At 39.2% G+C, this 144179-nt stretch overlaps 1 protein-coding gene across 1 annotated transcript; it reads left to right on the top strand.

Annotated features, from left to right (window-relative positions):
- Nucleotides 1-31577: 31577 nt before the first annotated feature.
- On the top strand, nucleotides 31578-139860 carry KCNK2 (potassium two pore domain channel subfamily K member 2). Its single transcript, XM_058802032.1, has 9 exons — nucleotides 31578-31787; nucleotides 32747-32821; nucleotides 33450-33631; nucleotides 64615-64925; nucleotides 78789-78906; nucleotides 112382-112542; nucleotides 114899-115085; nucleotides 123420-123559; nucleotides 137606-139860. The coding sequence occupies exons 3-9, from the start codon at nucleotides 33598-33600 to the stop codon at nucleotides 137921-137923; spliced, it is 1269 nt and encodes a 422-aa protein (XP_058658015.1). The 5' UTR covers nucleotides 31578-31787; nucleotides 32747-32821; nucleotides 33450-33597; the 3' UTR covers nucleotides 137924-139860.
- Nucleotides 139861-144179: the final 4319 nt, after the last annotated feature.

Raw genomic sequence — 144179 nt, 5'->3', positions numbered from 1 at the left:
AAAGTTTAGAATAGCTCTGAAACAGAAACAGATTTGATCACATCCATTAAGCAATGGCATTTGTGCTTGAAATCAGGATTTTCTATTGATAGAGAAAGGGTAAAAAGGAGTGGACCTTTACCCACAGGGATATACTCTCACCTGAGTCTATACTCTCACCCTGCAGGATAAAGAATGACTCCTATTGGGCTTCTCATGGGCCAGAGCTCATCTGCAAATTGTTATCACTTACACAGCATCCAAATGAAGGAACTTGACAGCAAGGAGCCTATTCATTAATATATAAACTGTATTTGATGAAGCACAAATTACATGATTGCCTGATGCGCTACAGAGCTACAATGTCTAAGATTTGCATTTGGCATTCAGGCCTGACCAATACACATGCATTATTTTTCAGCATCCTAAAACCCACATTAATTTCCTAGTGGACTGGGATTAGTCTGGTTCCATCTAGGCTTCTGCAGGTCTCAATACCTGCAGAAGCCTGGATCCCTTGTCAGGCATCAGCTATGGAAGCAGCATTTACAAACTTTATCCAGACATTAAAACAAACCCAGCTTGACTATTATTTGTGCAGGACTTTAAAGCTGATCCAAAGATTTCCAGAAAAATAGGATTTTTTGTTGCACTGTTTGTTGGTTTGTCAAAACATAAATATTCTTGCAGAGAAAGAAGAGGGTTTCTCTAAAGTCATAACTATGCTCTGCAAGGAATCCTGCCAGCTGCAGGGGATCAGAGGCTCCCAAGACTGTCACACCACATGGTCTCTCCTCTGTTGGGTGCACAGCCAGTCCAACATTTGTTGTTTCCAGGCCCACCAGCTTTGTGGAAGTAGCAGGACCATCCTCTCTTGTGTACCCCAAAACTACATGTGGCCTTCCTGCTGAGCAGCATGAAACCTTTGAGAGATCAGCTTATGCCCAATCTCTGAGTCTTGAAGCCCTGAGAGACCCTCCCCTGGGCTTCTTGGGACTCACTCTGATACAAATTGCTAAAAAATGTGAAAATTTGAAAGCTCTGGAACCTGGAAATCGAGACAGACCCTCCAGATTCAACCAATTAAAAAAGAAAAAAGAATGTAAAGGCACAAGCAGAGGGGTTCTAATATTTATTCTAATAAGGCACCATTTATTTTTCTTAGTTTTGGAACTTCCTGTGGAACAGTCCTGTCACTCATCTGCCTCTACTAAAGCTTATCATACTTGTAGGGGATGAACAGGGTGATATTTGTATATTGTGGTATTTATTTATCTGATATCATAAACCACATGATTAACTGTTAAGAGCTGGAGGCACATTAAGCAACTGTGACAGTTACATAAGTGATACCCTAGCAAGCCCCTTGAAGATGTGCATGAACCCAAACCCAGGCCACCCTCCCACTGATCATGAGATCCAATTTTAGCAGCGTGCCTGTCAGCTGCAAGGCCCCTCAACAGAGCAAAGACACTCCTTTTCAAATGCCTTTGCTGTCACTGGGTGGTATCCACCCAGCTACAGAGAAAACATGGAGAAGCAATGAGAGGCAGATGAAAGCAAGAAAGATCAAGGCAGTCCTTCATCAAATTTCTTTGATGTGTGAGGGAGGTGCTACAGTTTGGGTGTCTATACACCAGAAAAATAAGAGCAGGAGGCAAATAATAAGAAAACCATAAAAGCATGTGGAAAAATTATTACTCTGCTCTTTCTTTTCTATCTCTTGTCATTAGCAAAAGAGAACATGGTGATGCATATTAGGAGGATGTCTTTCTTTTTCTAAGTGCTCAGACATTTTCAACCCTGCATGTCATTTCTGCATACAGATCAATTATTTCTTCTTATCCAGGACAGATACATAATTTCCTAGTAATGCTTTCAAGATTCTGAAATAAATAGAAAGAGCACCTTAATTGTATCAGTCCTTTTATCTCAATTAAACATCTGTGGGCTGCTCAAGTACTGATTAGCCTCTACTCTCACCCTGCAGGATAAAGAATGACTCCTATTGGGCTTCTCTTGGGCCAGAGCTCATCTGCAAATTGTTATCATTTACACAGCATCCAAATGAAGGAACTTGACAGCAAGGAGCCTATTCATTAATATATAAACTGTATTTGATGAAGCACAAATTACATGATTGCCCAAGAAAGTAACTGAGCCACCTCTCAAGTTCACAGCCATGCTGTGGAAGCTCATGGATTTCAGTGTAACACAGTCAAGTACTTATTTTAATAGAGGCAGGAACACTTCTTTGGGTTTCTAAAATAAGCACAATATAAGTGAAACACTTCACATTTATCAACAAGAAAAATGGCCCCTTCCTGGGCAGGTAAAATCAAGATATAAATAAATTTATGCTGTCTCCGCTGAGGGATATGAACTTGCAGCTGGCACTTCGCTTCAGTTATTTTAGACTCCTTTGAAAATTCAAGTCCTGAAATCACATGTACCCCCATCTCCCCCGTTTCTTCCAAAAATCTGTTTTTCTTCTTAGCAGAGAGAATGTTGACTTGAGAACAGTGACTGCAATACAGTCTGTCCCTTCTAGCAATGCCCAAGACTCACCTTGGACATGGTCTAGACCTTGGAGTATCCCTTTCTCTACTGCCTGAGAGGTTTGTGGCAGCATCCAGCCAAGGATGTGCAGCCTACTCCATCAGCATGCTCTGCTCTCCCCCAGAGCAAGCAAATGTTTTCTCTCTATTCCCTGTGAAGAAGGTCGAGTGCTGTGGCAATGGAAATTTCCTTGAGCTTCAAATTGCTATGAAGGGTTTTGCTGTCGTGACTGTGCAGCAATGTACTGTCTGTCAGATTTTAGGAATGTGTTTATAATTAGTGCCTAACTTAAAGAATCAAAGACCATGATGTGTGCCTTTTCCCCTTCCAATCTGTTTTGTCTAGCTAAACCAGAGGTTTAATGTTTCTCAGTGCAATGGCTGTCCTTCACTCTGTGCAGACATGTGCCTCACAAAATGATCTTGATCTGCCACATGTAAGCCCTAGCCCAGCACAGCCAGCAAGTCACGAGAAACAATTTAAGTACAAATAAGCACTGAAACATGAGATGGTGCAGTTGGAAAACCCTGAGGTTTATGTGTACATCACACTGGTCAGCCAAAGATTGAAGGCCATTTCCCCCCAAAAGGCTGAGAAAGGAAAAAGGGAAAGTATTGTGTTCTTGTCGTGTTCTTTGCCTTTCCCAGACATCTACTTATGGCCAGTACTGGAGACGTATCTGACCAAATGAACTTCTGGTCAGGCCACACTGGTAAAGTGTTTTGTCACTTTACAGCCATCCTATAAATGACATTATTTACAGTGTAAGTTATAAATGAGAAAAAGCTATTCAGACTAAGTTTCTTCTGTCATTATAGCTTGGCTGATAACTCGTCTTCATTGTTTTAACCAATATAAAGTCACGAGCTGCATCAGAGCCATTGACCTACAAGCAGAAGAAACCTCACATCTAGTAGTCTTGTATGTTTTATTTACTAGTTGCTCTCCTTCTGCCTATAAAGGCTGAAACTGGAAATAATGCCCAGTAGGAAAAAAAACCTACCACAGAACAGAGCAAATTCATTGTTAATTAACAGGCCTTCATACAACTTATTCCATTAATTTTATCCTAGTGTTTACAGGCCAAGTATGGCAGGACATGTGCGAACTACATTAATTTAGAATTAAGAATGTACCTTAAAAAAGAAATTAAATCAAAAGGTTGAAAGGGAGCACAGAAAGAAATATTTAACTAGAGCAGCTGGTAATTGCTGTCTCTTCTCCCTTGAGTTTTAGATTTTTTTCCATTACTTGACTGGATTTCCTCTGCTCATGCACATGCTTTGACTTTTTCTACATGACATGACATTGGAATGTTACTGCCTGACAAAGCAAGAAATTTTGAAGCCAACTTCTGTTCTATACAGTGACAAATTGCTGAATTTTCCTTCTTTTTGTCAGGTATAAAGCATTGTAAGATAAAACCAGTGTTCAGAACAGTTGCCAAAACTACAATATTGCATGAATGAAATACATCAATAAGTCTATCATTTATTTTGTTAGGATTTCAACAGGAAAATAATTTCATACCTTTAAATTGTCGTGCTGTTTAGTATTATAGTATTATTTCTATTTTCCATTTTTCAACCTCCAGAACTGTAAACCATCCCTGATGTGCCATGTGGTAGGTCAAAGGTGACCATCTTGAACATAAGATCTTCACAAGGAGCTGCAGTTCCCATTTGAAACCTGCTGGCTCACAGCAGTGAGCTACAAGTTTCTGCAGTTCACAGAGGTACTACGGCCTCTTCCTGCAGCAGCTGCACCAGATAGAAATAACAGACTGACGGCTCAAGAGGGGAAAGAAAAAACTGGGAACTCCTTATTTTCTTTATGTCACATCAGGGGCCTGCTGTGCACTTGGCAGGGTGTCCAGGAAGCTCAGTCCAGCGCCTTTGGTGCTGGTGAGGCATAAGCAGTGTCAGGTGTCACAAAGCAAAGTCACCCTCAGCCACAAGTTTGGCCACAGCAGTGACACTAGAGGGTGAGCACTGGCAACTCCAGCAAACTGGAAATTTCTTCAGAATATGCAAAAAGCTCCTGGTGGCCAAAAGCCAATAAAACAGCTCTGCTCCATCGAGTCATAAAGCCTCTAGCACAAGGATAGCAGGAACAGTGATGCTTCTGTTCCTAAATGCCAAGGAAAAAAACCCATATCAGGCTGCATGAAGCACGATTCAGGGGATAACTGCAGAGCCAGTACAAGGCACTAAGGGTACAAGCACTGCCTGTTCAAGAAGCTGAGCTTTCTGTGACATATGTCAATAAAATAATGTTCCTTTGCATCAGAACTGCAGTCCATCTAGTTCAGCACCCTACCACCAGGATACTGCCTTTGAAGTACCTGAAAAAACCCCTTCAGCAAGTGAATACATAACTCAGTCTGTTCTTGTCCTCATACTACATCTTCTAACACCAGAAGTTACCTTCTGAATACAAGAAGAGATTAATTATTCTTCCCAGTAAATCTATCAGAATTTGTTATGGAGTAGTTGATACATCAGTTTGTGTCATCTTTAAACACAATGAAAAGGATGAGAAAAAAGAAGTCCACATTTATCAATACATTTTTTGTACAAGCAAACACTTCTGCAGCTGCCTTGAAAGAGTTTCAATTCCTCTGAACTGGCAAGTAGTATTAACTTAGCAGTTTAAAATTTTCCAAATACTCCTGTGAACTGTATACTGTGACACTTCAACTAATGAGGCCAAATTAACAACTTCAAAGTTTTAAATTAAATAACTAAAGACAGCCACTGGTGTCTAAATGTGCTAAGATAAAATTAAACCCGTGATTTACAGACAAATTATCTAAAGATGCACTGTCACAAATTTAATGTGGAATTGAAAGACAGGGGAAAATATATTATCCGCTATTAATGATAAACTCAGCCAAGGCTGAGACCAGCAAAGTTTTGGGAGAATAATAGGTGGTAAAGTTATCATCATATGTTTGTGAGATTTGGACTTAATCAGCTCTTGCAGGTTGAAAAGGATGGTATTTTTATATGTCTTTACTGAGTGACAAACGTCAAAACTTGCAATAGGAATTCACTTCCCATGCAGAATGGGGCCAGAGTTGTTAATTACTAAAAGAGTTAAGAGTTTCTCATTATCCTAATGGATCAGGCTGCCAGCATCAGCCAGATCTCGAAGTCTCTATTTGCCTAGCTGTACCTGTATATTCCTTGGTGTGTCTTAAAAAAGATCTTTGGACTCTGCATTTTTGGGCAGCTACAGCTCTTCATGTATGAATGAGCATGTCTCTACAACTTCATAACCATTTCATTTACTTAGATTGGAACTTCTTTATATTGTTGCAATTTCTTAATATTTTCATATTATGCTAGTCTGGAAGAATCAGGACATCTTTTTTGCATATTTTTATTTCTTTATAATTAATTTAGAAAAAAACAGTAGGGAGAAAAAACACCTCATAAAACCTGTTTCCCATTTTTATCCTTTACAAGTGGCCCAATAAAGAACTTAAAAAATTTATAATGATTGTAAATGGCCAAGTGCATTTTACTTGTGATTTTGAATCACAATTGTAAATTTGGTTCCTACTCCAGCCCCCACTAAAGTCCACAATGATCGCTGACATTGACTTCAATAAAGTCACAATTTGATCCTCTAGAAGCTGAGTAGTGTTTCCAAGCAGAAGGTATGAAGAAATGTGAAAGCAACAGAGACCACACCTCTATCTTGTATTCCAAAACTGTGTACTCAAGTAGCTTCTTCAAATAACATGAGGGCTTGGCTGTAGCTCTGTTGACTGCTAAAGACTTAACAAAATGAACTCTTCAAAATGTGCAGCTGTACTGGACCTTTGCAACTAAATTAATTTTCTGAAAAAAGGCACTTTCTGCTATCAGATAATTAAAAAAACCCCACAAAACCAACCAAAGTATCTGATTACAATGAATCCCTATGAAGAAGGTCTGAGTATCTTCACATGCATGAACATTTGCAAGGTGGTGCTGACTGACTGCTACAGCAAAATGCTGGCTGGCTTCATCATGGAGATCAGCTCTTTTTCTCAGTAAATGACCTACAGTGGTGTGGGAAAATTTTTCTGATTCTTATGTGCTCTCTTATCTTCTCAAATGGTGCAAGGCACAGGTTAGATCCGAAAGCAAGAGAGCATTCAGTAGGAGAGAACAGCATTGTTTAAAACTGCAGCACTATAAAGCTAACAGGCTTTACTGGCATGGGATTTTTATTTCTTTTTATTATTATTTTCACTGTGCAAGCAAGAGCATTCCTGTTAGAAGGCGAAATTAGTTAACAGAGCAAGATCATACAGCGTAGTAGGGGAGCCCTGCTGTTGCTTGCAGAAAGAACGTCAGCAGTGGAAGGAGGAGGTATTAAATGCAATTCCCTGCTGCTCGCTCTCTCAAGGCACCGGCAGCTCTCCACTGGAGGCCTGCTGGCTGCAATCAAAGCTTGCCCTGAGAGACCTTCACCACAAAGCCAGAAGCACCAGCAAACATGCCAGACTAGAAAGCTCTTATAAAATTGTAGCACGGTCCTGGAAGCCTTACGTGAAGGAGAATCTTCAGTTCTGCTTTTTCTGAGCGAGGCTCTATGGGATTTCACAGAGCACTGGAAGTGGGAAGGGACCTCTGGATGTTTTTTGATCCAGCCTTTGCTCAGGCAGGGCCGCCCAGAGCAGGAGGCCCAGAGCCGTGCCCGGGCGGTTCCAGTGTCTCCTAGGAGGGCGGACAGCTCACCGGGCAGCTGTGCCTGTGCTCTGTCAGCCTCACAGCGGGCAGGCATTCCCGGTGCTCGTTCGGGGAGTGCCCGCTGTGTCCCCGGGCTGCCCATGCTGTCACTGGGCTCCTCTTGGAAGGGCTCCGCTCCCGGCCCGCGCCCCCCGCTGCCCTCCCGCAGGCCGAGAGAGGCAGGGGAGGAGGGAAGGAGGTAGGGAAGGAGGAGGGAGCCCGCCGAGGTACCCCGGCTCCGCACAGCAGCACCCGCGGATCCGCCCGGGGAGGAGCGCCGTGCCCTGCCCCGGTCGTGCCCGCCCCTGCTCCCTGCCCCGCGGTCATCCTCGCCCTCGCATCCATCCATCCATCCATCCATCCATCCATCCATCCATCCATCCATCCATCCATCCATCCTTCCTTCCTTCCTCCCTGGCCTCCCCTTCCCCTCGGGGCCCTTCCCTCGGGCGCTCCCCTCCCGCAGCAGCAGCAGCAGCAGCCGGAGCAGCGTTGGCGGGGGCACTCCGGAGCCTCTCCAGGCGCTGCTATTTATAGCTCAGCCGCGCTATTTTTAGAGGCGAGCGCGGTTCTGGCTCGGCAGCCGGGGCTGGCGAAGCGTGTGCGGCTGGGGCGGCGCGGCCCGCAGCGCTGGAACACGGGCGGCCGGCCGCAGGGACACACGGCAGGGACCGCCTGGCACAGTGAACATGGAACCCCTCCAGCGCGGGGTTCGGCCTCTGGGGAGCCCCAGAGGGCACCTGCACCAAAATTCTGAGGTGCATGCAAAGCCAAAGTGCCCAGAAGAGCAATATTGGAGGCCAGCAGGCCCTGGGAGGGCTGTGCCTCAGTGCCTTTCTGAACCGGGCATCTCTTTGAAGGTGGCACAAAACAACTAGGCCTGAAAGCAGGAATGCTGCCCACACATCTGATGTTCAGAGTGATGTTAATGATGTAAAGAGCTGTTGGTTGAGATGAACACTTGAAGCATAAGTATCAGTCGTAAAAGCGCTTAGTTATCAATATTCGGTCTTTGGAGCTATCTTAGAAGCAGGCATTGTGGGAGTTCCTTTGCTGTTTTGAGAGCGTGCTCTCACCCTGAAGGGTATGTCCTCTCTTTGCTTGGTACGTTAAATTCACATTAAACTTAAAGGGAGCCACGTGTGTGTAATGAACCAGCGTATAGCCCAGGGCACACACTCTCTATCACTGGCCTCCATTATCTGCATTAAGTGACCAGAGGATAAATTAGACCTCATGTCAGCACTACCTTGATATTTCCTGCAGTTTTTAAAAATGTGTTTTTTCAGAACTCTGCGTCCACTCCCTGTCAGATCATGCAGCTCCCCAGGAAGCTGTTGAGAAGCTGTGTGGCAGTGCAGAGCTGGAACCGAAGAAACCTCAGTGGAAGAATACAGGTCATACAATTAGGCAAAAACTTTATACTGAAGGAAAGCATAGGCTCATGTAAATATGAAGCAAATTCTTCATGGGATTGCTAGCAGGGATGAAATCAAGCATTTTCAGAGCCCAGATAGTGTTTTAGCACTTCAACTTAAGGAGTATTTTAATTAACTCTTACTTATTGTGCCTGAGCCACTGCAGAGGAGCAGCTTTGTTTTAGCCAGTGGGTTTCACCCACTATGGAATAAGAGATGAGGAAGGGCACTCTGAGTAGAACATACTGATCATTGATGCCCCTTGTGTATACCTAAAGAAGTTTAAACATCAATACCGTGCTCCAGAAAAGAGTATAAGTTGTAGTACATAAACTGTTGCAGTGCCTTGCCAATTTTTATGTAGAGAGTGACCTACCTGCTGTTCCAGAGTCATCTTAGAAGTCCCCTCTCAGAAAGCCATCTTCAGCCTAAGTGGCATATAGGGCAAGAATGGATCTAGAAGGAAGCAGTAGTTGTACAGCAGAGAGGTTAAACTTCCAGCTTCAAAGAATTGTTCAATCTTTTCAGTCACTTCTAAAAACATGCCCAGGTGGCAAGTGGAAGACATACTCTCTATGTAGAAGTCTCCAGATTAATTAAATTGGGCAACTAAACATTTTTATATGCTAACTTCTTGTCTTCTAGCAGATCACCACAAGTCAGAAATGTTCTGAAGAGCAAGCTATGTTTTAAATTTCACCTAGGCAGTTAATTTGCATAGAAATAACTGAGTAGTCCTTTAATTATCCCATAGTTCTGTTGAAGATAGACAAGAGCTATAGCTCATACTCTCTCAGTTATGTTGGTGTAGCAAGAATGTCAAGTAGCTAGAAAAAAAGCATTTTTGTTATTGAAGTCAGGACACGCATGTCTGGATTCACACAGGGAACAGATGTCACAAGTAAGAAGACACCATCTATCCACACTCGCCGTTTGGGGTTGAACCAGGAGAAAGTTGTGTACATCACATGCCTGCAATGAAGAAAAGTTTCTCTTAATGTGCTGTTTCTTTTACAACCAAGACTAGGCTCAAAACACCTGCTTTTCTCCCACCAGTCACTGTTTTGATTAAAGAGGAGGAAAACCAAAACAAACATCTTATGTAGAAGATACAGAGCTGTTTTGAAGAGCTTCCTTTACAAGCGCTCCCCTTGAGACCCTGTCTCTCTCATAGAGTGGATCTCCAGTCTGAGCTACCTTTCTCTGTGAACAGGTATGTTTGTGTGCTTTTATTGCCTTTTCATGTAGGGCAGGTCTGTGGCTTGTATCTAATTGGCATATCTTATGCTGGCACTCTTGAAAATGAAAAAAAAAGGTTACTTGAAAGAAAACTATTAAAGAAATTCAGAATGCTGCAAGAGAGAAAGATCATCAAACAGCAAATTGCTGTTTATCCTCATAAAGAGAAAATAAGCTGTCTGCAGTTCTTCCTTTTCTTTAATTAGACTTAGCAGCTTCTCTTCGTCCTGACCATGAGAGAGTTTTGCTCACAGCCTTACTTTTGTTAAACTCAGTAACAAGATTTTTTTGAAGACCTGATTTTGCAAGAATAAGGCAGTCTCAGTCTTACTTTAAATAACTTCTGATTTGATATGTTTCTGGACAATGTTTGTCTCATACCTAAAGAAAGAAATATAACTCTTTCAAAGTGATTTGGTCAAGTTATACTCAGTGTTTGGGTTTGCAAACATTTAAGATTAAGCAACTTTTTTATTTTAATTCACAAGTGGGAATAAGAAGCTTTGAACTTTAAACTTGATTATTGTGACATGTCAGTTATGTTGTTATTTTCAGTTTTTCTGATACAATTTGGTCAGGAGACAACATAAAATGAGTAATAATAAATATTGGTCTGGTCCTGTAACCTTTTATTTGAGTGAGTAATAGCACTGAGACTGGAGGGACTGCTACTTCTACAGGTAGAAGAACAGTGATGGGAACATTTTGTTTCTTAAAGATTTAATTTAATAAAGCACAAGAAGGATGTATAAAAATTTGGTGTTGCTGGACTTTTCAAGAGGCACAGCAACTAAACAAACAGCTGAATGATGTAGCAGCAGCAGGAGACCTGCTAATGCAAATACTTAGTGGTGTGACTCATAGAAAACAAGCTGAAAGAAAAACATTAACCAGCTTGCCCTTTCTCCCTCTGTCCTTCCCTCCCTCCTTCCCTCCTATCTTCTTCCCTCATCTTCTATCTTAAAAGCACAAGCAGATCAACACCACAGAATTTTTCCCTACTTGCGGGTTGTATATCCAAAAGAATTGGTAGGGAAGGCAAAAGTGTGATATCATTCCATTTTAAATTGTAAACCAATCTATGCCAGTCTCCCTCTTGCTGAATCCCCAAAAGAGGTCTGAAGAGCTTTTCTATCTGTTTTACTGCATTTGTTAGTGACCATCTCGGTGGATAGGACTAATCCAAACATGGAGAACAGTCCTGGAGTAAAAAAAAGCCATCAAGTCTAAGACTTCAAATGAAGTGGTGCTGCAAAATCTCTAGAACCTAATTTTCAGAACCATAACTATCAGACATAACTGTATAATCCCAACCTTCAGCAGTCTTAATCCATCTGGGGTTTTCATGTGAATTAATATTATCCTTTGTTTCTCTGCTTTCTTTCTCTCTGTGTTTCTTTCGGTGGATACTGTTAAAAGCTGGGTGTACTGTGATATGTTTGGAATTTTCTCTGCAGTTGTCTGTGGCTTTATTATTCTATACTTTCTTTCCAGGAAGCTGTAGTCACATGAGTTTAACCAACATACCTCTCTCACATTGCAAAGTGGTCACATTAGCACAGGGTCACGTTTGAGTCAATGTGAGATTCAAATTATTAGAATTGAAAAGTATTTATTGATTGTAGCTGCCATATTCAATTATCACTCAGGGAGGAGACCATTCTCTTAAGGGGCTCCCTAAAGCACAGGTCTTACTTCTTTAGAGAAATTACCAACTGTCAATACTGTGAACATCAGGAAAGATTGTGCATATTGCAATGCCAAGCACACCATAAAGACTGCAGAATTAAGATGCTGCTGAGATTTTTTCCAGCATCTGTTTTTTTTAATATGGAATGTAAAAAAATCTGCATTCTCACTCACCACCAAGCTCAGCTGATGGGTACTTAGAAATGCACTTACATCTGCTCATTTTTCTCCAGATTACATTTTAATGACACAGTTATAAGTTACTCTTGGTTTTGCTGAAATTTAAAAAGTAAAATCTATCCTTACTGTTTCTCATCTAATATATAAATAGCCTGATTTGTCTCTTGGAAAACTGAATTCTCACAGAAATAAACTGGTAGAGGAACAAGTTTCTAAAATACATATTTCCAACCACTGGGAGGAAGTCTATCTTATTAGTATATTTATCATTAATCTGCAGTAATGATCCAGAAACTCAAACCAGCAGGAAGGATAAAAATATAAAGGCAAGCCTTAAATAACCTGTTGACAGAGAAGATTTAGAAGTAAATTTAACCTCCATCTCAGCTACAGTGACCACTTGCCACTCTGGTTTTGCATAGCATTTTATTCTGTGCTTTTTACTGGTTCATCAAATATCTGTAGAGCAGACACTGTGTCTTGAGCCTTCAAAGAAAGCTCCACAGCTGAATTCAGCACCATGAGAGAAGGCAGGATTTGGGAATGGTGCAAGAAGTCTATTCCCTCAGCCTGTTTGAGAGTACACCATCAGTACCTTCAGATCGTGATATGGATTTTGTAGGTATGGCTGGTTGATTCTACAGGTCCTGAAGTCATGGAGCTAATTAGGCATTACATTGATGAAGTTCCTCAGCCTGGATGAACCCATCCACGAGCCATATGGAGCACTGCAGGAATTCTGTGTCTGGAGTGACACTCAAGATAGAAATGTTCAGTCTGATGAAGGAGAGTGTCTTGAGGCCATGTGTCAAGTTAGGCTTGGAGTGGAGGAGTTAATCTCTTCACCTGAGACTCTGCTGAGTATTGCTTTTCTGTGTTTGCTGCAGAAGATGCATCTGCACAGCGAAAGGAAAGATGAACACAGATTCAGTCTGTTTTAAAAAAATCCAAGATCAAATATAGGTTTGCAGACTGAGCTTCATTTTTCCAAAATAAAACTCATAATCCAGTGATTCCAAGCCCTTCACATTCAAAGGAAAAACAATATAACTGCTGACAGATGTGCATGATATTTAATTTATGGTATTAGTAAGAATTCAATTATTACTGTCGTTGTTAGTAATGCAATTATTTCATTAACAAGTTTAAAAATAATTAGATGAATTTGTTTTATAATATTTTTAACATATCTCAGTCTGGATGTAGATGGATGATCTTTGTCGAAATGCAGGGATATCTGCTGAAATATTTAATATTTGTTAAAAGGGCACATTCCATGGCATTGCCATGTCATGTGTTACCTTGGCTGTAACATTATATTGCCTAAATCACTATGAAAGCACAGTTCAATGCATTGTGCAAGAGACCTGGTGACTGCTTCCCAGCAATGATGAGAATGAGTTATGAGCCTCTCTGCTTCTTCCTAAAATAACAGGGAATGAATTTCATGTGGGCAAACACTTGACTCATTCTTCTTGGAACTGATAGCTTACCACACAGGACTTGGAGGCTGCTCAGTGAACCAGTCCACGGTTCACAGGAAGAAGAAGCCTCCAGAGGAGCTCAGACACCCAAAGAATAGCATTCTTGGCCAAAAATAACTCTGAGCACTGAAAACAAATTGGAAAAAAAGTGTTGGTCTACTTGTAAATCTGTTGCAGCAACATGTACCTCCAGTCATATTTGAGAGATGAATGGTACATCCATCTTTGTCTCTTCGCTCTTCTGTTTCCACCCAAAGCTCCTTCCCAACCTGACCAGCACTACATAGGATACACATAGGCTTGTGACCATGAGTCACAGGATCTGTGTCAGCTGCTGCTGGTGAAGACCCTGGTGCAAGATGTGAAGGTAAGAACGGCTGCCTTGGGGCAATTGCAATGATACAGAGATATCTGCACAGGGGCTGAGGACAGGCTGGAACTGTAGCAATGGCAGTATGAGAGAGGGACAGTCCCACATGGGATGCTGTGCAAGCAGGATGGATAGGCATCATTCTTGGAGTGTCCTGAATGAATGTGCAAAGGATGGAATGCACCACATTGTGTTGGGGGTTTCAGCAACGTTTCGTATGGATGTGTGTGAACGTGGGTGTTGGGGTGAGATGTACCCAGAATAGCAGAATCAATACATCTCTCCTATCTGTTCACACCCGCTGGTGAACTGCAGGTCACCTTTCCTCCTGTATCCTTCACAGATGCTCTCTGGCTTGCTTTGGGGTCTGTAGCAGACTGTGAGGAATGGCATGGCCAAGTTTTTGAGTCTATGTGTTTTGTCTTGACTGACAGACTTCTGCAGACACTTTGGCACAAAGTAGAAAATGGCTCACTGACAGCAGAAGGAATATGTCCTTCTTGGAGATGTGAATTCTTGCTTGGATGGAGGAGCTGCTGTGTACTGCCAGCCAGCATTCTTGCTGAATGTTAAGTTTCCAAATTAAAAAAATGATTTAACTGTACACAAGGCAATATGTGCTATGAAATGCTGCAGTGCCATTAATCTTTAGGGACTATTGTGTAGATAGGGAACCAAGCCCAAACCTACCTACGTACCTTCTTTCCTGCATTTGTGTTCACTTCATTACTCCCTGTGTAACCACTCCTTCGTGGCAGTAATAAAACATTCATTCCTTGATCACGAGTTTAAATAGGGGGATAAAGAGAGTGATCAACCTGACAAGATCAGGGAAAAGGGTCTGGAAATGCTTGGTGATAGTAGGAAGGAGAAAAATGGGTCATTTTACAAAGTGTGGTCACTCCTCATTCCCTTGCCTCTGAAAATATATAATTCCAGTACTGGTATCAGGGAAAATGTAATCTTTGCTATCCCTGGGAAAATTTCAGGTATGTCTGCTCCAAGAAGTATACTTGACATCCTTGTTTCTATGCGGACAAATCAGCCTTCATTCCAGAAATGGCACGCGTCTCCAAGGACAGAATAACTTTTCTCTTCCAGAGTACTCCTGGCCTGAGGCTCATCATTGTAAGCTGTCTACAACTGAGGTTTCTCTGCACTGGGAAATTATATTCATGTTGGAACAGGAATGCAGGAAATTAATGTGGTAACAAACACTGTGCTAAACACAACCATCTATATTTGGACACTCCTTTGTGCTAAATCCTGCCTACCTATACAGGAAGCTATAAAAGGATCTTGAAGTGGACACAATTATAAGAATCACAGCTTTTAAACAATACATGGAATATACTAATTTGAAAGACGAGTTTAAACATAACTTGCTGGTGTAAAGAGAGCATAAAAAAGTAATCTAAAGGAGTCTTATCATTGTCTAAATTGGTCATAGCAGCTTCATGCTGAAGTTGCGTTTGTACTGGATAACAGAGATAAGTAAAATAAAAAACCCTGTGAATATCTTTAGAGACTCAATGAGGATCATGTTTTTATTTTAGTATGCTGGAAGAAATATGATTGACATGGTTGTGTTCTCCTGAAGACACACGTGTCAAAAAAACCTAGGAAGCATCCAACACCATTTGCCCATTCTTGCAGAGGGTTAAGTGGTATCATTTCAAAGTGGCAGGCCCAGATTGACATGAAAATCCTATTTGTTAAATGTCTTTTAGGACCAAACTGCCTCTGTTCTATTCAGTTGCTGGTTTTGTTTGGACCTGTGCATCACTAGGAGTGCTCCCTGTTAAAATTTGTTAGTTTTGAACAAAGATAGGTTTCTCTTGCCATATGTAAGTACATGTAATGGGTTTGAACAAATCATAATAAGACTGGAAACATTAGACAGTAACTACTTAATCCTGCAATGATTTTGTTAATCTTGTCTTTGTTGCAAAGGTAGTAAAAGTAATTGAAATGTTAATCTAGAATATTTACTAGGGCATTATGTCTACTCTGAATTCAATTCATGTTGCAGTGCTGTGGGTTGAAGACAGAATCACTATTAGAAAAAATATTATATTCTTGGATCTCTGCACTTTTGACTTAAGGGATTGAGCTGCATTAATTGTACTTGTTTTCTGCCCACAGGGTGTGAAGTGATGATCAAACAGTTGGCAAGCCTTATATGGCTTTGATATTGTTGTATCCTAACAACAATGAATCTGCAAAAGTGGGAATTTCTCCAGAAGTCAGCCTATAGGGTAACTATTTTTGCAGGCAGTGTAGTGCAGGTGTAAAAAAGCTAGTGAGGGTGTGACCTTGGGGAGTTCTATACTTGGTGTGTTCGGATTCAGATCATGGGTTTTGTTGAGCTTGGATAGTTACACGAAATGTTTTTAAAATTAAGGGATATACATAGTACAAGGTGGCAAATGCTGGTGTTATTTTAAGTCTGTTTTCATGCAACATAGAAAGTGACACAGCGTTTTGGATATTGTCCTGCAAAGAAAAGCCAAGAAATTCTGTTTCTAAATCCTGATACTGACACTTACTCATAGCCAGAAAAAATGAGGTAGCTCCTGAGGCACAGTTACCCTACTTTTTCTGGAGGATTGCAAATTCCCCTGTAGTTACTGTATTTTCAAAATGTAGAAACAATTCTTGTATTATGAAGGTTAAACAGATTGTATATAACAAATTGCATTGAAGACTGAGTATTGAAGAAATTACATACTTTTAAATAGGGCTCAGTATTTAATAACCTATCAGATATCTGGCTCCTGCTCCCTCTCCCTTGCAACAATTTTGCAATTTGTTTTAATGACAGTAGAATGACCTCCAGAGTTTCTACAGTTTTCATCCACATTGTATTTGAAGACTGCAATGTCTGTTCTAAATGATTCTTTGTGTTGTCTTCAATTCCAGCTCCATGTAGCACTTTTAGTCCTGTGATGATTCAGGAGACAAAACAGCTACTTAACCCATAAGATCCCTTACCATTTGAGATATTTTATCGTGTATCCAAATTCCAACATTTTGTCAGATGCAGATTTTCTCTACTTTCATTGCTCATTATCCACTATTCAAAAAGAAAGCCAGTGGTTCCATCAGCTGAGTACTTCAGTGATCAAAGTGAAATCACGACAAATAAACAGAATAAGAAAAGCATAATTGTACAATTGCAGGCAGAAGAATCAAGCCTGCAACCACTTACTCTATTTGGACTGGAGAGAACTATTGTTTTATAAGAATAATTTCCTGGCTATGGGAAAATAAAATTTCTGGCATATCTCTTAATCTGAAAATGTAGGGGATTTTAGAGCTGCATCTGAAATTTTTGGTTAAGACCCAGCTCTGGGGAAAGAAGAAGTGTTGATGAAGTAAGTCATGGTAAAATGATGACAGATAAGTCTGTGAGATAAAAGGTGTGATAAATCTGTGAGGGTCTGCCAAGTGAGATGATTTTTGTTTATGCTGTTCTGGTAATCTGTTCTGTGTGTATATGTGTGTCAATTCTCAGAGAGGTGCTCAGGTGCTGAGCTGCCTGTCTCATTAGTCTGGGTGGAAATGGGGGTTACTGGAAGTTGCACCAGTTCCCCTATGCTTATGGGAGTAGGCAATGCTGTATGCCACTCTTCCACATCCTTGACCTGATGGCTTCACTTCAGGAGAGGGGAACAGCAGGGGTGGCCTCAGGTACTTGTAGCCTGGTCCTGAGCCTCTGGCCTCGTGCCATTGGCATTTTGGGGGATTTGTAGCTCTTGCTCACTCTTGTCTACTCCCCAGCTCATTCCAAACAGCATGGTTGGATTCTGGCTTTACACTCTTGCACAAGAGTTTTTCTCAAACCTCAGCTGTTGGGAGAATGAAGAGAGAACACGGTCCAGGTTTCTTAACATGCCAGAGCCCCACACATGAGGTAGGCAGAACATTATGTCACCATAGCCTTGCTGATGGACACAGTCTATGCAGGGTATATCTCTCCTCCCAGTGCAGACATCCAGATACATTTTAGTGGGAATTACTCACTGTTGCCACAGAAACTTATAGGGCTATGATAGTACTTGAAAATTCAGGGTTGCTCAAACCTCTGGAACAGAATTTGGTCTGTATTAAGTAAATAGTATTGACTTTAGAATCTGTTGTTGACTTCCAGTTAAATCAACAATTATGAATGAGAAACAATTAAATACATTGCTTGCTAACTGCACAGAAGATGCATGTGTTCTATTACATCTCATTCTGTTATTTTTGTCCTTTGGTTAATAAATATAATAAACATGCCCAACCTAAATACATTACTGCAGGATGCTAATATACTGAGGATATTGAACATAATAGTTGTCCTGGAGAAATTGTCCAACAGAACAAATAAGAAAGTACACAAACAATTTTATATGATTTGATGTGATTATTCTGTCTTAAATTTCTAAGGACAAAAATTATCACTTTAATTACTTTCTCAGAAGTCCTAAATAGCAAGATAGAGGAACAAAGGATAACCACCAGAGTCATAGACCAGTAACAGACTTAGACCATCTATACTGAATTTCACTCCAGTTTATTTTAAAGAGTTGATTGTGCAGCATATGCATACCTAAGGGAGTCTTACCTAAGAGAAGTAAAAATAGTAATGAATAACATATTAGTGCTTTATAAAGGTATATATTCATGACCGTAATTTATCTGACCTTGGTCAAGCTTTGTTTATGTCAGCTTTGTTTATGTTATCTCATATTTTATGAAAAATGTATTTTCTGAGAAATAAATTATTTCAGAGCAAGCCAGCTACATTTTTTCAGTGAAACAAACAAAATTCCCAGATTCAGAGCTTTCAAGCACACAAGAATGTTGAACTAATCCATCAGTATTATTTTGTGTTCTTTTGTAAAGGTTTCAACACTGTAATTTAAATCAGCAGGCTACCTGTTCAACATAATTTTCAGAGAGATTCCAGCTGAGCCCTGATCTGTAAAAGTATATACTTTAAAAAGGTTCTCATTTTTGTAGTGCAAGTACTCAAGGATTCAATGAAAGAGTGAAATCAAGGTGTGTGTGAAGACCTATTTTTAGTTTTGCATTTTCCATAGCTGGGTTGGTTACAAATAGGATGTGTGAACTCTGGAGTAAGAATTGAAATGCAGAGCACAACCATGTATTTCTTGAAATAGCACATGGTTAAATGGATATTGATACTTTTACTTCTGCATGAACAATGCTCCATGGATTTCTTCAATAAATAAATACCCCAGAAAATTGATGCTTTGAGCCTTCAGAGTCTTCACACATCCTTGCAAGACCAATGCAAGAAATCCACTTACCCTTTCTGTCATTTTTCTGTTATCAATCATGTAATTCATATCAAAGAAGTTGAATCAGAGCCTCTTATACATATACATGGAGCAGATAGCTCTGAAAACAGCTGCCTTGAAATACAAAGTTGTTCTTTGCAGGGAACAGCTCTAGTCTTGTCTGTGTTGAAGATATTCCCACATAAGTAGTATTTCCTGAGTTTTCCAGTGGTTTTCCTTAAACTTGACAGGCTCGGTTGGTTTGGGGTTTTAGGCTGTCATTGTGTTCCATTTCCAAAATGTGACTGAAAGAGGCCTGTGCTTTAATCTCCATGTGACTACTGGATTTATATGTTCCAAACACCCACCATCCCAACTTCATACATCTAAAATATATTCTATAGCTTCCTGCAAATCTCCATAGATGCTCACAAATATTAGTCATTTTGAGGAACAATGCTCTTTTTAATACCAACAACCATTATGTGCCAAATAACTTTGTGACTCCTTACCTGTGCACTTGTATTGGTAAAAAATTGTATCATGCAGAATTGCAGAGCAGTGTGGATGAGTCCTTGTATGGCCTCATATCACTTTAAGTTTACTGCTTGAAGGCTGTGCATCAAAGCATTTTGTGCATCATTAGCTTGTTCCTTGCCAGATGATGTGGTACCCACAGAAATATTACCATCTGGTAACTTCTGCTTAAAGCAGCTGTTGTCAGAATATTCCAGAATTTTAATCAGTTTCTAGATTTCTACATGCCCAAGTCAAGATACCTTAGATCTCCCTGCAGGAGGAAGAGCTTCTTGGATGACAGAGCTGCACTGTAACTGCTGATCTCCTCCTTGAGCTGTATCCATGCACAAAAGGGCCACGTTCCAGGTGCAAGTCCTTAGATGACAATTGACTTGCTCTAGGATAACTTCCTATGGGAACATCTTCCAGGTCATACTGAAAGAACTAAGGACTACAGAATGCATGAGAACGAGAGTTGTCCACCAAATTGTGATGGTCTAAAAGTTGCTTTGTCTCTTGAGTTTTAAGGTAGGATACAACAGAAAGTATGCTGTTTATTTTTATGTGATGCTTCTTAATGAATGTTCATTGATAAAAACAGCTACTTTTAGGTTTTGGGATATTTGGGTTAGATAAAAATAAAACACTGAAACAGCCTGGGCTAAAAAGGAAAGGAGTCTTCTATACAGCTTTCCAAATGGGAAAATCCTAAAGAGCAAATATTCAATGTGGGTTTTTTTTCACAGGGATCTATGTATAAGTTCAGAAGGACGCAGTAGTGGAAAGATATTGATCAAAAAACTGGCAAAAATAGGTCTTGGATTGCTAACATATAACAGTTGTGAAGTCTTATCCTCCATTTCCTTGAGTCACCAGAATGTTTACATTTTAGGACACAGGAATTACTTGTAGACATTTCTGTGTAATATAGTAGCAAGGATTAGTATTGATTTAGCTACAGACACTGGATGTAATTATTTGTTTACCAACACAAAAGTGGATTTTTGTCTGGTGAATTTTGTTTTCCAGGCAGTGGACTTTGGTCATTAAAGCATCATGTAATTAGTATGACCCATAGTTGTAACTGTAGAAAACAATTATGTGTTGCTGAAAATTATGATTCCTTCTCAGAATTTTTGCAGGAGAGAAAACTGGGTGAATTACCACTATAACAGAGGGTAAAATGAAGTCCTCTATAGAAGAATTTCATTGTGATGGGATTGCTATGAAATAGCAGAATGTAGGTAAAAAGTCAGTGGGTACTTTCTTTAAAAGTTTAGCACAAAAGAGTTCAAATATAAATTCTCCCTCATCTGATTTTACTAGTTACCAAGACAAACAAACAACCAAAACCCTGCTCCCCACCCACCCTCCATAATTCTGTAATATTTTATTTCCCTGAACCTTAAAAATCTGTGTACTGTTGTTTTTCACATCCCCTTCTTATACTGGTCAAAAATTGTGTTCATGTTTGTCATGCAGCCCTTACAAAAACACCAGCTGCAAAGACTGGGCTACTCTTCTAGAAAGTGCAGATGCTAATGTTGTTCCTGGGGAATGCTCTGTGGAAGTGTTTTCCAGTCTAGACACTGGTGTATATAGATATTACAAATAGAGAGGAGAAGTGTTTTACTGTGGTTCTTATGTTCTGCAGATTCTCAAAGCTCTCCTTTCCTGCTGAATTCTTATTAAATTTTTTCCACATTTGTGGCAGCTGGAGTAGTGTGGGATTGATGTCCGTCTGTCCCCTGGAGTCCAGGAAAAGGTGAAGTACTTGCCTCAGCAATGCCACAGAGTTGCAGACAGGTGATTGGTGCCTTCTGCTATTGGCACTGCACGTTTTCTGCTATTTGTGGAGAACTCCCTGCTCAGTTCTGGCAGAGTGGCTGGATACCCTTTCACCTGACACTGCCACTTCTCAGGTGATTAAGGGACTGTATCTCCTAGTTTTTCATAGTTATTGTCACTGGTTTACTTCATGTCAGAGCACAAGTCAAGAGCAAGCCACATTTTTCTGTGTTAAATGGCTGCACAGAAATAGCGCAGGGGATTAATTTGGATGAATATGATGAAACCGAGTATATATGAGGACATATACTTCCTGCATTCCACTCACTCATGTTTAATGCATATTCTTTATTTTGTATGCATATCAGTCCAGGCAAGAGAGTGGGTTTCTGCAGAGCACTTTGTTTTTCCTTTTCCCTGGCTTCTCTGAAGGCAGAGACACGCTTGAGGCACCCACACTCTTTCATGCATATCGACTGCTGTTCATCAATCAGAGAGCCACAGTCAGATCATCAAGGCACTTTGCAGCCTTTGTCATGTGCAGTTGCTGGTGGCTTTTTTCCCCTTCCAGCATATAATTGTTCAGTCCCTACTTTATTATAGATTTAATAAGATGTTTTTCTCAACCATTCAAGTGCTGTAGTTAAAGTACAATTATAGCAATTATATTAAGGAAAGTTTTGAGCTGAAAAAATGTACAAAGACTTATTTTGAAATGAGGTAATATTAGCAACAAAAAATGACATGAAGCTTGGAATTTGACCAAGATACAGCAGATTAAAGAAGACTAGCTTTTGTACCGTGATATTTTTTGAAGATCATAGATGTGTTGAAAGAACTGGGAGTATCACAACAATGCTGATTTGGAAAAAAAAAAAAGGAATTAAATTGTTTTGTTCTCACACTTGACTAGATCAAGAGTGATTCCATTCAAGCAAATATAATTCTGCCAATAGAAAACCAAATGAAATAGGAGGAGAACTGACTTAGAGAATCCTTTGAAAGCATTATGCACAACTCAACTCCGACATTTTCTAATTACTCTCTTGAAAAAATCAAAAAATCAAAACAAAAATGACTTGTCTTTGTTTGCTTTTGTGGCCTAAACAACACAGGAAAGTGTAGATGACAAATGTAATTTCAGTATGAATTACATATATGCATGCACTCTACTGGTACAGAAATCATGGCACTTTGCAGGGCATTCTGTTGCCTCCTACTCCTCCAGTTTGACAGATTAAACTTCAGAATAAATAGTCATCAGGAAAAAGCCTGCAAAGCCATAGCATTTCATCTGTACTTGGCTTCTCTTAACAAAACTCTCCATAGGCAGAACACAAACAACAAGCTGTACATCTTGAGAACCATCTGATATGATGGTTGGTACACCAGCAGTGGTCTGCCTTGTGCATTCAGAACAGACCATGACAGCAGTCTGATTTTATCAAGCCTCCTTGTGCAACACTCATGTCTTTCTATGAGTTTTAGAGGTTGTAGGGACATATGACTTTCTGAATAATTTTTGACTATTGACTGATCAGGTCAGATATTCTGCTTTCTACAATGGCCATGACCTAACACTTTACACTTGCAAATAGGCACTACTCAGACGTTGCCAGTTTAAAGACAGAAAGAAACTTCTGTCTGCTTCTGTCACAGCTTCAAGAATTTAAATGAATTATCCATATTCCTTAATCAATAGCTAACATTCTTTTAAAGCCAGCTCCATGTACTGCCTGATCTTATGTACTTCTGTTATCACAACAAAATAATGTTATAGAAGAGTCTCTTCTTGTAAAGCAAAGAGGCATCTATTGTCTTTGAACTCCAAGTTAGAAAAATGTAAGTCCTTTTCTCCCCCTCTCTTATATAAGCATGATAATAAGATCTTAACTGCATGAATCTCAAAAATGAGAGAAGGAGAAACTGCAGCTTGCTCTGCAACACTACTGATGGAACTATTTCTGGTATGAAATTTTGTTCAGTTGTAAATCTGTGTTGGCTTGAGCCCTCAGCCACCAGCTATGGATTTAATCAATGTTTGGAGCTGGATGAATAATTCAGTATGATCTATTCTCTTTCAGCTTGTGAAATCCATCTTCAGGTTTCATCTCTCATGTATTTTTCCAGCTACTACCTGCATCCTTTGAAAGCTGTTCTTGTCTCCCTTTAGGATAATGGTTCAAATAACATGAACAGTCTCTCAAGTGCTGCAAGGACTTCTGCTTAAACAGCAACGAATAAAAAATGTTGTGCAAGAGCAAACCTGCAAAATGTAGCCCTGATGTTTTAGTCTGTGAGTTAAATGGGAACATAGGTGATCTAACATGGGTGAAGTCAATGGCACAGTTCCCATGGACTTGTAAAAGAGACTGGTTTCAGATTAGGTCCCAGTTCCTGCACATGAGAATGTGAAATTCAGAGCTGTGAACACAGTTTTGAAATGTGTTTTCCATGATCAGCTCTATGGAATGTCTTGTTGGTTTAAAGAAAGAGAATACAAAGATAACTGCAATTGTTGAATTGTAAAAATTTGTATGAATGCTTATTCAAACTCCTTTATATAAGTTTTATGCCAAAAAATTCAGGTTGGCGTGATTGAAATATGACATTCTTACATTAAAGAGGTCAGATTAGGTTTTCTATTTTGAATAACCTGGTGTAAAATAATAACAGATGATTCATTTCCCCTTCCAAAAGCACGGCCGGACTTCGTAAATGCAATATAAACTTGGTGGAAAATGCTGAGATTTAGGGGTGGGGATAGTAATTTGCAAGTTTAGAATGTCTTTTCTGGAGAAGCTGTTCTATAGCAGTCCTATGCCTGGACCAAATGACCATCCTGCATCTGGTTGTCTTTGTATTTCGGGCTTCTGGTTTTGCTAGACCTTCACGGCATTATCTGTGTGAGTTGATGTACCTCATGTCTTTCATCCCCCATTAGTAGAAGCCAAGGTGCAGTACTCAATACAACTTCTTTCTAACAGCTATGTAATGTTTCCTTCTTTTTTTTCCCCTGTTTCTATGTACATTCCACCCAGAACCCACTTTTTTCAGTGAACACTTTTAGCTATGACATCAAGAAAACAAACTTTTACATTTTTAAAACAATCAAGGTGTGACAGTTAATGGTGTTATGCTGAAATAGGCATAATGTGGTGATATCATGGGCAGCAGTTTGATGTTCTTAATTATTCATTTTCATGCTTTTAGATGCTTGGATTTTTAATGTAATGTAATTGGTATCATTTTATCACACTGTTACATTTAGTGCCTTCAGCTGGATTTAGGGATATGTCTGATGATTTGTTTTTATCTTCTGGTAACTGGGAACATTCAGATGAAATGCAGAAACAACATGTAAAATGACAGGTTGGTGAGAAGAAAGGTCACAGATATAATTCCCACATCACAGGGAAGATATAGGCTAAACAAGGTTGTCAAACAGTTTTTCTCTTGCCACTTGTGTTGTGACAGAGCTGCTGCAAAGATTTCCAGCAATGTGGGAAGGAAAATTTATTTCTGTTGCAAAAGTTAATGGTTGAGGCTAAGACTGGAATTGGGTTAACTGCTCCTTGTCATGATTATAAGTGGTGGCAAGGAAATTGAGTTTGGTTACTTACATTGCCCTGTTGACTTATTCCTCAGCTTTCCCTGGGACAGTTGAAACCACCTTAGCTTATAAAGGATTTGGAAGGAACAAAAGGTGTGAAAGCTTCTGCAGTTTCCCTGTTCCTGTCTTTGACTTGCTTTTTCAAGTTGCTACAGTCCACACAGTGGAGAGTCCTCTCCTGTATTCATCCTAGCCTGTATTTTTTCCCCTATCTGGTATGATTGTTGCTGGCCTTGAAATGTAAATTTATTTGTCTCCCACAGGAGTGGGAGAACACCTCTGTATCCCTGTAAGACTTTTTCTTGACTGTGGAACTAACACTACAGGAGGAAGTAGGAACAGGATCCATTTTTGGTATGACTCTTCCCTCACCTGGTGAATTGGCAAAGAGTAAATTCCTTTCCTCAAGCACACCAGTTAGCAGCGTGTCCCTGTATTGCTGCAGGAGGAAATGCATGCTTTCAACTATCCATGTGTAGAACCCAAATATCTGTAAGTCCATGGAAGAACCATACAGTTTCTTGTTATGAAGTACAGCAACTTTGGAGTCCCATGTCCTTTGGAATAGTTTGGGTACAGATTTAAACTGATTCACTTTTTAGCTGTGATTCTCTATGCTTTGTATAGAAATGGCTGGAAATATTTCTGTTTACTCCTTTTGCCTGCTAGTCAGGAGATAATATTATGTTTCAGATCATGACCTGAAAATATCTAATGCCCTTTGTTTCAGTGCAATGGAGAACACTTTGGCTTTCATGGATGCTAGTTTGGATTTAGCAGCTCAGTACTTATTCATCTTTCAGACCATTAAATCTGACATATGTACTCCATGGGAAATAGAAATAATTTTGTTCCTTGCGGTTATGAAATCGTTAGAATGGATGAGGTACATCTGTAATGGATGTCCATTAATATAATTATTGTATTTAATAGGCAACCTGCAGGCTTGGATTTTCTTAACGCTGTTACTGAGAGAATTACTAATACTGACCTTTTCAAAGGACCATGGAGCTTTTGCCTTCCTTCAGATGAAGGCAAAGGGAGATGTTCACAGCACCCCCACCATCTGAAATACACTGCCCAGCAGCACTGAAAGAGAAACATAGCTATTAGACAGGCTCCTGGTTCAACCCAGTTATGTGTTGATATTTCTTGGTAAGATTTTTCACCTCTCTACTATAGCAATGTAGATTTGAGACTTATATCAGAAGTTCTGAGTGGGTGGTGGGGATGTGAACAACTTAGGAAGCCAGTCTTGCTCCAGAGATGCTACTTGGATGGCAGTCAGACTCATCAGAAGGGCTCATTACAATTTCCTAATGTCACATTGCCATCATCCAACACAACAGCTTAATTGAATGTAAACGACATGTGTGAAATGTTTGACTGTCTGGCATCACCTATTTTATGTATAAATATTTAAATATTATCTTACGGGGTATTGTTTTTCTAACATGGAGCTCTGTTTTTCTAAGACAGAGCAGCCATCCATCTGCCTCAAATATACAAAAGCACACATTTTTTCTATAACTGAAATGTACTCTCATGTAATTGAAACAAAGTTTTAGTCAGTTTCTGAAAACTGACAGTAAATAACTCCATTCTCATGCTAGGGATATGGATTTATGCTGTCTCTGTCTAGTGATACAGTCTCACAGTCTTCAAATTAATCCTGGCTCCACAGATCTGCTGGGCATAGCAAGTAACTGCAGATCTAGCTGCAGACAGCATCCATCTGATTCTGTTCATCCAGCAGGAACAGAATCCAGCTTTCAAAATCTATCCTTGGCTGGGCTGAAATTGGGAGTTTGTGAGCATGTTTGAAGAGATCATCTGCTTAAGGGAAGGCTGTTTCTCTCTTCTTTGGAAGAGGATGATCTTACAAGAAAAAAAGAATGCAGTAAATAGTTGAAGGCTGTGCCAGATTAAAACAGGGCAGAATTGGATTGTTGGTTACCCAGATTTCTTTTTTCGTACTCCATTCTCTCCTCCAAATTGGCAGCTTTTTCATGAGCACTCATTCCTTCTCCTAACTGTTGGCTGAGGCCATATCTAAGGCTGCTGCAATAGCATTCATGATGAGAGTGCTTTTCTTAGAAACAGAAGTTGTCATACTCCTATCCTTTCCCCTAAAAGCCAAATACATTCTCATGCCACACTGTTCCATGCAAAATGGCTGAAATAGTTCATTTTTCCTTCCCAGACTTTAATGGCCAAAATATAAATATTAATTTACCAGCAATCTGGTGACTGCCATTAACTTACCTCACGGTACATAAATTTTTTCCATGGAGACATGGGGTGTCTTATTCTTGGGGGGAGCTCCAGCTTAGTAAGGTGAGTAGAATGATGTTAATTGTACAGTTTTCCTTATTTCGTTAGACTTCAACCTTTCTGAGTCATCTGTTGTTTCCTTTTTCCCTTGTGGAGTAATCAGTCTGTATTTTCCTTTGTTTTTCACTGAATTATGAAGTATTAATTGAACCTCCCCTTGGTTGCTTTTTTTTTGGTATCAATCGTTGCTTTTAAAACTCATTTTGTTTCTTAGTTTTTCTGATTCTGTTATTGTATTCTAATGCTATTTCCTCATATTCATTCTTGTGCTTTGTTTCCATATCCATCTTTTGAACTGTATCTTTCTTACATGTTTTGCATGATTTATAACCTTAAATATTAATAAATATTTAAATTAAGAAAGAGAAATTTTATTAAGATGATATTAATTTCTTCTGCACCTTTCATGACAAGTACATAAATCTGGATCTACTTCTACATTAAAAATAATCACATAAATACTTGCAGTCATTTGGATCTTTTAAATTATTGTCACACCGAGTGAAAATAAATTTCTCTTTATTTTGGGTTCATCACCTTTTGCTTTCACTGCAGCTGTGGTTTTGGGTCAGTATAATGTGTAATATGAAAACACAAAAAATTCCTATTGTTTAATAATACTTTTTTGCCAACAGGTGCATATAGATGTCTATGCCTTTAAAAATATGATTTTGCATCTAAAATCCACAATTTGGTTCCTGTGGATCTGTTCCTTATTCCTTAGATGAAAACAAAATCATCATTGCACATACTTTAATTATACCCGAAATAAATGGTGCTGATGCTACAGTTTTACCTTGGGTGCTACTGAAGGTGCATAGGTTCAAACCCTTATCCTCCAACAGCTTCAGCAGATCAGAATTTTTTAGGCATTGCATGACTTTTCTGTACTTGCAGTGTAAATGAGGAACTGAAGGATTATGCAGGAGCAATTTTTAACCTTAATTCTTCCAGGTCTGGCACAGTCAAAGTACCTTATTTTGTCCAATTATTTGTATTTCTGTAGTAGAATACAGTCAATATTTCCTCAGTGAAATGAAATTGTATACAGAAGCATTATTAGGGAACCTGTATATAGAGGACTGGTTATTTAGGGTCCATATGTCTTTGGCAGAGGACAAATTTTTATTTAGAAAATTAATTTACATTTCCAACTCTAAAGAGTTCTATGTGGGAATTTTCTAAAATGCTCTTTGTAATTGATTTCTAAAGGAATTCCATTCATCTCATAAGATTTGATAAGAAAAATACTTGCTTTGAATATTTTATTCATGACATAATAATATCACTCTTTGACTGGTGCAGTTTATCCCTATAAATGGCTTATCTGGTACAAATATATAAAACAATACACGTTTAGGAAAGTTGTATCTTCACAGGGCTGATGTCTTTATTTAAATAAGGAAAGCATTCGTCATTTCAATGAAGACAGTCACAGATTCAATAAAAGAGTGCACTCCTGGTTTATTTACCCACTCTTATTTAGGGCTTGCTTGCTGAAATGCTAAACTTGCACATTTCAAGGGTTAGCAGGTTTACAGCCTACCTGTGGGACAATTTTCAGGCATTGTGGCTGATGTGACAGGTAATAGCTAGAAGCTAATAGGCAGCAAACAACAGCTCACTAAAAGCTGATTACTGTAAGGCAGTATATGAGTCACACAAACTGTGAGTTTGGTTAAAATCAACACCTGCAAGTCCTGAAACTCAGCTGGTTTTGGTCAAGAGGAAAGGACCTAACTTCAGGTACCAGAGAGAGAGGAAGATGTTGATGTTTAGGAAGATGTTGAGGTCTGATTATTGAGTTTTCATCCTCTTGACAAGAACTAAATGTGCTCATGGGATGAAACTTTGAGGGAGTAACTTTCCCGTGTGCTCAGGTGTCTCTGTGCACTGGCTTTGTTCTGGGCTATGTTTGGAATTGGCTCATTTTCTCGGATACCAGGCACTGAGGCCAGTTACTCCAGATGCTGAAGTGGATATCTTTAGCTTAGTAGTTTTAGTAACTGGATGGTGTGAATTGTCTTGTGGGACATTCAAGTGTTTCCTCTGTCTTTTTTTGATAAGTTTTCCATAACTTAGGTGTGAGGAAAGCATTTGAACTTCGCTGAACTTTGTAAGCAGTAAAGTCTTTTACTACCTTCTTCAGAGAAGGGCAATTTGAGCAATTGGTTTTATTTGTTGCAATACGTCAACAGGTTTATACATCATGGTAGAAGGCAGAAACTTTGAATGCTTTCTGTCTTCTATTAGCTGATACAGCACAGTAAAAGCTTCTCTTGGACATTAGAGAAAATGGTTCTGGGATCAGTTCCAAGGTTGGGTGTAGGCACACAGTTTGTGCTCATTGGGAGTGGGACTGCAGCTGAACCTCTTTCCTAACGGGCTCCAACTGTGAGCAGCAGGTGAGCAGCATTGAAAGCAATGAGACCTGGAGTGCCCATGTGTGCTGACTAACCACCAAAGGCAACAGAGGGCACACAGGTGCAATGCATGAGCATGAGGGGTGTAAAAGGCTGGGCTAAACAAGGAAGAGAGTGGATGCTTACAGCCTTCTGGTGTGGTATTATTTTGTAGGTAGGTGAAAAATTTTGTAATGTAGGTGTCTGAGGTCATACATCATGTTGCAAATTGTAGGATAGCTCATAATACGAACCGTGCAATGGGGAAGAAGGTAAGGGAGTAGAACTCTATTTTTAGGCTGATAGGGATTTTGAAGTTTATAATGAGTTCTCATTCTCAGAAGGTGAGGCTTTCTGTTTCAGAGTGGATGTAGATTGCTATTGGGATTAGGCTGATTAAGAAGGAGGTTTTGCCTGTGTTTGTAATTGTGTTGGGGGTGTTCTTGAGGTTGTTGGACAGAAGTGGAATAGGACTGGGGTGGAGAGGGTTACTAGGGTTAAGACTATGAATGTGTTTAGGACTAGTGAGACGACCATTACTTTCACTTGGGCTCTATATTGGTTGATGCTTTCTGAGATTGTATGATGATGCTGCGTGTATTGCAGCTGTCTCAGCTGTGACAGTGAGGTGTATTCTGCTGCTGTGCTCCAAAGCCTAGGTTGCTGTGTGTATGCATTGTGTGTGGTTGTGGTCTACCAGTCAAAACTGTGTGTTTTCATGTGCTGGAATTCTGCCAAGAGGAACTTGGAATTCATTCATGGAGTTTTTGATGGAAAAAGAGAGACAGGTAAACTGATTTTGAGGGGTCAAGAATGTTCTTGAACTCTACTGAAATGCATAATTTGGACTGTAGGGGAAATATATTCACAGCTGCAAATTGAAATTGCCACTGGAAAAAAATATAGATAAATGGACACAATTGCAGAATAAATAAAAAAAAAGGCAAAAGTCTTTTTATAAAGCAGATAAACTTAAGGAACCAATTTTTGTGTGTTTTCTAAACCTAATTTTCTCTATCTGAGGCGAAAATCTTCTGGACCATCTAAGTGTATTCTACAGATGAGATTAAAGAGATCCTGAAAAAATGTTTTTGGTGACAGGGTTGGAGAGAAAAGAGTAGGGAAAAGAAAGGGAGGAAATAGACTGTAAGGACAAGATTGAAATTAATATAGGATATATTACTAGCTGCAATATTTTTTTCTGTTTCTAGAAAATGCAAATTACTAAAATTGAAGATCCTGAAGAGACTTGATTTCAGAGTTATGGCTACATAGTCTTAGACTATGAATGAGATTTGCAGTATTTAATCAAAGAAAAGATAATTTCATCTGCCCTAATTCTCAGTGGAAAGCCCAGCAGAGATCCCATTCCCTTAGGAATTCCAAGAAAACTCATCAATTAGTCTCTTATTCATAGAGTCTAACTCTTCTCCTACTCTAGATTTACACGTGAAGATTTTCATTAACTGTCTCATATGAAGTGAATGTAATTCATACTTTCTTAATTGTTGTCAGTCCCCAAGTGCAGGCACACATGATTTACAGGGAATTGTGGCATTTGCTCACAGAACTGAGATACACAATTTAGCAGAAATGACACCAGGCAATTTGTGTGCTTCTGTAATAACCAAATGATCAAAAACAGCTTCAGTAAAGAGAATCGATCATCTGAAAGCATTTTCATAAACCTGCAACCAGACAAATGAGTTTGCCTGTAGAAAAAAAAAAGGCCAAACAATCAAAACAGAATCAGAGCAGAAACACATGTTATTTGGAAAATCTGTGATGATCATTTATGCTTTTAGGCTTGCTTTGACCACTTTTAGTGGTTCTTGCAGTTCTAAGAATTTTGTGGTTTTTTACCCAAAATTCCTTGGGCTTGATTTTTTGTGATATTGATTTTGGTTGGTTCTTAGGTGGTAGCACATACAGGTTTATTTTCACAGAGAGACTGATGGGTGGATCAAAAGATTTGTATCACTTCAAATTAAATGGGAGCAGATGAGTATTGTCTATCAGAACAGTTGAGTTACTTACAGAGTAGATGAGATCCTCTACTATAAATGCCTAAAAGTAGCAAGTATTCTCTAATTTAAAGTTCTTACACTAGTGATTAGTAACAACATACAGATAAGTCTTGCTGCAAGGCAGATTTTCCTTGAATTTGCATGTCCATCTCCACCATAGCTGTCTGGCTCTTGGTAAGAACAAAGTTTCAAAGTCAACAAAAAATACTACTGTGTTGCTGTTTTGTTTGGTCTTTGTCAACTACAACTCATACTTCCAACTGCAAAAAAGATACAACAAAGAACAATCAAAGATGAAAAACAAAACTCTGGTGGTCTACGATGTTTGCCTGACTTCAGGGCTTTAAGCAAAATATCAGAGCTCCTAATAGGTGGAAAGTTGTAAAATTTAGGTGTGTGAAATGATTGCAGTATCTACCACAGAGACTCACACTTGGTGCTTCTCTCTATTAAGAAGTTCTATGAAAACCTTAAGGAATGACATCATATGACTGTGCATGAGCACAATGTTTTAATTCTATTGCTTGTGGTTCTGTTTCTGGAGTCTGGGTCCAGATTAGCAACCTGTGGAATTTATGAGAAAAAGTTCATTTTTCATTGAATAGGAGTGGGAATGAATTCTCTGTGATGCAGACTTCAGAAACAGGTGCTGTTGTTTTCTGATTGTATTATTTTGAGTCCATCTCTTGGCCAAAAAGACTTGGATATTAAAAAGTGGCTTGAAAATGAAGCATGCATAGTTGTTTGGCTACATTTTAGAATCCCAGAGGTCAAGCTAGACTTTCTTTTGCTGATGAAGATATTCCTTTGCTTGTGCCTGCATATATTTACAAATGGATTATATAGCATGTTTAAGAGAGAGAGCAAAGGTGATTACAGTCATTCTCTTAATCCCTTGTGACATTTTCAAGTATTTAAAATAATGTGTGAGAAGTTTAAGAATAAGGCTATATGACTGCCACATTATCATATTACTTAAAATGCTATTCTTTGTCTGCTTTGTTATGTGACTCTAGTGGCAATTATATTTTCACAAATATTGTGACTAACAGACCAGATTTTCTATGTAAGATTGCTCTGTGTTATGCTTTTCTAGAACATGGAATAATTGCAACACATTATTTTCTTTTAAGGAATTCAATGAAAATATAAGTAATATGCCTGAAATTAATGACATCTGAAATTGGCAAGTCTGTGGACAAGTGAAGGTAAGGACCTATATGAATCAGGATCCTTTTTCAAAATGTGTTTCTGACATATTTGTAATATTGCAGCACATGGGAGGGGATGGGAAAGATTGTTAGTCCCTTTTTCAAACCACTGACTCCTGTAAGTGTCCTGATCAGTAACTATTGATACTGTTGAGAAAAGATGCTTAACAGCCTATTTTGTGAATGCTCCTTAGGAAAATCATAAATAAGAAAAGGAATTGTAGCAATGCCCATCTTCCTTCAATAAACAATGAAACAAATTTTCTAGTTGGAGTCACACCTGACATCCTGGGCATCTTTACCTTTAGCAACAATTAGACTGAATGCTGCATATGTTTCATGTGAATGATGCTTAAGGAAGGAAGAATTATTGGGAATGCTAGTTTTCATTTAGTAATTTAATTAAGGTATGTTCTTTCAAACCTTCTGGAACATTTCAGGTACAATTATTCAATTGTTTGAGACCCAAGTAATTTTTGTTCAGGTCTGTAGGCATTTCCTAACATGTTGTATCAGTGACCATCTGCAAAGTACTATGATGATTTACAACCTTATATAAATGCCATGTGTCCTAATTACTAACTTACCACTTTACCTTTATTTGTACATTTACTATTTTGGACAGGAAATACAGAGAGAGGCAATAACTGTGCTTCAAAAGAGAATATGTTATGAAGAGATGACTTGTTTAGAAAACTTCTTAAACACAGCAATAAAGAAAATGCTTTATCTTAGAACAAAAGCATGGTGACTCCAGAATATTGCATCACCAAATGAGGAACCCACAAGCAAGACATAACTTTTACTGTAAGTACTGCTATAAAGACAAATACATTGTTTAGTTAAGCTTTAACAGTTCTAATCAGTCTCCATTACAGATTTTCTGGACTTCACCTTCATTTTTTAATGATCGTATATTCTTTCTGGAGTGTTTGTTCAACTCTGTCCTTGATTTCAAGATTTCATTCCCTTACCTGAAAGGAAGAATTTCCTTTCAGGAAAGGGAATGAAATCCAGCAATTTCAATGAGGAAATGAGGATCAATTGGGAAAGCTTTGGTCGATAGTCCTGCACTTCAGGTCATCCCTTTGGCTTTTCCGGTTTATCTGTCCTATTGGTTTTTTGTCTTTTTTTTTTTGAAGCCTCAGTTCTTCTGTTTAACATCTGTCTTGTTATTTCCATTCCTTCCCATATTTTAGGGATTTCAATTTGAGTGATTTTGACAAGTTTTGGTCCTTCTCACTTCACCACATTTCATCTCATTACCCTTAGTCACACCACTTCAATTTTCAGGGTGTTTCAATTTTAATTTTGAATTACCGTATCACCTTTCTGAAGTGCTTATTCAACTCTGTCTTCCCATTTCAAGATTTCATTCCCTGAAAAGGAAAGAAAATTCTTCCTTCCAGAAAAGGGAATGAAATCTTGTGATTTCGATGAGGATCAATTGGGCAAGCTTTGGTCTGTATTCCTACACTTCAGGTCTTCCTATTGGCTTTTTTGTTTATCTGTCCTATTGGTTTTTTTTTGGTTTTTTTTTATTTCTTTTTTTTTTTGTTTCTCATCTGTCTCTTTGTTTCCCTTTCTTCCCAGAGGTTAGGGATTTCAGCTGAATTAATTTTGGCAAGTTTTGGTCCTCACTTCACCACATTTCATCTCAATACCATTGGCTGTAGTCGCTTTCATGCCAAATTTTCTGGATTTTTCAATTTTATTTTTGAATGACCATATCTCTTCTCTGGAGTGTTTGTTAAACTCTGTCTTTTGATTTCAAGATTTCCTTCCCTTTCCTGGAAGGAAGGATTTCATTTCAGGGGAGGGAATGAAATCTTGAAATTTCGATGAGGCTCAATTGGGCAAGCTTTGGTCCATATTCCTGCACTTCAGGTCATCCCATTGGTTTTTACTGCTTATCTGTCCTACTGTCCTATCTTTTTTTTTTTGTTTTTTTTTTTTTTTAATTTCAATTCTTTTTGTTTCACATCTGTCTCTGTTTCCCTTTCTTTCCAGAATTTAGGGATTTCAGCTGGATTAATTTTGGCAAGTTTTGGTCCTTCTTGCTGCACCACATTTCATCCCTGAACCACTGGTTGTAGTTACTCAGTTTCAAATTTTCTGTATTTTTCAGTTTCCTTTTTGAATGACACTGTCCTTTTTGGACTGTTTGTTCAACTCTGTCCTCTGATTTCAATGTGGATGAATTGGTCAAGCTTTGGTACACATTCTTGGCCTTCAGGTCATCCCTTTGGCTTTTCTTATTTTCATGTTGTTTCTGTTTGGTTTTTAAAATATTTCAGTTTTTCTGTTTCCCTTCTGTCTATTTCTTTGCTTTTCTTCCCTGATTTTAAGGGTTTGAAATGGAAGAATTTTGGCATGTTTTTGGCTATTTCCCAATACCCAATTTCATCTCAGTAATTGTTGAGTAGATGTTGAGCTATCTTTACGTGGTGAACTAGAATGCAGAACTAGATAACTAATTAAGAATTAAATTTTAGGAAATGCTGGAATGACATACATAGCCATTTTAAATAGGTGTGTCCTATTTTTGTTGATGGGTTTCCTTTGAAATGTCAGTTTTGTGGGAAGGTCTTTTTTGTCACTACCCTTGTGTATTTATTTTATGTTTCTTATATCTGCATGGTATTCAGGAAAATTAGACCAGTTATCCAATATATTGTTCTTGAGTGCTTACTTGAGAAGCTGGAGAGATCTGTAAATTTACCCTGATCACAAATATCACTTTTATACTGTGCGTATGCTACACGTAGCAGTGTGATGATTAATTTGAGGCTTGGAAATTAGGAAACTGATAAATAGAGTGATCTTTTTCTAGAAAATGACACTTTAAACAATGCTTTCGTTTAAATGCCTTAATATTGAATAGTTACTATTGCAGGCAGATATTGGAAATCTGTGTTTTTATGTGGGAATTATCAGCAGGTATATAAGTTTGGACAGCAAAGTTTTCTCAGGCCCTGAGGAAATCTCAGTCAAAATCTGAGAAAGAATTAATGCTTCAGTGCTTAGACCACATGAAACAGGAAAATCTGTTTGCAGATTTGTCAGATAAGGGACAGTAATTTGTATTGTAGTTTCTGAATTAGAGATGAGTCTTATGAGCTACTAGAAGAAGGAGGTGGGTTCAGAATATTTCCCTTACTTTTCCAAGGATTTTTTTTTTGCCTTTTTTCCTCCCCAAAAATTTAGAAAATGTCTGCTTCTTCCAGTGTAATGTAAGTGGGGTTTTTTGTAAGCAGGAATTTTCTCCTCCTGCTTGTCTTCAGTCCTCACACAAGGGTAAACACAATCTGGAGTAACAAATAGTCTTGGATTGGGCATAAAGAGCTTAGTACCTTCACAGTGGAACCTTTAGTGCTGTGCAACAGAACTCTATTTTCTGATGCAGTTCTGATGATTGCAGAGTTTGTGTCTTCTTTTGCATCACTGTCTGCTGTTCAAAATTTTTGCAAGTGAACTAGAATTTTTCTTTCTTTTGGATGTTTAATCATGCTGAAGTGATGCCTTCCAAAATACTTAACCCTCTTAACTGAAGGGTCACTTCTCCTTGAAATAATAGAACTGTAACCTTAGACTAATTTTACTGTGTTAATGTGTGTACCACAGAGATGGATATTCAGTTTGGAGTTACTGATTAAAAGGTCCCAGCCTGCTGGTGATTTCTCCTTATTACACTTCCTTTCCTCCACTGAGTTGTCAGTGATTATGTACTTTTCTCTAGATTTAGTTTAACCCTGCTTTCTCAAGCAATGTCAGAGGCTTAAGATAATTTGTTAATCATGAACATTAAAGCTGAAGAATGAGCTGTTTTACTTCTTTAGGAAGATAATGCACTCAGTCGTTCCTTTTTAAATACTGAAAACAGTTGTTTTCTATCAGGTTTTTTCCTATGATCAGTTTTTTTCCCCATGATTCTAGAAAGCATGGAAAACAGCTGAGGTAAGTTATACTGAAGTACCAAGATTGCTGTAGTATGCAAGTATAGCTGTTCCACTGCTTGAGGCACCGCTATAAAATCATGACAAATGAAGAATACATTTGCAAAGTCTAAAGGAGACCCTCAGGCAGGTTGAATGTAATTACATAGCTAGAATTCAAGTAAGGCCCCAGGACCACCTGGGAAGGAATGTGTTGCTCACTGTTAGTAGGGTGCCAGGCAGGAATTGTGTTTATTTACTAGATAGAGTAACCTACAGTGCAGCCATAATTTAGAATGATAGAGTACTAAAGAGAAAAACATACTGTGTGAGTAATTTTCAACCTAGTAATGAAGCATAATGGAATACAGCCATCATGCTGTATTATGCAATCTGCATTTTATAGAATGTGTGAATATAAATTCGCCTATTAGGAGAAATTGCACCAGCTTAATGTTCAAAACCAAAAAGTATTTTTCAAAAGTAAAGGGAAGGAAGTAGCACATCTGTCTTCTCTGAAATGGAAGTTTCATATAGGAGCTTGGATTAGTGGAACATAAACCTTTATCTTATGTGTGGAACTAAATCTATTTGAAAATATTGGAATATATCTCAAAAGAAAGTTGCTGCACCACAGGAATGTGGGAGTAAATACCATAAAACCCTTTAAACACTAAAAAGAAAGCATAATGCAAACAAGCCAACGGGATCAGATAGGATTTGAAGGTTGTGTGTAATGAACATTTAATATGTGTATATCCTTAGGATTATTGATGATTTTTTGGTATTTTCATGATAGTTGTTTCCAGAAAAGACATATTCTAAAATGAGAAACATGAAGCAAGAATAGAAATAAGGAAAAATCATAAACAGTCTTTCTCTGAGGATGGAGAAGCTGAGGTAAAAGTCTTTTAGGAGAATGGAAGGAAAAAATATTTCTGGTACTTCTAAATGCCTTAGAAATAGGTATTATGTTGTAAAGTGGAGGAGAAAGAATAAAAGACTGCCCCAGAACGGGGGTTGTCATTTTTCACCTTGCAAATATTTTTTAGAACATTCTAGATCATGCTCCAGCCAAATGAATGATGTTTTATTCCTGTAGCTTCTGTTTCATTGGCCTTCAACCCTTCTAGTTTTCTAGATTAGTTAAGGAGCTGCATCAATACATACAGCCATGCATTTGTCAGCCCCTGCAGTTGTACTTAGTTTTCAAAGATTATTTAAATTTATGTATGCTTACTTTGTGTGTTTGATGTTTCTCCTGGACCTTGGTGAGAATTCCACTTGGTCAAGATCTTGAATTTGGAAATATACCAGGGGCAGGAACAAGGGAAAGCTGAAAAATGTCTTGAAGAAGATAATGTGTCAGGATTTGGAAAAGATTGAGCAAAAAAACCAGATGGAAATTAATTCCCAATACTTGTCAAGTATGAAGTCAAAAAGATCTGCACTACTGACAAAGCATGTTTGAGGATTTGAGAGGCATCATGTTGAGATTAACCAGACTTTTCATACTTTTAATATGATTGATTGACATAGACAAAATAGATGGTAGTTTAACTTTCTTGTTTGTATAACCATTTCCCATCTAAACTAATCTGCAATTAAAAGAGTGGATTTACTTCCTATATCCACTTTTGGAAGAGAAAGGAATCACTCTCTGCTGGCAGGCAAATTGACATAACATTCAACACAGTATAATGCTGAAGTCTTCAGTATGATGTGGTAAGCCACAAAATAACATGAAGACAAATACATTTTTGGCTTCCTTCCACTGTTTTATTTATTACATCCTTCTTTATTTTTCACTGTTGGAGAGGAAAAAGAAGTACATGATTTAAAGTAGTTATGACCACTTTTAAGCAGTTTCAAGTTTTGAGACAATACTGTCTACATGAAACATTACTGTAAATGCATAGAGTTGTCCATCTATAATTTTCTGACTTACTCAAAGAGAACTTGTCTTTCTAAAGGGAGGTCAGAGCGAGCTGGGAGAAGGATATTTTTATTGCTGCAGTATTTCCTGTAAAGATAAAATGCATGTTCAAGGTGCAAAGCAATAAACTGTAGTCCAGGTTTCCACAGCACAATTTTGCTTGGATTTTTTTTCTGCTTCCTCTTTCATAGCCCCAAGAGTTTAGGCCAGGTGCTAAGAACTCTTTTCCTAACTGTTCTGCCAGCTCATGTTGGCTAATAAAACCCAAAAAGTTTGGGAAGGATCTGTTTCCTGTTGATATAAACAATCCAAAATTTTTGGGTGAAATTGTCCAATGTGATTTTTTCAGAATAAGTACTGAGTAAAAATTGCCTGTGACTTTTGAGATTTTCCCTTCAAAATCTTTGCTGCATTAGCACTCTCCTAAACCAAAATCAGTGGTAACCAGCCTACCTTCAGTGTTCAGCTTCAGGTCCAGTGCTTTGGAAGGAGATGGAGTTTGGCTTTATTTGGCCACTGTTTGTTGTTTGAAATGGCATGAGCAGGACTGAGGGGACTGAGTGGATGCTCTGTTCTCCATAAATGACTGTAACTGAGATGGACAAAGCACTGCCCTGCAGGTGTGTGAGGATACAGTGTCAAAGCAAGGGGTTCTGGTGGTGGGAACAAGGTGTTCCAATGAACCAGCAGTGGCTGTGATGTTCCTTATAAATTCTCATCAGGCTGAACAAAGACATTGGACCACATGTCTGGGGGCTCCTGTACTTTGTTGTGCAGTCACCATAACTCCAGCACCCAGCCCATGTGTAGGCACAAAAGCTGTTGGCTCACTAGCTCTTAAATTCTACAGTAGACTTCCACAAGCCCTTGTATTTTGTACAGTACATTTCAATAATCTCTCAAGCCCCACAGCAACCTTCTCAAAGGTCCTGGCTCACAAGCCACCACATGCTGCCACAATCTCCCCACTCCCACAACAAACTTGAGTATGGAGCATGGGGTAGAACATGACAGCCGTGTGTGGCCCAGGCAAAGCAAAGGAGGAGAGAAATAAAAGAAAAGGGAGAAAGAACAAAGAATATCAGCAGTCCTTAGATCCAAAGTTGATCTTGCCGTGCGAATGGCCCAGAGCTGGGGTTGTGAGGCAGAAGTGAAAGAGAGCAAGGGGGCTCAATCTCCTTTTTTTTTTGCACAGCTCGTATGCAGGCCAGGTAATTCATGCATTTTATTCACCTGTACAAAGCCAGCCCTTAGAGCCCTCCTCTAGGAAGTGAGTTGAGGGGGGTGGACTGAGCAAGGGCCTCAAGATGAGCAGTCTCAGGGCAGGGCACACCACCTCTGTGGGACCCCGTCCTCCCATTACATCTTTCCTGGCACAACAGTCAGAAGGTTTGACCCAAAACACACTTATTTCTGGCTCTTTCCACAAGGTGGGTGGCCCAGACCAGTGGTGACAAGGCTGTGTACACCTAGTGCTCAGTCTGTATGCTCTGGAGAAAAAGAGAGAAGAATGGAGTGCTTATCTAGGCAAACTAATCTGTGCTGTCCAAAAGGGACAGAGCTTTCTGCAGGGAGCTCTTCAACTCCTGCCTCTGTCAAACCGCACCAAACTGACCTTTGTACAACTCTCTAACTTTTGACTCCTGTATACTTTCTGTGCTTAAAGTAAATCAATCCCACTTCAGTAAAATAGGAAAAAAATCTGGCAGAAAAAGTCTGGATTTTTTTACTTTAATATTTTTCTGGATCTTTACTTTCATCTTTTTTGCTGAAATGCTGATAATTTACAGAGCATCATTAACAGTAAGCCTTTTTTCTTTATTAAGGTTTAGTGAAACCATCATTCCGAAAGGAAAACTGTATTTTAATTCTTGAAATAAATCCATTGCATTGCAGGGACACTGCAATCTAAATAATCAATAGTTTTTATTTTATTTTTTTAAAAAAGACTCATGTGTTCCATGTAACACTGAAAGAGGTTTTAATAATTGCAGTCTAAAATATGCTTCAACACACATCCTGCCAGAATCTGGGCTCAGAACAATAAAGACAGGCTGTTCTTACACATAAAAGCAAAATTCCTTTGCCAGTCAATAATATTTCAAGCAGAAATCCATTTTCATGACTACATTTACTTCAGAAAAGATATGAAATTAAAAAGAGAACTCAGGATGCACGAAACAGAAAAAAACATTGAATTGCCAACTAGTGAGCTTGAAACAACAAATTTTGCAAATTTCAAGTTAAAGTAAGTTTAAAAAATCCCCAATATGTTTTTAAAAGAAAAAGAACATTGCTCCTTTACTCCACAATGTTTAAAATGCTATAACTAATGTTGAATTAAAAGGAAGATGTTTTTACCCCTACCTAGCATACATAATAAATACCAAGGTACATGGAGTACCTCTTTTTTCCTTTAATTAAAGCTAAGACTGCAGAGCTCCTTTATTTTCCTGAAAGAATAGTCCTTTTGTAGCAGACAACTTCACATTTTGTGGCCACAAAGTTGAATTTCCAGGCAGCTTTCTTGTTTTAAGTGTGGAGTCACATCTTCAATTCTGGCTTAGGAAATGGATCTACAAACAAGTGACAATGGCAAAAGTCTGCTTTGAAGTCTGCTTCCAGCAGGCAGGAAACTGTGCCCTGGAAATGTGTTCTCTGTGTAGGGCTGTGCTCTAGAAGTGTGTTGTCTATGTGTTCAAATGTGAGGCCACAGGGCTGGTAAATCTCTAGTGCCAGAAAGTGTAAACAGTAAAACTGAGTCCATGTAAAGTTGGTTCATATGCTCTGCCTGTTTTCAGTAAAAAATAGGATATTTTAAGTTTTGATTTTAAACAAATTATTTAATGCATTTATAGACCCACAAACATCACTTTCCAACTAATGGAAACTCCTTTGAAATGTGCTAAAATTTGTCACAAAGAATCAAAATTTGGTTTCATTGCTACAGGGAATTTGTGTTTTGAAACAATACCCAAAATAATTCTGATGCCTGGAAATTAGATATATGTTATAAAATGTTACCAAAACCTGGAGGTTTGGGTTTGGGGTCAAATTAAAGGCTCTTATCATCATTTGGAATGTCCTTGATAAAGGGATTTTCTGGGACATCAGTAGATCCCACACAACTTGTTTAAACATTAACCTGACTCTGTCAGATGAAGAATGCCTATGGCTGGTTACATGTAACAAAACCCCCATAATTTCCATTTAATTTTGAGCTTGGCTATGAAGCAATTTAAAAGCCCCGAATATATCCTAACATCTCTTTGCATCTTGATTAAGTTTTTGTCCTAATCTTGGACTCTTCACAAGTTAAAACAGTGACTTATTTAAAAGCTTGATGGCTAAACTAGGAAAGTATTTTATTTACTTTGGAATCAGACTTCAGATTAAAATATAATGTTTTTTACTGATGGCATGTGGTGAGAAGAGAAGCCCAGAGAAGAACAACATTTTTTCCACAAAATAAATTGGTAGTTTTAGTTGTTGTTGTTGTATTGGGACAATGTATTGGACGCAAATAGATCAGCTGCAAAACAACTTAGGGAAGCTCATATGTTAATCTTATATGTTTATACTAAAAAAAAATGGTATGTGTAGGTTATTAAAGAGAAATATTATTTTGTCTCATTCTCTCCCTCACATATTTGAAGTAATATATGCTGTATCATATTATAAACTGTCTGTTAATACCAGAAAAAAATTTTTTTCTTAACAATCATTTGAATAATGGAGTGTTGCTAGCTGAACTGATTGTTTGAAAATTCATTGAGTTGCACAGTAATCACCAAATCTCCAGTTTTATTATCCTTTATGTCACTGAAAAATGCTTGCTGTTGTGTTGCTCTCTTTTCATTTTCATGATGCTCCAAACCAGAAATGTATCACTGTCTGAAAGGTTGTTGGTAGCTAATAGAGAAAGGCAAGTGAAAGGTCAAATCTCTTGCAAACTGGTGAAATTAATAACTTAAATCTAAATATAAACCACATTGCATGATCAGAGATATAGACTATATGGGTTGTAGTATGATTTATAAAATTAAGAATGTTATCATTAAGGATGCTTGGAACTATAGCAGTCATGAATAAGGCAAAATTCCCACTGACTTGGCTTTAGATGTGTGCTGGATTCTTGGTTAGTTGAGTTTTGGATTTCATCTGCTCTAATATCTCCTTCATTTGTTCCCACTCTGAACAAAAATACATGTACAAAACAAAAACTCACAGGGACACGTGCCTACATAATGATTTTGTCTTGCTAATATTGCCATTATTCCCTCAAATAGATCTTTCAATTTTCCCATCTCCCATTTGCTTTATATTTGCTCACAAAACAAGTTATCATATTGTGAGCACTCTTGTACACAAGGGAAAGTTGGTAGAATGGTAAAACAAATGTTGGCACCACACTTGGTTTCCTCAGGCTTGTAACTCTACCTCTGAAGAACTCTCTGGAGGCTGCTGCAGGATCCCTTCAAAGTCTTGTTCTGCCCCAATTCCTTCATTGACAAGGATACATTCAGGGAAGGTAGAACCACCCCTGAAGTGGCAGGAGGGATGCAGGGCCTGTACCAGAGGTTGTGCAGGTTGATCTTTGTCACACAGAAGACAAGAGCTCAGATCATATCCCCAGCCATAAACACAAGGCCTGAGGTTGTGCAGCCTCAATAGCTCTGAGGGTTGAATCTTCACCCGCTTTGGGAGAGCTCTCATGAGTCAATGAGGCAGTGGCAACTGCTTGTACCTGTGAACCCATCCACGGGGCAGAACAGATCTGCCTTCACTCCAGTGTTCCTCTCATGTGAACAAGGCAGAGCCCTGAACTCATGGTCACATATTTGTATGAGATTATATTTGCTTATCGCAACACCACAGCTGCCCAAACTGCCTCTGGCCAGCTCTCCAGAAGAAAGGCAGGTAGATCAGCAGAGTCCATCTGAAACATGCATGTTACTGGCTGAGCCTTCTGATCTCTCCCAGAATAAGTATTTGCTTCTGAAGAAGTCTAGGCAGGCAGAAATGAAACACTGGAGCTGAACGCAATATTTTGAAAATCACTATTAACTTATATTACAAAATTTTTGTAAAGATGTACTTCCAGAGTAACTTTGGCTATTACAAAGAACAAAATAGAGTTTGCAGATTTAGGGATGTGATTCTGTCCCTCAACTACTCTCAGCTGAGACTCCACCTGGAGTGTTGCACCCAGTTCTGGGGTCCCCAGCATAGGAAGGACATGGAGCACGTCCAGAGGAGGCCACCAAGATGATAAGAGGGATGGGGCACCTGCAAGGAAAGTCTGAGAGAACTTGTTTTTTTCAGCCTGGAAAAGGCTTTGGAGTGACCTGATTACAACCTGCACCTGAAGGGCACCCACAAGAAAGATGACAGAGTCTTTTTACAGCAGTATGTAGAGACAGGAGAGGGAGGAATGGCTTCAAACTGAGAGAGAATAGGTTTAGATTACATGATAGGAAGAAATTCTTTATTATGAGGGTGGTGAGGCTCTGGCACAGGTTGCCCAGAGAAGCTGTGGATGCCCTGTCCCTAGAAGTGTTCAAGGCCAGGCTGGATGGGGCTCTGAGCAGCCTGGTCCAGTGGAAGGTGTCCTGCCCATGGCAGGGGGGTTGGAACTCTGTGGTCTTTAAGGTCCCTTCCAATGCAAACCATTCTATCATTCTATGAAGTGAATTCTACTACTACTAAACTTTTCCTGAGGCCTTTTGTAGGATGCTCTGGTGCTTCAGCTAAGACATTGACTACTTTCAATGTAGTAATTGTACTTTCAAATGTAGTAATTTTAAGGAATTTTGAAAGCTATCAGTCATGAAGAGTATATAAAAACCCCACAATTTCATACATAATCTGAAGTGGAAAGGTGTACATATAGAAATAATGTGGTGAAGAATGATGAGCATTTTCGCAGTTTTGCCGCAACTGGGTATCTTCAGACCATCAGCAAACACGGGCAGGACACTCAGGAGATATCACATGCTACTGCTTCCCTTGTTCTTTGTATGTGCTGCTTGTAGTTGAGTCCTTTTTAAGCCTGTGAAGTTGCTACCTGAAGGGACAGCTGTGTCTTTACAGTGGTTCCGTGAGTTACTGAGAAAGGGCCACTCTCAGCCTGTGAAATAAAGGCCACAAAACCAAAGGAGAAAGTGACAATATTTATCCTTTTCAAGGTGGGGCAGAATTATTGCCTTTGCCAAAGTATATGATACAATAGTAAAATTAATTGTAAAACTCAATTGAGATCAGTGCTGAAGCTCAGTGAAACCAGTATTTCACTGCAGATGCTTAACAAGACAGTTCTGGGCTCTGCACATGAGCTGTGATCCCATTTGCCTGTACAGCAAGTGTTCTGGGAATCTTGCTTACAACTGCTGCAAGAGCATTGGTCCTTTTGCTGAATGAATACAGCCTGATATTTAAAATCCAAAAGAAGGCGATATATAACCTCTGCCTTTTTGCCAAAGGTAATAAAAGATTAATTTAAGGAAAAAGGAATTTGTAGCAATCAGTACATTTCTGGTATTCATCAACAATATGTGATATATTAAAAAATGCATCTGAAAATCCTATTCTTTATATGAATAAGAAGAAAAAACTGTTTTAGCATAAGTAAAATCCTCAGTGAGAAGAAACCATATGTTATCCACTTTGCAAAATACACATCTTTGGTCTTTTATGTGCTTCATTCCATTAATCTTGCCTTTATGCAGCCTGTAAGGAGGCTGGGATACTTGTATTCAAGAATCTAATTCAGGTTTCTATTCAACTGAGATGAGTACCCAGCTGAAGGGGACAGCCCCATGAAAAGCTCACCCAGACTGCTATTGTGTGGTAAAAAGAAGGCACACAGATGAGGAATGAAGTCCTCTATAGTCTTCTATAAGTCACAGATGCTACTGCTTCCACAGAAAGCTGAACCCTTGTGCAAGGACAAGAACATCCCCTTCACAAGTATAAAGGCATGGAGTAGGATGGCTTAAAAGATTGTATTTAAAACAGGTGGTTCTAAAATGTCTCTCAATAGAGATATAGTGACAGGAAAGGAAAATGCTTCTATATCTGGGAAATATTCTCATCAACAAGCTTTGCTAACGTATTTGGGATTCCTAGAAAAAACTCTCCAGAAATTCTGGGTTGAGGTGTGGGTGGAGAACAGCTTCTGCACAAAAACTCAAGTGTATTCAAAGGTATAGGCAGACAGAACTGTGGATGCTTCCAGCTGTATGACTGGAGAGAGTTGTGAACCAGCCTCTATGACAGATCTCCAGGCAAAAAATCACCAGCTCTTCAGCAGAGAGGAACTTAACCTTCCTTGCACAGGTTATGAATGGGGGAAAAGTCTATTGTTTTATTTACTTAACTCTCAAACATTCTTTCAAAATACTACAGCTAGGTAGGCTTTTATCTGGGAACCTCTGTTTTGGTTTCTCAAAAATGTATTTACTCATCTATTGGGCATTACTCATCTATTGGGCACTGTGCGCTTTTAAGCAAACATTAAAATGGGCATCAGAAATCTGTTTCCTATAATCTGTGGGAAAAACGATGGGATGGGAACTTTGCTTTTACTGAGCATATTCAACCTTTCAGAGAGCCTTAGCCATGAACAGTTTTTCTGCATGGATGCAATTATACCCTGTACTTTAGCTATGGGTGTCTATTTGCATCTCTGCAGAGAGAGCACCTAGGGATTTACGACACTCATGAAAGATCAATGCCCTCATCCAGGTTGGTGGCAGACAGAGCAAGGCATCAGGAATGCACGTCTGGCAGAGTGGGAACAAGGCTCTGCTTCTATTCTTTGTTGCCTTGAGTTGGAGATGGTGAGAAGTTTTTTTGAGGTGTATTAAAATGTCTTTGATGACAGAAGCCAGTTCTTCAAGGAACTGACCACCTGACTACCTGTGCAGTCAGTGCACAAACTTCCTTCTTACTTTAGTGCCCGCAGTTGCCTTCCTTTTTTCCCCCTCTTCATCAGCATTGGCCTCTGATGCCCTTTGGTGAAAGAAGAAAAGGGTATTATTTATCCAAAGTGAGAAAAATAACTCTTAACAACAGAGAAAATGGAGATGAAAGAGTCCTGAAAAGAAAATATTTAGATAACCAAGCAACTTGCAGTCAGCCCATACCCACTTTCCTGATTCATTTTCCTTGCTCTATCCATAAACATCTATTTTGTTCCCTGTGGCTGCCCCAGAAAGGGTTTTCCATCTATTCCCAATGATTTTTTTTTCCATTTTCACACACAGGACAAAGTACAACCTCTTCTGTATTTTACAAGCACATACTATAAAAACAGAAATATCTTGTAGCAGAAAGTAACCTTGCTAACATATGCAAATAGCAGAGAAGAATGTGAGGATGAGATTAGAAAGGGTAAAAATGGTTTAGTAATATGAAGAAGTAGCAAAAGCAGAAAAAGGGTGTTCCCTCTGCTTTTAAAATCTGTCTTTAAATTATTTACTTGGCACTTTGACAGCTCACAATTTAAATTATTTCATTCATCTTAATATTTAAACACAGTTTTTAATTATACTAGTAACTTGAGGCTACTTTTTAATTCAGCAATAGCTTCATCTTCTATTAATAAATGGCACATACCCTTGGCCTTGACACTTACTTGCTGTGAGTATTTCAGCTTTGGTAGAACATGCAGTTCAGGACACTGTTATTGCATCCTAAAGCTCAAATCTTCTTAAATTATCAGTACAGCATTTAACCCTGATGATAATAATTTAGCATAAAAATGTTCAGTCTTCACTGTAGTTCTTAATGCTACTGTTGCTAAAATTGCAGAAGATCAGAGAACAAGTACTTATAAAAAATCTTACTCTGAAAAATATTCTTCCAGATGATTTTTCTTCTCAGTCTGGAGAAGAGACAGTCTGGTACCTGAGAGCTGTGGGCTGGAAGAATGTTACATCTCTATGTGTGGCTGGCAGGGTTTGGGATGAAGGACTTGGGGTTTTTTTTGAGCTGCATGCCAGATGAACTCCCTTGCTGGGGTTGCAGCTCTCGTGTGGCACTGGGCTGCACTGGTTTGGAGGCTGCTGGGGAACAGGGCCATCCAGCCCAAACCCACCAGGGAACACTAAAAGATCTGGGGCTTGCTGAGCTATGTCTCTCCCCACAGCTCTCTGACGTCTGTGTGGTTCTGTGATGACCAGGGAATGTGATTTATGGGTTCAAGAAAGTTGACCATCTTTCCTCTGAGCCTCTGAGACCAAACTCCTGTTTTTGCAGGCAGCACGTCAGATAAATATTTTTCCTATAAATTGGCCACCCTCTATTTTACAATGTTAAGTTTTTGTTCTAATCCTCCTTATTGAGAGCTTGCTCCAAAAGTTGGCTCTTCTCTTGCTTTTTTGTGATTCCCAGCCAAAATTTATTCACAGAATAAATTCCAGTTTTGTTGCCAACATGGTTCCTTAGCTCAAAAAAGACTCTGTGATTGATCTACGCACAGCAATCAAAGCCTTCTCAGCACTCATCTTGCCAGACTAAGAGAGCTGAGCTCTTCCAGTTTCTTCTGACATGATTCATGTAGAAACCTTTATTGTTCCTCTTTGGATTAATTTTTGTGGATCACAAATGATTAGAATTAAGTGTATTTTCCCTCTGACACTTCACCAGGGCTGGCACACAGCACTCTGAAAGCACTTGCTGGCCAAACCTCACCTCCTATGTACTGTTGATACTAACAAAAATAATCAGTATGAGCAAAAGTGTGGATTTAACAGAACCTCTAATAAAATTGGTTAAATCAGGCTACAAGGGCTGAGATTATTATGTGGCATATCTTTGTATTTATACAGTGGCAACACGAGGATCAGGAACCAGGACACAGTGGCCCACATGGGCAGTGTTATTTGTAGGTCATCTGAAAGGATCAGTACCAAAAATGTGTGATGTCTGGTGGCTTTTTGCTCAGGGAGTTGGCCACTTTGGGTTCTATTCACAATGTACTGAGTCTCCCCATCCACTTATTGGAGACTTACTGCCTCTGTAAAAATTTCTTTCCTGCCACCTGTAGCCACAAAGATTATCTTAGACTCAGGCTGAAGCAAGGATTTAAGCTCAGCTACACCCTGAATAGCCTAAGTCAGAAGTGTAACATTCCTTGTGCAATGTGTTGCTTTGAACCAGAACAGATCAACACCAAGAGGAAAAAGAGAAGCAGCAGCTTCCATTTCTTCCAAGCTCCAGTGTTAAATATTCTGCTAAATATTTGTTAGTTTACCTGTTAACCACTAGAAAGGTTCATCAGGGTTATAAAATCCAACCCAGGCACTTGCAGTGATTACCACTAAGAGCATGCTATGGTATCTGAAGAAGAAGCAGGAAAAATAACATACATTTGGTGTCAGAACAGCAAAAGAAAATGTGAGGGATGAAGGAGTTGGAATAGCAGGTAATGACTACAGCTATTGCCTCTGGATTTTTTATGAAGTTGATCAGACAGGGATTAAAGAAGTGGTTTTTGCCCTTCAAAAAGAAAAGTTTCTAAAGAGTGAGGTGGGAAAAAGCTAGCTACTCTTCTTTTTCCATTAACCTCAGGCCAGAGGCAGCAGATCTAATTTAATAACCTACAATTAAAGAAGAGCAGTCTAATTACCAGTTTGTGATAAAAAAACATGTCAGGAGAATCACACTCTTTGAAAGAATGAAACTCTGAGAGGATTAATTGCAAGTGAAATACCCCAAAGAGAAATTTATTTAATATTGTAAAAAAACCCCTGAATTTTGCTGTTTATGGGATCCTAATTTTGAGATCAGATTGCAGTAGGGAGATCAAAATTGAGAGAGAAATATGGAATGAAATTCTGACTCACATTTAGAAGCAGCTGTGTTAGTATGCCAGTCTGGAGAACACTTTTGCATGAGAATGCAAGTTTTCGAAAGAAAACAGGTGATGCTACAGATTAGGCTGACAAATCTTAGTTTAAAAAAAGGGTTGACAAAATAATTAAAAACCTCTTCAACGATTAACTTCTCATATGGAGCAAATTTCTAAGAAGTAATGTGAAAGTTTCAACTTGTCAGAACAAATGGGAACAAAGCAATGCCCAGCCTTTGATTGAGCTACTATTTTGCAAGAAACAAAGCTATCTATGGGAAGCTGTACCTAAAAGGAAAATAAGTAAAAGTATTCTGCACAGCAAAGAAGCTTTTCCCACGGAGATTGCTTAGACTGAGCTCTATATGAGATGACTGAAATATGCCCTTGAACATGAGTGGTATTGTTGCTTACAAACTGGATATTGATACTCAGATCAATATGAAACTTTAAATCAATTTAGATACAGAGAAAAAAGCCCAGGTTGTACAGTGACAAAGTCAGTTCAATAACAGCTGTATACAAACTAAATGTAATTTCAAGGCCATGAAAACAGAATTTTACTTATTAAGAAAGATAGAAGCTGAAATATGTGTGGTGCTTCTTCTCCTAGGGAGAATGTATAAGCTAGAAAGCCAGAGGAATCTGGAGATAGAAAGAAAAACATATTTGAAAACTCTAAAATAAATTGCGATATAGGCAGCAAAGGAAAAATTAGGAGGGAAATTTCACATACACACACACAAAAAAGAAAATGAAAATTGTCATTATGGTTGCAAAAGAACACTGAGAAAAATGTAGAATGGAAATTGTAAATATTTAAAGATGTGCATGATGAAAGAAATTTTCTATCCATGATGATGATATCCTTTATATGTTTTGGAGATATTAGAAACAAATGTCTGTTGCAAAGGAAAAAATGGCTCAGTTCTCTCAGAGAACTGAAATGAGGGAACATTTACACACAAAGAGATAAACCCCAAGCTGTCAAAGGAAATTCCTTATATAGTGCTCTCAAGTCACTGTTTTCTAGATCCCCGTGATAAAAATGGACATAACAGTAATTTTTCACCTCAAAGAATTAGTGAAACAGAGAGCACTTCACAATGTTTAGCATATATATGCTATTGTAATGAGGCCAGTGCACACATCTTAATACCTAAACTTGGTAGTCTGTACTAGGGAGAAAACTTATATTAAGGAATAAATTAATAACTCACTTTGAATACTTGGCATTCTAATTTAATATGTGACTGTGTTTTGGCTTGATTCATACACTGATTTTAAAAATGAAGGGTAAATGGTTTCTGTCCTAGTTCTGTTTTATCCAAACCCAAGATGCATACACTTTTTTCAGGCACAGTTTATATTAGTGTTTGCTTTTTGTACTTTCCTGCAGTGAGTATTTTCTAAGACCTGTGCTCTGCTGAACACCCATGGAAACTTCTTCAGTGGGCAGGTTTCTCCAGTGCCATGGTGTGTGTGAGTGCTTCCCGTTTCCTGGTGCTCAGAAGCAGGTGCAGGCTGACTGGCACTGCTGTACTGGGGCAAGACCCAGGGGTGCACCCATGCTTTGTCCCTGAATCCTGCAGACCCAGCTCCCATGGCAAGGGAAGCCCAGGCCCAGCTGGAGAATGAGCCGCAGCACGCTGCAGCTGGGCGCTGGTCTGCAGGATCTGTGCAGCAGGACCCTGGGGCGTGCCACGGCATGCAGGGCAGCCTCAGCACAGGCTCTGACACTCAGAATGTGAGAAACGACTGCTCCAACTTTCCAGGCTTCCTTTGAAGTCGATGGGAACTCGCCTGAGTAAGGTACACATGAAAATGGAATAGAAGCGTACGGTTTTGGCCTGTTAGGACATGGGTGTCAATAGAAAATACTTCATTGCTGAAATCATAAACAGCTTGCTAAATATTTGGGGCTTAAGAATACTCCACCCAACGGCTGGCTGATTAGAATGTTCACAGGGAGGTGAGCGTAGATCTCCTCTCCTGTCTCCTGAGTGGATATTTCAGCCACTGACTTGCACTAAGTGGTGATTTTGTTCTCTTCCTTTTTCCTCCATTTCTTTCCAGTTTTTACTCTGTCCTTGTTAAGCACTTAAAAAAAGCCCACCAAAACAACACCTGGAATTTGAAGTGTGGACACTTCCTCCCTTAAATCCCAAAGCCTGACAGGGTTTAGCGCCTTCCTTTCCTTGGTGTTGCTCAGTGCCTAGCTGCTAGCAGCTCCTGGAAGACCACTGTGAGTTCCTCTCGTGGGTGACTGACTTTCCCCACACAGGGGACACAGGAGCTCAGGAACTTTGGTCTGCATCTGCTGCGTTTAACTAAAACTAAATGCATCAGTGCAGAGCATGGTGACTCTTAAATTACTGTGTTGACTAAGCCTGAAGCCCAAAAGAGCTGAAGTGAAATCACAAGAGAAAATGACCATAAGAGAGAGATAATGACGGCTGATCTTATTTTAGTGATGTAAATAAAATGTGCTGCATCAATACACAGTAACTGATGAGATGTGAGTCTGGACTGGAAGAAAGACAGGGTCAGTTACCCCTGTCCTCCCTTATTGAAGACAACTAGACCATGTAATTCCTTTCACAAGCTGGTGATCCTCCAGCCTGACATTATAAATTCTGTATAAGTAATAACTAGAGCTTATAGCTCGGGTGCAAGCGCAGTTACATGTAGATAAATATCTAGGTAAAACAGATGTCTTGTATGTGTAGTGGTATATTGAGCATGCATTGCAGTTAAGACATCAGTAATTGTTACATGCAGATTCAGTGTTACTTACTTTGAGAGAAACATGGCTGGCTTGGACTCTTGAAGTCTAAGTTGTGTTTTTCCATATATAGCTTCCTGTTAAATATTCTACACAGCAGCCACTATGCTTAGGTTCTTCCCTAAGTGGTCATTTTGAATGGCAAGTGGCTCAGCACTTATTGACAGGTTGCTTTCTTGTTTAAAAATAGAAGAATATGTGGATCCTTGTACACAGCAGGTAGCCAAGCAATAACGAAAGTGATTGATGATAAAAAGCTTGCTTTCTACTCTCCTGTCATCAACAACCTATTGGGATCAAGAGAACACTAGGATAGAAATTAATCTTCCTTGAGTTATTCTAAACAGTCAACTGATAGGAGAGTTCTTTGATCTCATTCAATTGAAATTGATTAATTCTGTTAATTACTCTGTTTGAACTGAGTTAGCAGGAATTTTCTGCGTTGCAGCATCCTTGATGGTTTGCCTTCTTGCATGCCAAACAAGAAAACTTGGTAAAGAATGTGAAAGCAGATGATGGCAACCTAGTGTTTGCTGACCTAGACTGATAATGACTAGCAGTGTTAATATCTGTAGAAATGATCAGATGTTATTTGTTCCTGTACTTTGATTTTTACTAAAACTGTCATTGTTTAAAATACATAAACAGTCCTTGGGGCAGGAACTCATGAATTCTTCTGCCAAGGAAATGCATAATCACTAAGGTAGGAATATTTTCTCTCTTTCTCCCTCTGTCCATTTCATACCTCATGAATCTTTAATCCCATAGGAAGAACTGGGATTACATTAGAGTTCTTTAATTCCTGCTGGACTATGGGATTGTTGTAAATCTAGGGTGTTCCCCCAAGTTTTATGCCATCTCCTTATTCCTGATGCCTGCTGGGAAGGTTCAGATTAACATTAATAGTGCAGGACTAACCTCTTACCTGGAATCTTTTTTTTTCTGGTTAGCAAACTGAATCTTATGAGCTAGAGGAGATATTTGGAGTGCTTGGAAATGTACAAATAGACTGATATACACTGAAGGATTTGGCACATACCGAGGACACGGCTGCTTCAGGTTTGTCAGCCATCCTGAAATCTGTTTTTGCTCTATCTAGCCTTCAGTCAAAAAGACAACGAATTCATTGTGCTAAAATGTTATTATTAAAAAAATTATCAGTGAGTATTTCTGGAGAGAGGTATGAGAAATGAAACAATAAAACATGTTGTAGGTACATCTTATTCTAGCTAAGCTTCAATGTGGTTTGTCTTTCCCATGTAGCTAGAAGGGACTTGAGCCAAAATAATTTCCAAAATACTTGCCACAGTTCTCTGGTGCTGGGATCCAGTTCTCTTGCATCCTGCCTGATACAGGTTAGTCTCTGCTCTGTAAAGATGCCTTTGGAGTGCCTTTCTGTGACACTGTAGCTCAGCTGGAAGTCAGCAGCTAATTGACTCTGAAGAAACCCTTTATGCAACAGGAAGGCAAAACATCCTGACAAGCTCAGTACTTGCTGTTGTAAGTAAGCAAACAGGTAAACAGGTCATTTACCTGTTTTCAGTAAAATTCTTTCTGCTGATGGCAAGGGAGGTGAAACTTGCTAAGCGCCCACGTGAGTGTATTGCTATTTATAAAACTCAAGTGTAAAACCTCTTGTGCACAAACATGTAAGTGAGAACAACAAATATAGCTCAGTAATATTTCCTAGAGATCAGATAAAATCACAGGGCAGTGCTCTGGAGTCCAGTAAAGAATTGGATCAGTGATCTCTGAGTGTAACTTGCTTGAACTGGGCTTACTTGAACACTGGAATGATAGGCTCTGTACAGGGAGGTTAAAGATGTGGATTTAAATGCCTTCATGCAGAAGAAATGCCTTTATGCAGAATAAATAATTAGAGTTCTTTTTGCTTATCCTGAGAAAGCCTTGCAATCACTGCACTATTATGTAAAATCTGGAGACTTCTCTTCTGTTTATGTTTTCAAAGAAAGCAGTAACCATATCTACTGTTTGCATAAAGTTTGTTCTGCTTGCCTTCCAAACAAGCCAAGTGAAGAGCTATTTTCTGGACCAATTGGGCATAAGAATTGGGCATAATGCTGAGCAGCATGGTGGGAAGTGTGTTTGTGTCCAGAAGCAGAAAGCTTGTTCAAGAACACCAGTGGTGAAAACTGAGCCACACAGAAATGAAAATAAATTGCTTTCCTCGGGGATCACTATTTTGCTTCTAGACACCTCTGTCCACGTCAGATGTTACATCTTTCACCTGCAAAATGACATAAAACCTCCCAAAGTAGCTGACAAAAAGCTAACTCCAGAGCTGGAGGCAACACTTACATGCAATGAAGTACCATAATTAAGGGAGTTTGCCATGTTGAGGAGTCAGGGCTCCCAGTTTGAGTGTGCTGCTGGGAAGATCATTCCTGCCCTGCCATCAGAAGCTGGAAATACTTTTTTTGTTATGTTGCACAATCCTTTCCATGCAGGAACTGCCTCTGAATTCCCACATAGCTCCTTGTGTGGGGTTCTGCTCTGATGTACAGCAGATATATCCGAAATACATCACGTGTGGATTGTATGTATTTTTATGGATTTGCTAGCAGGATGAAGGACCTGCTCCCTGTGACCCTGCAAGTTAGGAATAAGGGATGGGGTTTTTTCCCCACAAATATACTTTACTAGTTATAATATTGTGATCAGAGCTCACTTTTCAGAATATTCTAGGCAATTTTTATGAGTTAGTAAAAATCACCAGATCTTCTCTCTAAAATAAAGAAATTGCCAATAAGTGCCCAAGAATCTGGTGCAAATAGTCAGCCTGAGGCTTCTTTACTCACTGCTTTTGTTGTATGTCTTTCATTGAGATACTCTTACTGGATAAAGCCTTAGGTAAATTTTTTGAGTCATAATCCCCTTAATATCCGAAGCTGTTATGGGAGAGAACATGAAAAGCTAAGAAAGCAATAATTTCAGAAATTGGTTTCTTTATGGATTTTCTATTAACTTTTCCCTGGCAATCATGCTCATTAATTTGGTAGGCTCCCCTTTTTAACACACAACACACACAAAATCACAGAAAGTTTATATAAATTGTTATAGGGGGTCACTTACACTGTGTTTGTTGCCAATATAAATAATTTAGAAAAATAATTATTTTTATTGAAGAGTACATTTTACACTAACATAATGATTTTTTTACAATTTTACTCACCCTTTTTTGTGATGAGGCAATTAATCTTTTTGGGCAAATGATTACAAAAATATTAATCTGCTGAGAATTTTAGAAATAGAACAGCTTTTATGTCCAGGCTGCTAAAATGTAATGGAAATTTCATAATATTAATTTTAGCTGTTTTATGTGAAGGGATCATACAAAATAACTTTCTCACCAGGCCAAGCCCTAAGCGCATCTGGTTCTGTTTGGTGCCTGGGGTATTACATCTGGGGTATATTTATATTTGCTGTGCAAAGAGGAAAATATGGGCCAGTCTTGCCCTGTATTTTCTACCTATATTTTCCTTGGAGCCAGAGTCCAACTTTTAATGTTCCCTCTACCAAGAGAAAATAAAACATAAGACTGTACAAGCCCATGGCTGAGTTTCTTTGCATGCTTAACATCAGTGGCAGGACACAATAGAAACACCTTTCTTCCAGCAAAAGTACGTGGATTAGAAGCCACTTCAAAGCTGAAGAGGTGAGCATGAGTAGCCTGTTCTCCTGCCAACACAGTCCATAACTGCCAGTCAAAGATTAAACCACTAAGCCCTCAATTTCAAGATCACACTTTAAAGAAAATAGAAGGAAGTGCCTTCAAGGATGAAAGTGCTGAGCAATGCCAATGCATGATGCATCTGAATGGCAGGAATTTATGTTTCTTGCTGCCCAAATACCTTATGAGAACTGGGCTCTGCTCACCCAGCTTTCTGCCTGTATGGTGTTAGTGACATCTTTGTCACAGCAGAAAGAACAAGCACTAGAACAATCTACTGAATTAAAAAAAAAAAAAAAAAAAGAAAGAAAAGACTACCAAAAGTTATCTTTCTTTAAAATACTGTAGCATCCTTTCCAGACATACCTCTATATAGCTGAACATAGAGTTTGCCAAAAAATATTCTCTTGTGCATATTTGAAAATAATTCATGGATTTCATTACACTTTTATGCTTTTATGGCTAAAGCCAGATAGAGTAGAGTCTGGTGGTTTTAAAACATAGATACCTTATGTTCTCCTTTTTCATCACCTCATTTGTATTCTTTATTTCTGCTAGCAAGTTCTTTCATTACCCTGCATGATACTTATTTAGTATTGCCAGGGCTATTTTCCCTTGTTTTCTCTTTGTCTGTTTTGTTTTGTTTCTTCCAAATTTGATTTGTGAATTACTCGAAAAGAAAAGCACTAATGCTATTTTAGGTGATTTCCAGTGTCCCCTGTCTGTATTTTATTTTATTTTCAGATTGCTGTGTCATAACTCTGTGCCACTAATTCTAGAGTTCCCTAAAATGTGGATATAGTACTTTACAAATACAAAAAGTCCTCCTCTCCTCAAGGCATGATTTGAAAGTAAGCTTACTGACTCAAGGAAAATTCCCTTTACAGTCAGCACAAACTTCGGCAATTCTCATCAGGCCTGAGGTGTGCAGTCATACATGTTTTTTTCTTTCAAAATATTCCCTGCTCTTTTCCAATCTGCAAAGACAATATGGAGATTAGGTTTCCATCTCATCTCATCCAGTAGCACCATGAAAATCAGTTGCATGGTTGCTACTATTGGGTGTGGACAGACATATATGAAATCTAGATATTCCCATTGTCAGCCTCCTTATTTGAAGAGACCACAATGGCAAAAATGGAAAACAAATTACAAACCAGTAATTTTGCAGAACATTTTGGTGATTACAGAAAAGCATTTTGTAATCATCCCAAGGCACTACTAGCTGTCCATCAAGGACATCAGTAATTCAAAGCAGTCATAAGATTTTTCTGTGCATAAATAATCCATAATAATGGTGACATATGGCAATTCCCATTTATCATTGATGAAAATGGCACTGAAAGTTAGTTATAATCATTGCTTCTGAAGCACTCCAAGCATAATAGATTTGTGGAAACAAATATGAAAAAAACAGTGGCAGAACATGTGATAAATAAATCCCATTAGGTCTGATAATACGACACAGGCAGGGAGGAAACCCACTGGGAGATCTGCAAGTCAGTAAAGAAAAATACACATTCACAATATTAATTACAACAGTCAGTGCTTTACAGGTTCTAAAACAACTTCCCTCTTGCCGCAAGTGGATAGATAGATAAGGCTTGCTAGCAATGGAATGAATTAGAACGTAATTAAGACTGACAACTGAGCTGTATAAAAATAGATGAGCACATGTAAACATTTTTTCTAGTAATTGATGAGGTGAGAAACAATGGCTTTTCTGCTGAATAAATAATTTGTCACACTGTAGGACAGACGCTCCTGTAGGTGTAATAACTTGTTAGTGAGGTAGAACTCATTAATATTGTGTGGTGCAGTCGACACGCTGGAGGGAAGGGATGCCATCCAGAGGGACCCTGACATGCTTGGGAGGTGTCACTCAACATGAGCTGGAAATGTGCATCACAGCCCAGAAAGCCAACCAAATCCTGGGCTGCATCCAAGGGAACATGGCCAGCAGGTCAAAGGAGGTGATTCTCCCCCTCTGCTCTGCTCTGCTCTGGTGAGTCCTCACCTGCAGTGCTGCATCCAGATCTGGGGACCCCAACATAAGAAGGACATAGAACAGCTGGAGCAAGTCCAGAGAGGTAATGAAGTTGAAAATATGACTGGAGAACCTGCCCTACAAAGACAGGCTGAAAAATTTGGGGCTGTTCAGCTCAGAGACGAGAAGGCTGCACGGAGAGCTCATAGCAACCTTCCATTATCTGAGGGGCCCTACAGGGAAGCAGGAGAGGGACTCTTTGTCAGGAACTGCAGTGACAGGACAAGAGGGAAGGGGTATAACTTAGAAAGAGGGGAATTTTAATTTAGATATTAGGAAGAAATCCTTTACACTTGGGGTGGTGAGGCACTGGAACAGGTGGCCCAGACAGGTTGTGTATGCCAAACCCTGGAGCTGTTCAAGGCCAGGTTGGATACAGCTTTGAGCAACCTGGTCTAGTAGGAGGTGTCCCTGCTCATGGCAGGTGGGTTGGGACCAGATGGTCTTTAGGGTTGCTGCCAACACTTAACATTCTATGATTCTGTGATTTGCAATACATATTCTAGTTGCCCTATGTATGCTTAACTAATTTCAAAATGTGAATTAGATGAGATCACATATTTTTCAATGTGTCTGTTTTAGGGCTTTACCATTTTCAGAGGCAGAGGAGGGCTGAGTGCCACTCAGCTGCAAGTGTCTCCTGCCTATTGCCTTCTTCCCAGTGCTGGGAGGGTGTGTTTTCAGCATAGTCACTCAAGCAGCCTGGCATCCTTGCTGCTTGTGAAGAACATGGTCTGCCTTCTCCTTTGCTCCACAGAGAAGCAGGCTGTGTGCCATTAGTACCTCATTTAGTTTAAATTCCCATAGCAGGATACAGCTAATGGTTTATGGTGAAATACAGTGGCATGGCATGGCCTTAATGTCATAATTATCCATAAAGAACTGACAGAGATCTTTTAATGTCTCCAAAGAAGTCAAGGGACAAGTAATTTGTAAGTTCTGCTGAATAAGTAAAATGAACCTTAAAATTAACTTACTATGTAAGTCCAGTAGTGTTTCTGCAAATCTTTCTGCTAATAAAACCTAGCAGTAACAGAGGTTTATCCTTGACTTTAACTGGGTGTACAGTTTGGCCAAATTCTGAAGAGAGGCAGAGGTTTCCTGCTATTATGTGATGAGGAAGAGAGGATGCCGTGTTCAGGGGGTCCCAAAGCCTATAGCAATCCACTGTTTGATCAGAGGCACAGGTTCCCTGTGGCCAATCAATCAGGTGCCCACATGAATAAGCTGCTGTTGAAGTCAGCGAGGCAAATGTCCTCACTGGAACCCTTGTCGTAGCAGTCCCCTGGGAGTATAGAAATTCTCAGCAGCTAAATAAGTTTGAGGAAGGCTGGAACCTGTGGTGCCTCCCATTACACAGCTGCTTGAAGGAGAAGAGCATTTATTGCTCACCGAGGCGGGGGCTTAGCAGAAGCCTCTTGTTCTGGGTGCAAAGCAAGTGTTCTTCATGACCTCCCAGGGAGGGGATAGCTCCTGAATTAGGAAGAGGAAAAGAAAGTGTTACTGACAGGTAAGAGTACCTTTTACTTGAGACTTTCAAATTGGTCTTTATAGGGTAATACTTCTCTGGAATAACTGTTTCTCTGCAAGTGATCTTGTGTCCTATCAAAGCTATGTTTAGGTCATCTGCAGCTGTTATTGCCATGAATATGGGATTGCTGTGTCTATCATGCAACTTCAACTTCCTCTGCACGCTGCATGCCTGTCTCTTTTGGCTGAGCCTACTGTTAACATTTCAAAGAGTTGAGCAGCTTCCAGTACCCTCCGTCTGTGAGTATTGTGGTCATCCCAAATTATGCCAGTACATTTTTAGACAGCATTTGACAGTCCTGTACATTGTGAGTTTTTCTCATGTTAGCATGAAATACACAAACCTGCTTACACTTAATCTTAGAAAATTTTTTCCCAGTTTGTTCAGATAAATGTCTTTGGCTCAGCAGCAAATCCATTTGCTTGCAAGGCTGGAGCTCTGTGTTTTAGCCCCTTTTATTACTAAATTTTGTGTGTGTTGGTTAGTGGGAAGTTTTGTCAGCACTGCATTTAAGTGTGTTTGGTTAGCAAAGCTCAGGCCTGATGCGTCAAGCTGGTCGAATGTCAGTTCCAAATTTGAGGGCAAAGTGGTCACACACAATATTCAAACAATGTGTGGTATACATTGCAAAAAAAATATTGATGGGCACGACTCCATAGAGTAAAGGCTAGTGCTGTAAAAGGCCTCCAGAAAATAGGAGTTGCTGTACACAATGTTTTTTATTGTAGACTACAAAAAGAATGACTGGTTTTCTTGCTGAATTTGAAGATCGATGCTGTATGTGGAGCATTTATATCCCTGCTAGAAATGAGAATGCACAGCTCAAGTCCACTCAAAGTAAGTGTACAATGAGGATCCAGCTGAGGATTGCATCTGGGATCAAATAGGTGGAAAATATCAACCAACTGAACGTAGACATTGGAGATGTTTACTAGGTAATTATTGGAAATAACTGCTTTCCCAGAGATAGCTCTTCAGGTCTTAAGGTTAAGGCACCAATGCAGTCATTCCTGGAGCAGATCTCAAAATGGTTTCTTCCCATTGGGTGGAATCACTAAATTTAAGGCCTGCTCCAAACCCTCCCGAAGCTATTGGAAGGCTTCCCATGGATTTCAATTTGTAGGCAATAAATATGAGCCTTTTAAAGCTTTTAATAATAACTCCTTCACGCAAAGAAAAACAAAATCTCATTCCAAATATTTAGATTGCTAAAGAAAGGCATGTAGTATTTTCCACAGTATTTTATGGAGACACAGGTCAGCATGGAGGAAAATGTTCACGCCTGTTTTTCCATAGGATGTTCAAAGAAATCCTGCAAAATTACTCTTTTCCATGAGATAGGAACAGCCAGTGTTTACATAGGCTAATGATTAAGAAATCTGCTGGAAAGAACGGAGAAAATATTATTTTTTTGGGGGGACAGTATTTTATATTAAAAATATTCAGGTGTGAGAATCTTACATCTTTGAGAATTCCTTGAATGAGGGAGTATCAGCAGTCAGAAGCAGACGTTTCTTTTATGTTTGAGTATTAGGTCTATGTTGATGAAGCCAACCCTGTGACTGAAGATCTGCTTGCAAGGGGCTGTTGGATTGGGCCCAGAGGCTCTCAATACTCGACAAGTGCTCTGATGGTTCCCAGGGATGGGCAGCAATGAGCTACAGCTCGCTCTGAAATAGCAGGGGCAGCTTCCTGCCCTGCGCTGCATCTTCTGGAGACTTGTGGACACGCAGCGTGAGAGTGGTGTGATTGATGTTGCTGAAATGGGAGTCCTGAGGAACTCAATATTACACTCATTTGTATTATGTCACATTGATATGGAGAAGCGTTAAAATAAGTGACTTCTAAAGTGTTTGCTGATGGTGCTGCTGATTTAAGTGGGATTATAGCCCATTAAACACCCGATGTATGACTGTCTTTGGCCATTTTACAGATACAGCCTCTGGCTTTAAATGCTTGAGACTTATACCCATTTGTTACGGTGAGTAATTTTTTTAGACTTTTTAGAGAGTGGCTGTGGGAGCAGTTTTTGGTTTCTCTTGGTAAATCCTTTTCTAGGATTTGTCTTCATGCTCTTCACCTCAGTGTGAACAACTGACCCATGGATAGTGTCACAGGTGACAGATGACTGGGAAATAGGGGAGTTAGCCCACGGCAAAGATAGCAAGGATAATTTCAGGCTTTTTAGTGGCAGAAAGCACAGTTGAAGCAGCATTTCTGATGTATCTATCAGACAGAAATGGAAGAAGGCGGTGCGCAGGCGGCGCGTGCGATAGGAGAGCAGCTAGCATCCCTGCCTCCCAGATCCCACCTAGTTAACTCCTTGCAGCAGCACACCCGGGCTGCCGAGCACCGGGTTAAAGTCAGGCCGAGCCGGGGAGGACGGAACCGCCTGGCCCTTCAGCCCCGCGCCGTTCCCCGGCGAGGGCCGAGGTGTCCCCGCTTGTCCCCCCTCTCCTCCTAATTCGGTGACATTTCGGACAGTTCAAAAGTTCACGGGGAGTCTCGGGCGAGGCGACCGGGTTGTGGGGCCGGAGCGGGGACCGCCGGCAGGTCCAGCCTCGCCGGCGGGGTTGGCCGGTGCCTTCTCCTCCTCCCTCTGTCCCTCCCCTCTCCTCGCTTGTTTCCAGGCGAGACCTTGCTCTCCTGGAGAGAAGAGCAGGTACCGCTCTGCCTCCCCCGGCTCCCCTTCCACCTTCCCCCGGGCGCCCGGCAGCATCTGCCCAGCGGGCGGCGGGCGCGGAGGGGGCGCAGCCCCGGCGGGCCGGGAGCGGCGCGGAGCTGCTGCCCCCCCGCCGGCGGGGGGCGCGGAAGGGGCGCGGAAGGGCGGGGGGGGGCGAGCAGCGGTGCGGCTTCTCGCCGCCCCACAAAAGGCACCGCCGGGCTCGGGCTGCTCCGCACGCCCGGCGCACCGGAGCGCGCACGGACACGCACACACACACACGGGCGCTCAGGCACGCACGGACACACGGACACACTCGCACGCACTCGCACACACGAAGCGCCGCGATGTGCGATGCGCGATGCGCGACGTGAGGCACCTCGCACGCCGCGGGGCCGGGGAGAGCCGGCGGGATCCGCGTTGCCAGCCCGCCCGCCCCTGCCGCTCCCTCTCCTCCAGACCCATCCATCAGCCTCTTCCTATCGGTCTGCTCCTGCCTTTCTTTTCTTTTCCTTTTTTTTTTTTTTGAATTTTTTTTTTGAATTTGCTCTAACTGTATCTATCCAAGCATAGAAAAAATGCCTGCCCGTGGAGCGAGGAGAGGGCACCGGGTCGGTAAATAAGAAGTGAGTACGAGCACAATGGCGTGCCTCCCCGCTCCCAGCCCTGCGGATGCTGCATGCGCCCCTGCTTCCCCCGCACCGGACACCGGGATGCTCCCCGCGGCGGCCCGGGGCTCCTTTGTACCTTGCCTGGCTCCTCTCCCCTCCCTTCCCGGCCCCGCTCCCGCCGCGCCCCGGCTCCGCCGCCGGCCGCCTCGCCCCCGCGCCGCTCCCCGCGGCGGAGCATCCCAGCTGGCGGCAGCTCCGCGGGGGCTACCGGGGCTGCACCCCGCGGGGGCGGCGGCGGCCCCGGCGCGTTGCACCGGCCGCGGCGCGGGGGCGGCGGAGCGGCGGTGCCGGTGCCCGCTCCTTTGTTCGCCGCCGGCGGCCGCGGCGGGTCGGCGCTGCTCCGGGCGGGCTCGGCGGCCCCGGCCGCGCCGAGAGCGCTCCCCGGCACCGGCCCTGGGGATCGGGAGGGCTCGGGGGCTGCCGCAGGAGAGGAGGCGGCGGCGGGAAAGGGGCTCCCCCGGCAAGGTGCGGGACGGGGGGGCCGTGCCCGAGCCGCCGGTGCCCGTGGGGCGGGGGCCGGAGCCGTGGGAGGCGTGACCGCGGCGCGCCTGGAGCGCCCGGCGCCCACCCCGCGGGATGCCAGGGGTGCCCCGGGTCCCCGCCCGGCCCCCCGGGGCTGCCGCTCTGCCCCTGAGCCCTTCTCCCGGAGCAGCGGCGTGTGCCCGAGCCCGGCGGGTTCCCGGGCGGCGACTCTGCCAAGTACCACCGCCTTCCCTGCAGGGACGCATCCCATCTCCGCCGTCCTGTGGGAGACTTTCCTCTCGATTTAGATCTGAGCTTTTCCCACCAGCGGGTGGAAGAGCTGTCGTGGCCATTTAAAATGTACTGGTCATTCAAAACAATTTAAATATAGCTTGTGTGGTTACTGCCGTGACCATCTTCCTGCAGGAGACCTTTATCTGGACTTGATGTGGAGGATTTTTTTTTAGTGCCCATGTAGTTACTGGTAGTCACATGAGTTATCCAAGTACTTGATTAACACACTCAGCCACTCTTTTCCTAACCCGGTGGGGTTTTTGTAGCTGTAAATAGAAGTACCTGCTGTAACAAATGCACGACTCTTCCAGTAAGCACACATGTGTTGTGTCGCTGTTTTCTGAAAGGTGTAATCAATAAACAATTAGCCTGTTAAGACCAGTATGATGAGCAATGTCTTATTTTTACGATTGTGTCTGGGGAGTTTAGAAGTGATCACACAGCTGTTCTCCGAGAGCATTTGTTGGAGCATAGGATAAAATAGCTGAAGGAGATGAGGTTTTGTATTTTCCTGATACTTCTGTAGTGCTGAGGTAGAACACAGCTGGAAGGCTGCTCAGCAGTGCTTGAGAGAACAGTGGACATAAAAAATCTCTGCAGCAAAATACTACCTTAGAGTAATTTAATGAAATGCAAGGATGTAGAGGAAGTATGCTTTTGGAAACTATTCCATATCATACGGTGACAGATGTAGAAAATGTTCCAAAAGTGCTTATACATGTAGGATGGACACTACTACTCAGAGCAACAGATCTGAGTAAGATTTGAGTTGTAAGGTGTTATGGGATTAAGAGAAAGATGAAGCAGTTTAAGAATTCCATTTAGAAGCAACAGAATTTGTGTAATCTCTTGACAAGAAGTTTAGTTAGTGAAATCTGAGTGGCACTGTGAACATTAACTTTCTTTTTCTATTTTTGCCAGTGGCGGCACCTGACTTGCTGGATCCCAAATCGGCCACTCAGAACTCCAAACCAAGATTATCATTTTCCACCAAGCCTACCGTGCTCGCTTCACGGGAGGAAAACGATTCAGCCATTAATGTTATGAAATGGAAGACAGTGTCAACAATTTTTCTGGTGGTAGTCGTGTATTTAATAATTGGAGCAACAGTATTTAAAGCCCTGGAGCAGCCTCATGAGACCTCCCAGAGAACCACCATTGTGATTCAGAAGCAGACGTTTGTATCTCAGCATTCCTGTGTGAATGCAACAGAGCTTGATGAACTGATTCAGGTAATCCATACCAAACCCCTCATCACCTTGCCTTAGAGGAACAAATGATACATGGCAGTGCTGCAGTGATAAGGGGCAAACCTCTATTGGCAGGGCTCTGTATTGGCCGAGCGATGTAAAAAGTGTTAGACCAGAAGCTGAGCATTTGCATTTTCATGCAAAGCATCATGGTTGAAAAGCTATTGCTATTTTTAAGTCCAGTATGCTTGGTAGAGGGCCTTTTCACTGAAGCCTCCCATTATGCTAATTAAATGATTATTCATCAGCAATATATATAATTAATAGTTCACAAAGGAATTGGTATATTGATTGTGCTTTACAAGTTCTGTCAATATTTGAAGTGCCTAATTCTGAGGAAGAAGCTACACCATCCATTGCCTTAAAGAACTCCTAATTTACTGTGATTTTATCAAGCTAGCGTTCCTTCCAGCTGTATGTTTCTTTATATTGATTTTGTTTTAAGTACAGGAAAGCACCATGGACTTCCTACTTTGATCTTAAATCTCAGTTTTCTCTGCTTCTTAAAGGCACATCCACAAATGATGTACATTGGTGTGTTCCTATTAACATGACTTTACCCTTGCAGGTCCCCTGCCTCAGAACCATGGTAGATACTTATTTGCAGTAGCACAGAACTAGATCTGGAGCCCCATAAATCCCCTTCCAACTTAACTCCCATGTTCTTATGAATATCCAGTGGCACTAGAGGGAATAGCAGAGGGCTGCCAAATCACATCTGTTCTGGGCATGGGACAATGAAATGGGAGACTCGAGTGAACAGTCAAGAGTTGGCAAGGATTGACTCCTTCCTTAGCAGTGGCCATGGGGCTATCTGACTCTACAGAGCCCTAGATGGGACAGGGAGAGCAGGAGAGGACGTTGGGCACCCAGACTGTGGCGAGCAGGAACTCTGGAGCATGCCAGATGCATGGGCAGAAAAAAATTCTGGAAGTGTTGTTTGTCAGCAGATATGGCTGGTTTTACCTCTCTAGACCAATCTGCATTGAGCATTAGCATGGACATGTTTTCTTTTTTCAGTTTTAAATATAGAGTTCTGATGTGCTGAGTTATTTTTATGGTACACTACTTCTGAATTTTAAAGGTAAGCTGGGAAAATGTCTTGTATTTTGTGATTTCTCCCCTGCCTTGTTGCTAAAACATATTCCAAAACTGCTACCCTTAAAATGCCTGTCAGACAGTTCCTCTCTCCACGAGTCCAATGAGGCATGCCTGAGGAGATGCTGCTGATAGTGATTTAGATGCTGTGTAATAACTGTGTTCCAGTGGTTTGACCAGCATAATGTGAGATAAGCTTTCAGAGAAATACACAAGCACATTCTGATGAAAAATAACTCTCTTAGCTACTATAAATATCCTCCTATGAAATTTTTAGGTCAGATACTGTACTTGTGAAGATAAGAAAAGAAATTTTGAAGCAATATTATCTTACATCATCTGTGAGATGGACCTTAAGGCAAAAACTGTTGAAGTTTGCTCTGGAGTACTTAGATATTTTAGTATTTATGATTCTCTGCCCAGAAGCACAGATTGATAATAAAAAACCACTTCATCAGCATTCAACTTCCATTTGATGTTCTGCGTAAAATAAATGAGTTTCAGTACGACCATCAGAGAACAGATAACCATATCAGCATCAGCTTCCATCTCCACTAATGATCTTGCCACAACCAGAAAAACACAGGCGTGTGAAGCATGGGGAGGTGACACAGCCTCCCACAGCACATGAATGAGAGAGAATTGTGGAAAGAGTTTGCTCTGCTTGCTGGTGGGGTAAATGGAAAACTTAATTTGCCCTTGATCCCCTCTGCTTCTCTGTAAAGAGCCCCATGATGTGGAGGTAGGAATGGGCTGTTCCACTCCTTCCACAGGAGCAGAGCTGGGGCACAGGGAGCATCTTTGGGTGCCTTGCTTTATGCAAAGTGTGAGTCAATGACATCAAGTCAATAACATTAAGGGTTGGGAAATTTTGTGTTCCCAAAGTAAAATGAAAAAGCAATGGTATAAGAGAGTCTCAAATTCATTTTTCCAGGTCTAGGCTACTATCTTACTCACTGGGCTTATATTTCTTCCCTAGTTGCCACTTTGCCACAAAAACTAAATTAGTGAAATTAATTTGTCTCCCTGGGATTGTGCCTGACTGCTATTACAATATAATGCAGTGTTTCTTCAGATTTTGTTGGATGTCTGTATGAATAAAAACAAATAGTGCGTGCAAGGAAAAAGTAAATGTTATTTAAGAATTCACTGAAAGCTATAAAACTGAAAATTAATATGTACTAGAGTAGAAGGGAGCTGGAATGATTAGTTTGTGTGAAGAAAATTACAGAGCTTATAGACTGTAATGTCTTCTTTAATCAAGAATTTACTTTGAGTCGAACTATAATGAAATTAATTGCAACTTTTCTTTTTGAACTTTGTGTTCTGGGAATCCAGATACTGTTTTGGTTCTTTCATGCTAGTCATTGCTGAAGTCATACCAAGCTTTTTCAATCTTCACAAACTTCTGATCTGGAGTTTAATCCTTACTCTGAAGCAGGCTTGACTACCCAAAAACTACCCTCAGGCAGTGCAATATGTGGTAGCTCATTCAGGTGAGCACCTCAGAGACCCTCGTTGGAGACAACAAATTCAGCTAAAAAAAAAAAAAAAAAAGCACAAGTGGAATGACAGTCCAGTTTCCAGCACCACCCAGGAGCTGTGGAGTTTCCAGGACCTTGGCTAAAATCTTCCTTTTGTCACAAAGCTGTTTAAAACAGTGTTGTGTGTTTCTATATATACATATAAGATAGAGATTTTTCCCTTCCTGTTTACCCAACCTTATTTTATCTCACCAATCCCCAGAACCTGTCCTGCTACAACAATATATACTGTTGCCAACTCTTCAGCAGGCCCAGGTTTATTCCCTGGGTTTTGAATTCCTGAAACTTTGTATTGTCACATTGATTGTGTGGCTCCTCTGGGTGTACTAGGTGAGAATTATACTTTTACAGACATCATATATTTTATATAGATGTAAAATATGGGGCAACAGAGAGCTGCTATGCAGCCTAGAAAATGTGCAAAGGTATTGGAATAGAGTGCTTTGAGGATGGCAGTGGGGTAAATTCAGCTGCCTCAGAAAAAGGACCTGTGTTTTCCTCATAACTTTTCAGCCCCATCCAGCAGCTTTATTCCTGTGCTGACAAAAAAACCCCCCAAAAAACCGCATGATCTTTATGACTTCTTCTGTCTCAGACTTCCATGGTCCAGCATTGCAAATCTTTCAGTCTAAAGCACTTCAGTTGTTGCCTCACTGTCACAGAATATACCTGAAATAAACAACAGCAATGCACAACCTTGAGAGGTATATCCAGGTACATAACGTGATATTTTGTGAGCACTTCCATTTAGTACCATATTAAAAATGTGCACAAGTCATGCAGAGTATATCTGTACACCCAAGAGACCAGTTTTTCCAGGCAATTCCAGCTCCTTTTGCTGTAGCCTGAAGCCAGCATTAACAACAGCATTAAGTGGATCACTGGATGCTGTCCCCAGTGGTGCTGAGGTGGGCAGTGCACAGCACTCAGGGGTGGTATATCTAAATTTACAACTAGAGAAATACCCCAGGAGGGAGTGTAAAAGTACAAACACTACCTGGGTGAGTAATGAGAATACAACAGAGCAGCAAGCTGTGCATGGTTTGATGTTAGACTTCACTTTTAAAAAGTTGCAGTTGGAAGGTCTTGCAAGGATCTCATTTGGTAACGGATGAGAAAGCATTGGATCGGTTATTTGTGATATCTAATATATTATAAAACAGCAGAAAGGAATGTGGCCAGGTTCTTTCCTACTTTTTCTTCTTTTGGAGAAGAGTTCTCTACAATTCATCATGAATGGTGGTTTGGTTTCCCTGTCTGTGCCTGCTCTCAACTTGGCCCTGCCATGCAATGCAAAGTGACTGTCAGGTGACAGAATAAAAGAGTAAATGTAGTTTAGGCTGTGTGGATTTAATGAATGTGTGATGAAGTATATAAACCTGATCTTCATTTACACTAAGGATTTTTTATGTCTTGCATCCAACAATTTTTCTCTCTCCACTGAGCTTTTTGTTGATAGAAGCTGATAGAAACCTGGGAGTAATCCAGCTATACACACAAATAACAATAAGCATTAAAGAATGAAATAATTCTCTAACTGGAGCTCTTGTATCTAATTATTTCAATCTAATTCTGTTTTTCTTTAGTTTGTTGACTGTTTCCTATAGCAAGCTTGCCACTAAGCATTTAAAATGTTAGAGAAATCCTCCAAACTCAGATGCACAAAATGTAATGCTAATAACTTTGAAAAAATTCCTGCTATGTTTATGCACCTGTGAATGGTAGCAAATGGTAAAGACACCTTAGGTTATGTTCTGGTGGCACTCATGTCCTCATGCAGTGCTGTGCAGCCATGAGACACTTGTGTCTTCCTTCATGGCATCTCCTGGGGTTGTCTCTGGGAACAGGTGAGCCTGACTGAATTTGATGCTCAGCAATGTCACAAAATTGTCATTACTGTCATTTCATACACCTCATTCTTTCTAGAGGATCCCAAATATCCTATGGAGGAAATAAGGTGCATGAAAAAACAGTCAATTTGCTTTCTCCTTGCCCAGAACTCATGTTGTGCCTAGGACATAGGGATGTGGCCAATATTTTGTGTTGTGGGATGTCTTGGCAACTAGAAGCAACTGTTTGTCCCATTGCCAAAGAAAAAAGATTATTAGGAAAAAAAAGAGAAAAACTTTTTATGTAAATACCACCTAATTATATAGTACTCAGTAGTTATTTGTTCACATTGACCTTTTTAAACCAAAATGGAAAAAAAAAAAATTCCTTTTAATATCCAAGCAAGTTGTTTAATGCATTATAAAAAAATAGAAATAAGAAAAAATTTAGTTCTATTATTTTATATAATTAAAATGTCCCAGCAAGCTGGTGTGAATTATTATAATTATTTTAGTGAGTTAATTCTGAAAATTAATAAAGTGTTTTCAAGTAAAGGTACAATGGAACATAAGTTAATAATAGAATATCGTTAATTTCCTGTTCCTTTAGCAGAAATATCCTTCAAATATATTTATTCTGAAACCCTAACAAGTGGAAAAAATAGTCTTACACTAAAAAGCACAATCTTTTAATGTGTTCCAAGTGCTATGTGTGGTAATTCTTGTCTTTATAAAACCTTCATTTTGAAATCTGAACAAGTTTGCGGAGTGCTGCACCAAGCTGTCTCAGCAGTAATACTTTTGTGGAGTTTTAAATCCAGCCCCTTTCAGAGCATGTGGCTTCTTCTGAAAACTGAATGCCCACAAAAATGTGCTTGCATTTAAAATAAACAAACACACCAAAAGAATTAGTGAGCCACCAGGATGAGCTGAACTGACCTGGATCCCACAATCTGATCTCCCTGGGTTCTGTGCAGGCTTGTGGCTGGCATGGGGAGAGCAGCTCTCTGTGCAGGGATCCAGAGTTGTGTGCCATGCCTGTTTTCATCTCACATTTGTGTCAGCTGCACTGCCCCTTTTATTTCCATTCATCTCTTAGTTTATGAATGAAACCAAGAATGGGATTTTTAAAAAAAATCTCCCTTGAGGACAAATGCTTTTTTTTCCCCTTTATCTCTCTCGAGGGAAGCCTGACATAATTATGAATGACATGGGAGCAGTGTTTCTTTCTTCAAACTGGCATCACCAGAAAGCCATCATGGCTTCTTCTGGGATTAATTTCTTGTAAAAATATTTTACTTTAAAGTGTGCATTTGCTGCGTTTCCATTTTTATAGCTGAAGGTAGGTAACTACATTAAGTTGCACCTCCCTCAGTAACTGATTCTGTCTCTTTCACAGGCTTCTTTACAATTTGCCATGTAGCCACAAGAAAATTATATTTGCCTGAAAACAGTTTTTCCGGTATATATTTTTAATTTCAGTCAGATAAGCTCTTTGATCCCTGATTATATAGAAAACTGTTAAAATAAAGAAGTGTAAATCCTTTTTCTTCAAGTGATTATAGGGTATTTGAGTATGCTGTATAATTTTTTAAGATAGGAAAACACAGAGATGCAAAGATCTCGTTTTCAGACAAATACTACATTTACTTAGACAAGTTTAACATTTATTAACTAAATCTATTAAGCTTGAAACAAATTTTGTTAATTCTTTGAATCACAGCATTTGTAGATGTTTTCAGTCCTGTGAGGTGTAGCTTACAAGTACTCTAAGCAGGAACTTTTGAGATAATTTGAATGTATCAGTTTAAACCCTAAATATTCTTAGTCTCTCCTTTTGCAATTCCTTCTAGACTCTCCAAAAGAAAGCAGAAACTATCCCCTGTCATGATCCTAGCCTGGAAGCAGCGCTTATGCTTTGTAAAACTTAAAGCCTTGAAAAGACAGATAGACCAGCATAGAAGAAATTGAGGCTGCATTCTATTTTATTTATTTATCTGAGGATCCAAAATAAGATTGCATCAGTTTTTTTAATGTGCCATCTGCATTTCAGTTATGAAGCTAATGAAAAATTGCAAATATCAGTAGCAGAGCTGCCTGTTGATGTTTTCAAAGCAATGAAAGAAGAAATGAAGGACTTCCAAAGCAGTTAAAACACGGGGCACAGGAGCTGTAGTTTGAGTTATTGTGCATGTGTCTGTCCTTGGTAACCTGTCTGCCCATCAGAGCACTTGGGCTTTATATACTCTGAGTGTCCTGGCAGTCCTAACTTGTACAGTAACATCCTGTGTCTCTTTTTCTCTTGCTGTGTCTGTGTCTCCTTTCTGCTTCACTCTGTCAGAAATAAATGTTCAAATGCACTTTGAACCCCTCCCCCTTCAGTTCTACCTGAATCTCCAGAGCAGAGAAATATTTATTAAATGAAAGATTTCTGTGAAAGACCTTTGACCACACCCTTAGCCAGACCTGTGCTTCACACAGACACCCACCTGCTGTGGCTGGGTGTGGATGTGTTGCAGCAGCCCCTGGACTGTGTGCACTCCTTGCTTAGGCTCCTGCTCTTCTCCCTCTTTTGGTTCTGTACTCAACTCCTGGAAGGAGGGATTTTGTTTTGGCCAAACTTTCTCTTACCGGGGAGCATTTTCTCCAGGGACAGGACAGCTCCCTAAGCCAAAAGGATTTTTTATAGTGGTTTTTATCCTTCATAAGCATTATTTGGGAGGAGAAAAACAAATAAATTCTAACTGCCCTTGTCACTTCTTTGTTCAAGCAGATTGGTCTCAAACTTTTATTGCTGTTTCCGGTGTTGAGACCCGTAAAGATTCCATTTCCTTCAGATGAACAGTTTTATGGACCCAGAACTTAGCTTAGCCTGATTGCATCTGAATGCCAGCTTTTGTCTTAGAAAGGGTGGCAGATATGACTCATTAGTAAGTCAGTTCTGCAGAACAGCTGTTTGCATAATTCTTCCAGTCTGTAATATCTAGGAGCAAAGAAAAACCTTCTTCTCTGAACGTGCTTGTGTAGATACATGCATATATATGTGTATGTACACCCAGAGAATTTATACACATAGAAACCCATGGGGTTTGTGATGCATATTTATAATAGAAATGTTGTTCATTATGTTTCTGCATGTTTTTAGTTTAAGTAGCTGTGAAAGAGTGAAAAGAATCCTTCAGTACTTCAGTATGTGGGGTACTAGTCCCCAGTGTAGAACACACTCATATGTTATACAAACTGAAAAGAAAAACAAGAAGTCACAGAATTATAATACAAATATTATTGCAATCTCTTTCAACATCAAGGCCCAAAACCATGTGTTTTGAGGCTGAAGAGTTGTTTGTTAAGTGTTAAAAGCATCCTGGTGTGCCTTTGAACTGAGAACTAGGATTTCCATGGCTTGTAAACCAAAGCTGAAATAAAAACACAGGACTTGTGCAGTAGCTGGGCCATATGAGGTGCATCTTTACACTGTAAAGGGAGAGTGCCCTTGTCAAATGGCAGCAGAACTATAGCAGTGAAGGAAGAAATCCAGGCTGAGAAATGGTTTTCAGAAACTTTGAGGCACATCTGACTTTTTTTACACCACTTGTCAAATGGCTGCCAGGAAGCACAAGCTAACTCCTGACAAGCTGGGTAACGAAAGAAAGCACACTCTGGATCTCATCAGAAGCATAATTTGAGGTGATTCTATTTTAATCTGAAGTAGGAGAGCTGAGAGTAATGAACTGTTGTGTTACATCATTTCATATAAGTGAAGTGACTGGAAGATGGTACAAAAACATGTATTCAGAGCCTGGTGTGGAACAAGGAGATGAGCATTGGAGTGACTGGTTTGACACATACTTATTTCTGCCTGATTTCCATGTGAGACAACAGTTGACTACCAGAGGCCAGCCTTCATACTTTATAAACTCTCCCTATTTTCCCGTGTCTCTGCATCCACTTAGTGGATGTGGCTCTCTGGCCAGCAGGCTGCCTTTTCTCAGTCAATGCCATTGACTCCTTGCAGGGTCAGAGCACCAGAAGATGAAATCCCTGACCTAGAATTGTCTTCTGTTCTCAGAAAATGACTGTGCTGTTCAAAAGGCTGCTTTATCTCTTGTTTTGACAGAAGAAAAGCCACAGTATTCTATGTCTTAATCTGCAAAGTAAAGTTCAGCATGGCCTCTACAGAGAGATGCCTGCATGACCACAGGAATAACACAAAGCTGCAGAATGAATTTATTAGAAAGTGTTTCTAAATTATATAGGAAATGAAATGTTGACATTTAATTAAAATGTGATTTGTGTTCTCATGCTCCTTTTCCCCGTGTTCTGATTTCAAGCGAAAAATGTGTGGTGTGAAAATAATGTTAATGTGCTTTTGGAGCTCTGCTCATGCCTGGCCTGTCCACTCTGGGCTCAGTCATCTCTGCCTCTTTTCTCTGATACTCTGCTAAAGCTTGTTCCCAAAAGTGGCTGCAAAGCCAGCTAACTGGGATGTGTGGGTGTAGTGCAAGTGAGGACTTGGTCTCAGACACACTTCATGCCTATCCTAAGATACAGTACAGGGGAAGCCTAAGAATTCACCTAACTCAAAAATGGGAATTTTCTAAAATTTTAAAATGTGTCAAAATTTTATCTCGACTCTCTTCACTATCAAGAAAAAGGGCCTGGTTTTTTTCACCATTATAAAGATAATTAAAGAAGAAAAACACATTACTGTAAGTGTAACTTATATACTGTAATTTTAGAAAACATTGTGCATAGAGGCCTTGTTTGGGTGCCATGGGCTGGGTGACCCACCCTCTGCTCAGTCCTCACTCACCTCATATGAAACAAGTACTAGACAAAGACTCTGGAAGATTGTAAGACAAGTGAAATAGTCTGCATAGTTTATGAATTTAATCTGTCCACATTCCTGTTCTAATGCTGACCAATTCTGTAGTGTTGAAACAAGACTGATTTTTAAAACAATTTATTTTGTATATGGAAAAAATACTAGAAAAATTGCCACTGAGGAGGTCAGTTAACTTTAATAATGGAAAATAATTTTTAGAAGTCAAGAAGTTCCCATGTTAAAATCACACAAAGTGTTTAAAGGCTGCAGCACATCATAACTGTACAGATTATAGAGTTTCCATGATTCTGCTTTTGGATTCAAAATGCACAGAGTTACTGTCACTAGTATTTCAGTTAGGAGAAACCAAAGGTATCAAGAAATTAGGGATGGAGGGAGAGAAGGAAGGAAGGAAGGAAAGGAAGTGGCGGAAGGAAGTGGCGGAAGGAAGTGGCGGAAGGAAGTGGCGGAAGGAAGGAAGGAAGTGGCGGAAGGAAGGAAGGAAGTGGCAGAAGGAAGGAAGTGGCGGAAGGAAGGAAGTGGCGGAAGGAAGTGGCGGAAGGAAGTGGCGGAAGGAAGGAAGGAAGTGGCGGAAGGAAGTGGCGGAAGGAAGTGGCAGAAGGAAGTGGCGGAAGGAAGTGGTGGAAGGAAGGAAGGAAGTGGCGGAAGGAAGTGGGGAAGGAAGTGGCGGAAGGAAGTGGCGGAAGGAAGGAAGTGGCGGAAGGAAGTGGCGGAAGGAAGTGGCGGAAGGAAGTGGCGGAAGGAAGGAAGGAAGGAAGGAAGGAAGGAAGGAAGGAAGGAAGGAAGTGGCGGAAGGAAGTGGCGGAAGGAAGTGGCGGAAGGAAGTGGCGGAAGGAAGTGGCGGAAGGAAGTGGCGGAAGGAAGTGGCGGAAGGAAGGAAGTGGCGGAAGGAAGTGGCGGAAGGAAGGAAGGAAGGAAGGAAGGAAGGAAGGAAGGAAGGAAGGAAGGAAGGAAGGAAGGAAGGAAGGAAGGAAGGAAGGAAGGAAGTCAAATTCATGACAAGTGAAGTTTGCAGTAGTAGTAAGACATCAGTCAACAAATAGGCTGAAGGACCATGAGTTAAGGTGGCAGACAGCTCTGACAGTGAATAACAAGCCTGTTATTTGAAGGCTAAGGCTGAGATCCTGTCCCTTAGTGAAGTCAGTGGAGCCCAGGTTTTCATTCAGTGCTAGAGAAGTGCTAATATCCAATCCCCCGGGTAGGTTTGTGTGGTGGACATGTCACAAAGATGCTGCCCTGAAATTATTGCCCTGAAATGCAAAAATGTTAGGAGTTATGCAATATATTATTTTCTTCTTAAATTTTTCTTGGGAATAGTCTTAGATGATGACCTTCTTATGATTGCTGACCAGACTAGTAAGAAGTCATCCTCTGATCCGAAGAACTGAAAATGCAGCCATCCTTCCTGAAAAAGCTGCAGGCAACATTCAAGACTTTATGAGACAGCAGTGTTGACCTCAGCAGACCAGTAACCTTGCCCACCTCTTGCCCCTGTTAGTCAGGAACATTCTCACAGATGACTCTGAAGGAATGAAATGCAGCAGCTTTGTTGGTATCTAGTCTAGCTTCTCCAAGCATGGTCACAGCCCAGAAGAAAGCATAACGTGTGTTTGGAAACAACAGCCCAGGGATGATGAAGGCATCATCTGGCCCTTTATGACTAAAACTATGCTGAAAACAATCGACAAATTTACAAATGTGAATCAGTAAATGTACAAAGAAAATCAATGAGAAATACTGGCAGTTAAAAAAAAACTCTTTAAAAAACTTATATATATAATTTTATTCTTAAATTATATGTGATGTACAACAGGTTTGTTTAAATAGGTGAATATATTATTTAATAAAAAAGAGTGTTCAGTTTGGAAAGAAAGAGGAAGCTGAGTGGTCTGTAAGATCATTAATTTCTTGAAGGAGACAGATCAGAAATTGCTATTCAAGTGTTCCTCATAACATAAGAACTTTAAAAATTATTTTGAAGTACATACAAACTCTCAAAAGGGAAATATGCTTTAAATGATCCACAAGTAATTTGAAGATCTTACTGCCACAGAATGACTTGGCTCCGAAAAATCAAATGAGCTCCAAAAGTAATTAGATAAATAAATGGCAAAGCAATTCACCCAAGCCAATCTGAACACCACGATGCAGATGCAGCCTCCTACTCAGAAAGTCCCTAAAAGTGTGCATAGTCAGAACTTAGGAGGCTGTGTGAAAAGGAAGCATCTCTGAAAGCAGCCCTGATTATTTTTCTGATTAGCAGTTGGATAAAATCAGAGACATAATAATAGTGGCTAATTGTCTTTTGAAGGCATCTGTTGTGCCTTGGGCACTTTTGGGTTAAACTGTATTTTTTTTTTTCCAGGAAAAATGTAGGTGTGGTAGATGAAGTCAGGAAATGCATAGCTGTAGTGGGTTGTTGAGCAGTTTAGATTGGAACACCTTTCATATAAAAGGCCTTGAGGTACATATGGCTTCAAAAATGTGCAGTGATGGTAAAAGCCCTGAATTTTACAAATCCATTTTACATCTGGATTTGTATAAAACTTGGTCTTGCTGGACTGTCTGAACAGGTGCATTGCTCGGGGAGCACCTTCATCCAGTACAAGAAACGGTAATGAAACAAGAATGGTTCCAAAATTGACATTGATCCAGTGCTATATGATAGAATGTTCTCACTGGAGAGTGCTCCCATGTGCAGGTACCAGGATTTGTGATGGCAGCTCTTAGTGCCCTGAAATGTAGCAGCACTCAGTGAGCCCTGTGCAGCACAGCACACTGATTCACCCTTCCTTGTAAATCAAAGGAATAGCTGTGTTGTGTAAATTATAAAATCAATTCAGCTGAGGGTTTTCACATGCCTCTTAGTCTGGTGTGTCCCTTCCCACATGGATGGAAACACCTGTCAGTGTCAGTGCTGCTGCATTTGCTCCTGCCAAGCTGGACATCATGCACTAATGTGGAAGATTTATCCTTCCAACACAAAGGAGAATTAAACTCTCACCCCCCTCACTTTCCCCATGCTTACTCCTTCCTCAGTAGGATTGAAAATTCCACTTCTTTGATGTCTGTCTCTCTGTTATTTAAAAAAGAAAAGTTAAAAAAAAGAAGTTAAAAGTTTGTGTAAGGTACCCCAGCTGGTTTTCTGTTGACAGCCCTGGATGGTGGAAATGGTTTAGGTTTGGCAGGAGGATCCCTGTGGCTGCAGAGGTGCAGCAGTGGGATCAGAATGGTTCCTTTTGTGCATCTGAGCTTTGAAAGGGGCAAACTGGAAATGTTGGATTTAAGCTGGATTTCATGTTGGATTTAAGTCCCATAATAAAAAATAGATATCCTAGTTAATCCCACATTGTTACTTCATCATCTCTGTCCAGATCAAGTGACTTCTGTGGACAGTTGAGTAACGGAAGGGTTTTAATTTCCAAATAATCAATGTATTTTGGAACTGAAAAAATTCTTACTACTGTACAACACTGTTCCTCTGCAACAGACTGCCTGAAGGGAAGATGGCTCTGGTCTTTCCTATCACTGAATATATTTATGTACCTAATTATTGTTGTACGTCTTGCCAAGCAGGAACTACTAGTCAGTTGAAATGCTCATTTTCACTTTGTGATATTGCTTCCTCTGTTTTTCTTTGGTTAGACACCAATTATCACAAGTATCATAATTAGAAATAAATCCTGTTTTAAAGTTTGAGAATTAAATGAAAACTTATACTTTTAAAAATATTTATCACAATTTTAAAAATACTTTTTCTTTAACTCAAATACCAGTGTATATCTGCAATTGTGATATAACAAAACAGGAATACATTTTGTAATAAGAATTCACAGTAGTTGAAACTGCTGAAAGAAGAAAAGGCCAATTTCTTGAGACTATGGATGTCACTAGTGGCAAGCTCGTTGATTTTATTAGTTAGGACTGAATTTTTCAAGAACATTTCTGAAATATATAGTTGCATAGAGATACATGTTTGATATTTGACTGAATTTTTGCTGCTATAGTGAAAGTTGTATAATTGTATGTGTGATTGCTTTAATTATTGAAATGTCTGTTTTATAAGAGTGTTTCATTCTTTGGAATTAATTTGATACAGAACAATGCATGGGCATTTTTTTCTTGGTGTTTAAAATGACTGTTTTTAAGAAGTCCATTTGCTTGCCTAACACAGCACAGGAACATTGTGGGAATCTCATTATAAATTTTGTCTAATGCATGTTTTCTTCACCAAATAGTTACAGCAGTAAAAATAATTGTGTTTGTCTTCTAACTAAGATAGAAATATCACAGATTTTTCATTCTCCCCAATGGTCTGGACTTTACAGCTGTTCTGAATTGCCTGGGGTGGTTGCTGAAGAATGAATTGTAGCCTGATGGAGTGAAAAAGCTCGAGTAAAGCAACACAGATCCTTTTCTGGTTTAGTGCGTGCATCAAATAAATTATTTAATCAATTTATTGTTTAATATATATATATATGAATACAATTGTTTCATGAATATTGACAAAATCTTTTTAAACTTGCAGCAAGTAGTGGCAGCAATAAATGCAGGAATCATACCTTTAGGAAACACATCTGCTCAGAACAGTCACTGGGACTTGGGAAGTTCCTTCTTCTTTGCTGGCACTGTTATTACCACCATAGGTAGGACACAGCTTATTATCTTTTTATATTCAATGAGCTGAAACTCTTGATTTCCAGTGTGTGCATATATCTGTTAATGGTAAATCTTCCAAATCTTCTGTCTTAAGTAGAGAGTTATTTTCTAGCTGCAGGGCCAGAAATAATAGCTGTCTGTAAAGGAGCCCTAGCTGAGTGATTTTTCTGTAGGAAAAAAATGTTGCTGTACATTTCTCTCAAGTAACTGGAAGAGGTTGTGGAAATATTTTCTGGGGAAAATTTGGTCAACTGTACAGTCACAAGTGTTAAATAGGGCATGATTTAAAGCACATGTGCATTAAACCATGACTGAGATGTATGGAATTAAAAGCCTGTATTCTCCCATTTGATGTTTTTACTTTATGTAAATTCTGAAAGAGTCACTGTCTCTCTGAGCAGGTGTAAAAAGAAACAGTGTTTGGTATTTAAGTTTCTTCCCTTTGACTATTGTACACATGGTATGGAGTTAAAAAAATTAATGTAGCTCATAGCTCACAAAAGGGTATTCACAAAGAGATGGAAATTTGGAGATGAAATCATGAGAAAAAAATCGAGAGTAATATATAAGGAATTGTAGCATCTTCACAATAATTATCATTACATAATATTTATATGCATATTGTGGTGGAAGAGGATGTTCTTTTCAAGTGTTGTCTGCACCTTTTTTCTTTCTTTATGTAGAAGTGCATAAATACCATATTTTTTGTGTGTTTGAGTATAAACATGTCTATATTTATTTGTATTAATATTGTGCCTATGTGATATTTTTCCACATCTAGAGTAACTGAAACACAGGTTTAGTGAAACCAGAGAAATTCTTACCTCCTTGATTTGCAGCAAACTTGCTGATTTTATAGTAGCACCTCCTCATGCTGATAAAAACCCTCAAGTATTGAAAAATCTAATTAAATTAAAGATTATAACCAAAAAGAGCAAGAACTTTGAAAGGACAGGTTTGTGATCAGTCTTATGTTATCCTCTTTGGGCAGAACTAAACTTTATGTTGTGAGCATCCCTGGTCCTATAGAAAATGCAGAATAGTTGTTTCACTTCCTAACAAGGATAAAAGTTAACATATGAAACGTGTTCAAGGAATTAAAAAGTTCAAAAATTATTTTAAAGCAGTGGGACATTTTGTCTCACCATCTTTTTTTCTAAGTAAAACTAAGGATTTTATAAATCAAAACGTTTTCTGATTTAATTTACTGACCTGATTCTACCAAGCCATGTGTAAGTCCAATTTGGAAGAGAGCAGAGATCTGCAAAGGCATCCAGGCCTGTGATCCACTATTCCCAAGAGGAAAGATATCCCAATAGGAAATACATTTGAAAATTAATATTTCAGGTAGTTTCTGCAGACCAGAGTTGACAGAAGCAGGTCAAACTGGGCAACAGTAAATATTTGTTTCAAGTTTTGTGATAGCAGCCTGAGAAAAAAAAAAATGGGGAGAAAAAAGTCTCCCATAAAATATTTTGGCTTTGGAGTGTCTGGGTTTCTTTCATCATGGACCCTTTCTGGTGGGAAGCTCCCAGCCAATGGTACTTTTGAGCTTTTCTCAGGATCCAAGGGAAGCAGGATTATATGGAAGCTGCAGTGTATTGGTGTTGTCTTTATGCTGTGACCCACCTCACCCCTGGCTCCCAGGGCTCGTGGTGTGACACGAGGTGGTGCTGGGGTGGAAAGCACTTGGAAAAGTGAATTACCTGGGAAAAGGGTGGTGAGTAGAACAGCTGGGTGTGCTTTCCCTTAATCTTTGGATTATTTTGTGCCAGCAAGTGATTTTGCGTTCAGAACAGTACCTTTGAGTATATGAGTAACTTTTTGAAAATGAAGGCATTCCTTCCAGCTAGAAGGCATATGGTAATAATAACTTGATTTCTCAAGAGAATCAAAATGTGGTTTATGAGCATCTCCAGAGAGCTGCCATAGGTTTCAGAGAAACACTACAGATATTCTCTGTGGACAAAGACAGGTCTATGTGGATTCATAGAATAACTTTACAGAAATAATTTGTGAGACATTTGATAAATATGAATAAAATTTGTAAATATTACATCCTTTAGTCCGTATACCTTAAGAAGTACTTGCAGATGAGAAAAAGGATTACTAGCATTTAGAGACAATGATGGCTTTCCAGCAGGTTCTGTTGCAGCAGATTTTGTAGCTTTCCACACCACGTATTACTATTAATTTTACCATATCACTTAGCCCACACTCTTCCTGGTGATATGTAAGAATCTAAGACATTTAAATGGAACCAGTAGTCTATGAATAGAATTTCTCAAACCTTCCTTTAATGAAAGCAAAGCCTTTCCTTACTGGCAGTAGCACTTGCATCCCACAAATATTTGGTTTCTGGGGAGAGGATAATAAATAAAGCCTTTAGCATCTGCCTAAGCAATAAATAACTGCTTTGCAGTTACTGTTCTTGTTGTATCCCTGTAGTGAGCACTGATGTGAAAAATATTGGCTATCTGTGGCTGCTGGAGCAGACTAGAACCATCTTCTGGATCTGCTGTAGGTTTCTGAAAGGTTCCATTATGTCTCTAGAGTTCCAAAGCCAGCTCACACAAACAGAGGCAACACTTCAGAAAACGTGGCTTAGTATTTATGTAGCATTTTTTGAAATCTGTTATAATCCTTCATGCAACTCAGTAAATGTTACAGTGCCTAATACAAAATTAGCAAAATGAGGTTGAATAGAATATGATGTGATACTGCTACTAGATCTTTTCCAAAAAGTGGATTTAGTTGACAGTCTTAATCAAACAGTTTCACAAGGCTTTCTTTAGAACAGGTCCCTGGTTTTAGCTTTGCATTTACTACTGTGATGCATCACAGAACTTGTTTCAGGAAGCGTTATAGCTTTGGCTGGCTTAGTTGGATGGTTTTGCTTGTGAATATGTTTCCAGAACAAATATACCTCATCTCAACAAAGAGATGTGAAATTGCATGATTATTAGTCTGTGCATATGGAATGGTTTCAGACAGTCTCTTAGAGGGAAAAGGGTAACAGAGGTAAATAGGAATATGAAATTATCTATGAAGAATATTGTTGCATTGTTCCCTGGGATACTGTGCATGCTGCAAAGTACAAAAGAACCTCTTTTTGTCTACCTGAAAATGTCATTATCCAGTCAGTCCTTCTCCAAGACCACATGACCAAAGAAAAGAAAAAAGAGGGTTGAGGAGAAAAGCAAGAAAAATGGTAACTTAATCATAAAGCTGGAGATATCGCTGAGGAGGAAGGGAAAATAACCTGTATGCCCTTTTTTTTTTCCTTGCCTGTCTTTTTGTTCTGAGTTCATTGCTGGTAGTGTGCATGGTTTGTAACCTCTGGTTCATTTCCTTCAATAGGTAACTGAACTTAGAAATGGGCATACAGACACAACCTGTACACACCCCAATTTTCCCCAGATTTATGTTTTAGGGGTGAGGAAAGTTTTATATTGCAGCAGAGTAAAAAAACCAGACCCATCATTTTGAAGCTTGAGACTGTTTTTTCATTTTACTGTGTCCAGTAAGATGAAAAAACTAAGAAGACTTGTCAAGGCCTTGAGCTCAGCAAGTTGTTTTCCCAAATGTCTGGTGTCTCAGCACGTAAAAAATGCAGTGTCCTCTGTAATACAAGAAACTGCATTGTGAGAACCTCTGCTAGCCTGCTATGGATCTTCATCTAAAAGAGCTGCATTATTTCCACTCTTATTCCAGATAGCCTTATTCCAGTCATGATTTTTTCAAGCACTGCAAGGTAGGCATATGGGAAGAGTGTTCATTCAGGCTCCTGGAAGCTGGAGTGCCTTGGATGGCAGCTGAGAGCACGGTGGCAGTGCCAGCAGCCTCGCTGGTAGCTGTGGTTTGCCGGAGTGCATCCTTCCAAACAGAGCTCCTTCAGTACCTGAGCACTAGAGGATGCATCACAGCCCCATGGATGGCCAAATCCAACTGTTGCCAAAAACTGCCTCCAACAAATCCAAAAAGGAAGAGCACATCATTTCTTCTTGTCCTTTTCAAATGTCCCGGCAACTTTCGTTGCCACCAGCCCTTGACTTTTGAACCCAACATCTCGTGTTCCCTGGAAACTGAACCTCTTGAGAAGTTTACTTATGACTAATGTCTTTAATTTAGGGTCATGAAGTTAGCTATGGGAATATGGGCTTTTGGGGTCCAAAAGTGTAAGAACCATTATTAAAGTGTGCGAAAGAATATGAATACAAAAAAAAAAAAAAAACCAACAACAAAAACCTAAAAAAACCCAATACCAGAAAAAACCCTAAAAAACCCCACCAAACCAAAAAACAAACAAACCAAAACAAACCACAAAAAGAAATAGAAAAAGAAAATAAATTTGTAAATATTTACATTTTAGGGAACTGATGTGAATAGCAAGTAGCTAAGATACTGAAAAATTGATTTATGTTTTTGACTAGAAATTTCAACCTGATTTGTCATTTTTAAAGCTGCAATTAGTTATGTAGCTGCAAATGCAATTTCACTTTAAGGAACCAATCCTTCTGTCATTTTCCCACTGGCTGGACAAAAGATTTGCTTGTGAAGGCAGGGTATTTTAGAAAGTCTTATTACATTGCTTTTTGATTTGAAACAATAATAAAATCCTGCTGCTAAAACTGTCCCTTCTGGCACCATTCCACTGCATTTTTGAAATACAAGGTAACAGAATAATGTGCTGACAACTAAAATATACAAAACACTTTCGACGTTACAAAAAGACAAATATTTTTTATAAGGAGATGTGTTACCTATTATGTCAGATAATCATAAAGCTAAAAATGTGCAAATGACATTGAAAAATTTCTTCTCCTAGTTCAGAAAAGTAAGAAACATTACATGCTTATCTTAGAACATTTACTTTTTTTATTTGTTTGTGCCACCAAAGAAGAAACAAGGATTTTGAGGATGAGCATAAAAGCTTCATTTTACAAGATTGCAGCTTATCAGAGTGTAAACACTGGGATTTCTGTTAATGTAATTGTAAGAGAAGAGAGAAGAAGCAAGCAAAAGAAAGTGAAGTGCTAATGCTGAGGTAATTGAGGAGGGGATTGGAGAAAAACTCCTGAAATTAAAAAAATATAAATACATATGCCTGAAAAATATTCCTATATGTGATTTTTCTCCATCATGTCAGTAATTAAATCTGCATTTGTGTCCATTACTTAAATGAGCTTAACTCTTGATGGACATTTGAGTATAGGGCTTCCAAGGACCTGTTTCTTTCAGGGCTCCTCTACTAGAAATAATCTTCATCAAGGCCAGATGGAGTATCTCAGCCTCTACTGATAGCCTGGCTGCACAGGTCCAGGCTTCACAGAGCTTCTTCAGGAGTTTGTGTGTGGCAAGGCTGGGTATAAGACCAACTGCAGAGCAATGCAGGAAAAAAAAGTGGTTAAAATTTATGGTCTGTGAAAATGTGGTAGTAAGAGACATGCTACAGAGGTCACTGGGGAATGAAGTGGAAATGCTCCTTCCCTCTCTTGCTCTGCAGAGGACTCCCCTGAAAACTCCTGCTGCTCTCCTGAGAGCCACGTTGACTCTCAAAGTCTGTTAAACATGTATATCTCATCTGATAAGATGTCAACAGAAAGAATTTTTAGGTTTAGAAAAAATCCCCCTGAGATCTCTTCAGAACTCATTCTTTCCTCCAGGTTAGTGTTGTGCTTACCTTCCTGTCCCTGTGCTGCTGTCCTTAATAGTTGTTGGAACTAAATTAGGGTTTTAGTCTCTCTTTGCTCCATTCTAATTTATTTCCTTTGCTTCTTTTGTTGCACTTTTGAAGAAGTGTCTGAATTTGACCCAGTTACTGGCTGTTGACAAATAGTGCTTCAATTGTGCTCTGGAGAGACCTGTTAGGGTTTGGCAACACAATCCTCCAAATATTTCATCTGAACTGAGCATATTCTCTCCCAGGGCAGTAGTGACTAAACAAGATTTCCTCTGTAATTATTTCTCCCAGGAAGAGTGAGTTGAAAGTGTATTACCACTATGCCCTCAATTTTCTCCTGCATTTGCTCAGGCAGTGGGAAAGAGAGCTTATCTGACTTGAATACCAAAGAATTATATGTGGGCTGGACAAGATACAGGAGCAATAATTAGGATAAGACTGCTGAGAGCTAGGGAACCTGGGACAGTGGTGGAGAAAGGACGATGTTGAAGAGCTGAAAGGAAATTATATTAGATGAAGAGCTCAGTTAGAGACATTGAGGGCTTGTATATCAGAAAAATTGAATTAAATTGAATGAGCAAATCACAGAAAGCAAATTGAGCCTCACTGACCAAAATAACTGGGATTAAGAAAATACTGAAAATTGCCAAGGGTAGCTCTGAAATTGAAAAAGTGCAAGTTTATGGAATGACACACAGCTTTAATTATACAGAGAAGTGACTTTTTTTCCCCCCTACCAGCCCTGGTTTGATGCACAGGAATCTGATGTGCAGGCATATGGCAAATTGCAAGCACTTGCATGTCCTGTGGGCCATATTCAGGGGCTGATGTTTCTGGTGATATTGTTACTTTAAGTTATCAGCTATATTAGAACAGGTGAGGGTGATGTAGCCTCTTAGTTGTGAATGTTCAAGGGAGGTTTTTTTATCTGTTAAGTAATGAATTCTGGACAAGAAATTTGGCAATGGATGATATGAAGGGATGCTGTCTTTAGGGAAGGTGGTGGCATCAGTGACATTTCATATATTTGTTGACCTGATCTTTCTCTTCACAAATTTTTTTTCTTTCAGAATTTAGATTCAGAGCTAACTACTTTCTTTGCTTGTAACACTGAGTTTCTGACTACATTTGTGTTCTGGAATATTTTTTCTGACCACCTGGAATGTTCTTCTACACTGATGTGACTTCATTAAAATAAGTTTTTCATAAAAAAAGCCTTTTAAATGTCTTTGATAAGCTTCCTGCTAGGCAGCACTGACAGTTTTGTTTTGGTGTGGTGTCTATTTATTGCTGGATCTTGCCAAGCAAGAAGGCAAACATACCATTTTTGCAGTTTGATGTACTTGCACTTTTTGAGCTTTTATCTTTTTTTTTTTTTTTTCCCTCAAAACCTGAAAATAGTTGTGTTAAAATAAATTGCCAGGTTTGCAGCTTTCCATCACTCCATAGCCTTTGGTAATTTCCTAAACAACAGGCTATGCTTAAAGCAGTGCTGCTTAGAACTTCAAGTCATGTTGTGGAGTGAAAATGTCAATTTGTCAGTTGTGACAGTCCCCAATTCACACTGCAAATGAGCAGTGAAGTTTTCACAGCTTTCTCTGTTAATTCCAGTGTGCTAATGAAATTGAATTTTGTTTTCTTTATTCAGATTTCTCATCACTGGCTGATTAGAAAATGGTTTCTGAGTCTCCTGATCATGTCCATTTCCTTTCCCAGGTTACGAAAGCTTGTTGCTATCAATAAAGGAAAGGATGCAAGGAAGAATTGCCAAGTAGGGTTACACTGTGTGCAGAATGCTAGGATGAATGGCATTATTTCCTGCTCCCTTTTTGTTTATTTTTGTAATTGAATAAGGAGTGGTGCAACCAACCATGAGAACCTCAAATCCTATAAGCAAACAGTGGCACAGGATTTTGGAAAACACTGAAAAAGCCAGAATGTTTTGTGCTTTGCCTCTACATCAGGGTCATTGAGTGGGTAAGGTTTAGAGGCCAAAATAAAAGCACCTGTTCACAGTGTGTGTCCCCTCAGGATGGTCTGTTGGTAACTTTTGACCATATTAAGATGTTTATCTTTATGTGCTGCTTCATTCACATCTGTTTCCAGTTTGTGTAGTTGAGCTGCTGAGCAGAAGTGGCTTTTAAAGAGGGAAAGGCAGCTGTAATCCATCACAGATTTGTTAGTTTGTTTTTTGGTTTGTTGGATTTTTTGGGCCTTTTTTTTTGGGGGTGGGGACTCATGACATAAGACTAGCATGGGGACACGTAAGTTGTCCTGAAAGCAAAGTTCACTATCAGCTGGAATTTCTGCCTACTGATCACCATAGAAAGTAGACACTTTTTAGGTACTTCTAGCATGGATCTGGATGTTGAGCAGTTTTTGCAAATGTGGCTGAATTGCATGTGCTTTTTATACCAGGTGAGTACCTGCCTAATATAAGTCATACTCTGTTTGCCTATTGTGTTAATCTGAATGTAGGATGAGGTGGTTTATCTCCCTGAGAACTAAGATCTGAAGAAGGTTGCTTGTGTTGTGTTGAGGCTTTGGTTGATGTACACATCACCTGTACAATTCCCCAGTGCCAGGAATGTCCCTTGGCATTCTGGCTGGTGACAGCAGGGTAGGCACTGGTGCTCATGGGGCATAGCTGGGCCTGGATATTCCAGTGGTGTGCTGAATTGGAGAGCTAAGATGTGCTTGAGGAAGGGGCTAGGTAGACCCTTTAACCCATATTCACCCAAATGTTTTCATGCAAACTTGGCTGTACCATTCCCAACAGCTGGTCAGGGTTACCAGCTGATTCTGTTTCAATGATTCAGAAAGATAACCTTTTTCCCCCCTCCCAAGAATATAGAAAGGATGTAGTACTGATAGTGTAAAAGACCTGAAAGGTTTCTTGAACTGCCCCCAGTATAAAATCTGCTGCCTTGTGCCAACAGCATTATGGAGTAAAATATCATTCAAGTATAACTACAGCAAATAGGAATACCCATTAGCATTTCATGAAAGTGTTTCCTTTTTATACAATGAGAGCTCTCTATACTTTATAGATTTCTCGTTACTGTCATCAGCTTGATTCCATTAAAAAAACCTTGAAAACCAGAAGGGAAGCTGGGTAGAAATACAGCAGGCAAAGGGGAAATTAACAAAATCCATTAACATTTTTTCAGTGATTTTTGTCTGTGTTGAATCCTCTTGTGCTTTGGAGACTCTCCCCCTCTGGTGTGATCGTTTTGCAAGAGCTTTATGAGTTGGCATGACTGCAAGCAAAGTTGTAGTTTGCATCTCAGTGTGTGTTAAAAATCCGTATTTTTCAAGAGTAAAAGTTGATTTCTACAACAACAGGCATTATATATGCAGATATATCAGACGATAAAGAGGATAAAAATTGATACATTTTGATTTATCTGATTTGAACTGCTAGCGCAAATATAATTGTTCAGTATAACATTACAGTCTGATGACTCCAATTTTTCATTTGGCAGAAGCAGATGGTTACAGAAGGAATGTTAATTGCAAATTAAAAGTAAGCTAGGTAGCAGGGAAGACTTGAGGCATGCATAATTTAGGTGATGATGTAGACAAGTCCTGTATGTGCTTACATACCTTCTGGTCATGCTGAGCTTTACCAATGTATAGATGCTTTTCCAGGTGTGAAAAAATGCAGTGTAAGCTAAAGAGAGGATAATTGTCTGCTCCATACCAGCTAAAATCAAATAAATTGTGTGGTAGTACAGCTATTAGCCTGTAAAACATATGATGAGTTATTCTCTTGCTCAAGGTGTTCTTATATTGAGTATTACTGGTTGAAATTTTAGTCTGGGCTTGCACAGCAGGATTGGGGAGAACATCTTTGTCCTTCTAGATAATGTACTTTGTGAAAATCATCCTCTTCTAGGTGAGACAGTTTCTGAGGTTTTTTTTTAAATTGTTTTTGTTTGGTTGTTTTTTTTTAAATGCAGTTAGAAATACTTTGTTTGTAAGAAATTAGTATCTTAAGTGTTTCGATTTTTGCTTCTGTGGGGACAAATCTGCAGACTGTTGCTCCTTCATGGCCTCACTGGAGGTGTGATTTCCTCCCTTTCCTGCACTTGTGTGGGATTCTGATGAGTTTTGCTGAACCAGTTACCAGAGCAGGGAGGAAGTCAAGTGTAATTAAAGACAAAGCACTACTTGATTTGGACATCTTTGCTGTGGTTGCTTCACAGCAACAAGACAAACTGCGAAAGTTCAAGTCTCCCTGGACAGAAATTGGTTCATGTTTTCAGTTAGCCTGCCTTACCTGCGGGGATCCTTACTCAAAACCAGTTTTCTGTCTGAAATCAGTAATTAAATATGCTCATATACTGTGGGTATGGGAGTATCACTCTAATATTTCGAGGGATAATAACAAAAGTATTTAGCAGGAAAAAGAACTGCAATCTTGAAAACTTAAAGGCTTTACAAAATTCAGCTATGCTGAGGTAGCATTTGATGCTTTGAATGTAAGCACTGTTTCCATTCCCCGAACTTGGTATTCTTTATAAATTTTGTGTTTTAAGTTCTAGTATCCAGTTTTAAACCTATATCTGGTTAAAGATGATGTGGTTTGAAAACACTGGTAGTGTTTTGTACCTGCTAGAATGTCATGAGGATTTCTGAGGTTGTAACCAAAAGGAATAACTCGATATGTTGGCTTAGCTCTTCCTTGTTTCTCATAGCCAGGCTCCAGCTGTGACTTCTGAATAATTGCTTCTTTGCTGTCATCCCATGTTGCTGTACAGATTTTTCATCTCATTTCCTTTCTCCAGGCTTATAATCTGAATTAAATACCTCTCCAGAATCAATAGACAACACTTGTTACTTGTGGGCCTAACAAATAAAATCTTCTGTCACTGGCATTAGTTGTGGAGTTTATTTTAGTTCAGGAAGGATTTTTCTTTTTGGTAAAGATAGATACTTGAAGGATCAGGTTGCTTTTAGTATTTGTTAGCATTTTGTCAACCTGTGAAAACTTCTTCTGCCTGAAGAGGCTCTGCATAGGAAGTAAATTCTCCTCTTTTCTACTTTTCCAAATTCAGAATATTTTAGTTGTCTTTTTTAACTTCTCAACCACCATCATTAGCCATAGTGAGGATTAATCATTCACCTGTGAATTTTGTAGACTTTGATTCTGAAGTCATGTTATTGGATCATGTATCAGTGGGGACTTGATCAGTTTAGCTGAATTCTTTGTAGAGTGTGGCACCAAACTGGTACTGGGGAAAACATGGATGGATGGATGACTTTGGCTTTCTTGCTGTGTGATGCATGGTGCTTGCCATCTGCGGTGCTGGTCTCTGTGCTGTTGTTTTCTGTCTTGTTTATTTTGATAACAAACTCTTGGAAGCAATTATTTTGGGTCATAAAGGTAACAACAGAGCCAAGCATCCCAAGTGTCTGGGTTGCTTAGTTTAACTGATGATGTGTTAGAGAGGTATCTTGGATTTTACAGTTAAAACTGCTAATTTTTATCTCCTAGCTCGGCAAAAAAAAAATTTTGGCATTCAAGTTCTCTCAGATTAAGGAGCTGTACAACTTTTAATTTACATAATCTATTTTTGTGATATTTCAATACTATTTTAAAAAATCCACAACAAACTGACTTAGAAAGACTGGAACTTTTTTTCTACTGTAGTGGCAAATCTTTCATTCTTACTCTATAATCTTTTAGTTAAATAAGATAAAGTAATGTCAGGGGCTATTAAAGCTTCTCATTTCAATTTTTAAGTAGGCAACATCCTTTATAAGCAAAAACTCCCTTTATTTTAATTGCTTAAAAAGGTCTTTGATTATACATTTTTGGCACCCACTCTAAAGTTCTGTTGGCAGTCTGAATATAGTCTTAGGTTTGGACATAAATATAGAATCATATAATTATAGAACAGTTAAGGTTGGAAGAAATGCAGTTCAAGTGTTAACCAACTAAACCATGTCCTCAAGTGCCACATTTATGTGTTTTTTAAACACTTCCAGGGACAGTAATTCCCCTGGGTGGCCTGTTCCAGTTCTTGACTGGAATATGCTGAAATCCTCAAATGCTGATATCATCAAATGCTTTTAGAAATCTGCCAGCATCATTGCTGGCTTAAACTGTTTCTTCTCTTCAGACTGGCCTGCAGATACCAATTCATGCATTTATTGCACCATAGATTGATGAATTCCCTCTGGTCAGAAAATCACAGATTACTTGCAAAAAGCCCAGCATTTGAGATTGTTGAACAGCCATGGTTGCTGCTTGGAGAAATGGGTGCATGCAAATACATCTCCTGGACTCTGGCATGTGTTAGGGCACCTAACAGAGTCGTGACAGGGAGCCTTGTGAAGGCCAAGAAACTTTTTTCGCTCTGTCTTGCTGTGGTGCTTTCCTGTTGGAAGAAAGGATGATAGATATGAAAGAACATGTACTGGGGACTGTTAACTTTGCTCCATGCTTTGGACAGCACAATTGGAAAGTGAAATACAACAGCCTGAGAAAGAACTTCTCTGACCATCTATCTGTCTACTGTCTAGTTAAAAACTGGCCAGAGAAAATATTCTTACCAGAACAAGAATCCATTATCTGATTCACTGCTCCATTATAGATCATCCAGACTGAGAAATTTTTAATTTTTGTCTCCTTATGGGATTTACTGAACTTCATCTGAGCCCTAAAGTGATGTTTTCTTAGGCTAGATAAAAATGTAATTTAGGTTTGCACTTGCCTAAAATGCCTTATTTTGCTATGAGATGGTTTGTAGATCATCTGTGTGAAGAGCCTTCTATAAATTTGTAATGACTTCTGATGAATATATTTTTCACCTTAGTCAATAGCTTTCAAATCTGTACTTGAGAGCATTTCATGCACTTGTCTGAACTTTTGACTGCTAATTAGTCATTGTTGTTAAATTGTTCAGAATTTTCACATATACAGACAAATATGAAAGGTAGATTTGATTGTTGAGCTAAACCCATAGACCCTTTGTCCACTCTAGGTCAGTGAAGACTTGGAGAGGTTGTTATTTGGTACCCTTTGGTGTGTGGTTTTATCTTGCCATTTTCAAGCTGTGCTGTAGCTATGACTGGGGTAAAAGGAGCAGTAGCCAGTGTGGTTCTGCAGCAGTAATTAGAGAAGAAATGAGTCAGTGCTATCAGAAGTGCACACATGTTATAACTGAGCAATTGCTGCAAGTAGAATATTAAGACTAAGATAGTTGTCAGATGGGAGGGAAGATACTGAAATGCAAGAATTAAAGATTTCATTGCTAGAGTCTTGTTAAATACATAGATTCACAGGTAACTCTGAAGCTGCAGAGTGCTTTTTTTGGTAGGTCTCACAGGAAAATAATGCTGGCATCCCTGCTGGTTTTGGGTTAGTGTACAGGGTAAGATGTCAAGTTTTTCTTCTTTATTTTACTTTTCTTTGAATTATTTTAGGAGGGAGCAATGTTTGCACCACTGCTGTGGTGAGAAAGCTTAATTGCTTTGATGTCCAAGTGCACACTATCAGTTTCTCTGGAGCTTGGTGCAGAAGGGTTTTTTTGTATTAAAGATCATCAGTGTGCTGCAGAAACCAAGGAATGTGCTCTGTATTTTATGTTGTATTCTGCCCCTGTGGTAGTGAGCTTGATGAACCTGCATGATAGTTTAACATGGAGAATATTCAATCCTATACAGAGAGAGATTTACAGAGTTTAAAACACCTTTGGAGATCAATGGCAACAATAGCGAAGGAGAGATAGGCAGGAAAGAAATCGGTAATTTAAAACATTAATTTAAAATTAATTTTTTAAATTATCTATAAAATTAAATGACTTTTCAGATGAGTCCAGTGAAGGTAGTTCATAAGTGTGGGAATGGTTGTATGCAGGAGTAGATTGCAGTAGGGTAAGATCACTATTACTCTGTGATGTATTAAGAGTTTGGAAGAATGTGTTTTTTAGGGATTTGTTCTTTTATGAGCAAGTCTTGCTACATACTGATAAAAACCATAGCAAATTATGATTGAGAAAAATGGCTGTAATATGACTTGAATTCACTAACAGGTGATTATTTTGTCAGAAGAGGTATGATTTGTAGAAAAGGACTATCTTTTACTACAGCCACTCAAAACAGCTGGAAGAAAAGATAAGCTTTTTGGGCTTTGCTGAGGAAGGCCTAATTTACACAAAATACTGTTGTTTTTCTAATTGTATCCAATGTTCTACTCAAAGACACTTTGCTCGCCTATCATTTTACTCCACTTATGTTCTTCTACCATCCTGATAATAAAAGGGCTCCCTAAGAATTGTTTGAACCATCTTGCAGGTATTGAGAGGCTTATGCCTCCACTCTTACAACAAAACATTTTAAAAGATGTATTGTTCTCACTTAATTTTTAAAATCAGATTTCCATAATGACATGATACTGCATCATCATAAAAATAGCAAGTACAGATCTGACAGTGGAAGTGTAAAGACCCATCTGTGCTACTCATTTTTTTCTCCCACCATGTTTTATATTTAATATTTAGAGCACCTCAACCTTATATATTAATTGTCTAATACTTCTCTGAGTGGTTACTCATGGACACTAATTAAAAGCAATCATCCTTTCTGTAATTTGCTGAAAGTAAGAGATCAGATTAAGAATAAATTAATTTGGAGATATGATGGCTAATGAAGCATAATTACTTGTCAGTCAAGACTATATTTTGTAGTACTTTGGTTTCATTTGAGATATCCCCTCTCCAGGCTCCATCTGACTGAACAAGTCCTGTCCTGTGCTCTGCAGCCTTGAGAGAGCAACAGAGGTGGGAATCAAAGAAATGCAGAGACATTTCCCTAGAACTAGAATTAGATGTTGATGGCAGGATGAGAGCCATATTCAGCTCTCATTAGCATTGAGAAATTTTGTATCTGACTTTTAGAGAAACCAACCCCTCATGAGTTGGTGGGAGTGGGAGGCTTTACACGGCGTGCTCTGTAAACCCTACGTTTGACAGACATCCGAATGCATGTGCATGGATATGGATATAAAAAGTTATCCAGCATGGAAGTGGCCTGTCAGTGCCAGGCATGGTGTGCTCCCTGCCAGCAGAGGTGCTTGCAGCAGTGAGCAGCATGTCTCTGCCGTGCTGTGTTTCAGACGAGTGACAAATATGTCACAGCATTGTTCCCGTCTCTCACAACTCCTGTGTTTGTAAGATGGTTCATTCACTGGAAGCAAAGATTGAACTACTTCATTCTCCCCCTCCAGTGAGTTCAAGGTTTTCCAAAAGATAATTTTTTTGTGATCTACTTAAAGCACCTGTTTAATGATGGGCCAGAGGAAGGCAGTACTGAAAGCTGTTGGAAGACGTGAAGGATTGCCAGATGCCTGCTAGAACAGTGTGTTGCTAAGTAGTCACACAGAGAGATGATGGAAACTTCAACTGCAGCCCTTCCTGAAAATGCTCCCCCAGAGAGCTGCTTATTAACTAACACCAAAAATTCATAACAAGGGAAGTTGAGAAAGCAGCTGGGATGGTGAATGCTTCACTGACAAGGTACCACTGGACACAGAGTAGTGCAAAGTGAGTTCTGTCTCTGGGGGTGCTGTGCCTCTGCCTGGCATACGGCTTCTGGAGAAATTGTAAAGGGGATACACATACAAAAGTGGGATGTTCCTCTGAGTTATCTGGAAACCCAAATCGGTGTTCATCATCCTGTGTTGGCTTCTTATTCCAGCCTCTTCCCTCCTCTCCTCATCTTTTGATAACATCATTTTTATGTTGGTTCAGCTACACCCACCTTTTCTGTCTGCCCCTCCTCTGAACTTATCTGGAAAAATGACCACAGAACCACCTTACCAGGGAAGGCTGCAGCCTACATCTGAATGAGGAAGGAACCTGGAGACAGCAGGGCCACCATCTGGGGATGCTTCATTTTATCACTTTTATCACCTACTTTTTGGGCTGGTCCAGTGGTAAGCGCCTAGTAGTAAATCCGTCACATAATGCACTGCATATGGCACTATCATTAAATATAGCTAGATATTAAATCAGAAAGAGATTTCTAGAGGAATTATAATCTAAACATTCCAGAGAGAAAAGCAGCTTTAACATCTGACAGTATTAATACATGCAGCTAGTAAATCTAAACATGAGTCAGATAGAATCATAGCCAACCATGGAAATTTAAAAATAATGCCTGTGTGACATGTGGTGTAGTTAAAATGCTGGGTCTTGAGCCTACAAACATCTGTGTGTATGCCTGGTTTGAGAGGCATGAGGGAGTTCTCTGTGAGTCACAGCCTTGGAGGACTCCTGTGGAAAAGGGGTGATTTTGAGGCTAGAAGACAATATGTGCATGGAAATATACCTGGATTCAGTATTTATGAGTTCAGTGATGCCTAACCCCAGAGTTTTTCACTCTCCTGTTTTGATCTGTGGTAGAGACATATGCTTCTCAAGGCTTTCTGTAGTCATGACATTTTGTTCTTGCTGTGAGGCACTCCAGGAATATTAATACAAATTAATTCAAATAGGCTGGAAAAAATAGTATCATTTTTTTTCCTTCAATCTGGGAAATACCACCAGGGTCGAGAGTAAATTGAAACTACTTCTATGTTTCTTGGATATATATTTGCTTAATTTCTTCAAATCTATGCCACTCTAGCTTTCTGTTGTTTATACTTTAGATTTTCATTATTTTATTTTGATGCTGCTAAAATATTCTCTGACAATCTGTCCTTTCATGTAGAAAGATTTCAAGTCCAATGCAATATCTCTGAGGGAGTTTTCAAATCCAACCCAAAGCTTCCTCAGAGCTACTGAGGAATTAGAACAACTTAAATGGAACAGTGAAAGACCTTCAGAAAATGTCTTTGTATGTAAGAATATGAAGACTTCTGGTATTTGGCTACAATCAGATGGATCAGCTATGCCATGGGAAGAACAGTAGGATGCAATCTGTGTACAACAAAATTCTTCGTTTCCTGATGGCACAAATAATGTATATTTAAAGGTTCAAACATATGTTTATACATATGTGTTTGCATTAAGGTGTTTTAAATATATGCATGTGTTGGCATCTCTCCAAGAAATATATGGCTTTACCTTTTAATGGTCACTTACTGTACCCACCTCCAGACAAATAAGTGTATGTTAACAGCTTCTGTTCAAACAGAAATTTCTCTTCAGATGGATTGCTCTCCTGCAAACAGGAAAGAGGCTGAACAGTTGTGAAAAATCAGAGCTCTCTTACATGCATTTCTTGCCTAAGATTATGTTCTGGATGATGTTTTGTGTGTTAGTTTACAGGCACCTGATACACCTTGGTAGTGGCTGTATAAAGTCTATTGACTGTATTTGTCTCTGGGATGCAAAGACAAAAATGATCCCCTCAGCTGGTATATATATAAGTAGAGACACATTTGAAACCTCTGGTACCTGAAGTTCCAGTCTGAACTGGAGTGACTGATGATTTCACAGCCAAATGTCTGCACCAATGCTGACCTGTGACTTGGGGTGTTGATGTGGTGACATTTTGGTCTTCTCTTTACCCTGCTATTTCCCTGAGTGGTGGCAGGGTGAAAGCACTTCATGCTCTGCAGTTTTGACTTCTGTAGCTCTTGGCTGACAGGTGAGCTGGAGTTTCTGATCTGTAGTTTGAGTGATAGCACGGTGATCTTGGATGCGTGTCATCGGTCCCTTTGAGAACAGCGAAGTGTTATGCAATGTCTCTGAGGGATTTTTCATGAGTCTTGGGAGGCCTAGCCAGGATCTAGTTTATGCAGGTCTAATCTCTGGTAGAAAAAACAAATGTATGCATCTTCTAGAAGAGAATGTCTTAGCAACTTTGCTGAGGCGGTCAGTGCCTTTGGCTGCTTTGGCTGAGCCCTGGATCCTGGTCTTGGTTTTGGCCAGAGAGGTTTTCTTGGAGCTAAATTCTGTGGGGTTCAAGAGTTTGTCAGACTTCTCGGCAGGGGGTGTTACAAAAGAAGTGTGGGAGAAAAGAAAAGAAAATTAACTCAGCAACTGTAGGTGAAAAAGAATTTTCTGCCTTTTTTTTCTTGCTCATCATGTTCTGAGGTTTCAAGGCTCTTCAGCTGGGACATCTCATGTCACTTCTATAAAAGATGCAATTCCTCATCCATTTAATGGAAGATAACAAGCAGCACAGGGGTAGCTGGTAGCTGATGCCAGAAACAGTTGTGGGGAGTAACATCTGAGGATGGTGAGTGAGCAGATATAGCCTTTGTGCCAGCTGAGAAATGCAGTGGGGCAGAAGGACACCACTCGTGGCTTCCCTGAAAAAGAGGAATTGAGTTAGCAGCATGTCTGGCTTACTTTTTGTCACAAAGAACCTGGAGAAATTTTGAATAGCTGATTATGTTCATCAGGGAGCTCTTACAGGAAGAAGTTGTGTTATAATTTATATTCTTAATTTTATTACATGACAATCCAAAGGCCAGGGTTATTCAGTTTCAAGGTCTGTATTTTTCATATGCATGACATTAACTTTGCAGGGTGATATTTGTTCTTGAGTCTGCTTAAGAGTGCTAGGATTTTAAAATGAGTGATAGTAAAAGGGAAACATGAGCTGCTTAAAGAAGTGTGTAGCTTTTAGTTCCATCCTAAAAATTGATTTGAAGTTCCTTCTGTCTCAAGCTGGTTTGAGAGCAAAGTTTCTCTTAGTCTTGCACCATTGTTACAGGCAAGCCTGCATCCAAGAATGTTGATGCCAAGTAAGAAATTAATTTTTTGTTGGCTAAATGCTACCATGTTGTCATGGCTTACCTCTGGCACAAAGCCAGTGCTCTTGTGAGAATACTCTTTCTCTGGTGTCTGCTGTGAGATGTGACTAGGAATAAGCAAAGCAGGCTTAAGTAGTGACCACAGCATCCCAGAAATCCCATTTCCAGTCCAACCACCACACATGTGCAAAGATTATGTACTCAATAGAGAAAACTTTGGGTGTGGGGATATTTTATGTGGAAACCTGCATTTCCTAATCTAAATTGTGTGGTAATCTGTAGATTCTCAGTTGACCAAAATGATGGTTAACAGTGGGAAGCAGCAGGGAAGACTGGCAGTGTCCTGGATGTTTATTAGGACTCTGCAGTGTGTACCAAGGCTTTATGAGCACAGGGCTGAGCCATGCAGCTGAGGCACTCCATGGAGTTTTCAGCTGAAGAGGGCTCCATGGAAAGCTCAGTTCCGGCCTCCGTATTTCTCCACTGCAGACATCACAGTATCACAGTTATGATATATATTTTTTTCCCCTCCAGTTCTACTGATATATGAAAATGAGCATCTGGAGGCTATTGTTCAGGATAGAGGAGGTAGCATCAAGTGGCTTAGTCATATCCAGTAGCCTTTTTAAAGATGTGCAGGGAAATAATTTTGGTATATAGAGCCAGTTACTCCCTCTCTAGAACTGCACACACTTATTTTCAGGTCACTGTGTTCTTTGCTTGAATTGGAAGAAGCATTGCTTATTTAGAAAGAGAAAAATATATAATTTAAATTTTTTTCTTTTTTTATTTTTTTTTTTTTGGTCAATACTTACCGGAAAATATATTTAACCTCAAAGGCAGATAATTTTTTTAGAGATATTTGTTGAAAATGGTTATATTATTCTGGTAGCTGATTTACATTTTAATTGGCAAAAGTCTTCTCAAGATAAGGAAGGTGGTTTGTGTTTCATCATCAACATATTGTGATGCCCCAGTTCTGAGGCATCTCATCAGCACAGGCAACCTGAAATTTCACTTTCAGAAGTGTGTCCAGTACATGTTGGTGGTTTTTTTAGGAGTTTTATATACCATTGAAGATTCTGATCTTTAAATTTGATTCCTCTTTTTCACTTCAAAAGATAGGAGACTGACTCCTTTTTATGGAGACTCATGATTTGGTCTGTTTTCATTATAGTGTGCATGTATTTGTAACCTGTATAGGTGAATACTGAGGGCAAGAGTGCTCAAAGCTTAGTCTTACTATCTTTTTGGAAGGACATTTCTTGTTTGCTTCAATAAATGCAGCAATATGGATTCATAAGAGCTACTGTTACTGTATTTCTGGAACACTTTGATTTAGCTTGAGCTAATTTCTGAAGCAATTTTCTTGACACAAGTAACAAGGAGAGGCACATCTGTTGCACCTAATTAATTTTTGTGTGTGGACACTACATTAGTATAATTGAAGACATGAAAAGAATATGATACTATTATGTAGAGTCTTTTCATGTCCTCTCTGTTTCCTGAGTGTGGTTGTATCCAAGTCCTATGTCTACTTGTTCTCATAATGGCTATTTCAATTAGAGGCAGCTTTGGATCATTCAGCTTTACCTGCGTGTCTTCCTCTAGAAGACATCCTTACCCATTTTATTCTGCTGAAGGATGAATTTGAGAGTAGTATTTCTTTTGAGAATAGGTTAAATTTTTAGGTATTTCATTAAGAATCTATTTAGGTTCCAAAGTTTTTATCTATATTGATCCTTCTAAATCATAGAACTATGTATAAATTAAAGTAGAATTGTTTAGAAAAAATTATTTCTAGTCTGATTTTTCATAATTTTAATGTATGTAGTGCTCTAGGGTTCAGGTATCAAGGAACCCAAATTACCAGCAGTCCCTTCTGGAATAAGTGTTATGGCCATTCATGCATTTATAATTCTTATAGTGTGGGATGTTATCCTCTTTGTTTTCTTTCTTTTGTTATGATTTGAATACAAAAACACTACTTTAGAATGATTTTAGGAACTACAGGTTTTTGGAAAACCTTTAGGTCCCGGGGATTCTTCCTTTTGATTTGGGCTAGCATATGTTGGACTACAGATACAGAGGACTGTAGTTTTTCGGTCTTATTTCGGGGAGAAAAATTTGTTAAATTCTTAAATGCTTAAATTATTCTAACTTAAATACCTAGGATGCAGTAGGGGGTTGATTAATGTCTTGGTAGCCAGCTGAGAGCATTGAGATATTTTGATTTTGGCGTGGCAAAATTTAAAATGTGAGATGATAAACACCATAATGTCTGTACATGATTTAAAGAAAGGAATCAGAAGATTTACACTGTTGAATCCCACTTTGGCAATATGAATAGACATGTAATGTATAGACTCATAGAATGGCCTGGGTTAGAAAGGACCTTAAAGATCATCTGAGTCCTTCCAACACCACCGCCATGGGCAGGGACACGTTCCACTAGCCCAGGTTGCTCAAAGCCCCATCCACTGGCCTTGAACACTTCCAAGGATCCACAGCTTCCCTGGACAACCTGCTCCAGTGCCTCACCACCCTCACAGGAAAAAACATCTTCCTAATACCCAATCTAAACCTGCCCTCTGTTAGCTTAAACCCATTCTCCCTTGTCTCATTCCTGCAAGCCCTTGTAAAAAGTCCCTCTCAGCTCTCTTGTAGCCCCCTTCAGGTACCAGAAGGTGCTGTAAGGTCTCCTCAGGCCTTCTCTTCTCCAGGCTGAACACTCCCACTTCTCTCAGCCTGTTTACATTTTTGAGGTGCTCCAGCCCTCTGATCATGGCCTCCTTAGCCTTGCACCAGCACTTTCACATCCCCCTTTTGGAGACCCTCAGCTGGATGCAGCACTCCAGGTGAGGTCTCACCAAAGCAGAGTAGAGGAGGAGGATCACGCTGGTGCTGGTCACACTTCTTTTGATGCAGCCCAGGATATGGTTGGCTTTCTGGGCTGCCAGCACGTATTGCTTGGTCATTTACCTTCCATCTGTTGGTGTGTAAACATAAATAATTCACTTGATGGCTCTTTTCCTGCCAAGAGTCACAGAACCATACTGAAAAAGCAAAATGGCAAAAAACATTCCCCTCTCCTGCCGCGTTTTTGTGTTGACAGATTAAGCTGCAAGATATACCTAACTAACTGACAAAATGCTTTCACAAATATTTTTGGTCCCCCAAAAAACTCCAGGTTAAAGTGAGCTAAAAATTTTTAGGCTTCAGTTTGATATCTTAATTCCTTGCTGGAAAATTAATTCTTATAATGAGGATTATGGTGTTCTCTTGATGAATAGTCTCCAGTAGAATCAGACAATTGCAGCATAAATAAATGTATGTAGGCACTGGGTGGGATATTTTTAAAACAATAACAGTTTTTCCCAGTTACACCAGTTAGGTTCCATTCTGGCTGCTTGAGGAAAATGAGATCCCATAAGCAAAAGCAGCTGGAGTTGCAAAATATTTTGAGTAATATCTTTCCATGCTAATTCCATTTAGGAGTCATATTTAAAATAGGAGACAATTTTGTTCTCATATTTGGACACTAGATAGTAACTCTAACTTCCTTGTTCAAGCTGAATATAGAGCAAGTAATATTGGGGAAGTATATATTGCAGTTGTTAAGCAGGCTTTTGCAAAATCAGCTGTTGCTATTTGCCCAAAAAATTGAAGGAACTAATTTTCAGCATTTGACTTCTTAGATACCCTTTAGTATAGAGATTCTTGCTTATGTAGATTTTCAGGATCACACGTTCCTAAACAAATGAGAATCTTTGGAGGGAGAAGATGACATCTAAATTTTTTTTCTGGAATAGCTTCTGCATTTAAAGAAAATGAGTGCAGATTTCTTTCTCTATATAGATTTTTTCCCTGAAATATATAATGGGTAATGTTAAATTCTATACATTTTCTTTTCCAAACTGACCCTATATGGAATTCACAGTAGCTAAAATGTTGATAAAGCCTCCCCTATAATTAAGGATGAGCCTGATCTACTATTTGCTAATTCTGGTAGTAATAGAGTAGTAGTGACCTTCAGTGGGTCTAATTGGCAGATGTTATTTTCTGAAACACATTTCAGAGTGTGATAATAACAATAGAAAAATTAACATCAATATATGCTATCTGCTGAAAATGCTATTAATGCTCTTATTAGAATATATAAAAATATTACTGTTCTTACCTCCCTTTTTTAATCCACCTTAAAAAGAGCACAGGGTATGCTTTAATTAATGTGTCTTCTTGGTGCAGGGACAATTCTATTTAAAAGTCATTAAGATTTATTGTCCTTAGCTTGAATAATTGCTGTGCTGTCTGTATCTCCATATGTACTTTCATGTTTTAGGGGAAGAGAAACAATATTATTTTATATTCAGGAAAATGTTTAACTTGTTTTTCAGTTCAAAGAGATATTGTGCTTTTGATGAAAAGGGAGCTGTGGCTTTCAGAACATGTACTGACACTTAAGGAGAGACAGAAAAAAGTAAATGGAGGCTTTTGTGATTTCAAATTGGCAGAACTATTTATTCAAAGTAGGAGCTAGATCAAACCTTCATCCATTAAACTTAAAACTTTTATGCTGAAGTACATCAATATGTACTCCTCAAAGGCCATTCCTTCTCCTTTTCTGCCTTCACTTTGCTGTCTGGCAGGGGTGATGCAATCCAGGACTTCATTAGCTTCTGGTGTCTTCCCTGGGTCATCATTTGCTCTCAGGTGTGCTCTCAGGCTCTGCACTGTATGAAATGCCCTCAAGGAATTTAGATTTAAATAGGACAGAAGGCTGATAGTGTGCCCTGGGATCTAAAGCTGGGGTTGGAGGAATACCTGGGGGTCTTTTGGGAAGACCAGGGAAGAGGTAGGCTGTACCTTGTGCCTCACAGCCACAAGGGTGAGAATCATTAAATATGTGAGCTGGTGACCTGAGGTCAGATGCTCCAGTTTGCCTTTTGATTTCACTTTGCTCAATATTTCTTTTATTTTTTTTCTCTAAGTTGGTGTGATTGGTCTGAGACCATACTCCACACTGGTCTAGAGGAGGGTGAATGCATATCCCATAGTCCAAACAAGCCCCAGAGCTGTGCTTGTAGAGGCAGATGGCTCAGTCCACACTAGCTTAGCTATTTATATTCCACCTGAGGGCTTTGGAGAGTAGGAAAAGAAGTGGAATAGTGCTTGTAAAGTATCTTTACATGTAGGCAACTTTTATGTATTTTTGTTTTAGTGTTTCTTTCCCTCATAAACTGGAATACAAGATTTTATAAATATGAGATCTTTAGCTGAAAGCCTTCTTCTCTGTCTCATGAAGCATTCTATCCCCATTTGAACTACTTTCATATGTGCAGGTGAGGTGATTAGAGACTTCTAAAGATTCCACTTGCTTTGTAAAAGAAAAATCACAGCCTATATACTTTTTAAAAAGGTGTGAAGGTAATAATGGCTCACAATTTTGCTATGTGCTGAAATTCCTGTAAATTGTACAGGCTGTTTTCAAAAGCAAGCAGGGAATATAAACAAAATGCTTCAGTGTACCAAAAGCAAAAACATTTGGAATTTATTTTGCACTGCCTGACAATAATAATTTAAATGGCTTCACAACATGCACAGAGAAAATTTTACGTTCAATTGCTTCTCTGTTAGGAACTCCTGTTTGGAATCATAAACTTTTATAAGAAACTTCTTTTCTGTAGATCCCTATCTTTAGAGTGCTCTTTGCCAAAGAATCAGTGAGAATGTCTCGAGTGGCAGCTCACTAAGTGTCTGGATGGAGGCAAGGAAGAGGCATGGCAAGACCATTTCAGTGAAAAAGGCATTGCTGGGGTGCTGGTGAGGCACAGAGGGCTCATCCTCCTCTGCCAAGGAAAATCCCACACACCTGCATCGTTTAAAGTCGCTGAAAACTGAAAGCTCTGGAAGCAGAAATTAATTCTTGTTCCTGGGAATATTTCTGCAGTCTTGTAATTGCACTTTCTTGAATTGCTTGGATAATGACATTTTATCAAAAATCTTTTGTTACATGTTGTGGAATTCTGTGAAATTAAAGAGCTGGTGACAGTGTGATTTCTATCATGGCAATGTTGAAAAATCAGTTGAAAATTTGCGAAGAATTTCTTTTGATGTGCTTGTTCATTTTTGCAGATGTATATGCTAAAAGAATTAGTATGCTCATGCTCAGTTATTTAACCTCAATAGAGAAAAATTTAAACATTTTAAAAGTTAAACATGTTACTTGCTTTGCTGAATCAGGCATGTAACACATAATTAGTTGGAAGTCAAAGGGGAAATTCAGAGGAAGTTAGTTATGCATGGTGCTTCATTTTTTTCTGTTAGTAAGATTCTGTATTAGTCTTAATTTGAAAGATTATTGGAGGAGAAAAAAGAGAATAACAAGGAATAAGAGGCTACTTCACACCTTCATGCACCTGATGAACCTCACTGGCAAAATATTAATTTTCTTTTTAAAGAAAATAATAATATTAATAAAAATCTTCAGAGCCTTTTATTTTAGAAACTTGGTACTATTCCTTCTTTTTTAACCTTAACCTTTTTTTTGTTTTATAATATGCTGATAGAACTACATAGAGAAGCATTTTTACTAGTATTAATAAAATACTCAGCTATTTGACATTATACACAAAATAATGTGTGTATATATTTTCTCTTGAAGACATATTCTCTTTCTTATTATTCATCTTATAAATATTAAGCAGTATATTTGCACATATATTAAATATGTGCAAAAGAGGAATTTTTCTATCCTGATATAGATATCTCTGTAGGTATTTCTGTCACTGCTGCCCATCTCCCCTGGACTGCTACTTTTGTCAAGATTTTCCTGGATACATGGGCTGTGTATGTGCAGCTTATAAGGAAGGATAGATACAGCAAGAAAAAACTGATGAAGTAAAATAATGTCAGTTTTGAACACTGACTTGGGGAAAGGCCTCTTGAAGTGAAACAGGGTGTGTGAAAATTTTAAAAGCAGAAGGAGGATTGTAGTTTACCTTACAGGTCTATTACCTGCAGTCATTTTGACCACTTGTATCAGCTTGTCATGGTCTGATCCAAGGCTGCTGAGTGCAGGATTATGGGATTTGCAGTTCTTGTTTTAAATCTGTGACTTCACTGACCCCAAGGTGTGTTCAGAGTTTGTTGCCCTAAGTCTGGCATAACTTAATTTGTCAGTGCTTCTACCACATTTTATTTTTTGTAGGGAAGCTAGAAATGTGTACAGGCAGGGTGGTTTTCTGTTCTGCAGGAAAACATATGGATTGCCTTGTCCCTAGGATGGAGAGGCCAGCAAGAGCCTGTTTTACCCAGCACCCACTGAGAATTGATTTAGTTGTAAACAAATTGCAAACTTGTTTCTAGGAAACAAAGTGATTGTAAGAAAGCCATCAAACACTAGGAAAAAGTTATTTAGGATCTCCATTAAAGTTGTGGCATCAGGTTGTTTTTGTCACTCCATGTAAAATTCATCATATGTATTTTTTTGTGGAACACCTGGAACAATGTATTTTATCTACACCTCAGTATATTGCTAATGAAGTTTTTTTGCAGAATGAATGTTACTTTGTCATATTTGATATGTGTTTACACTTGATAAGCATATGTGGCTAGTAAAAGTTTCATGAAAGGGTGGAATATAAACTTTTCACTTTAAAGTGCATCATGTTTTTGCTAGCTGTGTTAGCCTGGCATCCTGCTCCCATGAAGCTATCTCACTCAGAGATAAGCAAGTGGGAATTCTGGTTTTTGGAGCTAATTCAATTTTGTTAGAATAAGAATTAGAGGTAAAAATTAATGCAAACAATAACAACAACAACAAAAAGGAAATAATTGAAAAAAGCACAGAAGTTCTACAACTGATGAGATGTAGATACTGTTTACTGGGCAAAGTGACAGCTGAATGAAATGCAGAATCTGTGCTGGGAGGCAGAGCCATCTGAGTTGATGTTTTAAGCTTCTAAGAATATTTTAATAATCATTACCCAGTTACTTTAGAAATTGCCTTAGCAACTCAGTGTAAGCTATTGAATACTGCCATATCCATACAGAGACCTTTCTTGGAATACTCCTTCACCTCTCCAGTACAGCACTTTGACTTGAAGGAAACTTACTTTCTATGAATATTTATAGCCTGTTCTTTTACAAGAAGTTTTATTGATTTGATTAGTGTTCCCACAGAACACAGATGAAAAGAAACCTCTGAAAAGAGATCAACTTCTGTCTTGTCAGTTCTTGAATATTGCACACTTTATTAATGTCAGTCTAGGCTTTCCTGTTATTATTCCTAGTTATAAGAGAAGTATTGGTAATGTCTTTTTTTTTCAGACAAATTAAAAATCAGTATTTTTAATGTATTTTATTTTTAGGACTGAACATCAACACCCTCTAAATAATCTATTTGCAGTTTTGTGACACAGAATTATGGGCTAGTGCTAAAAATCAGAATCTTGTAGTTTGGGATCCAGAGAATACCAAACACTCAATAAACAGCAGCAATTTGTGACAACATGGTTCCCAAATCCCTGACTAAAACTGTGAGAATTGGCTTCTAGAAGCTGGAGTGGGTGAGTGAAGTGGTTGAGTCACCAACCCTGGAGGCATATAAATGATGTGTAGAAGTGGCACCTAGGGACATGGTTTAAGGGTGGGCTTGGTGGTGTTAGCTTAATGGTTGGCCTCAATCTTTAAAGGTCTTTCCCATCCTAAACAATTCTATGAAGAAATTACACCAAACTTCTGTAAAGCAAAGATTTTTTGATTTCTTAGCAGACCATGGTCTGAAATAGAGAGAACTTCATCTCTATTCATTGCACAGGGCTCTTCCATCAGGAAGATTCATGCAGGAATTTCTTAAATTGAAAAGTTAAATTCTTTTCTGTACATGCAATTGATGAATTAACTTGGAAGAGCACTATCTGCATATTCATGATGGGATTCCACAGGCAGCAGCTTGTGAGCAAGGGCTGTAACACACAGTATGTTCATGAGTGAAAGAATTCATGTGTATATATAGCACAGAAGTGTACTTGCAAAGCAAAAGTATTTGTATTCAATTCATTTGGGGTTTAGATTTTAATCCTTGTTCTTGTTCAACCTTCATATTCTCTTACTCTATGTTCAGGAATGTGTGTGCATGCACATGTGTTGGCCCTGACAGGAGGGGAGCCCAGAGCTTTTAGCTATTGGCAGCACCTATCTCTGTGTATCTCTAGCTTGAGCAAGCCTGAGGGTCTTTGAGGGCTTCAGATGACAAACTTTCCCTAATTAATGATCAGTGTAATTCATAGTGCTCAGCTACTGATTTGGTATGAGTTATGGGCCTAATTGATATAGAGAATTTTGGACTTACCTCTCTTCTGTGCTTCAGTTACCTACCTGTAAAAAGGGGAATAGGAATTTTCTACCTACTTTGCAATGTTGGGAGGGAAGTCACACGGAGAACTGGAAAAGCCCTTATACTTGAACTATCCAAAGCCATAAAACCTCATGGAATGTGTGTTTGTAAATATGCAAATATATAGCACGGGCATGTCAGACTGGAAGTGTAGGAAAGAGTCAAGAGAAGGAAAGGAAAATGAATCAGTGTAAAAATGGAGATTGTTTTCCACACAATGAGCATAAACATGGAAGTTTTGCTGTTTCTGCAGTGTATGCAGGGATTTCCCCATAGTCAGTATGGGTACAAACATTGTCTTGTAGTTTAATGATTACGTCTAGACCATTTTTTATTCTAAAAGGAATATCTTATTCATCTGTGATTAAGTGCATATCTCTGCTTTGGTGCTGTTGGGCAGGGATGTATTTAATGCTAATCTCCTGAGCCCAAGCGCTGATCCAAAGGGAAAAAAGCATTTTATCTTCTAGAAATTCAATGAGGTACCTTTTGTAAAGATTTTACCAGATAGCTCCTCAGGGCCTGGAAAAAGCATCCTTTGATCTCTTAAAATCAATTTGACATTCAGTATCAAACCCCACATGTGCCCTTTGAGAAGGGCAGTCACTGTAATTGAGCGGGGTGGTCAGGCTGGATGTGAACCATGGAAACACCACTGACAGTGGCACACAGAGTTTGGTGGCTGAGGCCAAGGCCATGGCAGCTGCTTCCCCTGCTCCAGCCTCCTGGGAGTCAGCAGCCAACAGCTCTGCCTTTTCTCTGACTCTATGAAACCTCAGTACCAACTTTCTGTAATCCACTTTTGTGTAATTAAGCGTGTGCCTGTTCACCAAATCATTTATCCTCAGTATTGAGCTCTTCCATCAACGGACTGCATATCCAAACCTACTGCTGGGAGTAGTTGCTCATACCTTAAAATATACAGCATTAACTTGGGATAATTTAAACTTTATTTCTTTTTGATATCTCATGAATGATGTCTTGTTTAATCTGAGGTTTGTCATAAACACAGAGAAAACATTTGCTTGTACTTGAATTTGCATTTCCTTGTATAGAAAGAAAATGTTTCAGAACTTCCCCATAACTTTCAGTTCTACCTGAGGTACTTGAAATAAATGAATCATAGGTGGTAGCACTCTCTTCCAGTCAATTTAGCAAGTAAAATCTAGTCTTAGAATTCTCAAAAGCACCTATAATCTCTCACATGAGAAATTACTTAATAGCTAGATATTTTCAGTAGATGCCCTGCTTTGTATAGGAATTTTATGTAAAAATCATGCTCATTTTGGAGTCTCTATATTTCTAACTCCACTTTGAAAATGTGTATCCACAAGAGTTTTCTGAAGATATCGGTTAATTAGAAAGCAAAGGAATTGCTCTCTCTAGTTAAAACAGAAAAAAAAAAATTAGTTTTCAGTCTTCCTTTTTAAGAAGGTTTGAACACAAGGATGCTTGCCATCTGAACAAAAGTATAATGTCAGTTGTATGACAATTCATGGCATTTCAAGCTTTTTCATATTTGCAATATAATCTATTGTTTGTCATGGGGGAAGACTCAACCAAAATTGAAACTTCAAACATTGTTCTGTTCAAAAGCAGAAATATATAGTTATTAAAGTTACTTATATCTGCCTAACAGCGAATCTGCTTCTCGTGGAAAAGTTACAGATGCTTTCATTCTCCCAGAAATATGTCAAAAAGACTATATGAAAGTAAGGAATCCTAAAAAAAATTTCTTTCTTTGGATTTTTTTGTTTTTTGGTTTCTTAAAAATTCTTTTCATTTTTCATACCCCTGCTTCCACCTCTATAGCTGACCAAAGGGATACAGATTTCCTTTGAACCTGATTTGAATCTCAGGGATTCCTTGGAGTTTGGAGCTGAAACCCTGGAATATGTTACTTTTTTGAGTGGAGCAATTAGTTACAATCTACTTACAATGGGCTTTTATTCTTAATTCACACAGAATCAAAGAATCAGAATTGACTCAAGGGTTACTGGAAGCTCCTTGTAAAATGCACAGTTGCTTGTCAGAGACAAGTCCTTTGTTCATTAAAAGCATACTGAGAATTTAGCAGGACATGAAAGGGATTTGGTGAAATGAGGAGGCAAATCATCCTCCTGGTTATGAAAGTGAAGTGGGGAGGGTGCATTGGGGAAGGACAGTCTGAAAAGGATGCTGACAGTATTTTGGATGAAACAGATCCCATTTAGCAAGTTAAATTTTGTACTCTGTACTGCTCATGGCAGATAGCATTGATTAAAAGCTTTGAGAGAAGCTTTCCAATGAATTTAGAAGTTTAGATCCAGCAACTTGTTAATTTCCACAATCAAACCCAAGTATATTGGGTTGAGGTGGGGAATGGACCAGTTCTAGGAATTTCCCCCTCAGAAACAGGGGAAGGGATGAGCAGCACAGGACTGAGAATGTGAAGAATAAGCAGGGCACTGAGGCTGCCTGTGCAGTGGGCACGTCCTGTCCCATCCCATCCAAGCAAGGAGCTCTGGGGCAGGGAAGAGCCAGCAGACTGTGTTGTCATGTGGCTGATTCCCCAAGGTCTGCCTGTGAGCAAGGCAGACTTTATGCTGCCTCGTGAGTGGAAAGGGGAGCTCTGAAGTGAAATATGGCAGGGAGCTACTGCATTGCTACTGGGGTCAGACGTTCCTGCCCTCCCCATGCAGGAGCTCTGTGGTACTCAGGGACATGCAGCAGAATTCCTAGGACCACGTTCTCTTCTCCCAGCAAAAATTAAGGTTTCCTTGGTTTTTATCTAGCAACAGAATTCTTCTTTTTTTTTGTCTTTATTATAATTATTTAAAGAAAGAAATAATACTTTTCTTCTGACACAAACCCCTTGGGAATTACATCAGCCATATGAAATATAAATACATTTTCTCTCCTGTTGTATAAATAATGGATTAGGTTTTCACTGGAGAAGCTGAGAGTAGGATTTAAGGACAACTTGTGTAACTCTCAAAGTAGGCTGTGGTGTACAGCAGCAGACTGTTATAAAACACGACGCAGTAGGAAATGTGATTAATGTGTGATGGAAACCCCTTGGTAGATCAGGTCACTAAAGTATGTACCCTACCCATGGTTTGTGTAATGCTCAGGGAGCATCTGGGCAGAAATGAGCTGCTACCTGGTGGAGGGCTATTTTATCCAGTAATGTGTGATTGAATCATACAATTATCACACAATACCTTTTCTGTGTTTATGGAAGAAAAGCATTTGGCAGTTTTTAGGATAAAAAACATGAGTTTGAGCATAAAAGTGAACTAGGGTCCTTCCTTCAAGGAAGACATAAGTCTGGTTTAGGGAGAGCACCCAGAGCTGAATGTGAACTTGGTGTCCTCATACCAATTAGCAGCAGATGAGCAGTATGCTGCAGAGCAGCAGCCTCTGTGAGAGCTCTGGGATGCTCACAGAGTGCCTGCTTGTGTTATGGGGCCAGCCAAGCAAAACTGCCTGCTTGGCATGTGCTCCACTGGGCTGGTGTTTTGTCACCATTGCAAGACATTGCTTTTGTAGAGAAGTAAATAAAACGTGACTGCCAAATCCCCTAGCATGAGTTTTCTAAATCTGGTGCATCCAGACCCCTGATTCTGAATTGCATTAAGACCTCCCAGGAATTATAACCTGGAACAATTTGAGCTTCTGTTGATGCATAAACAGACATGTTTATGAAAACAGAGTAGCTTGGATCTGCTTGTCCCTTTTTGATTGGTGATGAGCTAATTTTATTTTAAAACTTTACTTCTTTGTGCACGAAGGGACAGAGTGAACTCAGTGGAGCTGAAATTTCCTGAATTATAATTTTAACCCTGACTCTGGTTTAAGGAAGCATATTGGGTTGGTCTAAGTTGCTGTGAATTTTTCCCAGTTTTCTGAGTCAGGCTTTCTCTCATATATTAGTGAGAGAACATTTACGAGATTGTAGGACTCTGCAACCTGTAATTGGTATTTCCTGTGATTTTGTTCCTTTTTTTTTTTTTTTCTTTTCTTTTTGAGCTTTATGAGCCAAGATTTAGGAAAAATTTAAATATCAACTTTCTTATCTCTGACTGAATTCTGTCAATATTGTATTTGTTGTTTACAGAAGTGCAGTCTGAAAGAGAATTATCTAGGAGTAAAATATATTCCCATTGTCATTTAATTTTATGGTAATGAATCATAAAATGGCCTGGGTTGGAAGGGATCTTAAAAGATCATCCAGTTCTTGCTTCCCTGCCATGGGCAGGGACACCTTACACTAAACCACATTGCTCAGAGCTCCATCCAACCTGGCCTTGAACACTTACAGGGATGGGGCACCCACAGCTTCTCTGGGCAACTCATTCCAAGTTAAGTGAGGGACATTTTGTCTTGCGTGTTCTGAAGGGAAAAAGTAGTTTTAGCAACAGAGCTTTGGTGTAGCTTACCTACATGAGAACAGAACCAGAAATTAAGATAATAAGTTTCATAAAGAAAATCTACCATCATGCTCAGAATCCTTAAATAAAAATACTATTTAAATACAATAGTAAGGCATTCATTAAATGCACTCTATATTGCAGGAATTTTGTCAGGTTGTGAAAAAAATGCTAAGCTACTTTAAAAATAAAATTGTTCAGATTGTTTCCAGAAAAATGGATTTTCTTTGGGGGATTTCTGTGCCTATGATGTTTTTCTTATGAAAAATTTAAGACACTAAGGCAAATTTCTCAACTACATGCCAAACCACTTTGCTTTTTATTTGCAAGTTATTTTTCTAACAAGAAGGTAATGTTAAAAGAAGCTTTTGTCTGATTTCTGAAGATAAGCCTTTTTATGTCAAGTTTTCCCTTTTACCTCCTTTGAAGGGCATGTTGTTCTGCTAAAAAGTGAAATAATGTCAGAAATTCTGGGGTGTTACTGCTACTGCTCCCTCAAAACATGACTGATCCTTTGGAGGAGAAAAACGTTTGAATTAAAACCCAGGACTTGAGCTCTTGAAACTTTATTGTAGGGTTCTGCCTGTGTGACCTTGTCCAAATCATTAAATACTGATCCTGGAAGATGTACTGAGGGCATTCCACAGGTGCTGCACCCTGTGCTCTTTGTATTTCACTTTCTCTGTTCTGAGTGGACCAGCAGCAATGGAGCCATCACAGGAATTTAGGCTGCTCTTTTACACAAGCCTCTGAAGACAAAATGATTTCCACTTTCAAATGGACAGAGCCATGAGCTGTATCTCTAAGCTTTGTTTGAAGGAACCAAGGCCTTTAATAATGAAGAATCTAGGCAGTCCCATTTATGGTAGAAATCCCTGTTTTGCTCATCCAAGTGGTTTGGGCTTTTTAAAAGCCGCTTCACTTTGAAGCTTGGCACATGTGAAGGAAAATTGTGTTGCTTACAGGTGCTGTGTTGTGCTTAAACCTGTGTAATTTACAGGTGCTTCAGCACACACTGTCAGTCTAAGGCATAGATCAATCAATTTCTATTAACTACGTGTAGTAGATGATAAGAGAGTAGCTCAGAGAGGATTGTACAACATACATTTTCATTTAATTTCTCTCAATGTTTGCTGTGTCATATGGTTAACCTGGTTAGCCTGTTTTTAACTGTTCTGTTCCCACAGTTCTTTTAAAACTTATAATGTATTATGTGTAACCTATTAAACATCTCAAGTTGTTTGCAATTTAGGCTTTGGAAACATCTCCCCACGCACACAAGGTGGAAAGATATTCTGTATCATCTATGCCTTATTGGGAATTCCTCTGTTTGGTTTTCTGTTGGCTGGTGTTGGAGATCAACTAGGGACAATCTTTGGAAAAGGAATTGCCAAAGTAGAAGATACCTTTGTTGTGAGTATGCTGACTGCCTCATTTTGCTCTTTTGCTGCTTGTTCTGAATCTCACAGGTGAAATGAAAAGTCTGAAAAAAACAGGTATAGCTCATTGTTGCAATCAGATGTGCAGGAAAAGGTAGGAAGGACTTGGCACAGTCTGAACTTGCTAATGAACACCTCTGAGAATTGATTGAAGACATATTCCCTACTATTGTTATGGCTGGGAAGTGGAACAATTCCCAAATAATTTTGGTTTTGCTCTTTCCTTGTTACTCATAAGCCTGCTGTGATGCTTACCCTTAAAGGTTTTTATCTAGATTGTGATAGGAAATGTATTCACTGAGATTTTTGAAGCAATGAATGCTTAGTAACCAAGTTTTTAGCTGTTTGCATCAGCACTGCAAGTGTTAGGACTGGTTTTCCACACCAAGCCCTACCTTTGCTTGCAGGACACCTTTTCTTTATGGAAAAGGTCTGACATGGCTTTGTTTTTGATACAGAGCAAACTGGGCCTGTGTTAAGAAGTCTTATGTAACAGGCAAACACAAGCTTGAAAGCTTTTTAAGAAAAGGCATTTTTGGCTTTGAAACCTCAGTTCGTGTCCAGACAAGGTACTGGTGGATAACATAGATTTCCATTGAGATTTGCCTGAAAAAGGCAGGAACATTCCATAGGAACATTTTATAATTTCTGGGTTTTCATAGCTGATTTTTTTTTTTCTTAAAGGTATAGAAGTTCTGAGATCAATTTGTGCCTCTCTTTTGCTTGTAGAGATAATGATTTTCCTTTTTTTAATTCTGGGTGTATCCCTACAAGAAGAATGGCCCAGGATAAAAAGCAGTATCATTCCCTCTTTTGGCAATATCTGAGTGAAAACACTGAGCTTGATGTTGCAGTCTGGAACACTCTCTAATTCTGTTTATTAGCTTGCCTAAAGAACTGGGAGATGCTGAGGGGTCAGAGCAGGTGTAACAGCTTGTGTTATTTTGCCATAACACAAGCTATTACTCTGTTTTGGGTTACAAAAGCTTGACCTTGGTCATGCTGACTGTAAACACAGTCCCCACTGAAACTTAAAAACAAGAAAACATCCATTGTGAACAACATGATTTCATTTTCAGTCGATTTCTGTGGAAGTTTCTTGTATAATCCTGTCTTTTAGGTTGAACTGATACGCATTGGATGGATGAAAAATGTCAAACTGGCTGGGCATGCAAAATGGAATTTTGCAGGGGTCTGTTCTAGCTGAAGTGCAGTTTAGAAAAATGTTAATAGCATACATCACAGCTAAATGATGTGGTTCATTAAATCTGCAGATGGTCTCAAGCTGGGGAGACAACTAAAACTTGGAGGATCAAAATTATCTTAAAATTTTTGAAAAGGAGTCTGACTAGATAGGATTAAATTTAAGCAGGACAAATTCAAAGTAATGCATGAAGGAATAATAAAATATGCAGCTGCATATCAGGAAACAGCTGTCTAGGTGCAATTTTATGGAAATGTTCTGTGGACTCTAGAAGTTAACATGCTAACATGGGTTAATGTTATACTGCCACGGAAAATAGGCAAAGCATAAGAAAGGCTCATTCCATTCCATTTTGTACTATTTTTTCATATCTACTTTTGAGTACAACACTTAATGAAACATGGGCTAGTTTGCTGGTGCCAAGGGATTGCAAGAAAATTAGGAAGGGGAGGAAAAGGAAATAAATAAATTTGGTTTAGAAAGAGAACACCCGTGAAAGTTTGCTGGAAAGAGAAAATAAACAATTTCTGTATTTGTCTTGGATAAGACCATAAACAGTACACTTAAACAGAAGGAGTTGAGATGTAGGTTAAGAATTAGGAAAATTATCAGGTGACAAGAGTATGATCACAGATTTCCTGGCCAGTGGCTTAGGCAGGTTTATTTTGTCCTTGGACAGGTTTGGCTCTCTTACATCCTCTCCAGCTCTGCTTTGTAGGATATGGTTTAGCTGATTATCTGATTGCAGAGAACTGTATGATTAAAATTCACCTTATTTAGTGGATGTACAAAATGAGAGAAATTGCAGGTGCATGCATGTAAATCACTCAAATATCTAGACAGCCCTCAAAACTTATACATCATCAGCTGTTGGTATTTCTGAATGCTACCCGTGAAGAGTCCAGCCCTGCTCTGCATTTACTGCTGGCAAATGTTTCCTAGGGTAGTCATGCTTGCTTTGAAACCCTTTTCAGAATAAAATCCTGCTTGAATTTTCCTGTTTGTTTGAGAATTATAATGCAGTCCTCTAAAGCTGTGTAGTGCACACTGGGGGTGATGGGTGCTGATGTGCATGGGTGCAGTTTTATTATCAATGTGTTTCCTCTCTTTCCCCTTTCCTTTCCAGAAATGGAATGTGAGTCAGACAAAGATTCGCATCATTTCAACAATAATATTCATTCTGTTTGGCTGCGTGCTGTTTGTTGCCCTTCCTGCAGTTATCTTCAAGCACATAGAAGGCTGGAACACGTTAGATGCAATTTACTTTGTGGTCATCACTTTAACTACCATTGGATTTGGTGACTATGTTGCAGGTAAGAGTTTTTTCATAACTCTTTGTCTTATAATGTTTTGCACAGTGATATTTTTTCTGCATTTTTTTTCTTAGTTTTGGGACAGACGTAACTCTCTTGTGGTACCCCTTTCCCAGTTTTATCCTTCTTCATTCATGTGGTGGGGCCTGTCCTTGTTTTGGTTGATGTGGCGTAGAGACAGGAGGTGGAACAGTAAAATTTATGGTGCATTTCTCTGCCTACTGTATTTTTCTCTTCCTATCCTATTAAAAATTAAGTCGACTATCATTCAGGTCAGGGGTTTGTTTTACTTTTCTTACAGGTTGCAAAGTGCAAGCACTAACAGAGCATTTAAATCTGAATACATTTTTCAGCTGGACTTGTTTGAAATGCCTTACCCTGTGAAGTGATAAAAGTTTTGTGTGCATCCCTTACTTTCAAAATATTTCAGAGCTCTCTTTCTGCCATTGAAATGCCCATGTTCTGTAGGATCTGCTGCATTCCTACTCTGTGACTCTGTCAGTACACATTTGCCCATGTGTTTTTTGTAATGTCAGGAGAAGTTTTAGCACAACCTGTAGATAACATGTCCAATTCTTATGGTTCCATTAAGCTGAATTAGTTGTAAATAACTTTGATATACTGAGTTAAAAAAAAAGTCTGGGCCAGTTCTGTGTTAACTTTTTTCTTGAAAAGATGTCAGTGGTGTTAGTTCACCTCTTAGATTTGTGTAAGTATATGCTGTTTGTGCACACAGATCCAAGTCAGTGATGTGTAGAGGTGAGGATGAGGAACTCAGAGCTTTGTGATCCAAACCTGAGACTTGCTTTCCTTGGCCTCATCTGATGCTTCTGCTGATACATTTCTCTCATGAAATGCCTCTCCCCACCTCTGAACTCAGTGCAAGGCAGAGGTGGCTCACAAGGCCTTTTGTGCTGCTCTGCTCCCAGTGAGAGACTCTACTGGAGGGAATTGTTTTTGGTAGACACTCCCAGGCTCTGGGCTCCTCCTGTGTCTTGTGTGAGCCCGTGGCTGTTGTGTGAGTCCAGGTGTGCCAAGCTGAGGTTCTCAGGTTGGGTAACTCCTCTTATAGATGTGCCTGAAATTTTGCCTTGATGGCAGAAAAGGGTCTTGTCACTGGCAGAGGTTTTTCAGGTTGGTGAGGTGCAACAAGGACCTCTAAAGTGTTGCAACTGCTTGACATATTTATAAGTGATGTGGGAAAAATGGAGGTAAAATTAGTTGTTGTTGAAGATACTAAGCTACTCAGGCAGCCTGCATTTTTAGACTGCTTGCAAACTTGCCAAAGACTCTTGTAAATTATAGAACTGAACTGTAAAATAGCAAATCAAATTTATTTTGACTTTTAAATAGTTATTCATGATGTTTCCAAATGTCTTTGTATGTGTCTTGACTTCTGCCTTCAATTTTCTTTCCTGTATTCTTTTTTCTTATTTTCATTTTGTCTTCAGAATTTGTGATTCTGGTCAGATAACAAGTAGGATGAAATGAAATAAAAATTTATGCTGTTTCTAAGTCAAGAATCTGGGTGTTTTAGACTTTCATTCCTAAAGGGTATGTGTATGACAGGGAATAAAAATGATAGTGTATAAAGGCCTGGTTGTATTTACTGTAAAGCATTATGTGAAATGGCCCACTTGGCTCTAACTAGAACACTGAGTACATTCATCATTACTCCCATTATAAATTTCCATAGACTTTTCTATTTGTAGACCATTTGATATCATAATTTTTTTCCTATGTTGTCTGCTTTTTAATTCTACCAGGAAACACTTTCTCTTTCTACAGAATGTCCTTGAATTATATTGTTCTATAGCTGATGGCCTTTTATGGTTCACTTGAAAGATGTTCTTTATTTAATTTCAAATCCTACTGCACTCATTATTTCAAAGCATCAGAAATGTTGTCTGGTTTCTTTGAGCCACCTGCATAAGACTTGCATTTGAACTGCAATATGTTATTGACTTAAAGGGGCAATGGGATTTGTACTTGCAGGGACAGTGCTCAAGAGAGCAGGGTTAAGAGGCTGTCTCCATCACAACTGGGAGGTTGACATTCCCATGGGACTATATTCTGACAGGGATGAAGTCAGTAATATCTTTGGGTGAACTAAAATACTCTGGTTTTGACCAGTGACTTGAAGGATTTTTAAAAAATTTGTTTTCTTTGCAGTACATAATTGGCCAGTTAAATAAATAAAATTTTGAAAAAGAGGTAAGGTATTAATTGATTGAGCTTTGCATTGTTGAAGTTTTCAGTCATTTGTGTGTACATAAGTAAAAAACTATTTGAGGGAAACTGACATTGCAATTGTCAATAGAGCTGATAGAATTTGTCCCAAGACCTAGGCTTCCTTATTAATTTTGAGGAAGTAGGTAGAATTTTTTGCACCCCAACAAATCAGTACCTTTCCTTAATGATTTTTTGGTTTGTTTGTTTGTTTCTCTTTTAGGTAAGTCAAAATACAGAGTGGACACTAAGGCCACTGATATTTTTGTGGTAGGCTTTGTCTGGAGAACTCTCCTTGAAGTTTAGGAAAACTGGGTGTCACAAACAAGGGAGAAACATGAAGAGTTAAGAGCTGTAATTCTGTATAAGGCTGTATAAGAGGTGGTCATGATAGAATGTTGTGGTTCTAGAGCATGCTGGTCTTGGTTCTGGTTTGCCATGGTGAGGCAAAAACCAGCAGAAGGAATGATGCTTCAGTCTGTTTATTGCCTAGATGCAGCACATTTTGAAAAACTCCTCACACTGATATTAATTTATTTGTTTTTCTGACTTTTTTTCCTTAAACAATACTTACAATGAAAATTACCTTCTTCCAGTTAGCATTATAGTCAAACTTAAAGCATAATGGTGGGCAGTGATGGTCTGACTGGCAATTATATCAGAGTGTACTTCTTGCAATAAAAGTCAAATTGATAATTCTTTTAGCACTCTGGAGGCCCACATGATAATCCATATATGTGTGTCAGTTTCGGCCCATAAAGTTTCCTGAAAACCCTCAAAATCCTATATATTTGAAAACTTTCAAATCTTTTTTTCGGGGAACTGCCATCTCAGAGGAAAAAAACCCATAATTTTACAAGCCCCACATAATCCCATGGTTGTGTTAACATTTGTGTTGGTGTGTGGGGAAAAATTTCTGAAATACCCATCATTTTTCACTGACATGAAACTTTCTGCTTTCTGGTGCCACTGCAAATAAGAGCTGTAAAAAAGCCCTGAAGAACTTTCAGGAGGTAAAGAACAGAGTGTTACTCAACAGCTGTACCAAGAGGGAACCAAGAGCTGAACACAGGATTCAGGAATGTAATGGTATCACTGACTGTAGTACAGGCTGTCATATTAGAAATTTTTTTAGTTCTCCAGGAATTTCTTTAGAACTTTCTTTTTTGTCCTGCAGTCTATTTGCAGAAACCAGAATGAGGAAGTGTTCCTTTTGTTAGTCAGAGTCTAAGGAGTTATTGGAGCCTGTGGAAACTTCAGCTGGGGTTTCCATCAGCAAGAAAAGCCTTAAGGAAAATATAATAAACTGATCACTCCTGGAGCATGCAAGGAAGGAAAAGATGAAAAGCGCTTGCAATTCATGTTCAGGAAAATATATGAACAATATTCCAAAAAAATTTACTGCTTCTCTGTCTTATGAAATTACTTGATTTTTCAAATTTTTAGAAGGGTTTCACTTTTTTGGAGGGAGAGAAATACTTTTTTTTATTTGAAGAAATATTATTGTAGCTTTTTGCAAAAAAAGAAGAAAAATTGTACTACAGCCTGCACTGCCTTATGAATATCAGGACACAGTCAAACATCCCCTTTTCTGGTTTTCAAGAGAAAACATTGACTTTAACATGACAGAAGAAAACCCTACCAAAACTATTTATTTTCTCTTGTGAAAGAGAAAAATAAATCTTTTCATGTTGAATGTGTCATGATTTCAGTACAATGAAATATATTTCTGGGCACTAAGGTTTGCACTGAGGCACATGAATATATCTGTATAATTGACAATATACTGTTCACAGGTACAGATACATTCTTTAACTTGCAGTGCAGTTTGGAAAGTATATTCAAATATTTCTAATCTAACATGTTTCAAATCTAAATTAGGTAACATGTCCCAGACTTGACTAAATTAAGTAGAAGGCAAAAATATAAATAACATATCAGTAGTCTGTTTCACAGTGGAGCAAAATGATGGTATAAGATTGTCTCAACTGGTTTGGTGAAACAGATCACAGAATTCTGAAAAGGTTACTTTAAAAATGTATTTGAACTCTTGTTGCTTTTGTGGGAGTTGGTTTTTTTGTTTGTTTGTTTGCTTTTGTTGTTGGTGGTTTTGCTTGGTTTATTTTCCATGATTAAACCCTGATTTTTAACTTACTGCTTTTTCACTGTTTCATTTTGTAATCAGCTCTGCTGTATAGCCAGTGTGATACACATACCTGCCTCTGCACTGTGTTTCTTGGCCTGAGACCCAGTTTGGAGAGAAATGGGATATTTCAGTCTCATTGAATGGCGCCGAACTGGGGCACTTGACCCGGTGGTCCCAGCAGCCCAGTTGATCTGCTGGCACTGTGTGTGGTACCACGCACCAGCAGAGAGGAATTGCTGCCATGCTGAGCCAGGGGTGTGCCCAGCATGCTGGAGGAGAGCCCTGTGCCCTCCCAGAGACTCTGAGCCCCTTTTTGGCGTTAGCAGGAGCTCTTTGCCCCCTCGGGACTTGGTGTCTGTAATAGGGGCTCTCTGCTGTGAGCTGAGCTTTAAGCTGAAGATGGAGCTCTGACTCGCCTGATGTCTGTGCAGGACAGCATGTCAGGAGTGTTTTAGAGCTGTGCTTTGTTTTCTGAAGTAGCTCTCCATTTTCCACTGAGTGGCATCAAGTGGCTTCTCTGGCCCACTTACATGCCATCTCTGACAGTGCAATACTGTCTTGGCCCCAGCCTTCTGCATTTCCACGTTGCCACACGAGCTACTTTTTCTCTGTCCCCCCCTTTTATTGCAGTCCTCAGAGGTAATTCCTTTCAAGCTGCAGGGCTGAACCTCCATGTGTTTTTGGAGTGGGACAAATTGCATCTCTGCATTAAACATGTTTGTCAGGTTTGTCCCAACAGGGATGGTTGACAGCTATTTGTTATTCTGAAGTTAAAACTGGATTATATAATTTTTCTATATCCAGAGTAATTTTTACTGCTGATGAAAAATTATAGACATTTCCTTGTTTGCAGTGCCAACTTTTGAATAACCCAGAAATTTTTTGCTGGTATGGAACTAAGATACTCAATATTGACAGCACTTTCTATTCTCTCCTTCTAATTTTAAAATAAAAATTAACAGCCAACCAACTTTATAGAAATAATTATATGTTTCTATTTTGAGCTAGTTACTGTAGAAACAATGGGGAAAATGAGTGGCAGAAACGAAGACAATTATTTACTTTCAAAGGGCTTGTTTTACATAAATAAATAAGTTAAAAATATATACTTGAAACTGTGATTTCTTACCTGAGAACCAGAATCTGTCCTAAGGCATGCTTGAGATATTCACTAATGCCTTTCTTCACTGAAACAGAGTTCCTGACCTTAGTAAGGAATATGTTTGGGCCATAGTAAAACTTATGTTTTCCACAGTGCTGAAAATCCCAAATAAAATTCATTTGGCAGATGTGAGAATGATGGCAGCAGCAATACAGTAGCCTGTGATGTTGATGAATGGGAAAACTGTTTTTCTCATAGTCTTCGAGCAACCTTAGATCAAATCTTTACCAGAAAACACCTTGGCAGTAAACTGTGGCTGCTCTTGGTAACAGATTATGACAGTGAGACTGCAAGATTTCTTCTTCATTGTGGTTTTAACCAATTTTGGGTAGAGGCTAAAGGAAGCTGGGAAAAGCTTTGTCCCTCAGCCCACAAAACTGGGTTTGCCAAATAAGCAACAAACTTCATCTTCTGCCTTGTCAGCATTTTGCTTCCTAGAGGGCTGCATGAACCAATTTGCTTTGCAAAAGAAACATGATAGTGTATCATGTTGATGTTTTTTTATGATGTTACCAATAAAATCATTAGATTATCTCATATACTTCAGTAAAAGTACATTTAGCTATGCATACTCATACCCAAATGCATTCATATCCATTTAAGTGTGTTTGGTAGTTAATGAATTCTTGTCGTTTAAATTCAGTACAGTTGAGTTGTGATCATATTTCTCTATGAAATCCTGTTTAAGGACATTCCCAGGTAACTTCATTATGGCAGTTTGAGCATCACAAGAGACAGCTATATCAGGACAAACATCCTCAGGTATGTCTGTCTCTCTCCCTTAAGATTTGATTAAATTGCAAAATCATCCAAGGAGTCCTTGAAATTCAGAAGCTCAACAGCTAATAAAGGTTCTATCTTCAAAGCCTTATCCTAGAGTATTTCTTTGGATACCTGCTGTCCCTTCAGCTTCAGGAGAGCTGAGCTTCTTTGGGCATGGCTAGATGGAGCCATCTCCTGGCCAGACAGCACAGAAAACTTGGTTGGACATGAATTTGCTGTAACTCTTGCCCCAGTGATTAACTTTGCTGTAAATAAAATAATTACAAACTGTGAAGGAAGTGCTTCCTGCAGACTGGCAGAGTTAGTTTCCAGTTTCAGTTTATAAAAATAATATGCAAAAAATGAAAAACCAACCTTATGGATGCTTTCTATGATACTTTTTTGTGCATTATATGAACAGCTGAAGAAGAGGATGAACCACCAAGAGTGGCCCATTACTATAACAAAGACGTCAACCAGTGGTAATCAACCATTTTTTGAATTACAGTGAATTTTGGGTGAATCATTCCTAAAATACTCTTTTGCTAGATTGACATGAGATGGATGTTGTTAACAAATGATTTGGTGTTTTGTTTGTCTTGTGCTGTGACAAACTCAGCCCCTTTGGTGGCTGGATGTCTTCTGTTCTAAACAGAGCTCTGTCTTCTACCTCTGCTTGGGACTACAAAGGCATCAGGGAATATCCACTTTCACAATGTGGATTCATCTCTTGGATAGCTGATCAAACCATTGCACCTCAATGCTTTTTAAATTTTTTTTTTATGAAAAGGTGCAATTGACATAAAAATAAAATTTCTGTCTGGGAGGGTCCATATAAAGGTAGCCATCTAAAATTCTTTGTTATTTGCATGTAATCTCAGTCATTATAAAGCTAAATAAAAACATTCTCTATGAGAGTCAATCTCAGTACCACGACAAGGTGCTTGATATTTTGGGGGCAATTTTCCTTTGATTTGCTTCAGTATAGGCTGCAGATACATAAAACAAAGTACTATGTACCTGCACAGGATACTTTAATGTGCCTGAGAAGGTTTTACTGCAAAGTCTCCTCAATTATGGGCAGATACACCCATCAAACTTCTTGCAGCAGCCCAAACTAGAAGTCTGGTTTTATTTGTTGTACCACAGCTGAATTACAAGTTTATGGCTTCTGTTTTATTGCATGGTGAGATGTGCAATGTGAGTCATTTGGTGTTGTCAGGAGCCCTGGATGAACATAACTTGTCTTTGTGTGGAAATAAGACATCTGTTCCTTATAGCTGTATTATACCTGAAAGCTCTATTACAGACACCTCTGAAATTCATACTTTTTTATACTTTAACACTGAAAAGAAATGACTGGTGCTAATCCCACTGGCAGTGGGATTCAAAAAACTTGCCTTCAGCACACTTCTTTTATCCAACTTTTTTTTGGGGGGGGAAGATGGGGGGCAGGGGTGGTATGATCAATTCAGCTCAGTCCCTGCACTCTGGTTTCTTTCTGCAGAATGGAGAAGATAATGTTTGCCTACCCACCAGGGACACTTGTTAATGCTGGTGCTGCTCTTTCTTTACTGAGGCTAAAGGTTTTATATAAGTATTGAGATGTTTTAAAGCTCTTGCAAAAACAGATTTCTCAGGATATGAACACATTGTATTCTTTGGAACAATACTTAAAAAACTCTGGTACAGCATCATTTTTTGGAGCAGGTGGCAAGTCATTTCATTCAAGCTGTCTTCAGGGACCTCTATGTTCAATGATACTGTATCAGAAGTTGAATCAGTTTGTGTTCATTCAATAGTTATTAGGAATTATTAACAATCTTTGTCTAAAATTTGGAAACTCCAGATGTTACTTTTAAGAGTGAGCTAATTTATATAGTTTGTTCAAATTAAAAAAAAATATATTTTGAATGGGTAAAAATACAGAAGGTGTAAGAAATTTAACTTTTTTTTTCTAGGAAAATTAATTTTAAAACATCTTTGCATCTATAGCTATTAAGTGTGAATTAATTTTTACTGTATTGTTTTTCAGGGGGATCAGACATTGAATATCTAGATTTTTACAAACCAGTGGTGTGGTTCTGGATCCTTGTTGGGCTGGCTTACTTTGCAGCTGTCCTCAGCATGATTGGAGACTGGTTAAGGGTCATATCAAAAAAGACAAAGGAAGAGGTAAGAATATTTTGAAAAGGGAAGAAATATTCCTTTTTAAAAACTTTGAATACAAGCTAGGTGAGCTTATAGCTGCTTTTGCTCTTAGGGTGCACAGGTCAAAGCTGTTTGTGTATGAACTGTAATGCTGCAGCTCAAACTGCAGGAAGCTAGATAGCAGTCAATTTAGTGTTTTATTTTCATATGTCTGCAATGAAGATGAGATTAAATGTATTATTAAATTTAGTGTATATGAATGGTTGCACTTGATTTATGTGGAAAAGAGTCCTAAACCACTGTTCTAGATAGTAGAATGTAGGCCTTAATTTTTCAGGTAAAAATAATTCTGTTTTGTTTCTATAAGTGATGCAGATATGTAAGAAAGTATTTCAGTGGTTATATTTGAGATACCATGCTCTATAGTGGTAAGAAAGTAAATTTTTTATATCATGCAAGGTATTAGAATTAATTGTTTAACTATCCCTAGGTGTATTTTACAATATTTTCCACATAATTATTCAATATTTGTAGTCAAGTATATTGCTTTCAATTGAAATATGTTTTCATTTGTAAATTTCCCTTGTTTTCTCTTTTTTTCACTTGTATTTATAGTCCCATGATACAACGTTTTACCTGAAGCTTTGTCATTTAAGAAAATGTCCTGGTTTTGAAAATGCTTGAGTGTAAATAAAATTTCCTTCAATTGTAGCGTGCATAGTTCAGGTTTTACTGGAAGTCTCAGAAATGAGTTTTGTTTGAAGTAACATATTATTTCCCTCTAATTTAGCTTGAGTTCTCTTGCACGCTTCAGTTGATTTATGCTACTCAAACATAAAATCTCTAATTTGTTTTTGATGGAATGAATACGTTGGCTACTGTGCAGTGGCCTGCTACTTACATTGTTTTGAATAGTTTTCCTAGCTGCAGGGCATGGCATCAATGCCTGGATGTATTCCTGGCAATCCTGGAGTTCCCAAAGCCTTTGCTGAAGGGTGGCTTACCCCTCCTTGCTTTCAGTGGCTGCAGTCCCTCAGGGTGCCTGGCACCTTCTGAACAGGAGCAGGGCAGCAGGCAGGAGGGTGGGAGCTGGGATCCTGGGCAGGACTAAGCTGGCTTTGTAAGGAATGTGGGGTGGAAAACCCTTTTCCACTGCCCTTGCTGTGCTCATGGTTAGAGACAGCACGGTGACAGGTCTGCTCTAAGTGCACTCTTAGCAGGCAATTCATAACCACTTAGCCCTGATGCAGAGGACAATGTTTATTCGAACAGTTTCAGTTCAAGAGTGCCATCTTTTGCCACATGCTGTACATTTGAAAGGGCATTTATGACTTGCCTTCCACAATGAGCTTTACTAGTGCCCTCCACAGCTGGGGAGCAGCAGGTATCATCTGAGTGTTCTCAACAGCTGACAGGATCACAGTTCTGTTTTCTAGAAAAGCACTGAGGCTGCCTTTAACAGCCAGGGAACCAGTGCATCCCCTCAAATGCCTGTAACCTGCATGGCTGTATTTGGTTATTTTGAAATTCAGAATTAGGTTGGTCTCGCCCATTTTCCCCTCTGCAATAGGAAGAAGTAGAGCACTGGCACAGGCTCCCCAGGGAGGAGGTCACAGCACCAAGCCTGCCAGAGTTCACAAAGCATTTGGGCAGTGCTCTCAGGCACACCTTGGAATCTTTGTGCAGGACCAAGAGTTGGATTTCAATTATCCTTGTGGGTCCCTTTGAACTCAGGATATTCCATGACTCTAAGAGTGCTGTTTCCTCTGGGCAGTCTCCTGGTGTCTAACTCTTGTCAGCTTGGGGCATTTCCTAAGTTGTCTTCAGTTTCCCTGGGTTACTTGTGCCTGGATGTTTTGGAATAAATATGATGTGACTGAGGCACTATGACTTCAGACTATACAAAACTATTCTCCAGTCATGTTTTTGCTGTATTTTAGTTCTTCACACTACTTCCTAGAATTAATCTGATCTTTAACCTCAGTTTTCTCATATTCTTTTCTGTTATATAGACAGCATCTTATCCAGACATCTTAGTATCTTGACTAAATAGTTGACTATATAACACACAGAGGTTTTAATCTTATAATGGTATTATTATATTAAGAATGTTCAAAATTTGTAGCTCTTTGTGAAGCTTTCAATATTGACTAATTCTGGAAAGGATTTAAAGACACATAAATTGAAGAAACCCAAGAATACCTCTAACACATCAAAAGCATTCCTATTTTTATCAGGGAAGACTCTTTGCCAGGTTATGCAGTGCAGTGCTGAGCTTTCTTTTCTCAGGCACTGGGAATGTGTAACCCAGTCCATCTTTTCATTCTTTCTCAGCTTTATAGCCTAAACAAGCTTATTCATTTTGTCTACAGCAAGGAAAGTTTCATTCTTCAGATATATCAGAGTTCTCTTGACTGGAGCAGGTATTGGGAATTCTGTATACAAGTCTCATGTGTGTTAGGTTAGATTAAAGACAGACATAACATAATTGGTGCCATTTGTTAAATTAATTATATCTCTGATAGTCAGAAATCTCCCTCCCTACTTCTTAAGCCATTGCCCAGGCATGTGTGAGAATTCATAGCAGGAATAAAATGCTTTAGTGTTTTAAAATTCAATAGTTTTAACAATGACAGATACCAGAGAGAATTGAATTATGATATACCTTGTGTAGTAGTTAGAAAGTACAAAAAAATATTCCATCTTCTATCCTGATGATGCTTTGTAGGAAGAAAGTAATATAAATATATTGCATTTTGTTATAAGATTGGCTATAAGCATTTTACAAATATTCACTTTTCTACAGGTTTCATTTTATGATAAAAACTGCTTAGCCCAATCTTGCTATCTTCCTGGGAAAATCTTCGTGAAGATGCTGAAGGAGTTTAGTGGAAATGCAGTTATCAACTCTCTTCTGTGCCAGCAGAAGCCAGATGATACTGAATGTCTTGTCTTTTTAGTTAAACTTAAATTTACAGTGGGCTGTTCCAGGTTCTATGGATGCAGATTACAGCAGAAGAACCTCTCTAGAGTTCCAATATCCATGTGTGCAATGAAAAACCCTAGTCCAAAGTATGGAGTCTATTTTTTAACTGTCAGTCCTTGGGGAAATAGTCCCTTATACCTAAAAGTAGCCTTAAAAATGAGAAACAATGCTATATATTAAAACCTATTGAGATAGAGAGCACATGAAAAAAATCTACAGAACTGTGATCAGTGCACTCTGAAATCTGAAGCAGTTTAATGTATTTCCTAGGAAATGGGATGCTGAAAACTTCCCTGAAAATTATAGGGATTACTATGGGTGTGAACAAATAAACAAGGTTTTGTATAGGACTTATATCCTGCTTTCCTAGTAAACAGTAACATGTTTTAGACACAGGAAGGAGCAGATCATTCTGTAGTGCTCAATTGGGCAGGTTTCAGCAGTTTAAGTAGCAAAATCTAGAGAATGTTACTTGAGTCCAGAGTGAGACAGAGAGGTTGCAAGTGTTGTTCTTTACTTCCCTCCAAAAACCAAAACTAGATATCATCAGAGGTATATCTCTTTTGGTAGGCAGATGTAATCTCTTTTTTGTCTTTTCCTTTAGTCTAAAATAAAAAGTATCAATAAATATCAGCATATTTAGGACATGAAGGGAAGTCCTCCTTATTCCAGGGAGGAACCATGCTGTTACCGGTTATCACCTAAAATCTGTAGTTCTCTTCATATATTTTAATGTAGTGGTGCTGTTATTAGAAGGAGTTTACATAAGACTTTGAGGTAATAATGCATTTCACTGTTTCAACGAAATAAAACATCTATATTCTTTTTAGTACACTAGTAGGAAAGTTTGCCATATGCAAGTGGATCTGAGACAAAAAAATTCTGATCAGAACTGCACTAATGCACAGAAGTGCTATATTTTGTTATTTAAATCCAGATAACCAGTATGTCAGTCAGCTGCTCTGGTGGCTTTTGTCTCCTGAAACACTCTGGAGAACTTTGAATACATCAAATGGGGAGGGAAGTGAAAGACAAGTAGGGACAGAAGTGGGAGTTTTAGAAGGATAGATCTGGAAGCAGCTCATACAGTAAGATAGATGAAATGTCAGAAAGTCACTGGAACATGCTGTGAGCTGTAATCTTAAGTAGGCGATCTGTCTCTGAAGTTCAGCCTCAGCTATACTAGCTTGCCTTAAACTCCCTCCTCTTCATTATTCTCTACACTCTGATTACTCAGAGCACTTTTAAAGTCTTCTGATTTTAGTCTCTTCGAAAGGGAAATTTTCAGCAGGATTTTTCTCTTGTCATATTTTTTCTTTTATTTCTGTATTCAGAGCTTCTGAATTCCAGAATTTTCAGCAAAAAATGCCTACCCAACCAACAATCTCAGGCATTTGGGCTATAGATCCTGGAGGAGCCTGTTCCCTTTACTGTGTATCAAGAGTCCAGGTGACAGACTTATGTTAGATATCAGCTCAGTTTGGACAAATGATTTTTTCATGCTGCCTATATGTCTTTTGAATTGAACAACATGCAGCCAGCTTTAAAGACCAAGCCTAAAATTTTATGAGAAGTAGAACATTCACTTCTTGTGGAAATTCAAGAGGCAGCTGCTATATTTGATATTTATAAACAAATTCAACAAATTTGACTCATCTGACTCATCATTCAGTTTAATCTTCTTGGCACCAGTGACAGAGCTGTCACTCAAGTCTGTCAAAACAGAATTAGACTTGTCATGATGATGCTGTGGAGGTTATTGCACTCCCTATATTATTTCTTGCCTTTTTATTAGCTTTAGGCTGAAGGTGCTCACCCAGCATAAGGGACCCAGGAGAAAGAGAACTTAAGCTCATTTCTCATACCCCCAAAGAAAGATTCTAGATGTAGGCTTGTATGCATGAAAAAATGAAAATAATTAGTGGACTCAAGTGAGAAACCGTTTTGAAGGATTTTCACCCTCAGGCAAACAGGCTGTCCTCAGATGATGAGTAGTGAGGGTGTATGACCAAAGAGGAGGAAGAAAGTGTTCAGTTGTTCAATGAACTCTTGACCTGGCTCTCCCTGTTTCAAGAAACAAAATCTGTTCACTTAGATATGAAGATGGTAGAGAATAACTCTTTAGCCTGGTGATCAGTGTCACTTGCTGGTCCATTTTACATTTATTCAAGTGAGATGAGTCAGCTTCTGTTGAAGAAAACAGCTATTTGGACTTTTCATATATCCATCCCCCCAACCAACCAACCCTCCCATCTCTTGGCAAAAGAAAACAGACAAACAATCCAAAACATAAAAGAAAAATAGGCAAAAGCATAAAAAGCCCTCAAAATAAATCCCAACAAAACAAAAACCCAAAATCCAAAAAACCAAACCAAACTGCAGCAGTTTTGCAAATGCTATATCCACAAGTTCACTGAATTGGTCAGGCTGATGTGATGGAAGTCTGTTCCTAGAAAGCACAGAATTGGAAATATATATGGGAGACAAATGCAGTGTCAAAGCCATGGTGTGCAAAGTAATTTTGCAAGGTAGTGATTAATAAAGGTAACAATTCTAAGATGTGCAAGCAGGGATTAATCAAGTTTCTGTAGGAAAGTGGTGGTACTGCTGCAGATGTTGTTAAAAGGTATATACTGGAAATGGTATACACTGGTATACTGGAAAACAGCCACTAGATTTTTGGTCTAAACTTCAGGAAGAATGCAGAGAGCTGCAAAAATAGCAAAGGAAGCACTTGAAGAGAAATCTGTCTTGCATTAAGTGTTGGTTTTTTTCCAGTACATCCAAGATGTGCAGAAAAGTCTATTTGGGAAGAAACAGCCATGTTTGAAAAGGTGATTGTTTTCAATGATTTCTATGAGATGGAGAGAAATATAATATCTTTCTACAGTCAAAACAACTGCATGTGTCCAGTCAAATTTGACTAGCAACATGACAAAAAATTCAACCAAAACAAACCCAAAATAAAAGGTGGGAGTACAATCTCTCTCTAGCAGCCCAGAGTCTCAGGGATGCATAGAGTGGTTTTAGTGTAAGAAGGAGATGGAAATGACTGGCCTGGTTCTGAAAGCAATTTGTTCTCTTCCTTTCTATGAGTTTAGGTTATCCTGGTGATGTTCCTGAACGTGCCCTAGCAACAGTCTGTAATACTGAGTTCCTATATTGATCAGTCTTTAAAAGTCTGCTGTGGCAATGTGTGCGACAATGGATAGGAAGGAACATCTTGTTCTGAGAATTCCAGGAAAACTAAACAGCTGATGGCTTTTGACACTTTTTTGAGATCTTTCCTCATAGTTTTGTGTACTTTGGACATGTGATGCTTGCTTCACTTCAGATTCAGCACACACACAGATAACATCTCCTCAGTTTTGCTGTGGTTATATTTATATTTGCATCATGCCTCTTGGCTGGGCATACCAGGCATTTAGAGACTGCTGTTTTGTTACTGCATATTGAGTACCAGGTCCTGCTGGGGTGCTGATTGCAGGAGATGTGCTGCCAAGGACACTTCCATAAGGAGCAGCATAGCCCAGGGCATGGGGACACTGCCAGTGTCTCTCATGGCAGCCCCTGTGCCTGGCCCTGCTCTCCCACAGTGTTCAGGGAATAATTACTTCAGTGAAGGCTGCATGCAGCAAGGAGGCAAAGCCAAGAGCTATTGAATTTGCAAAAAATAAAACTAGAGCAAGAGACTTATACTTCATAATAAGAGAAATTGATTAAAGAGAGATCAGTTATAACAATGGCATTTCTTGGAGTTAATTACCCATCAAGATTCCCAGAATGTATATCATGATGATTTACATTGAGAAATCTTAATTTTTGGAGATAAGATGTAATTGATCCTTTCTTACAGCAAAAAATATATCTGTGGTTTACTTTACTGTGGGCTGAAAATATTCCAGGTTAAATATCACTGATATCTTCATGATTAATATTCCTGAAAACCTTACTTGGTTTTTTTTTTAGGATAATCTCAGTGCTTGGATATTGTTAGGAGAATACTCCAGAATGTTACTAATGCTGACTGTATGAATCTGATAGCTGTCTTGAGGATGAGTTCCCAGACAAAGCAAGTTCAGCAGAATGCCCTTGCAAGTAGGTGTGTTGATGTTGAGGAAAATGCTCTGCAATTGCAGATAAAAGGGACCAAAAAAGCTACAGAGTACTGCCTTTCACAAGGGATAGGTGCAGTTGTAATACTAGTGCTGAACAGCCAAAGTGGAGCTTTAATATTTCACACAAATATCACTCCAGTTATTGAAACTAGAAAGTCAAGAAATAAACAGTTCTTTCTGGGACTTGACCAACTAATTAATATATTCATTTCTTATTACCAAGTAGAAATTAAAAGTCCTTTTTTATGTTTGTTCTTTTTTAGCATATGTTTATAAGCTAAAAAAAGTCCAGTGAGTTTTTGAAACAATTGTTGTCTCTTTCCTCTGGGAGAAAGTTTAGGCAGTCTTTCAGCTGCCTGTGGCTTGGGTTTCATTATGCTTCTGGTACAGTTCTTAAAATGTTTGCTATTCCTGGCTGCAGCCAAGTCATTGGCTGTATAGCACAGGCAGAGGAGACACTCTGTTCCCCTGAACCACCTCAGGCTCAGCTGGTAGAGCTTTATGCAAACCTAAGTAGTTTCCTGTGGCTAATACAGGTGCATGGCATTCACTCTCACCAGGTTGAAAGAGGGGTTGGGTGGCTCTCTGAGGCAGCTGAAACCAAATAGAACTGATTTTTAAAGGAAAATTTCAACATTTTTTAAAAAATCTTTATCATTGGAAGTTAATAATAAAACAGAACAATAGAGAATGAAATAATCAGGCCCATAACTTGTCTACACTACTGAGACTACACACATGCAGATCTATAAAAAGACATATCTGATGGGCAATATTCAATAATAGCTCTAAGGAAATACCTAACATGGAAAAAACAAAAGGTGAAAAAAAATAACTGTGGTGACTCTTAGTATATCTGCTTCTGTTTTGTAGGCATGACTTTATAGGCTGTTTTTATTTTGTTGAATCAAACCGTGATAGAGGAAAAGGCCATTTCTTGCATCTGCCATCTGTTACATCTCCACAAAACATATTCCCACAGCTGCCACCATAAATGTTCCTTCACAAATAAAATAATCAAAATTCATGGGGTCTCTGCATTCCCATTGGAGAATGTGGTTTATTTCATCCAAGACATCAGATGTGTTCATGGAAGTTATGTGGGTGAAACCAAACAATCATTGCTCACCAGAATGAACTCACAACATTGCTTATTATGGGACTCAACAATCCAGTTTCTATCAGGAGAATATTGTTCCCAAAAATTTCTGACCACCATGGCTACAAAAATACAATTGTCTATGTAACTGAAGCCTTACCCCAGAAGATGACAATTCCACAAAAGAGAGTCTTTTCCCCTCTGATATTTATCTGAAAAACAGAGGGATGTGTATACCAGTGAGTGGAACCAAAAAAGGCATCACTTACTGCTTCATGTGTGCCATTAATCTTGAAATCAAGGTCTGGTACCTTGAAGACCTGGTGAAGGAGAGCTGCCTGCCACAGAACCGAGGTCCTGACAGGATGAAGGCATGGAAGAGGGTGGTTCATCATAGAACATGGTGGACCTGGCAAAGCTCAGCATAGGTATCTCATAATGCCTGTGGTATTTCTTGCATTTGGTGGCTGTTTACCTTTAAAAACAAATAGAGCACACTCTTCTCTAAACACCTCTCCACAGGTATTTTGGATAGGTACTAATAACACTGTACTAGCAGAAATACTGACAGCCAGATCATTGGGTGGGGAATTTTAGGTGGAATATAAATGAGATGCCCTTCATGTACAGCAAATGCACAGGTCATACTAAAATTTTTTGTGAAGCTTCTCTTTTTCTCTTCTGCACTCTGGTCTTCTCTAGCCTATAGAAACTGAGGTGGTGAATAGAAATTTGTGTCAAGAAGCAACTTGCATGGGAAAAGGCAGCATATGCCTGCCCAGAACAGCAGAAAAGTGAGATGGCAGGTAGGAAACTCCTCTGATGCATTCAGGGATAAACCCACCCAGCAGCTGAGTTGTTAAACCCATCACCCCTCTCTGTACCTAAATTTTTTAAAGGAGCTTTGTGAACAATTTCTGCGAACACTGGCTGAATTTCCTGAGAGTTAAGACAAAATGTTATGCTCTGTGTTCTGCTGCCTGCATAATTTGACATGTAATGCACTTTCTAGTTTTGTCTGAGTAGCATATCATAGAGAGGTTAATTGGGTGTGTTATTTTTAAGTATCAGGATAAAGTACACTGGAGAGGAAAAACGAATCTATGAAAATTTTGAGAATGCATAAGGGAAAAATGTGAGAAATTATATACCGGGCAACATCTAGACCATTAAGAATATCTGTAAGGAAGGGCACCTGTTTTTCACCCTAAAATGTAGTCAAATGGGTACCTCCAGCTCATCTACTTGCTTTTTAAATTAATTTTTTGGCTTGCACTAACATGCTCATCATAAAATGTATGCCAAATGTATGCCCTGTATGCCAAAAGGAAACAACATAATGCTCAGCTATGACAGAAAAAGCTGCACACATTACTTTGAAATATATGTTTTCATTTTCTTGCATGACATATATATAATGCTATTTTTTTCTTATTTTCTACTCAGTGGTATACCTCCTCCTGAGTATATCATAGCTTTCATGTCATATATCTGAGCTCCATCCAAGCAGGATATATTTCTTCCCCCTCTGTAAGAAGAAGTAGATTAACTGATTTTACTGTGATTTTGGGGTTTTTCAAGAATATCCCTGTGACAGAGGAGCAAAACTAAGTCAAAGTTAAGTTCGGCAAGTGCATTTGTCTTGGTCTACTTAAGGATGTCCTTAATGATGCTTTTGATTGTTTGTTTTCCTGCTAGAGCACAGATGTGGCTTAATTCGAAGCACAGATTTCTTGTATATGGCTACACGGCTTGTGCTTTCCAGACACTTAATAGGAAGAGTTGTTTTCTTGAATGGTGGGAAGTTTTGCATGCATTAGTACTTGGATAATTTTGTGAGTGTCCAGAAAGATTCTCAAACTCTTGACAAGTATAAGGAATTAGAGCAAATGTACTGAAGGATGAAGCAGGTGCTTCAGTATGGCCAAATGTGTTTTTAGTTTCAACAGTAGCATCCCTTTGGACATTTTTACATTCTGGTTTATGCTGTTGGCCTTTACCCAAGTGCAGAGCTTGGCTGCACAGAAAGCTAAAACACAGTAGCAATGAAACTGAATAGGAACTTTTGACCCTACTAGAGATATTGACTGAGAGCCAGTTCTAGGACATTATTCATTTAGATGGATTTTGGCAGGAGTAGGTGAAGGACTGGTGGCTTAATGTCTGTGGTTTTTTCCTAGTTCTGTCACATTCAGTATATCTGTCTTGAAGTTATATTGGTGATCATGCAGCCTGGGAACTGTTTGGTCATTCAGGAAGTTCATGCAATACTTCACTGATGTCTGCTTGTTTTTTACTACAAAGCCCCCCCAAAAACCCACTAGTGACTTTAACAAAATGATTAGAACACTCTCCACAAACAGTTCAGAGGCAGTTTCTCATTATATCCTAAACGAGTAAATGTGCCATTTTCACCACAGGTAGACACATAAATTGGCACAGACATTTGGAGGAGTTACCGGAGATGACCTGTGGTATTTGAGACATCCTCATAGGGCTGTTGGATATGGTGCAGAACATATGGGATACCCTGGCAGTGTTAACTGGAGGCCAGGTGACCTGGGCTGGGCAAGGAATTGGGTCAATGCTGTTCCTTTGTTGGGAAAGTTGTGGGTGTTGGGTTTTGGGGGTTGTTTTGGTTTTTTGGTGTCTTTTTATTTTTAAATTTTTTTGGTTTTGTTTCGTGGTGAAGTGTGCCGTGTGGAATACTTAGTTGTGCTACTATATACCGTAACTCTTGAGAACTTGTTATTGAGACCTGTCTTCCCTGAAATCATAAGGCAGCAGGGTGCTGCTTCCTGCTTCTTAAATACATAATGCAGTTACTTGCTGTTGATGTTCAGCGTAGCTAGGTTGATACTCCTTGTGAAATATGTCTAACACCTTGCAGTCTAATTTGGATTTTGATGTGGAGGAAGTCAATTCAGGAGCTGGGATAGGGACCATGTCCCCACTACTAGTAGCATTTCTCTTCCCTGAAGGTTAAAGTGAGAAGCATCACCAAATTAGTGCTGCTTCTTGTATGGCTGAGTCAGGTGCAATCACTGTGACATGTTTTTCCTATTGCTTCTGAAATATTCTGTGACATTCAGCCTTATGTTAAATATGTAGTTGTCAATAATTTCTGTGACTAAGAGGCCTTGTCCTCATGTCACACTGCCCCCAACTATGACAGCTGCAGAGTCTACAGAGCTGTGCTGTAATGAGGCAAGAGATCTGGAGAAAAGTAAATTTTTGTTACAGTATGTAAGTATGCCAAGAATTTAATTTCTTTTCAGCAGCACAGGCAACTGGCATTTCAGTTGCTCTGCATGAGACATGTTTTGGTTGTCAGAGCCCAGATGAAGAGGAGCTGTAAAGCAGTGTGTTAAAATGTCATAACCTAAGGAAAGAAAGAACCCGAACACATTACAGATATGTCCCTATGGATCAAGGAGGGATAAAATTATATAAACAAGTTACTAACGTGCGCTGGTAGTTAAAATGATACAGTTCTTTTCTTATCATCCTTTTCTTCCAACCTTGCTTGAGTCTGTAAGTGCTATGGATTATAGAGTTTTGTTTCAAAGAGGTAATATTTTGGAATGCATTTCAGTTCATTAAAAGTAGGGGCCAAAAGCAGTGATTTGGGGCAAGCATAGTCCAAACAGCCCTGAACTCCTGGTTCCTATTGTGTTCCAATTCTCTCTGTTTTTCTACTAATGCATCTTGATTCTACTTAGCAATAGCATTAATAACAGCATGTTTCAATGTGTATTTTTCTCCTACAATTTTAATATAAACCAACATCACAGCTTTGGTGTATGGGCAGATAGAATTGTGTCCACCATGCTAGTGTTCCACACCACCTTCATTGGAATGAGCCTATCTCCAAAGGCACATTTATTGATGCTCTTCAGCTGGCTGCATAAACTTGCTTCCCCAAAGAAATCTCACTAGAATTCAGACATCAGCTATCCCAACAACTACAATTTTAAGATTCTGCTGAAAAACTTGAATGCCCAAGAACAGCTTGCCCTGTGCAAGACAGGTTCATCATCAGGAACATCCTGAGCCTATCCTAGAGTTTATCACATAAACTTGCTTTCTTCAGAAGCAAGGCCAGTTGCTTTTCTCTCCTGGACAAATATGAAATTACATGGGGACTTAAAAAGAAAAAAAAAATTGAAATAATAATTTTAAATCCTGATAGCATCTCTTGAATGTGATCACATACATGCAATGGCAGATATGTGTCCCTGAGCAAAATACCTAGTCTGTTAAATGCTTACACAACTGGTGAGGGGTACATATATGTATACAATAAGGAGGAAACCTGTGTACTGGCTCTTTGCTCCCCTAGACAGAGCCATTCTCCAGGACCTGGGTACCCTGCCTTTAGTAAGGCTTAGGAAAAGAAAAAAACTGCCCCAGGGTGTGCACTGATAGTATTTATAATATTTTTATTACTTGTTTGCTACAAGTAAAATAGCAGCGGAGATGTTTCAGCATTGCAGATTTCATTATTTTCAGATCTGAAGTTTTATGTGTCTGATCCTAGCTGCACAAATTAAATACTAATAATCATTCAGCTAGGTGAGTCCTCTGTGTATTGCAGATAAATACCCTTGTTTTAGAAAACAGACCTTTGTCCACATTTGTCATCTGTGTAATTCACTTAAGTGGAGATGAATGTAATAAAATGACCCTCGGGTAAAGAGATCATCTTGTTTTGTTTCTGGAGGGGGGGAAGTTTTCCTGACACTGTCACTCCTGGATGAGCTGATTAATTTTTGCCTTCATCATATTCCTGTTTTCCACTGCACTGCAAAGTATGAATAACCTTGTGGCTTTTTCTCTAATGGTTTGCCCCCTATATTTCTCTGTGTAACTTATTTTTTCATTTCTGTGCTTACCAATTCAAAGTTTGCTTGCCAGTGATTGAAATTCTGAACTGAACAGTACCAATTAGACTATTTATGTAGGTTAAAGTCTCCTGGAATGCTTCACTTTTGGAGCTATATTTAGGAGTAGTCTATATTCCCTGCACTGTACCTTCCCAATATTAAACTGTTGAAGGAGAAGAGATTTAAAGAGAAACAATCTATTTCCTTTTGAGTTACAATGAGATAATATCAACAAAAGGTGCCTCCTTTAGTTGCCTACGTAACTTATTTAATGTAACAGTGGTTTGACTGAAATACATATGCCAAAATATAAATAATAAATAAATGACAGGCCACAGTTTACCTCAGACTAGATCTGCTTAGTCTACTTTATGCCATATCTGAGGAAAAATAAGGATGATTTGAGATTCAGGCTTGGAAGCAGACATGCCACTGAGGTGACTTTTAACTGTTGCTGTGTTGGTGCTATCTTTGAGCAAGTACAGGACAGAGGATGCAAACAGCCAATGGTTTCCTTTGAAAAAGCTTTTCTGTCTAAATTTAGAAAATTCTTAGCCAAGTCTCCCAAGGATCTTTCCAGAGACAGTGAAAGTGCTCATAAATAACCCCTCACCCTAGTAACAATACATAACACAGCCTGGATTGCTGGGATTTCAGCATCCCCTGACCAGCTGGGTATTGTGCAGCTGTCAAGCCTCTGCAGCTTCCCTGTATTGCTGACTGCCTATAATAACAATAATAAAAAAAAAATCAGCAGAGAAGGTTTTTGTGTTTTTGGAACTGTTGTTAACTCTTACTAGTGCAGCATTTCTTCTTTAGCTGCTGTCAATAAAAGAGTGAGTCTTTGGCATGAGAAATTTGTGCCAGTGGCAGCGGCAGCTCTTTGGCAGCCCAGCACTCTCTCCATGCTCCTGAAGATAAACAGTGTCTGAAGTCCTTGGTGCCATAATGTTTCCTTTTTATTGCTGCTTTTTGCTGCAGGTTGGGGAGTTCAGAGCCCACGCTGCAGAGTGGACAGCCAATGTCACCGCTGAGTTCAAGGAGACTCGGAGGCGCCTGAGCGTGGAGATCTACGACAAGTTCCAGCGGGCCACCTCCATCAAAAGGAAGCTCTCTGCAGAACTTGCTGTCAACCACAACCAAGACCTGACCCCCTGCAAGAGAACACTGTCAGTGAACCACCTGACCAGCGAGAAGGACCTCTTGCCAGCTCTGACAAAGACGGACAGCATTTATATGAATGGTTTGACGCCGCACTGTGCAGCAGAAGAGATAGCCGTGATCGAGAACATTAAGTAGCCATGACTTTGGATCCCAGCCCTTGGGAAGCTCTTGGCTTAGACTAGCCATACACCTTTTTTTTTCCACCCTGTCGATGATCAGTGCTAGCAGCATTTTATATGTGTGCATGAGTTCCACAGAAAAACTCCAGTCCCGAGTTACCATCGCATCTCTTCAGAGACACATAGATGAATGGCACTGCTGTTTCCAAAAGATGCTGGAACAAGCAATGTTTTCTGCCTTTATCTGCCCAGACTGTTTTTCACTTCTAATGTGCCATATGGCCTCACGAATGAATCTCACTTGTTTATGGTAACAATGTAGCTTTGAGGGATCAGTCCTTAAAATTTCAGGGTCTACCTTACTGAGCCTAGGAATGGACAATTTCTGGACTACAACACATTTGTAAATGGCAAGAAATTCTTATGCAGCCTTTTACCTAAGAAATTTTGGTCAGTGCCTTATCTTTTGAAGAACCAGAACCTCTACAGTTCTTGTACAACTTTTGTTTGTTTGGGTTTTTTGCATGAGAAGTGTATTTCATTTAAGCCTTTTGTTCTTCTTGAAATGGTGGTGTTTCAAAGGTGTCTGTTGTGAAGATACCAACCAGCATGAATGAATGCCAAAACTCAACAATCATCAATTGATGTTGTTAGCTCCAAATTTAAAGGCACTGCAGTCTCAAAAGTTGCAAACCTGTCCCCTAGAAGCATTTTGTTTTACTCAGGTCCAGCTGATACTCATTCATGCTGACTTGTAGGATTTGCAGACCCTTTTCAGGTCTTAGTTTTCCAAGCAGTGTTCAGCAGTTGTTTTTTCTCTGTATCAGATGTACCAAAAAAATCTGCAGCTTATCTATCACTAAATTATTTGGTAGATGACAAGAGCAAGTAAAAATTACTGTTTGGATGAGAGACAGGGGGAGGCTTTAAATTGCTGTGTTCTAATAATCACATCCAAAAAAACAATGCAGAAGAATACAGCTATTTTTAATAAACATAAACCTTCTGCCAGATATTTGGTATGAAAAGGATTCTTAATTTCCTTTTTAAGCCAAGTCACCCCAGAGGCTCCATGATATTTTACCCAGGAATCCTGGTGGAGTGCTTTCCTGAATGTCACGTGGGCTGCCTGTGCCAGAGCTGTGGCTAACGTGGGAATGCAATTGAAACTGGTATCACTGTGACTTTCTACATTTCAAATAGAAATGGCTCTGAATATCAATGCAGGCATGAAGAAGAGCTGATAAATAGCACAATCTCAATACCGATGATTGTTCAGACAGGATAGGCTGACAAGAAGCAGCTCTAAACCAGACTGTGGGTTTTCTTTATTGGTTTTAAGAAAACACATTAATTTTGTATCTTCTGTTTTGCTTATAGGTTGTACATGAGATTCAGAAGAAATGCAGGATGGAATGGATAATTTTGCATTTTTTTTCCTTATGTTTAGTCTATTGTAACCTGGCTGTACATAAAATGAATAGAACAGGCCTTAAAGAAAAATTTAGGCTCTGTAAATTAAAAAAGAATGGGACTTTGCTGATTGGGCATGATTCAAGTGGCAAATCTTACAGCATCTCTGACCATTAGACAACATACAAGATATGAATGTTCATGTTTTTTGGATGCTTAGCTTGTTTTCTAATAAATATAAGTTAATATGTACATTCAGTGTAAATATCAGTCAATTAACATTTACAGAGAGTACGCTTTTAAAACTAAGAAAGTTCCATGACACAGCACCGAGCAATGCTCTTATAACAAAGACCCTTGTCTCCCCAGCACAGTGTTCTGAATGTCCACATGGCAAGGGTTCCTCTTGCCATGTATAAACTGTGAATTGTAATGAAAAATAAAGTTTTTAATTAAAATAAGTTTTCCTGAATCTCCTGCTTGCTACAACTGGAATGCTAAGGAATAATTTGTGAAACTGATTTTTATGCTTTTGTTGGTTACAGAGTATAGCAGTTTGCCACCTGCTTTAATTTAAGCTGGTTTAGCAATAAAGGCTTGACTTACCCAGCACAGAAATTACTATTTTTTTTCCTTGATATTAAAAAATACGTTCTTTGGTTGCCATACCTTAAGTTGTGTCTCTTGCGATTTTGTTTCAACAACTCATCAGGATTCCTTTTCTTCCATCATGTGCTCCAGAGCTCCTGGCAGTTGCTCCATCCGTGCCCTGGGGGAGGCGCAGGGGGCTCTGCCCCTCGGTGCTGCTGGCTCTGCTGTGGCTGCTGGTGCCTTTCTGCACTGGGTGTGAACAGGCACCTCTAAGGACAGCAGCCCTTCAACTGCAGCAGTTTTCTCTACTGTCAATATTTTCCAGAGGCCTCTTTAATTAGCTCTTGGCCAAGGGAATGAGAGCTCACACCAGCCTGGTGGTAAGTGAGGAAGACTGGGGTTTTTGTATTGTTTCAATCTGATGTGTGGGGAGTGTGTTTTAGTGCCTTTTGGAACTGATTTTGCAGAAAGGGACAGTTAATGTTCAAAGTTTATTGTCCTTGATTGCTTGAGATATCTTAGGTTAAAGCCTTGTTTCCTGTTACCAACATCTAACCAGCTTGTTTCCAGTTACCAGCCTATGGAAGTACTGTGCTTTGTGGTTTTTTTCCTTTTAAAGTGTCTCAGGACCTGCTGAAAAGACCATATTTTTTGGAGATCCTGTGACAATGTTTGAGATACAAGCATAGATACTTAAACCCATTCAGGTTTTATTTGCTTTGACTTCTGAATATGATCTCTGGGGAAAAAAATCCCTGTTAATTTATATATATTTATTGTTTCACTTTTGTAACAGATCTAAATTATCCTCCTTTATCAAAATTGATTTACCTGTAGGGAACAAAGCATAAATAAATAAAATCCTTTATTTGGAAGTTTAATAATTGAAGGAGAGAAGATACCACAGTCCAGATGGTATGGGTAGGTAGAGTTATCATGATCCTAACTTGTCCAGTGCCATTAAAGTTATTGGAAAATCTTTTCTTCCCACTCCACATACAGTGATAGACCGCAAAGTCTGAGGATGGCTCAGTTAATTTATAATACTTGATGAACTCAAAGATTTTTCTCTTTATTCCCATAAGAGCAGATTTTTGTATTAAAAACTCTGTCTTTCTTGCCTCAGGAACTTTTGCAAAGCTTATTTTCCCTTCCAAATATGGAGCTACCTAAGCATGAATTAAGATCCATTTGTACCTTCTTTTCTGTCACCCATACATGGAAACATTTCAGACTGCTAATATGCTTGGTACTTAAGCAAGCTTGTGAAAATGGTAAGGGGCTGTTTTCTTTAATACTGAAAAAAACCCCACAAAAAGGCATTGGAAAAATATCTTCTGGATGAGAGACAAATTGTGGCACATATGAATCTATAAAGACACATGTGCCACCTAACAGAACAATTTATTTCTCAGTATTACAGTAAACACTTCGTTAAAAAAATAATTTGAAATCTCTTGAAGTGGTAGCTAGAGGTGATCTGTATTGTTTACTGTTGGCTGTGATAATCTTGTAATTTTTTTCCTTTGTATTTTTTGATGTGCTGTACCTGATAAAGTATCTATGTTGATGAAACCCTCAATTTTTGGGTAGCCCTGCATGAGAGCCAGGGAGATCAAGCTGCAGAGAATTTGTACCATACCCCATTCTTGCTTGAGTATCAAGCAAGAACTTTCTTTGGCATCCCCTCCATGTGCTTTGTAGCCCCAAGCTGCCTCTCCCCCTTTTTCTAATATTTTGGGAGCCTTGAGGTGCCACTGTTAGAGCAGTGAAAAGCGTGGAAGGATCAGACCCAGAAGCTTGCAGAATCTCATGAGCATCCCGGCCATGGCTCTCTCTCTCTCCATCTCTTCCTCATTCCCTGGAAGGAAAGCTTGGGGATAACAGAAACCCATAGAAAGGCTAAACCTCTAAAGGTCCCACCCTTGACCTGAAGTGGACCTTCCTTAGGTCACACTGTGAGACCATGATGGCAGATGGGAGATCTGAACATTTGTTTGGAGTTCTTCCTCCTCCAGCGTTTTTCCTACACCAATGACCTCTAAAGAGCAGCACAACACACCCTGCAGAAGAAGAAAAGAGGCTGCTCTACTTTCAAAAGCAAAGTCAAATCTACATGCACATCAAAAGTGGATGTACATTTATAACTAATTCCTGGGAAGGAGATTTTCCTGACAGGGAAACTACCTGCAGTGCTGAAATACAGCAGTAATGCTTCTAATAAATTCCTGTCATACAGTTCTGTGATAATTAACTTTTCTTTCCTACCCTGCAGTACTGTTTGAAAGGATTTTATACATATGGAGAAATACACATTTTTCATGACTTCCACGGTTAATTATTTCATCACCATTTTTTTTTTTTTTTTTAATTTCTGTTGCCCTGCAGATTTAAATGAACAATGTAACCTTATAGTGAATAAAGTGCCCCTTTTGGGAAAAGTAGACAAGATGCTGATTTAGTGTTATTGGAAATAACAAGCTGTCGAGCTACATGGAAATTAAAAATGTCAGCTTTTTCATTTGAGCAAGCATTCTCTGCTTTGCCAAATTATTGTTACAATTGTAAAAAGCCTTTGTGAGAATTGATAGGTAGAGTTTTATTGCACTTGGAAAACTTGAGTTTTTCAATTTTAGGCCATTGTTTATCATGCTTTTATGAACTTCCAGAGGAATATATTGAATAGGCTTGTAAACAAGTACATTACTTATTGTAGAACAAGAAGTCTCCTTCATGCATAGCAACTGATATAGCAGCACATCCAGCTTTATGTTCTGGACCCAGATATATTTGTGCCTTTAATATGTATTGACATTGTTGCATCTTGAATTGTCTAAAAAACCCATTTTGGTATAATGACTATACTTTCATGTAAAATCAGTGATTTGAAAATATAGCTCAATTTTCAGTCAGTATCTTAGAAAATCAATAAACTTCACAGCTTTTTATGAATTATAACAGTCTATCAGCACTGGTGATGTAATAAATAATATCTTATTGATTGCCTGTTTTAGTTATTTCTGAATATTAGCTGTTTTCCTACCATAGTTGCTGGAGACAGATAATTATGAAGAAAGCAACTCATCTCCATGGTTTGTGATCAATACACTATGACTGGGCAGCTGGTGTGAGAACTCTTAGTGGTTACAAACTAAGATATTCTGTTCTGCCTGCACTGTTACTAATTATTAGTAGTAGCATTCATTAAATTCCCTGGGTGCAGTGATTTTTCTGGGAATGTCACAAGAGTGTTTATATAGACCTCTCTAGTTTGACTTTGGAAAACAAATTTACTTAGTGAGAAAGTGCTTTAGAAGACTGTGTTAATTCAATTGTTAATAATAGCGAATTCTCAAGACTAATTATATGCAGCCAGATCTTCATCCTCCAGAGAAAGGCATATAACACATGTATAATAGAGATCCTGATGGGAATGTACTATTTGTCTTTAGCAATAAATAACAATATTCTTCAGAAGATAATCAACAACCTGAAATGATTCCTTAAGCAGCAGTTTAGTGTTGGCTCCATTTCTTTTTCTTTCACTATTAATTTGATCCTACAAATTAAACAGAGTGTTCTGAGAAATTTTGCTGAAGCAATACATTTGCTGTGAAAGATGTATTTTAGTCCTGTTTGGCTCAGGGGATACTGAGACTAACCTTGCTGAGTGACTACAAAAGTGAACATATATATTGAAAACTTTCTTATGGGAACATGAGAGAATACATCACTGTACTGCTGATTTTGACTTTTATACCAGTGAAAGGTCTGCTTCTGTTTTGTGTGGATTTTGCTTTTTCTGCAAAATTACAGTATTCAGTATTCATGCACTCAAGCATGCAAAGCCCACTAGATCTGGTATGAAATGTGATAAAGAGAGGTTATGCTTTAACTATCCCAGTTGTAGTTAGCATATCATTCTCTGTAATGTATTGGCATCCAGAACCATTTGTCACCTTGCTTGTTCTGTAACAGAAGAGAAGGAATTTACAGATTTGAAGGCATCATGTTGCACATTTGGACAGCATAAATGTACCAAGAGCTGCAGGCTGGGCCCTTCTGAACTGCAGACTGATCAGTCACAAAGTCCGAATGCCTTTTTAATAGAGAATACCACAGTGGCTTGTAGCAAAAAGTAGGATAAAAAATTACTCTCTGCTGTGAGAAGTGAAAGTGGGAGTAACATGTCACATAACATTGTACTTCATGAAGTGGAGGTGGTACAGACACAAAGACCTTTTCATTTCTCAGTGTCCTCAGGGACT

Source organism: Ammospiza caudacuta, chromosome 3 (assembly GCF_027887145.1).
Source record: "Ammospiza caudacuta isolate bAmmCau1 chromosome 3, bAmmCau1.pri, whole genome shotgun sequence".
In the NCBI taxonomy this organism is placed as follows: domain Eukaryota; kingdom Metazoa; phylum Chordata; class Aves; order Passeriformes; family Passerellidae; genus Ammospiza; species Ammospiza caudacuta.
This window is presented reverse-complemented; position numbering and strand designations above follow the sequence as displayed.

Excerpts from the sequence above, each read along its gene's own strand:
- KCNK2 (XM_058802032.1), top strand. The coding sequence starts at position 33,598 with ATGAGGAACCCACAAGCAAGACATAACTTTTACT. Across the intron at positions 64,926-78,788 it reads AGCTTGATGAACTGATTCAG|CAAGTAGTGGCAGCAATAAA; the intron begins GTAATCCATACC and ends TTAAACTTGCAG. Across the intron at positions 115,086-123,419 it reads ATTTGGTGACTATGTTGCAG|GGGGATCAGACATTGAATAT; the intron begins GTAAGAGTTTTT and ends ATTGTTTTTCAG.